Source organism: Danio aesculapii, chromosome 19, assembly GCF_903798145.1.
Source record: "Danio aesculapii chromosome 19, fDanAes4.1, whole genome shotgun sequence".
Classification (NCBI taxonomy): Eukaryota; Metazoa; Chordata; class Actinopteri; order Cypriniformes; family Danionidae; genus Danio; species Danio aesculapii.
The window spans coordinates 12,175,860-12,305,250 of NC_079453.1; the positions used below are offsets into that span (position 1 = coordinate 12,175,860).

A 129,391-nucleotide genomic window follows, 5' to 3' on the forward strand; every position below is an offset into this window, starting at 1 on the left:
CAAAAACAAACGCCAAAAAATAAAATATGGTCAATGAAAATGTGGTCAAAATCAGGCTGCCGCGAGGGTTTTTCTTTTTCTGGATTGCTTTTGAAAACACAGGTTGAGGGAAGGAGGAGGGTGGGTCAGTTGATCAGTCAGTCAGTCAATCAGTCAACAGTGACCTCTGCTGGAGTTATGCAAGAACAGCCGGCATAAACGCACTTGTGAGATAAACCTGAGATCTCAAAAAGCGTACACAGCGGCCTCTGGTGGATTCGCAAAGGTAGCTCCTGGGATATATTTTGTGCAATAGTTTTAGCTAATATCAACACAATTAAGTAAAATATTTTTTCAAATTATATATTATCTGTATTAAACTTTAAACAAATAGTTACCAGCATTATCCTCCTGTGTTATAGATTGACTCTACCGGCACATAGCTATGTTTCGGTCCATGTATTTTTGAATTATTCTAGATGATGTACATAAAACAATGTTCAACTGAAACATATATATATATACTGTATATACAGTTGAAGTCAGAATTATTAGCCCCCCTGTTTATTTTTTTTTCAACATTTTCTGTTTTACAGATAGCCGATTTATTCAACACAGTTCTAAACATAATGCTAATATTATTCACTTTAAAATGTTTAAAAGAAAAAGACTTTCTTCAGAAAAAAAATTATGAGACATACTGTGAAAATTTCCTTGCTCTGTTAAACATCATTTGGGAAATATTTAAAAAAGAAAAAAAAAATTCAAAGGGGGGCTAATAATTCTGATTTCAACTGTATTTGCAGTTAAAGTCAAAATCATTAGCCATCCTGTAATTTTTCTTTCCCAAACGATGTTTAACAGAGCAAGGAATTTCTCACAGTATTTCCTATAATATTTTTTCTTCTGGAGAAAGTATTTTTTATTTTTTGTTTTATTTTGGCTACAATAAAAGCATTTTTATTTTTCAAAACCATTTTAAGGTCAAAATCATTAGTCCCCTTAAGCTATATATTTTTTTCGGTTGTCATCATTAGACAAAAACTTGCCTAATTACTCTAACTTGCCTATTTAACCTAGTTAAGCTTTTAAATTGCATTTTAAGCCAAAGAGTAGTATCTTGAAAAATATCTAGTAAATATTATTTACTGTCATCACGACAAAGATAAATAAAATAAGTGATTAGAAAAGAGTTATTAAAACTCTTCATTATTAAATTAAAACTATTTCTTTAGAAACATGTTGAAAAAATCTCTACAATTAACGAAAATTGGGCGTAAATAAACATTTGAAATTCATACAACCTCCAAAAATTCTTTATGACAGAAAGAACAACAGCATACGGGTGAGTGTGAGTCAATAACAACATGACTGTCATTTTACCAACACATTTCTTTTAAACCCTGTTCCAACTTGTTCCGTCGTCATTTTTTATGCTTATTTAGAGTCGGCGTAAACTATCTGCCACAGCCTCCTTTTTTTTACACACATGGTTATTCACATGATTCACAGGATATTTCTATTGTTGGACACTGTTCGCTCCCAGGCCTTTTCCCCTCATTAATCTTAATTAACATCATGCTGGAACGGATTCATTAGCATCTACCTCCGTGCACCTGCGATTCGAGTACGTCTCCATCTCCTCGCAGGGCCGACTGGCCGTAGCTGCGTGAGGGGACTGGAACTGAGCAGAACGTAATCATGCATGTGTCACCTCCATCTCTCATCTCGCAGTCCCCAAGAATGCTTTTTTCTCCCCCCTCCCAGTCTCTCTCTCTCTCTCACCCAGTCTCTCTCTCTGACAGTTGCTGGAGGCATCTGAGGCGTGATTGATGGGCCGATATCCTTTGTCATTATCAGATAACAGCACAGATATCTTGTGAAGAGAGTACAGTGATGGTTTGATGGGAGCTCTCGTCACACTCGCAGCTTCTCCACCGGCGCGTTGACAGAATTTTACATTTTCCCTCCATTGGAGTTTATTAGAACGACACGTTTCGCCAACGCCTGCCTTGTTCCTCTGTTCGCAGGGCGACTCCGTGATCAATATCTTATCATCGCTCTATTAAAATGTGATCTTTAAAGTGGGTCAGTGGGTACAGCTAAGAAACATGTGTGAGCCATTAGACATTCATAGACTCCACGTTCTGTAAATTGGCTGTCAAATGAAGCAGCTCGTAGAAAATATTACAAATCTTAATTCAAGCAATTCTGCGGAGAATTCCGAATTGTGTGTGGCGGCTCTGGGGAGCTGACCTGCTCGGGTGTGCGCCGGCCTCATACAGTTGATTATGTATTGCTAGAGGGAATTTCACCTCTGTGGTTTCATTTCCATCCAGGAATCTCACTACTATCTCTATCATCTGTGAAGTGACTTGTATAGTGGACTGGAGTGTTGTCAATTTTTACTGTCTCAAACTAGTTTACACTACACTACCTGACAAAAGTATTGTCGTCAATCCCAGTTGTAAAAGCAACAAATAATAACTTGACTTCAAGTTGATCATTTGGAAAAGTGGCAGAAGGTAGATTTTTCTGATGAATCATCTGTTGAACTGCATCCCAATCATCACAAATACTCCAGAAGACCTATTGGAACCTGCTTGGACCCAAGATTCTCACAGAAATCAGTCAAGTTTGGTGAAGGAAAAATTATGGTTTGGAGTTACATTCAGCGTGGGGGCGTGCGAGAGATCTGCAGAGTGGACGGCAACATCAACAGCCTGAGGTATCAAGACATTTGTGCTTTACACACCAAGGGAGAGGGCAAATTCTTCAGCAGGATAGCGCTCCTTCTTATACTTCAGCCTCCACATCAAAGTTCCTGAAAGCAAAGAAAGTCAAGGTGCTCCAGGATTGGCCAGCCCAGTCACCAGACATGAACATTATTGAGAATGTCTGGTGTAAAATTAAGGAGGAGGCATTGAAGATGAATCCAAAGAATCTTGATGAACTCTGGGAGTCCTGCAAGAACGCTTTCTTTGCCATTCCAGATGACTTTATTAATAAGTTATTTGAGGCACTGCAGAGATGTATGGATGCAGTCCTCCAAGCTCATGGGAGTCATGCACAATATAAATTCTTCTTCCACTGCAGCATGACTTTATATTCTATATTGGACATTACTTTTGTTAAGTGACAAGACTTTTGTCTATGCAAAGTCAGACCGTGTAGTGTGTTTTTGTGAAAAATGATTTCCATTTCTTCTGATAAATAGTGGACTAAGCCAAAGGAAAATTAATGAATGAATTAATTAATGAAACCTGATTCTTCTTACTGGACTGCCAATTCTGCTGTTTTCCATATCAGTGTTTTTTTTTGTGTGTTGGTAAATAGTTTGAGCAGATCACCATTCAAATGTTTGCTTTGTAATGTTGTTATATCAAAATTCTGCTGTTGACAACAACCATATCACGTTGTAGCCCAAAACTCTGTAAACAAAAGCTCATTGGACAAATGTGCTTTAACCTACATTTGTGTAAAAGCGCTAAAACCTACTTTTAAATAATGCAATAATAAATATTAATAAAGAATTTAAAATAATTATAATCAAATAATCAAGACTTGCGTTGAATTCATACTAAAACATTGCGTATGGACAAAGCTGCAAATGTGAGTACCCAGTAAAAAATTCAGATTTATGAAACACTGCGTACACGGAATCCCACGCATATTCTCTTTGTACATCCGAATTAACGTGAAACTGAGCACACATGCATGACAGTAACTTGCCTGATTACCCTAACCTGCCTAGTTAACCTAATTAACCTAGTTAAGCCTTTAAATGTCACTATAAGCTGTATAGAAGTGTCTTGAAAATTATCTAGTAAAATATTATTTACTGTCATCATGGCAAAAATAAAATAAATCAGTTATTAGAAATGAGTTATTAAAACTATTATGTTGAGAAATGTGCTGAAAAAAAACTTCTCTCCGTTAAACAGAAATTGGGGAAAAAAATAAACAGGGGAGCTTAATAATTCTGACTTCAACTTCAACTGTATGTACATATATATATTAGTGCAGGGACTAAGCCAAAAAGAAAATGAATGAATATAATGAATGAAAATAAATTACATAAAAATACATTTAGATTTCACTCCCTTATAAATCATCCCAATTAGGTCTAAATAATATATTGTTCAAGCATCGATATTGCAATATGTGTATCATCCAAGCAGCAACCTCCCGCTCTCCCTCGGGAAGCCAAAACGGAAGTAACTGAAACTGCAATTCATCAAAATTCCGCTAGTCCTGGCTCCATAATAGAGCAAGTGGCAATTGAGCCCACTGTTAGAATGGCCAACTTTACAGCAGAAAAAAAGGTGCTTACAGCCTGGTACAAAGAACGATTTTGGTTCATATAGCTATTGTTACCCCCCATAACAACTGTGAAGGGGGTGAATTTTTTAAAACTCATCCATTTCCTTTATATTAGGTTATATTAAGTTTGCATAATTATGGGCGTGGCCACTTGAGTGACAGCTAGGTCTCGCTGGTCGCCGTCACTTCACCTCAGCTGAATCCGGCAGATTAGCCACTGATCTCGGCATATTCATCGTATTTTTGTTTTGTTTTATGTGGCTTTACACAGTCAGTTGACTTTTGGACTTATTTCTTACAATTATCAGATGATATGGGATGCTGTGTGCACTTAATTGTGCTCACAAACCATTCATGTGGCCTCGTTTCCATGTGATTAAAGTTATATACTTGTATACCATCTCTATAAATGTATTTGTTTTATTTAAGATCATTTATCATACATTTTTTCTTTAGACCCGTAAAGCACTCCAGAATGTGACAGATTGATTAGCTGTAGGCTCTAGAACAGTCATCTGAAGCGTTATCATACAGTGTTATGCTGGATTTCATCAATAGTCTTGCATTTACTAACACACACACTATATCTGAAGTGTTTGGAAGTAATTGGCGTTTTCATCCTGTTGAAAAACATCATAAGAACAATGCTTAGTGGCCCAATGTGTTACAACAGTGTTTTTAAAAGTCTAAACACTTTATTGATATAGTGTACAGCCAAGAACATGTGGTCAGAACACAAACGAGTCGCAGGTAATAAAGTATCAAGCTTTCTCCCAAAGTAAAGTCTGTCTGCCAGGTCTAAGCAAAGTGCCAGCAGGTGTCTGTAGCTCCGCTCACTCTTCGCCTCTTTGCCCTTGTTTGGTATCCCGCCGTGGGTGCGATGACGCGCGAACAAAATGGCGACGGTTGACCGCGCCTACTTTTAGCTTCTTTTGCAGTGTTCAGAAACCTATGGGTGACGTCACGGATGCTACGTCCATATATTTTACAGTCTGGTATCATCAATAGTCATCGCACTATTAGATTATTTATTTAAGATTAAAAGATATTATTTAATTATTTTTATATTATTGTATACAATTCTTTATACATTTTCCAGTGATAGGATGCAGCTGGACGGGCATCAGCTGCATAAAACATATGCAGAATAAGTTGGCGGTTCATTCCGCTGTGGCGACTCCAGATTAATAAAGGGACTAAGCTGAAAAGAAAATGAATTAATGATTTATACATTAATGACCATGATATTTTATGTTTGATTGCTCAATTTTTATATTTGAATACTGTTAGACTGTTAAACATTAACAATTTTTATTGCTTTTAACATTTTTATTTTTGCTTTGTCATATGTATATGATGGTAATTTATTATAGTTTATGCACATGCACTACACAGACATAGACTTGATCCCAGTCATTAATCTAAATAAATAAAATTTTCCCAAATAGAGAGATTCAAATCATCTGATAAAAATTCTATTCATATCACAATTTATAATTGCAGCAAAAAAAATTTTGCAATGTCAGATTTTTCCAATATCGTGCAGCCCTAATATAAATGCATTCATTAACTAATTCATACTGAGAAAGTAAGCAGTTCTACTTCTAGTGAGCGTCTACTTTCCTGTGCCATCATAAATTGTATTAATATGTAATAATTTGGTACTTGGCATTAGAAGATACATTAGATTGGAATATGTGAAGTTTGACACAGCAGAAAAAATTAACTATAGGCCCTTTTTGAAGCTTTTGTGTATTAAAAAACACAAGGTGACAAACTTTCTATTAGAATTTATACTTATTTAGATTGCTGAAGCTCCCAATTTTGCATTTTTAAAGTGTTAAACCCCACTTTGCCTCTACAACAACAACAAATAAGCAGACGACAATGAGGATTAACTGATCAAGATTTAGCAACATCACTTATCAACTAGCGAGAATGGCACACGTTCCGGAGCAATGTAGTATTTTCATTACTTTTCGACGTCCACTATACCTGCTCAGACAAGCACTGACTCCATGCTAGTGAATTGCATGAATTTACATTGTTCTCTTAGAAGCTCAGTAGTTCTTTCCTCCGCAGCGTGATTCTAATTATTTCTCCCATCGATCATAAAATATTATTGCTGTGAAGTTCCTGCAGAGTCTCCCCAAATTGCTAACTATCAAATTAAGTCTATATTGTTGACTTTCTGTTGGCAGCATATAGAGCCAGACAGCTGCAATGCAGCAAATACACTGTAAACATGTTGAATGAATTGCATTAACTGAAAATCAATAGACGGGGACATCATGGGAGACGAGTGCTCCTCTTTTATGGTCTTTCTTGTGGATTACTCTGGTGTGATTCTAACGGTCCCAAATACAAAGTGGACTAGATTAAAAAGCATTAATAGAGAAAGCCTGGCAGCAGCGGCAAGCACTTATTCTTCGTCTAGGAAGATTATAAATGGACAGGAATGACGTGCAAGAGATGTTCTGAACAATATGTGGTGTGGGAGTAATGACATCTAACAATTCAAAGTGATCACAATAAAAACAACAGGAATCTTAGACGAAGATTCTCTGGAACATGAGTCACACTTCATCATGCAATCATTTACCTTTTAAGAGCACATTTTACTTTAAAAGCCAGCACTAATTATTTCAAAAGTTGACCATTAGTTTTGTATTTTACTATAGTGCAGTATCCTTAGGCTTCAGTCACACCACTCTCTGTGTTTTCAGGCACATCATCTGCTTGTTGAGCATGTTGTATTCTCTTTGAACAGCAAAGTGTGCGAAGAGCATTGCAAGCGAAAGAACATCGATTCAGCTTCCAGAGTCTAGAGAGAGGGAGAGACGGCTCTGCAGAACAGCCTGTCCTCTTTATGTACAAAAGCACACCTTCATCTGTCAGAGCGATGTCTCACTGACGCATTTCTTCCATCAGGGGGCAGCACTGAACAACATACACACTGGTGTCCCTCAGAGCTCATACAGTTTAATTATGCAGAGAATGGTGATGTTTATAACTCATTCTCTCTTTTTTTTCTGTCCCGTTATCGTCAGTCGAACACATTCATCTCTTCACATATCCGTGCCTCCATCCACAACATAAGCGCAGACATAATTCATAACATCTTGCATTAACATTTGCACAGCGGACTATTGCAAAATAAATCAATGCAAACTCCATACATCTTGGCAGACTTTCCATCCACTGCACACACATAAATTATATATATATATATATATATATATATATATATATATATATATATATATATATATATATATATATATATATATATAGGACACTTCGTTCTTTATTCACACACACACATACACATGCACCCTCTCACTCCTCCTCATCCTCTGTCTGACAGATGGGACAGGCCACTGCCAGCTTGCGTTCCCATGAGACTGGCCAACACTATCTGATACGAGACAGCAAGAGTGAGAGAGAACAGGAAGAGAGAGTGCTTTGACGGCTTAGACTGAAGGATATCATGATGACAAGCTGGTCCATAATGGAGAGAGACAGAGAAAAAGCAAGAGAAAGTCAAATATAGTGCTGTGTTTTGACAATACACATAATCGCAGAAACTTTAAGTCAGCATTCAGACAGCCAACAAATCAATACTGTTATTTTCGTTGTACCTGGTTTCGTTCGAGTTTAATGGGGTCATGAATTGTATTTTTTTGTTTTTTATAATGGATGCATTATTAAATCTGAGCTCCATGGGAAGATTTTTGTATTAAAAAAAAAACTACTTTTAAAAATAGATTAGACTCAATAACAGTTGTGCATATTAAAATAAAATACTGTAAAAGATATTGGGTTCCATCCAATCGATTTGTGTCGGGACAACATGAAGGAATTAAGTTAACTTATTAGTTTTTACAAATTTAAGTGGATTGAACATAAAACAATTAAGCTGTCCTCTAAACAATATACAATTGTGTTGTGTCAGCTCATTTTAAATACATAGTTTAAACAAAGAATATTGGTCATTGTGGTTAAAAGTAGATTAGCACTAAAAACGTAAAGGTTTCATATTGGCATTGATGTTTCAAGAACTTTTAGCAATTTAGTTTAGTTAGATTAGGTTAGTTCACCTTAAAATGAAACTTCTGTTATTTATTACACACCCTAATGTCATTCTAAACCCCTATCAAGTTAACTTTAAAAATAGTGTTTGTTTGCGTATTAAGGGACATTTTGTCTTTACATTTTTTGTCCCAATATATTTATTCTTAATGGTCTCAGCCTCCTAAATCATACATTCAGCTTCTGTTATCATCAGTGTTGGGCAATCACGCGTAACTAGTAATGCATTACTGTAACAGCATTAATTTTGACAGTAACTAATACTGTAATGCATTGCTTTTAAAATATATTAACTCCCTTACCATTATATGATGCATTTGTCCGTTACTTGGTAATTTGATTAATTTTAGCTGCAGTCTAGCCCACATTTTCCTGTTTACAGCGGCGACGCATTGCCAACCGTAAAGAAGATGCGTAGTAATCGCCAGTCTGGACAAAAGTCAAGCGAAGGCAGAGAGCAACAGCGTGCGAGGTAAAAAAAAGTGCACGCAAGAGAAACTGAGTGTGCACGAGAGAGACCGAATCCACGTAAGGTAGACCGAGTGTGAACGCGAGAGGGACCGAGAGACTATTAACATTACTATTATTAATTACTAGTACTGTTTGTTGTTTCAAATAAATAAGCACACATTTGTATCAGTATAACAAAACTGATTAGTTTAGACACAGTGACACATGTTATTTAAATGTATAGTGTTGTACTGCTCAGAAAATGGCGGTGATTTATTTATTTTTTTGTTAAACATTTTTATAGCTATATACAACAGCAGATTTTAAAAATGTACTCTGGAAAAGTAACTCAAATGACTTTTAACAGTGATGCATTACTTTTTGGTATAAGTAATCGATAAAGTAATTGAGTTACTTTTTGAATGAAGTATAGTAACTGTAGCTAGTTACTATTTTTCAGTAACTAGCAGCACTGGTTATCATACAATAATTAAGTCTAATTTTCATCTGTTTTGTGTTTATTCTTTTAAGTTATATTAACAATTGCATGAAACATCTATTTTCTGCATTAATTGTCATTTAAGTAATAAAAAATGTGTGTCTGTGCCTATATGTTCAAGTCAACTCTGTTGCATCTTTATAAAAAGGCCTAACAATAATTAAAGCCCTGATATAAAAACATGCAACTTGCTGTGATTTTACTTCCACTAATGAGAAACTCTAGAAATCATTGAGGCATGTCATTATTCATTAATTTGTGCAAAATCTTTAGGAGGATACGCCGATAGTAGATTAATTATGTGCCAACTCTGTTATTGTTCTATTTCAGTGAATCTTTCTTTTTAAAAAAATCCAACTATTATATGATTAAAGAGATCCTATTATGGGTTTTTGAAAATGACCTTCTATGCAGTCTGTAACAAGTGAATGAAAACATCCAGCTGAGGTTTAAATCTGAAAGTGCATCCTGTTTAAAACTATTGATTCCTTAACAAAACAAACTCAGAGTCGAATAAATGAATGTTGGGCTCGGATCTTTTGCCTGAACGCATCAATGTCGATATGATACATCACTAAATATGAAGTGCTGGATCTGGTAAAATGTGAACGCGCCTTTCCCTTCAAACACTAGCGCAGCACGGATCAGGACTGATCATGACATGAAGATGGCGATCACTGACAGATGGAGATTCAGCTGTGGGGAATAAAGGGTTAAAGTTCATTTTTACAATATCACAGTATAGCCACCCTAGTGATGTGTTTGTTCCTGTCATTTTTCTGATGATAGATACAATAACCTATGCTACAACGTGGGATTCGCTGGCCGTTTGCTATTAAAGGAAGGAGCATCAGAGACTATTATGTATGGGACTTTGTCAGACTTTGACAGGGACATTGTCAGTAACTGTTACAGTTCATATGGACCAGTTTCTTCTTCCTCCGAATCATAACATTTAACTGTAATTAAAATAGTTTTCTGTAGTTTGCAAAATATGTATTTAATTTGTGTGTTGTAACTTGTAATCGCTCCACATGGCTTGTAATCACTTATCTATTATAGATCAGTGCTTGTTCTGTTCCTCTCAGGTTAAATCTTTATGGGGTTATTTCACAAATCTCGTCCAAAACCACGTTGAAAAATGTGACGCGTGCTTCTTCCTTTACCAATTTAAATGCGTTTCTGAACTCGCACTCCTCTGCCGTTTGTCTTTGCTTTGGCCATCATCAGCTGTTCATCACATGCACGGCGTGGTCGTTTGCCACTGTGTGGATTAATACTGATTGTGTATCATTGTTATTACTTGGGGTTAGCTTTAAGAGTAGAGTAACTGTGCGTTCACACCGAAACTACAACAACGCTGTCTGCCTTCAGCTCCGCCGGCGAGAGCGTCAAAATTCGCTACATTTATCTCGTATTTAATGGGGTCGTTGCAGCGTATCAGTTACATTCCTGTATAAAACATACTTTCTAGCGTGAAAATGTTGCGCACTTCTTATCAAATTCATTTAACAATAGAAGATCAAGTTGCGTGTGCTGTGGCTTTGCTCCACTTAATTATCCAACGTGTCTATATGTCTGAAATATCCTGAAGAAGTAAAACTTTTTTGCATTATCGCGTGAGATTCCTGCCTTTTTAAAGAATTTTTTTTTTTACATTTTAATGCATATCAGTAACTCACCAATAACTTTTTAATGCATGTTCCTGTAAGAAAACATTGTAAATAATTGGAAATCTGCCAACCGCAAAAATCAAACCCTTGGGAACAACTGTGGTCGGAACCAATGTTCACTGGTCTGTGTTCTCTGTACTCCTCTCAAGCGGTGAAACCTCTTCATACTGATTGCTTGCCGCAGAACGGCATCATAGCTCATTACCATAAAGTTAACTTGATTTCAACTCTCCTCGACGCGCTGCTCCTCACTGCTTATCGCCGCCGGCTCTCATTAAAAATGAATGACTTCCGGCTACTTTGACGCTCTCGTTGCTTTCTGTGTGAACGTACGGTAATATGCTGGTGTTTAACTGCATTGCTTTAATGCATTACTGCATTGGGCTCTCACATACTCTCTGCTAATTCATAGCCATAGTGGGCGTTTCTCTCTGTCTCGTGCTGAACCCAGTCAACCAATCACAACAGACTGGGTCATCGGACCAATCACAGCAGATTAGACTCATGCAAAAAAGGGGTTTGGGAACAAATGAATCGTTAAACGAATCATATGGGAGTCGTTGGGATGATTATGTAAAAATAAATGCATATTATAAGACATTGAAAGTGTTTTTGACCCTGTATGTATATCAGACCACTGTTGGAGACCTCCAAATCCAAAATATGACCTTTTATAATGCATAATAGGGGTTCTTTAAAATACATAAAATTCTGTTTTAGACATGTGATGTCTGGTTTGAAGCTAAAGCACAAAATGATGGAAAATGTCAACTCTGTTACTGCTTTAAAAGTTGAACATTGATTAGTAAAAGAATCAAGTGTTCCCTATCATATTTAAGCATTTAGCATTGTTTACATTAATAATAGGCTCCGTTTCATTGATTTTCCTTTGACTTAGTCCCTTATTTATCAGGGGTTGCCACAGTGAACAGTGGCAAACAGTGGAATGAACCACCAACTATTTCGGCATGTTTTATGCAGTGGATGCTCTTCCAGCTTTTACATTCTTGCATTCACACACACACTCATACACTACAGCCAATTTTGTTTACCCAATTCACATATATCGCATGTATTTGGATTGTGGAGCACCCGGAGGAACCCACACGAACACAGGGAGAACATGCAAACTCCACACAGAAATACCAACTGACCCAGGCGGGACTCAAACCAGCGACCTTCTTGCTGTAAGAAGACACTGCTAACCACTGAGCCACAGTGCCACCTAAATAATGCTGAATTCCAGTTTGTTATTTTATATGCCACTAAATTAATACCAGTTATCATTTTCCAAAAGATCTTCTGGAAGGAGAAAGAAACTTAAACAGATCTGGAACAAACTGCGGGTGAGCAAACGGTGAGTAATTCCTCATTTCAGAGTGAACTGTCCTTTTAAGATGAAATTGCACATCAAGTGAACTTTTGTTGTGTCAAATGTGATGAGACTTTGCAGTCGCTATGGTTACGGGCGATAGTCACCAATACAATAGACTTCAGCTGCACGTTCATACAGACAGTGTTTCAGCCTCTATTATAAGCTGCTGTGTGAATTTCAAGACTCACACCTTCAAGTAAATGCGCCGGTCAGGGCAGTGTGAACATTAATATTAAAGAGACAGTTCACAGAAAAACTAAACCATTCACTCACCCTCCAATTGCTCCAAACCTGTTGAAGTTTTGCTTCTGTAGAAACCAAAATGGTGGTGTTTTAAAGTATGTTGGAAACCGGTAGCCATTGATTTCTATAAATTTTCTCGTCCTACTATAGATCGATTTCTGTGTTCAACAGAAAAAGGAACCCATAAAGGTTTGAAATGAACTACAGCTTTAAATGACACAAACACTGACAGCATTAAATGAGTAACAATGTATTGAGCTGGATGTGCTTTATAAATGACAAATTTTGCAACATCGATCATCATTATTGAACTAACCCTAAATCAACACTGAAATAAATTTGAGTTTTTACATGTACTGTTACTTTTCTGACACTTTTACTTTACTGTTGCTTTTCTTTTACATTTACTGTTTTACTTTCTGAATATTGTTGCGTTTAAGTCATTTAGCAGATGCTTTTGTCCAAAGTGACTTTTGTCCAAAGTGAAAGGCATTCAGTGATTCAACAAGAGGCACTACACACAAGAAGTGCTAATTCTACAAAGGAACTATTTAGAGCTCAAATAATTAAGTGCTATTTTCTTTATATAGAGAGGAGTGTTTCAACAGGTGGTTTGTCAAACCCACTCACCTGTGTGAAGCACATTTAATAAATGCACACTGTATTTTTTAGAGAAATGGAGTGACTGTAAGAAAGTGTCTGGTGCATATGTGCAAAGCTGGTGCAAGTGTCAGTTAAAATGTCAGTGAAATTAAAGATTGTGCTTTCTACAGGTGGTTTGTCAAACCCACTCACCTGTGCGATACACACTTCATAAATGCACAATGTTGTTGTTTTTTTTAAAGAGTGTGTATTCTACAGGTGGTTTGTCAAGCCCACTCATCTGTGCTATACACACTAAAATCTCTAAAATGTCATTTACATGTGGTCAATATATAAAAACTATAAATTGAGTGAATTTACAGAAATGGTACTATATAGTGATACAGTCACCGGCCACTTTATTAGGTGCACTTGTCCAACTGCTTGTTAACACAAATTTCTAATCAGTCAATCACATGGCAGCAACTCAGTGTATTTAGGCATGGTCAAGATGATCTGCTGCAGTTCAAACCGAGCATCAGGATGGGGAAGAAAGGTGATTTAAGTGACTTTGAACGTGACATGGTTGTTGGTGCCAGACGGGCTGGTCTGAGTATTGCAGAAATTGCTGATCTTCTGGGATTTTCACGCACAACCATCTCTTGGGTTTACAGAGAATGTTCCAAAAAAGAAAAGATATCCAGTAAGTGGCAGTTCTGTGGGCGCAAACGCTTTGTTGATGCCAGAGGTCAGAGGAAAATGGCCAGACTGGTTCTAGCTGATAGAAAGGCAACAGTAACAAATAACCACTCAAATAACCACTCATTACAACCGAGCTATGCAGAAGAGCATCTCTGAAAGCAAAACACGTCGAACCTTGAGGCGGATAATTAATAATAATAATTCTTTACATTTATATAGCGCTTTTCTAGACACTCAAAGCGCTTTACACATTGGAGGGGGATCTCCTCATCCACACAGAAAAAAATTATTCAAAGATGATTCCTTGGATTTACTAATTTTTTTTTACGTTAAGTGGTTGTAAACAATTTATTTGGGCTAAATTTAAACAAACAAATTAAATTGAACATTGCTCAATTTAATTTGTTTGTTTAAATTCAACACAAATAAATAGTTTGCAACAGTTTTGCATGCAACACTTTTTTCAGTGCACCACCAGTGTGCAGCATCCACCTGGATGACGCGACGACAGCCATATTGCACCAGATTGTACACCACACACCAGATTGGTGGAGAGGAGACTGAGTGATTAAGCCAATATGATATGGGTATGGTTAGGAGGCCATGATGGACAGAGGCCAGTGGGCAAATGTACTAACCCTACTCTTTTTCGAAGGACATCCTGGGATTTTTCATGACCACAGAGAGTTGGGACCTCGGTTTAACATCTCATCCGAAAGACGGCACTGACTGAGCAATATAGAGTCCCCTTCACTATACTGGGTCGTTAGGACCCACATAGACCGCAGGTTGAGTGCCCCCTGCTGGCCTCACTAACACCACTTTCTTCAGCAACCTAGCTTTCCTATGTGATCTCCCATCCAGGTACTGACTAGGCGCAGCCCTGCTTAGCTTCAGTTGGCGACCATGTGAAAGTTGCAGAAAGCTAGCTGCCGGAGATGAGCTACAGCAGCTGAAGACCACACCGGGTGCCACTCCTGTCAGCTAACAACAAGAAACTGAGGCTACAATTCAAACAGGCTCACCAAAATGTGAGCAATAGAAGATTGGAAAAACGCTGCCTGAACTGATGAGTCTCGGTTTCTGCTGCAACATTTTGATGGCAGGCTCAGAATTTGGCGTCAACAACATGAAAGCATGGATCCATCCTTCCTTGTGTCAAAAGGTCAGGCTGGTGGTGGTGCTGTAATGGTGTTGGGGATATTTTTTCGGCACATTTTGGACCCATTAGTACCAATTGAGCATCGTGTCAACACGACAGCCTACCTGAGTATTGATTCTTACCATCTCCATCCCTTTATGACCACAGTGTACCCATCTTCTAATGGCTACTTCCAGCAGGTATTGCGGCATGTCATAAAGCGTGAATCATCTCAGACTGGTCTCTTGAACATGACAATGTGTTCACTGTACTCAAATGGCCTCCACAGTCTAATGTGGTAATGTGGTGGAACGGGAGATTTGCATCATGGATGTGCAGCCGACAAATCTGCAGCAACTGCGTGATGCTGTCATGTCAATATGGACCAAGACCTCTGATAAATACTTCCAGTACCTTGTTGAATCTCTTCTACGAAGGATTAAGGCAGTTCTGAAGGCAAAAGTGGGTCCAACCTGGTACTAGTAAGGTGTACCTAATAAAGTGGCCACTGAGTGTATATTGTTATCAGGATATGAGATGACGTTGTGGTATGAGATTTTTGCAGCCGTACTGCAGTTTATGGTCGAATTGTCAAACTGAACCAGATTGACTCTGACTGAGCTCAATGACACTATTGGCTCTTTAAAGCGGTTTCACTGCATAATTTCAAGAAGTCTGCGTCATTGATTCTGTTGTTTTTCCTGTTTACTGTAAAGCTGCCTTAAAATGATCTGCTTTGCATAAAGTGCTATATTAAAGGTTGCTAAGTTAAAGGTTGCTTAGTGTAATAGCATTACAAATGATGACATCCTCTGAAATCTTTGAGGAAAGGCAGGGATGATCTTTTGATTCGGTATTGTCGCAGAGCTGTGTTGGCTGTGATTGTAATGAGACTGGATATATCAATGTGACATTAAGCTGCAGAATGCTGCATTTGTGCTGATGGGATTTTCAAATTGCATGACAGCATTTATAGGATTATCATAATGAGCACCGGTAAATAAATTATTCTGAATCTGATGCACACAGGCTCAAAAACAATGGCAGTTTGCACACACCTGTTATTTGTATTCATTTAGCAGCCAGTGCTATTTTGCCACATGGATTTCAGTAGACATTTCACTTTAATCATCGTCTAATGCTTACTTAAAGTTGTTATTCTTTAAAAACTGTATAATAATAAATGATATAATCTCATTTCATTTTTGTTGTGATGCCAAAATATTTATTTGAAGGTTTTATGTACGTATGTTTTATTTTTGTTTAATGAAATGATTCAATGAAACAATTTTATTATTAATATAAAAATAATTATCTATTATATATGTAAATATATGAAAGAAAATACTATGCAATACTATTATTATAATATAAAATATAGAATAAACAAGTGTACATCTATCTATCTATCTATCTATCTATCTATCTATCTATCTATCTATCTATCTATCTATCTATCTATCTATCTATCTATCTATCTATCTATCTATCTATCTATCTATCTATCTATCTATCCTCCCCAGCCACTTTATTAGGTACCTTACTAGTACTGGGTTGGACCCCTTTTGCCTTCAGAACTACCTTAATCCTTCGTGGCATAGATTCAACAAGGTCCTGGAAATATTCCTCAGAGATTTTGATCCATTTTGACATGATAGCATTGGATTCTGATGACTGTGGAGGCCATTTGAGTACAGTGAACTCATTGCCATGTTCAAGAACCCAGTCTGAGATTCGCGCTTTATGACATGGTGCTTTATCCTGCTGGAAGTAGCCATCAGAAGATGGGTGCACTGTGGTCATAAAGGGATGGAGATGGTCAGCAACAATAATCAGGCAGGATGGATCCATGTTTTCATGTTGTTGATGTGAAATTCTGACTCCGAATGTCAAAGCAGAAATCGAAACTCATCAGATCAGGTGGCGTTTTTCCAATCTTCTATTGTCCAATTTTGGTGAGCCTGTGTTGATTGTAGCCTCAGTTTCCTGTTCTTAGCTGACAGAAGCGGCACCCAGTGTGGTCTTCTGCTGCTGTAGCCCATCTGCCTCAAAGTTCAAAGTGTTGTGCGTTCAGAGATGCTTTTCTGCATACCTCAGTTGTAACGAGTGGTTATTTGAGTTACTGTTCCCTTTCTATCAGCTCAAACAAATCTGGCCATTCTCCTCTGACCTCTGGCATCAATAAGGCATTTGCGCCCACAGAACTGCCACTCACTGGATAGTTTCTTTTTTTTGGACCATTCTCTGTAAACCCTAGAGATGCTTATGCATGAAAATCCCAGTAGATCAGCAGTTTCTGAAATACTCAGACCAGCTCATCTTTCAAAGTTACTTAAATCACCTTTCTTCCCCATTTTGATGCTTGGTTTGAACTGCAGCAGATCGTCTTGACCATTTCTACATGCCTAAATCCATTGAGTTGCAGCCATGTGATTGGCTGATTAGAAATTTGCATTAATGAGCAGTTGGACAGTTGTACCTAATAAAGTGGCCGCTAAGTGCATATGACAATTTGAAGACCATTTTATAGTTCTATAATTAATAAATACATAGAAATGTAGGAATTAAATGTAAACATATATCCTATAAAAATGCAAGTTTAAATATAGAATGTGTATCCAAAAGATACAAAAATTGTGTAATTGTAAGACAAATTTTAAGTACTTGTACATCCAAATGAAATAATTGAATATAAAATGTGCAGGAAAGGCACAAAGACACAAATATGCTCTCAATGAACCTGAAAGCTCTCAAACCTACATTAGTGAAGGTTTCTCAGCAATCCCTTGTTATGTCAAGACAATCCAAAGAAAATCTCCTTGTACAAAGACAGATAATGAAGCTCTGTATGTGTGTGGATGAGTGTGTGCTCAATAAAGCTGCGGTGAATCACCACAGTGAGGCTATAATGAACGTCTCGAACACACGTCTAACACCTCGAGAGCTTCATGTCTCTGTCCAAGGGCCTTTGTTGAAGGATTCAGTGACCTTTACCAACGGGTCACCGCTCTTTTACACAGGTTCAGAGGAATTTCACCCATTGTTGCTGTCAGGTGGAAACTCGGTAATCACATTTATGACATACAAGTTCATGTCTGGATTTCACAGATATAATAGTGACTGTCATATCGTGTGTATGTCATAAATGCAACTAATATCCATGACTATTTATTTACATATATTGTTTTAACCAATAGAAATACAAATATATACATTTATGTCAAACATATTAGCTATTATTTTTTATATATTTATGTATATTTATGGTGGGGCAAAAAAATATTTAATCAGCCACCAATTGTAAAAATTCTCCCCTTTAAAAAGATGAGAGAGACCTGTAATGGCCCATTTCCACTGACTGATACAGTACGGTACGGGTCACCTTTATCAGGCTTGCGTTTCCACAACCAACCCTTTTGGTGGGTGTGGTGTACGACAGAAAGTCTCAGTCGACGTCATTCTCGCTCGAATAAATGTCTACAGTAAAGATGTACAGACTGTTTACATATCATATGAGAAGCACATTTCACAAAACATATGCTTTATACACATAAATACTTTTTTATAAATCTTCATTACTAACTTTTCTAAGAACATCATTTGATTATAACTGCAGATCAATAACCAACTGTAACGTCTGCAATTATATAAAATAAATAAATAAATGCAACCTATATGAACACAAACAGACCCTTAAAGTCTCCGATATGTTACCAATTACAGAAAAACTACACACAACTAACATTTAGTCCTTATTTGGGTTCGAAAACAACACGCAGCATAGCCCACCTCTCATCTGTGTCTGTAATCTTCACTAGCACATGTACTGTAACCTCTGTTAGAGAGTAATTCTGTGATTCCGAGTTCATAATAGTTCACAAAAGGCAATGATAAACATGGCAGTTTGTTCATGATTCAGGTTGCTGAAACAATTTGCTCCTGTTTTGTCTGGTTTCTCCTTTGTTTTTTCACGCTTCACTCTCGCGTTTGTCCTTTTCTTTTCTGAAAGGATCAGATGTAGGAGACACTTCAATAATCACACACACATTATTATCATCAGCTTAAGAAGTTCATTATATCAAATATATAGACGCGATCACGAGCTCCCTGGAGAAAGCGAAAACCGCTCGCAATTCGTAAAACAACAACAGGACACGGCAGATTTTGTTCTTCTTGGCTTTGTGGCTGTACATCAAGAAAACGACAGGGTTTTGTTTGAGCTCGGGTCATCCATGGCTCGTTAATATATGCATATAGCATTACGATGTAATGTCTCAGCTGTGTATTTAAAACATGGCCGTTCCTTTGTTTTCATTCTGGCTAGCTACATGAGCTCATGATGTATCTCCTTAAGTGTTTAGCTGCGCGTGTAGCTCCACCTTTTGGTACCCTTTCTTGTGTCTTGAAAGGGTGCCGAAAAAGTGGTACGGTACGGTTCAGTAGGCCTTTTGACAGTGGAAATGGCCATAAAAGCGTACTAAACCAAACCGTATCTTACCGTACCACTCAGTGGAAACGGGCCATAATTTTCATCATAGGTACACCTCAACTATGAGAGTCAAAATGAGAAAAAAAATCCAGAAAATGACATTGTAGGATTTTTAATGCATTTATTTGCAAATTGTGGTGAAAAATAAGTATTTGGTCAATTACAAAATTTAATCTGAAAACTTTGTTATATATACTTTGCCGGCAATATCAGAGGTCAAACATTTTCTGTAAGTCTTTACAAGGTTTCTCACACTGTTGCTGGTATTTTCGCCCATCTCCTCAGTGATGTTCGCCCATCTTAGAGCAGTGATGTTTTGGGCAACACAGACATTCAACGCCCTCCAAAGATTTTCTATGGGGTTGAGATCTGGAGACTGGCTAGGTCACTCCTTCGTTGCCCGGTTGGTGTGTTTGGAATCATTGTCATGCTGAAAGACCCAGCCATGTTTCATCAGTGCCCTTGCTGATGGAAGAAGGTTTTTACTCAAAATCTCATGATACATGGCCCTATTCATTCTTTCTGTTACACCGATCAGTCATCCTGGTCCCTTTGCAGAAAAACAGCCCCAAAGCATGATGTTTCCACCCCTATGCTACTCAGTAGGTATGGTCTTCTTTGGATGCAACTCAGCATTCTTTCTTCTCCAAGAACAATAAGTTGAGTTTTTACATAAAAGTTCTATTTTGGTTTTATTTGACCATGTGACATTCTCCTAATCCTCTTCTGGATCATCCAAATGCTCTCTAGCAAACTTCAGATGGGTGTTGACATGTACTGGCTGAAGCAGTCGGACACATCTGGCACTGCAGGATTTGAGTCCCTGGTGGCACAGTGTGTTACTGAAGGTAGCCTTTGTTATTTTGGCCCCAACTCTCAGCAGGGCATTCACTAGGTCCCCCCGTTTGGTTCCAGGATTTTTGCTCACAGTTCTTGGGATCATTTTAATCTTGCATGGAGCCCCAGATCGAGGGAGATTATCAGTGGTCTTATATTTCTTCCATTTTCTAATAATTGCTCCCACAATTGATTTCTTCACACCAAGCTGCTTACCTATTGCAGATTTAGTCTTCACAGCCTAATGCAGGTTTATAGTTTTGTGTCATTTGACTCTACAACTCTTTGGTCTTGGCCATAGTGGAAGAGTGTGACTGTTTGAGGTTGTGGACTGGTGTCTTTTGTACTAATAAAGAGTTAAAACAAATGCCATTAATACAGGCAACAGGTGGAGGAGAGGGGAGCATGGTCTGTGAGAGATGAAAATCTTGTTTGTTTGTAGGAGACCAAATACTTTTTTACCAAGGAATTTACCAATTAATTGATTAAAAATCCTACAATGTGATTTTCTGGATTTTTTTACCTCATAGTTGAGGTGTACCTACGATGAAAATTGCAGGTCTCTCTCATCTTTTTAAGTGAGTGACTAAATTATTATTTTTTGCCCCACTCTCTATGTTATCCCCCCAACCCCCAAAATTTAATTAAGTGATTTAATTATTTGAACATTTTATTTTAAACATTTGCTTGGGTCAGGTGCCTTTTTTGCCTTTCAGTTTATCAAAATCAAAATCAGGATGAGTTAAAAAAAAATGCTTTCAATTGTGCTTTCACCAAATTACAGGTTGTAAAGTTTATTGTAGTTATGTGGGTGGTCAGGTTTTTCTGTCATTTGGACAAAGTGTTTTAAAAGACAAAGTGCTGCACAGTGGTTATTAAATAAAACAGATTTGCTTATGACTAGACTGCAAATGCTGTACTAAAAGGCTGTTCATAGCAAGGACGATGGGAATAACAGAAATTATATTTATGATGTGACTCTAAAAATCATTATATAAAAGAATAGTCCATGTTCCCATATTCCCTTGTGCTTTGAAAAAAGTTAATGTCTACATGACATCTTTTTTAAAATGATCTGCGTTTACACATATCCGTAAAAATGGCCCAAAAATTGCTTTAGTACATAAGCCAGGCCAGTATTTGGCGCTGTCACCTTGTTAGTAAACAATGCCTATAAGGAAGTGATGACATGTCGTTGGTTTATAATACTCAAGCTCTTGAAAACAGGAATAAGGGTCCATTTATGGGGCTGTCATGAGGCGTGTTCATTTCCACAGATATCTAATTGACATCTATTATATGTCTATGCTCATGTCTATGCATAATTAACAATGTGTGTAAGATCCATCTTCAGTGTTATTTGTAATGTGAAGTAAATCCACACAACACTACCATGTACTCCGGCATTATGTTTGCACTTGCTTTTAAAGTCCACAGGAACTGGAAGGGACTGAGACTTTTATTTCAGTATGCTGATGTACTTCCAAATGAAATGAAGTATAATGGGTGGAGCGTTCTTTTTGCGTATCATTCTCTTTAGCAAACTAATGATAACAGGGGCGTGGTTAAGCATATTGTGGCTAAAGCCGACAAACTGACATCCACCATTTCGAACACAGAAGCAAAATTGTCAGACTTTGATTGAAGTAAATTAACCTGCATAGAGTAATTGTTCACCTTTAGAATAACAATGCGTGTTAGCAAAATAAAAATGGTTAATGCTGATTTCACATAGACTTTAATCTAGATTCTCTTAACCGCAAACTATGTATGTTCATTTTTCGGTTGTTTACGCAGACACAGCAATGGCGGCAGTTTCAAAAACAATTTTATGCATTTTCATTATCGTGTAAATGGCCCCTTAATCCTGTTTTCAAGAGCTTGAGTCTTTAATTCGTATATATAGCAAAGCTATTTTAACATACATGCACATTTGAATGAACAGACATTTCATTCAGCTCCTATTTGACCCTTTTTACAAGATGTAAAATAAGTCTTTGGTTGAAGCGTCCTCATTTTTAGTTGTGCGCCTGTGGTGATTCCAGCGGTTATGAATTATATAGTAATTTTACTGTCTTTTCTTTATTACAAAAATGTAGTGCTCAAAAACATTTAAACTTGTAAAACTCATTCTCAAGGTGCAGCTGATCACAGAGAGTTGGAACAGATCTTTTAATCCCAGTTTCTTTCCAAACCCTGTCTTTTGGACATGATAAGCAATAATACTGAGACATTCAATTCAAGTTTATTTGTAAGCGCTTTTCACAATAATTATTGTTTCTAGATAGATATGGTAATATGCGCCTGCTAATCAATTTGGTGGGCGGGGAAACCACACAGATACATCATGTAACATGTCGGCCTCAAAATCACTGGGATGTGGATTCTGATTAAACATTAGAGTTTTAAAAAACAAAAAACTTGATGTGTTTATACCCCTCTAATATGGTCCAAAATTTGTCCAAAGCTTCCAAAAGTTGATTCTGCATGACATGTGCTCTTAAAAGTATACTTCATTAATATATTTTTTATTAAAAGAAATACATAAAAAAAGGAAAATACATTTTCTGCCAAACAGAAATGCTATATTTCATGAACCAAATAAGCAACAGAGGGCTGATGGGAATAATGGTTTATTAAATATTTCTACTATGTCTTATTCTATATAAAATGTGTATGTGACTCCTATTATCATCCCTACTACTATTATCATTATATATATATATATATATATATATATATATATATATATATATATATATATATATATATATATATATATATATATATATATATATATATATATATATTTAACTGTACAAAATTGTATGGCAAAAAGTCATGACAACAAAAGTTTTTGTTACTTTAATTTGAATAAGTTAATAAGGTTTCAACTTTTTATATTTATTGTACAAACTTTAATTAACTTAAAACTTTAATTAACTTAACTTTAAATGAAAGCAACAAGATTATTTTACTGTGTATGCCATCTAGAGCGACGCAGTGGCGCAGTAGGTAGTGCTGTCGCCTCACAGCAAGAAGGTCACTGGTTCGAGCCTCGGCTGGGTCAGTTGGCGTTTCTGTGTCGAGTTTGCATGTTCTCTTTGCGTTCGCGTGGGTTTCCTTTGGGTGCTCCGGTTTCCTCCACAATCCAAAGACATGCGGTGCAGGTGAATTGGATAGGCTAAATTGTCCGTAGTGTATGAGTGTGTATGGGTGTTTCCCAGAGATGGGTTGCAGCTGGAAGGGCATCCGCTGCAATGAACATGTGCTGGAAAAGTTGGCGGTTCATTCCCCTGTGGTGACCCCAGATTAATAAAGGGACTAAGCCGAAAAGAAAATGAATGAATGTAGCCATCTAGTTTCATTTAATAAATTCATTGTATTTATAGAATTCATTTTATTGTTTGAAATTATGCCTGTAATTGCAAAAAAATATATATATTGTGTGTGTGTGTGTGTGTGTGTGTGTCAATGTGTGTGTGCCAGTAGTGACATGAGTTCTAAATGTGCATAATGTTCCATCCTATTCATAATGTCAGCAGCATCATAAGCACATTTCAGTGGCCTAGATTACAGAGAACGTGTGAGAGAGCTGAAGTGGAGAAAGAGAAGCGGATTGTGGGGGTTTGTGCGAGGCTGCGGGGACCGACTGTCACTGCTTGAGAACACATTTGTGCTGTATGTTGTGTGATTATTGATGTAGTTGGCAGGCACCGGGGATCTGCCCAAAGCAGCCCTCACGTTCTCTCTTCACCAACACATCAGTCTCTCAGGCTTGAGGGATGAATGCATGCTATCGAACTCAAACAAATAATAATGCATGCTCACTTAGCAGCGGACAAATACACGAGTACACACCTGAGCATACATCATAATCTCTATGGGTTCAGTTGTTGAGCCGGAGCCAAAGTATTTGTGTACGCGCGCACCTGCACAAATACACAAAACACTGCTCAGATGGAGAAGTCAATACTGAAGAGCAGTTGGCTTCATACCTTTTAAATCGACTCTATTTTGCGCACATAGTTGTAAAATATAGATTAAACCACTTCTAATTTAAACTATTCATTCAGTTTATGTAATATTAAATTAAATGTACTATTGTGTAGCTTAATTTTATGGTCTTCTCTTCTTCTACTTTCTTCACTTCACTTTAAAACTTAGTAGGTTCTTGCTTTGAGGTAATTGTGCTAACCACTTAGCCACCATGCTAAGCTTTAAAAATACGTTTTAAAGGGGACTTATAATGCAAAAATCACTTTCATTTAAACAGAGTTTTGTGGCAACAGTGTGTGAATATAACCAGCGTGTATTATTTTATTTTTTATAAATCACACTTTATTAAAAACAGTCTGCAGAAACACTTTGATTGACATTGTCCCTTTGTACGTGTGATCTGAGAGGGAAAACCCACCCATTAGTGACAATCTCTCCCTCATTAGCATAGGATGTTATGCTGTGTTCACACCAGACGTGGATGAAGCATCAAGCGCAAGTGATTTACATGTTAAGTCAATGCAAAGGCGAAAATCCTGCGGCGCGTTTTGCGCAAAAGAAGTGGCACGAGCTGATCGTTTTGCGCATTTCATGCGATTAACATTTTGATTTGGAAAACCTAAACTTCAGCGGACATTATGACGTAGCGCCTGTTGTTGGTGTGCCGAGGGAAATCCTCTTGCCGACACCGGACAACAGTTCATCAAACTGGGCTCAGCTCAGTCTGAAGCACTGCTAAAAGCCTCCATCATCTAGGTATAGTTTCTGGAGAAGTAGCTGAACTCAGAGCTGGATGCACCTCTGAAAGGATCTAGTGCACTCAGACACGGTGCCAAATGAATCTACGCCACAGGCAGGGGCGTAGCGGACATTTTAAAAGTGGGGGGGACAGCTGTATGAAATCATATGTTCATTTAGTTATTATTCACCTGTTTCTAAAAGTGAGGGGGACGGATCCCCCCCGTCCCCCCCGGTTGCTACGCCCCTGGCCACAGGTGTCAAACTCAGTTCCTGGAGGGCCACAGCTCTGCACAGTTTAGTTCCAACCCTAATTAAACACAGCTTATCAGACTAATTAAGTCCTTCAGGTTTGTTTGAAACCTACAGGTAAGTGTGTTAAAGCAGGGTTGGATCTAAATAGTGCAGGGCAGCGGCTCTCCAGGAACTGAGTTTGACATCCCTGATCTACGCTGTTTTACAGCCTTCCTAAATCACATAAAGCACAGCTACTCTCTCAAGAAAAACCCCGTTAGCCATTTAGCCATGAAATTGGAGTCACAGAGCAGACAAAAGCCCTGCCCATGATGCAAATCTGCATCTATTGTGATGTGAATTTGACATGCGAATGAAGCGCATTTGATGCGCAAATGAAGCAAGTAAACTCAAAATGTTCAAGCATCTATTTAAACTCGAAGAGCGCAATTTATTCACGCATTCTGCGTTTGGTGTGAACACAGCCACTATGCTGACACAAAGGCATTTGAAGCTCCACCCTCTTTTGAAACGAACACAATCTCATTAAAATTTTAAGCGATAGTCACCAAAATGTCTTAATTATGATCGAAGCCTAAAATGGGCAGTTTCAAAAAGTTATAAAACATTATTTGTTGGGTATTTTGAGCTGAAATGTTGCATACACACTCTAGGAACCTCAGAGATTTATTTAGCATCTTTAAAAAGCAGCATAATAAGTCCCATTTAGTTTAATTACTAGTTATTATTTAGTTTAATTATTATCTGACTTCTAAATTTGGGTGTATTAAAATGTCTTCGGTTTGATATTTGGCCAATAAATGATAATGCAGTTTGGGTTTTAAACAAGTTTTTGACATGTTCCTAAAATATTTGTGTTTTCTCTTCTGACAGGTGGTCTAATAAGTTTGTTAAATGTATGCAGAAAATTACAATTCAAGAGTTCACTTAGATATTGCTTGATAATAATAGCAGGTTTGGCATGCTGTCCCAAGAGAGAACCCTGAGCTTGGAGATAATTGAACCCAGGGCTCCCGCCTGTTTGGTGAGCATGTAAGGGGTATGAGATCAGGTAGTTCTCGAGAGATCCCCCTGGTAAAGGAGAAAAAAGGGGGTGATGGGGTGGATGGGGGATTCTCTAAAAAATTAAGGTGAGAGAGTAATGCTAGTCAGGTTATTTATAGTGAGTTTGGATTTTTCCATTTGGCTTACTAATTATTACCAGCCGCGATCAATCATATCACTGTAATGTGAATGGCTGACAACCAAGGTGCGGATCCAAATGCAGTTTATTATGAGAATGGTCAGGCAGGCAATGGTCAACAGGGTCAAACTGGTAAATGCAGAGCAATCCAAAGTCGTGGTCAAAGAACAGGCAAATGGTTGGTACAGGCTGCAATGAATCAAAACGATAGAACAAGGCAAAGGGTCAAAACACTGGAAGACTAAACAAGGAAAACCTCGTCGCAATGTCACATTAAAATTAAACAAGACACAGCAAAGATTTGTGTGTGTGTGTGTGTATGTGCACTGTATTTAAAGTCCCTGTAATCAGTCTGTAACGATTCTCCGGCTGTGTGTGCATGTGTAATCAAACTGAAACAAGAACAGCTGTGTGCGAGGTGCATGACCGAACTTGTAGTCCATATGCTGGTTGATTTGAAGATCTTTAGCGAACTGCGTGTTTACCAACGGTCTGCATCTGCAAGATGGCTGGTGATCATAACAATCTCGTGCTCCTCTTGAAAATAGGATGTGAAACTTCACTTAGAATAACAAATCCTGGTCGTTCCACCAAATATTACTTTAACATACTGTAAGTTGGTATTTTGTTGTCTTAAAATGAATATAAACTTTTTTTGCTACTTTTTTATGCTAAATGATCAATGTTTTTTTTACAAATGTAGAATAAAACTAAATTTAATTTGACTCAAAACACCAAATGTAGGACTTTTGTATTGTAATGGCGTATATAATCTTACATTTCAGTCCATGTGGCTTCATTTCATAAAGGATTTTCCATACAATAACTCCTTTTGCGGTCCACAGAAGAAAAAAAGACAAAGAGGGGGTGTAAACAATGCGAGACTATTGGGAAAACTATTGCTTCAACTCTTTGAAATCCAGCTTGAGACAGAACCCACAGTGCAATATGAAGTGACAACTCTAACACAGAGCCGTGGCTGCACGACTTCACAGTTCTGCTCCTATTTGAACTCAATCGCCGCTCTCCATGTTTGTCCAGAGGAATAGAGAGGGTGGGAATCAATGCCCCAGTTTATAAAGCACCTGAGCAACAATACTGGCTGCCAACTGGAAAAACCAAACACAGAGCAATTCCTTTGATTCCAATTTGCAGCTTCCTCGTAACGAAGTGCAAACTCAGATGTGAGACTCCTAATCACACCCTCTTATTATGTTTACATTGAACGTGAATGTGTTTTATGTAAATACTGTGGTTTTGATGTGCATGCGTGCGTGTACTCCTGCCACAGGCCTCCAATTAAACACGGACTCTCGGTGGAGATAATTAGGAGCGATGTTACATCTTAATATAGCCACCAATGAACCACAAATGATCTCCGTATAACACCCTCATAACCAACAACACCTATTTATTCACACCATCAGCGTGTTTGCGCATTCCTTGCGGAGAAGTCAGCATTTTCACCTTGTTTTCGTTCATTTTATTATCAAGCGTCGCATCTTGTAGATGTGCTTAGCTGCAAGAGAGCGTGACGTTTGTGCTGCAGTTTGTTTTCAGAATGTTCGGAGTTTAAGGCTTTGAAAAACCTGATCAGTATTTATTAAAGCACGTAGAGAGATCTGTGCTTTGATTATGTTCGAATAATGAGTTACATTTTGTGTGGGAATTGAATTACAATAGCAAGCATGTTTTTCTGTGTTTACTGAAAAAAAATTACTGCGTGGAATACTACGCAGGGGACTCAGCCCGAACCTGATTTGTATACGGTGGAACTCCAAATAAGCAACACGCACAAATGGGAATTACAAGAACCAGAACTCGAAATTAATTCACCATCTGGCAGCCACAAAATCAAATCCCACTCTCCACGTTTTTTCCTGTGGCTGAGAAAGAACTGGTGTTTTTGTTAGAGTGAGGTGATGATAAACAAAACCTTAATAAACACCACCACTAACGCAATACACTCAATACTCCTTTATTTCTTGAGGCACGACGCATTTTTAAGGAGAAACTGACTCACTCGCTGTGATCTGTTCATTTTTAAGTCCAAATTAGAACCAGAAAACTAATCGTGAATAAAGTTAGCCTTTTTTTCCCCTGGTTTTGCTTGCGGCACTGCATCACCAGTTTGCCTTTCATGCTTGATACTTTGACCTGTTTTTTTACTGACCTCTTTCCCCTTTCTCTTTTTGCCTTTTTTCAAAGCGAAGGTACAGTAGATGTACCTTCCCCATAGCAAACTATTTTTTACCTCTCCGTGAGGAACAGTGAGAGCCCTATTCGCAGTAAGTAATAAGAAGCCAAACCTTGGAACATCAAGTTGGCTTACTTGTATTATGGAGAATAAAATAGCTGCTGTGAAGAATAACACTCACAAACAATAAAAACAATAACTACATCTTTGGGTGTAAAGAAAGTGCTGCATTTTGTAATTTCACTTGACTCTACAGTTGAAGTCAAAATTATTCGCCCTCCTAAGATTTTTTTTCTTTCACAAATATTTCCCAAATTATGTTTAACAGAGTGAGAAATTTTTCACAGTATTTCCTAAAATATTTTTTTCTCTTGGAAAAAGTCTTAGTTTTATTTCAGCTAGAATAAAAGCAGTTTTTACATTTTTTAAAAAACATTTTAAGGTCAATATTATTAGCCCCTTTAAGCAATGTTTTTTTTTTTTCGATTGTCTACAGACCAAATCATTGTTAGACAATGACTTGCCTAATTACCCTAACTCACCTAATTAACCATGTAAATGTCACTTTATACTAAATACTACCAGTGTTGGGGAAAGTTACTTTTGAAAGTAGTGCATTACAATACTGAGTTACTCCCCCCCAAAAAAAGTAACTAATTGCATTACTTTGTAACTTTTTTTTTTTAAGTAATGCGCTATATTACTTTTGAGTTACTTTTCCTTACCTGGCTGAGGTTTGATCTCTTTCTGAATTTGCAGGTGTTTTTAATTTTTTTTATAGAGAAGCTCTGCATTTAACAGCCACCTATATAACCTACCCATTCATTTTTCTTTTTTAAAAGTAACTCAAATAATATTACTGATATTTAAAAGTAATGCGTTACTTTACTCATTGCTTTGAAAAAGTAATATTATTACATAAGGCGCGTTACTTTTAACTATAGGCCCAGACCGAAACTGCAAACATTTTTTGCTATTTCTGCGCAGAATTTTGTTAAAAATCTGCAGATTTATGCGGAATGACTTTGGGAGTATCATAACTAAAACTTTAATATAAGAAATTAAAATCAAACCTTTTAACTTTTATTTAATGTTTACAATGCACATTAGATCCATTTATTTGGCTAACAAAGCAAGTGTCTCATATAACATACTAAAAGACAGAAAATATTCCTTTACAAAATGTATTGTAAATAAATCATATGAATATTTTCATATTAGTCAATATTACTACTGAAAGTAATTAAAAAACTGAATAAATATAAATTTACACACATTTACACAAGTGAATAAACAGAATCAATGATGGGCTAAAAATCTGCAGAATTCTGTGCATGCAGATTCCATGTGGGCCTACATTATAACGTTTCTCCACACAAATTAAGATATTTGTGGTTTACCGGCAACACGGAATACTAGTATCCTAAAAAATATCCTGTAAAATATCATGTGCTCTTATCATGGCAAAGACAAAAAAGAAATCAGTTATTAGAAATGAGTTATTAAAACTATCATGTTTAGAAAATCTTGCTGTTAAACAAAAATTGGGGGGAAAAAATATACAGGGAGGCTAATAATTCAAGCGGGCTAATAATTCTGACTTCAACTCTATAATTGTTTTATAGAATAAAACAAAATTGTATTAAAAAGGCTTTTTTTAAACCATTAAGATCTTGTACAGTGCTTTCAAACCATTTTTTATTGAACCCTATTTAATGTGTTCTATTTAGTATTCACAGCACGTTCTTAAAGAGTTAGTTAACCCAAAATGAAAATGATGTTATTAATTACTCTCCTTCCTGTCGTTCCAAATCCCTGAGACCCTCTATTTACCTTCAGAACACAAATTAAGATATTTTAGTAGAAATCTGAGAGCTCGCTCATCCTCCTTAGACTTTTGTGGTTTATCCAAAACATGATCAAGCAAAAAGAATATTTTGTGTGCACGTAAAACAAAAATAATGACTTATTCACCAGTTTCTCCACAGTGTTAGTATAAGACAAATGTTCACAAAAACGATAAGCTGACGTCTACATCAGATGAGCCTGTGCTTTCTTTCAATCAGAGAAGTTGCATGTGAGCATCAGGGTATATATCAGGGTACTGCGCTCATGCGCAATATACTGACACTGAGAAGAAGAAACGGTTGAATAAAGTTGTTATTTTTGTGTGCACAATAGTATTCTTGTAGCTTGATAATATTTCAGTTGAAACACTTCTGATTTGTGGTCTGATTTCTTTGTATTTTTTCTGAACTTTGCATGAAACGGGACTGTTGGTGTCAACGGAGGATAAGGAAGTTCTCATCTAAAGTATATAAAAGGTAACACTTTACAATAAGTTTGAAAAGTGAAGGCACATGGTCAGTTTTATTCGGATCTTTTTCTGAACGTTGAATGAGATGGGACCGTTGCTGTCAATTGAGGACAAGGAAACTCTCATCTAAAGTATATTAGTGGTAACACTTTACAATAAGGCTGTTTTAGTTCATGTTAGTTAATGCATTTCCTAACATGAACAAACAATGAACAATACATTTATTACAGTATTTGAGCATGTTAGTTAACTTCAGATAATGGAATTATTGTCAGTCATTGTTAGTTCGTGTTAACTCACGCTGTGTTAATGGTAACAAGGATGAAGTTGGATGTTAATAATGCATTAATAAATGTTGAACTATGATTAATAAATGATATATTGTTCATAATCAGTTCATGTTAAGAAAATACATTAAATAATGAAACATTGTAAAGTGTGACCATCTTAATATGTATTCAAAAGATGAACTAGATAATGCTTAAAGACTGTAGAATATAAGATGCAGCTTGAAATAAAAAAGTGAGTTATATTACTGAAAATATAGAACACGTGAGAAAACAGAACATGTTTACTGTTGCACAGACGTGATTATAAATAAAACAGCAATCACTGAAACATCCACAACAGTATCTTGTTGATACTTCAAACTAAATAGTCATCATTACAAATTTATAACATCCTGAAATGTCTAATAACTCCAGCTTGATTGTGAATGTAAGTGTATATTACAGTTGCCCTCAGTCTCTCATTCCCTGTGTTTACCTTATTGGTAGTCAAAGTGGATATATAACATAGCATGATGGAGAACATGATCAGAAAGCAAAGCAGGCTGGTAATACAGAATCATATCCCCCTTGAACCCAAAGGGGTTTCAATGCCTAATCAGAAATGTCTGCCACATCATGCTGTTGTTTGCATAAACACCCTCATAATTGAACAGTACACTTGAGTGGATATTTCATACTGAATATTCATCAAATGGAAGTTTGTCTTTGAACTGGTTAAGTTTTTGGTTGTTGTACCAAAAATGTAAAAAATAAAATGTAGTTAACATAATTACTGTAATTTAAGCAAAGTGCAAGTAACTCTACTTGATAAGTTAATGTATCTGTGTAGAACAATCATTATAAACAGTCTACTAAAATTCTATTGATTGTTTGTAGAAAGTATGACTATAAGATGTTCTACACTACTTGACAAAACTCTTGACGTCAATCCCAGTTGTAAGAATAACAAATAATAACTTCTAGTTGATCCTTTGGAAAAGTGGCAGAAGGTCGATTTTTTTGATCAATCATCTGTTGAACTGCACCCCAATCATCACAAATACTGCAGAAGACCTATTGGAACCCGCATGGACCCAAGATTCTCACAGAAATCAGTCCAGTTTGGTAAAGGAAAAATCAAGGTTTTTACATTCAGTATGGGGACGTGCAAGAGATCTGCAGAGTGGATGACAACATCAACAGCCTGAGCACATTTGTGCTGCCTATTACATTACAAACCACATGAGAGGGCAAATTCTTCAGCAGGATAGCGCTCCTTCTCATACTTCAGCCTCTACATCAAAGTTCCTGAAAGCAAAGAAGGTCAAAGTTCTCTAGGACTGGCCAGCCCACTCACCAGACATGAATATTATTGAGCATGTCTGGGATAAGATGGAGGAGGAGGCATTGAAGATAAATCCAAAGAATCTTGATGAACTCTGGGAGTCCTGCAAGAACGCTTTCTTTGCCATTCCAGATGACTTTATTAATAAGTTATTTGATTCATTGCAGAGATGTATGGATGCAGTCCTCCAAGCTCATAGGAGTCATGCACAATATTAATTCTTTTTCCACTGCAGCATGACTTTATGTTCTATACTGTACATTATTTCTGTTAAGTGACAAGATTTTAGTACTTTAGGTAGTGTAGTAAGACTGCTAATGTACTTCTATAGTCAACAGAAACTCTAAAAGGCATCAAAATAACGTAAATGGATATGACAATACTATTTTGCCTATTTAAAGCTGATAATAATGTCACATCTGCATAGGCCAGACATGCTGGTGTTAAGGTATCAATCAAGAATGTCTTTCTGCTAATTGCCTTTAGTGAATATGTTGCCAAAACAAGTTTGCAAGAAAAAATATTTGATTAAAAATGTGTTGGTAATTTGAAGGTTGCCATGCAAGCATTCTCTAAGCATACTCTTATCCTTCTGATTAGCATTGTTTCTTTGGTGTTGTGCAATTTAATTCACAGAATTTCAAGAAAGTATCTTGTATACTGCAAACTAGCTAACTTTTTAGGTCACATCCATAACACATGTTTATTTCTCATTAAAAATATTTTTAAAATGTCATAGATTAACATTTTTCTTATCCCATAACTCAGTGGTTAGTTGTTTTGGAAAATATTAACAGATGTTTCAATAAAATGTTAACACTTTCAATACAAGCTCATAATTGATACGTACCCCTATATACATTTCTGGAGATTGCAAAATAAGTCCCAGGCTGACTAACCAATCGACTTACCCACTCCACCTCCTTCCCCCTAAACCCAACCAATAGTGTTTTCAAAGGCACCGATTGACTTATTTTTTGCCTTTTGTTTAACCTGCTTTCTGGAACAGTTATTAGCCAGACTTGAAACCCGTCATCGAGGTCAACTCCTCTCTGCATCACAAGTCCGCCGACATACATGGCGAGCCACTGGGCAAACTGTTAACATGGAGGTAAGCGGTCAGCTGGTAAGCGCGAAAAGAAACAGAAGCCATTGGCAGCATCATTATGGCATTCATTTTAAAGACAAAATGCAGTCATACAGAGCTCTGGCTACATAATTTGTGCTCTCCAGAAATGTCTGATTGTATGTGTTTGTGAATAGCACAAGTGAGAGAAATTTGAGATCTGAAAAAGCGTACACAGCGGCCTCTGGTGGATTCGCGAAAACAAAAATTGCAAAAAACATAGCTACTGGGATGTATTTGGCACTCTCCAGAAATGTATATAGAGGTACATTTTCAGAATGAGTCTGGGTTGAATGTATACGGGGTACGTTTTCACAATGAGCCTGTGTTGTATACTTTTTATATGAATTTATGCTTTGAGATTTTACTGCAACGCTGGAATTTCTCATATCTGACAACCAAAACAACATACTATAAATATGTTGTCACAGAACAAGAATTCGTGAATACTGAATTCAATATTGAGAAAAAAAAAATTCAAATAAAACCTTGTTGATGAATGGCAGTATACAGGACTCTGTGCTGCATCAAGATATTGAGTGGCATTACCAACTACTAGCCTGGCATGCATAATACAGCCCTTTTGTCATGGATCCATGTAAACAAGGATTTTGACAATGCTGTTGTGTGTGCACAAACTTTTCAAAAATGCAAAGGAAAAACATATCCTTTTTTAGTATATCTTGACACGGAAATGTACCCTGAGAATAAAATATATATAATGCAGTCGAAGCTGCAACAGCAACATCAAATCCTCAACCCTTCATACAGCTTTTATGCTCTTCCAGCATACAGTGATAACAATGATCAGCAGATAAGTTTGACTGACCTTGCTAGAATGACTGAGTGAGCAGCATATAACAATATACAACAGCAACTGGAAAACTTTCGTGTTTTCATTTGGGGAAATAAACGACTTCTTCTAAAACTACGAATGTTGCATATCATATTTTCAGACCAATGGGGGAAAACCTAATTTGAACTTTCCATCGGTGTGCCCATGTTTGTCTATTAAAAATAAAGCGAAACAAAAAAAATTATACTGTAAGTATATTGTACAGTATATACTGTCCAAAACGTTTAGTTATATAAAAAAATGTATGTAAAAATGTATTCTATGCGCACACTGAGGCTGTATTTATTGATTAACAGTACATTAAACATTGATATTACACTTGTTTAACATTAATCAGTCTTTAGTTTCACATGATGTATCAGAAATTATTCTAAAATCTCAGCTTGATGCTGAGAAAACATACATCTTATGCTACTCAATATTTCTGTGGATGTTTTAATCTTAATTATTTAATAAAATAGAAATCTTAGGTAAACACCTTGACAGCCATGCCTTTGTTCAATTTACTTACTATATAAAAGTATTAATTTCTATCATCAATAACAAAAAAAAAAAACTTTAAATAGTAGCCCAAAACCTTTTGACATGATTAAGATCAAACAGGGGCATGTCGGACATTTTAAAAGTAGGAGTGACAGCTGAATGAGATCAAAAAGTTTACAGTTTTATTTTTAAGTTTATAATTATTAATCACTGATTTCTAAATGGTCTGTCTCTAAAAGTGAGGGGGACGTATCCGCCCCTACTCCCTGGTCCTCGGACCCCCCCACCCAGCACATTTTGTATTTCTCCCTTGCTTAACACACGCATGAGGACCGGAATTGAGAACCACTGCTTTAAAGCAAGTCACTTCACTCGCCGACCATCTTTAAAATGTTTCTCGTGCAGTATGCTTGGGAATTCTGTTAGAAATATTGAAACATCAAATTCTCCAAAACTGTTTGCCAAGCTTATGATTACATTACATATTTGGAATCACCAATAAAATTAACAACAACTGTCTCATAAATGTCATTTCTAAACGTTTGAATCAAACAAAATCAGCATTTTTTTAGGTTGCCCGTGCTAGTGCGCATGCACACTCAAAAGGAACAAGATCACAACACCAACCTCATTTATAGCTTTGTTACACGTTATCATCCTCTGGATAATGATCATCTGCTGTTCTGAAGTCATTCACAACTTGGTCTTGATGGCGAATCTCGTCAAGAAAGAACAGTGACTCTTTGTTTACAAGTTTGTGGGTTTTTCAGTAGTTGCTGTCATACAGATTCAATAGTTCACACTTAGCTGATGATTTATAATAAGCTAGTTTGGCATGCTGTCCCTGGAGAGAGGCCTGAGCCCAAGGGATCCTCGAGCCCAGGGCTCCCTCCTGATCGCAACGCGATAGGGGAGATTGAGCTCAGGTAGATCTCAAAAACTCCCCCACTGATGTGACTAAAGGTGAACTGCTTTAAAAAGGAAATACTGATGCTGGGAGCTGACTATGATGCCCATTTGGCAGTCGGTTCACATATAACCGGGGAACCCGGGAGAAACCCACGCGAACACAGGGAGAAAAAACTCCCTGCCAACTGGCCCAGGGAGGACCAGAGACAGAGGTGTTCTTGCTGGGGGGCAACAGTGTTAACCACTGGGCCGCCGTGCCACCAAATCTAGGTGAAGGGGGGAGGAGAAGAGAAGGAAGGGGGGGTGTTCTTCCAGACGAATATGGTTGTGGAATCACCTGACTGGAAGATCATGATTAGCTAATGCGGGACCGGCTGTGGTCAATCATAACGCACATGATCCTTTCGAAATTAGTTTAGAAATAAACAACATACAAAACCAAAAACCTTTTGTTGTTATGTGTAGTTTGTTTATTTAAAAGTACAGATTTCAAGCTTTATATGGATATATTTCTTAAATCTGTGAGGCAAGTATTCGCTGAGATTGCAGTGCGTTTGTTGACCACAAAAAAACTGTCGTAAAAGCACACATCTTGTCCGAGCTTCTCCCCAAGAGAAACGTCATACGTCAGTCTATATCAATAGCAATCAATGATTGGCCCCTGTACTAGTAGGCAGGGCTTCATTCTCCATATTGACGGTTACACTTTTCTCCATTCAAAATTATACGAGTGACATGTCTTGTGTACTCTGTAGTCTTTATTAATATGCACTGGATATGTTCATTTATTAAGCTAATCATACCATAATCTTCAAAAATTCAACCTAAACTGCCAATGACATCTTTCAAATACACTAAAATTTAAAGTAAAAACTACTACAGAGTTTTGAATGCATTTTTGGCCGTTTGTTGAGTCACTCATTAAAGTATTTTCCTAGACAGTAACTAAAAGAGCCAATGATTTTGCTTTTGGATGCCAAGCTGGATTGGATTTTGCCAGGGGGGAGCGATGAAACGGGATTCAAAACCATCTCCCACATGAGCACCACAGCTCAATCCATCTGGAGCACATGCTAATCACTAGACCACGGCGCCAACTAGTGCTTCCTGCTGGCACCTACGCCATCTAGCACTGGATGTGCAGGTGGAGTGAACCCGTATGCTGGCAACCCTGAAGCTTTGCCAACCGCTGGCAGCTCTACGCTAGATGTGCAAGAAAAAAAAGAGAGACTGTGTGAGTGTTGTTGTGTCTTGGTATGTCAAGCGAGTGCCAAGCTAAGGGACATCATAATTATCACAGGTTAATCATAAGTCATCCTGACAAGCCCGTGATAGCTTTATTAATTAAATGCACTATATCTTGGTGAGAGACGACAGGGAGAGAACTGATGTGCTCTGGTACTTATCTTGTCAGTCAGCGCGCCGGGTTGGGTAGACTATAGCGTGGTTCTGGGTAAATGTGAGTGCATTTGTGTGTCTGGGTGAGAGAAAGAGAGATAGATAGAGCGAGAGGAGTGCTTTAAATGAGCAATCAGGCACAGAGCCTTGCTCAGCTACAGCTGCCACCCACACAAACACACTTATGCATTTCGCACTCAAGAAAACCTCTCACTCGGGTCACATGGGGCGCAAATACCATTCGTTTTCAAATTTAGATGGAGCTCAATTAAAATGCATGCAGTCGCACACGTAACCACATTTGTAAGAGACCTAACACACACCTACCTACACACGCTTTTGCTCGTACTGTTGAGCAACTGAGATCAGCTGACAAACAAAGCCTCATTACACCCCTCTCCCATTCTCTTTTGCTCGTATTCACACACACACACTGGGCTCTTCACCTCATCCACCTATGTAGAGGGAAACAAGCCCTCCCTACTACCACTCTGGTCACCATGGCAACAGCCAATCAAGTCATGTCTCTGAAAAGGCCTGCCTGTAGAATGCCAGGAGACAAAACGCAGGAGATGGCTGAAAAAATAGACTTAAAGAGGGAGAAATTATTTAGGAGGCAAAGCTTGAGGTCAAAGGGCAAACGTAGGGCAAACCGCAGAATGTAAAAGTTCAGTTTATGGAAAGCAGGCTGATGTCTATATCTATATTTTAAATTTAGCATTACAACCGCTCATTTAGGGCGTCACGGCAGAGCAGTCGGTAAAACAATCGCCTCATAGCAAGATGGTCGCTGATTCGAGCCTCGGCTGGGTCAGTTGGCGTTTCTGTGTGAAGTTTGAATGTTCTCCCCGTGTTGGCACGGGTTTCGTCCAGGTGCTCCGGTTTCCCCCACCAGTCCAAAGACATGCGCTATACAGTAGGTGAATTGGGTACGCTAAATTGTCCGTAGTGTATGTGTGAATGAGTGTGTAGGGATGTTTCCCAGTGATGGGTTGCAACTGGAAGGGCATCTGCTGCGTAAAACATATGCTGGAGAAGTTGGTGGTTCGTTCCGCTGTGGCGAGCCTAGATTAATAAAGGAACTAAGCTGAAAATGAATGAATGAATGAATAAATGAATGAATGAACTGCTCATTTATTCAAAAACTCACACAGAAGCAATCACAAGGTAGCTGTGGTCAAGACAATTTTCTAAAGTTTAAACCGAGCACCAGAATAGGGAAGAAAGGTGATTTAAGTGAAATGGGCTTGTCAAAGGCCCAATTCCAATTGCTTCCCTTAGACCTTACATGTCTCACAACCCTCTGTTTCACGCATTCATGTAAAGGAGTAGGGGTAGGGTGAAATGCCAGATTTCAAACTACAATTTTTCCATCAAGCCAACATCTTAACCAACGTCATATTGATATCTAATACTAACATTTATTCGTTAGGTATGGCGACCAAAATCCAACGTCTGGTAGACGTCATAGTGATAACGTCCACACAAGGTCAGGCTGCCACATCATTTGCTGTTGATATTTGGTTGATTTTAGGTTAGACACTGACATCAGCCAGGGGTCTGTTCTCCGTACCTCGCTTAAATGATCTAAAGCGATTTGACATATCCTGGATATGTAGCTTTTAGCACTAGTTTTACCAGGAAGACCTAATGTCACGTCACTTGACACAATGCAGTTCCAACCAATAGCCATGAGACAAAAGGAATACCTAATACCACAATACTCATCACAACTAGTTCCAACTAATAGCCACAAGATAAAAGCAATACATAAGCTGTCCATTCATTTAATTCATTTGGTTGCAGGTACCAGATGTTTACAACGCAGATGTTCACCCACCATGCTCCCCACCACCACCAGGTTGGCCCTGTCCAGTGGGAAGGGTCCGCTCCTGCCTTAGTCCTCGGCAGTCATAGCTGGATCTAAAAGCTTCCAAACCAAGCTACGGACCGGGCCTTCTCCAAATAAATCCTATGTTTTGTAAATGATACTATTGTCAAATAATACTCATCAATAAATGTAATTCAATATCATAATTATCTCCCTGGTCTTCCTGGTAGAACTTTTAATCTTGATAACTGATCTCTGGCTAATTTGGTTCATCAGATGAAAATGTCTGGATGAACTGATCTGAGATCGCTGCGTGTGTTGTGAAGGACAGATCTATCGATTCTCGAAATCATGATCAGCAATGCAATGATTGGCTGATGGCACAGCAGCGTAATGACATCATCTGATTAATATTCAATTATCTGTGTGAGCAAAAATTACATAAAATTCGTAGTAAACAGTTTGTTAAATATAATACGCAATAACTTTCTACCTTTGTTGTGGGCTGCAGGCTTTACGCTTTCATGTCAAGATCATTTATCAATTTATTTCGTTTCACATTTAGAGAGGATTTTCTTTATTATAGTAGCCTAGGCCTATTCAAGTTTCTTAATCGGGGTAAGGAATAACTGGCTGTTTCAATTAATTTTGCATTTTAATAAAAGCATTTTGATATCAGTAAAGGTTTCTGCAACTTTTGTGAAGCATCAAATCACAGGTCATACTAGCTGTCAAAACATGTGCATGACTGCATAAAATATTCCTTTAAAAAATGTCTATTCCCATACACAAACTGTACTAATGCTGGGTCTGTACCTTAAAATACTACGTGTTTGTATCAAAAAAGTCCATATTAATAAACGTTCTCTTTAAACCCCTTGGGGAGAACCACTCTGAACTTTTATATATATAATTATATATAATTTTATTATTTAAATTTTTGTTTGAGACGTTAACCATTTACTATTTTCCCAAGTGTATATAACTACTCCAGTAAAAAATATCAGAATTTGCTACATGCGATCTAATCCTGTTTATATGAAATAAGCCTGCTCCCGAGCAGGTTTGAGCTACCAGAACAGTTGCCATGACAACAACTCTCAAATGAGTTTTGAAGAATGAAACAATCCTGGATCGTGTCAAATTGTCAACAACCAAATCCAGCTAATTGTGTAATCCACGTACGAAGAACGAACCCCTGATGTTGGTTTCTGACGTCAACCCAATTCTCATTTCCAAGCAAAATGCAACATCCCCACAACGTTGTGGTACGTCAATCTGATGTCATGTCGATGTGCTGTGCCTGCTGGGCAAGCATCTTTATTACCACATTCATAATGATGAAAATAAAAAATTGTATATTCACTATTAAAAGTGCCTTTTGAAAACCACTGCATGATAGTCTCTCGACATATTTTTAACTCTTATTCCTGAAGAATTGACAGAATACCATTAAAAAAACTGTCTAGTGATATTTCATTAGCTTTTTACAGCTAGTCTGGTACAGGTCCAAACTAAAAGCTCTAGCCTAATATGTTATTATGATTCATTACATCCATAAATATCACTTGTTTTCTCCTTCAATATAATGCACATGTTTAGGCACGTTTAATGTCCACCAAACAAAATTTGCGAGCCAGATTGCTTAAACATTATGTACAAGTAATAGTAAAAGCGAATCTAAAAAGGAAAGAGCAGCATCTGTTAAATTGTATGAAAATGGCAAGATTTCAGCTCATTACTCGACCTAGTCGATATTTTGTTCCATCAATAATTTCCCCAGTCATGAAGTTTTACCCTCCTCAAAATTGTGGTTCTTTCTCAGTTCATGAGCCATGCGTGGTTACCTCAGACTTGTGAAATTCATCTCAGGTGTGCATTTTTCACCGGGTTATTTGAAGGCGAGAGGCTGCGGTATTGAGGTGCTTATACTTTCAGCTGCCGCCACCGCTCTGCCGACGCTGACTGAATAACTGGAGAGGAAGTGCATCCTTTTGCCTTCTTTTCTCCTGTTTGCCATGCAGTGTGTTTTTCAGCAGCGAGCAAGAGGTCTTGTTGTCTGGCCAGAGCTGTCTTCAGATGAGTGAAGAGAGGCACTGTGGCATCATGGTGGGACTCCTGAGAGGCTTTTATTAAATAAAAAAACAAATAAAAAGAAGAGATGAAAAGGAGAGGTGTCGGGGTAGGAATGGTGAAGTCTATGGGGCATGAACTATATAAAAGTGTGATATTCTCAACGGGAATGAGGAATGCTAAGGTCAGGTTGAGTGACACGAGGTCAGGAGGTCATCGGGACCTGAAGGACATCTGATACGTACAAGACTAGTTTCCCCAAGAGTGAGGTGTAATGCAAGATTTATGACTGCGGTGACGAGGCATAATAAACATTGCATGCGCTCAGTCACGTGCTGCCAGTATTGCGGCACTGTCATGCCCTTCCTCACCTGCTCCTGCTGTGAGCCTGGACGTGGCCAGCAATAGAGTTTGGCAGTAAGCCATTATTTTAGGAAAAGATGATTTGGAGAGGAAAGTACATTCAAGTCAGCAAGTCTTTTGGAAGGGGAGGACTGATTCTGAATGAAGGATTCAAATTGTTAAAATTTTGCAATCTTGCTTAGATTTGTTTTCCAAAGCAGCATTCTAAAAGCAGCACAAACTAAAAAGTATTAATACAAGTACTGGGCAATATGAAAAAATTCTTTAATTCATTCATTTTATTTTCGGCTCAGTCACTTTATTAATCTGGGCTCGCCACAGCTGAGTGAACCGCCAACTTATTTAGCATATGTTTTACAAAGCGGATGCCCCTCCAGCTGCAACCTATCACTGGAAAACATCCATACACATTCATTCACACACATACACTGCAGACAATTTTAGTTTACCAAATTCACCTGTCCCACATGTCTTTGGACTTGTGGGGGAAACCGGAGCACCCGAAGGAAACCCACGTAAAGACGGGGAGAACATGCAAACTCCACACAGAAATGCCAACTGACCCAGCCGTTGCTCTAACCAGAGACCTTCTCGCTGTAAGGTGATTGTGCTACCCACTGCACCACCGTGACGCCCTATGGAGTAAATGATTAAATTAAATTATAAACTGTATACAATATCTACTGTATTTTTGATTAAACAATTTAAACTTTTGACCAGTAGTGTTTATATATTAGTTGAGTAAGTGCAATGTAACAGAGATATATTTCAGGACATTTTTAAATGAAATAGTTTTAATAACTAATAATAATTATTTCTAAAAAACTACTTTTGTTGTTATCACAATTATGACACTACCTAATATTTATCTAGGTAATTTGCAAGATATTAGTAATCAGCTTAAAGTGGAATTTTAAGGCTTAGGGCAAGTTCGTTTTATTACGCACATTTTTGGATAACTGGTTTGTATTATATATATATATATATATATATATATATATATATATATATATATATATATATACACACACACACACACACACATACATATACATAAATATATATATCTATATATATATATATATATATATATATATATATATATATATATATATATATATATATATATATATATATATATATATATATATATACACTGTTTAAATGATATCATTTGTGTTGTATTGAGGTGTCAAGGCCCTTATATATATACACACACACACACACACACATACATATACATAAATATATATATATTTACAGTGTATATATATAGTATATATACAGTGTATATATATATATATATATATATATATATATATATATATATACACTGTATAAATGATATCATTTGTGTTGTATTGAGGTGTCAAGGCCCTTATATATATATACACACACACACACATACATATACATAAATATATATATATATATATATATATATATATATATATATATATATATATATATATATATATATATATATATATATATACACTGTATAAATGATATCATTTGTGTTGTATTGAGGTGTCAAGGCCCTAAATACAAGTCACAAATTTTTAATCTGCCCTCTCATAGGTCAGAGTGCCACTGTTTATGTTTGGAGATCCTGGTTATATCAGTCATCCATCAAGATGGATAAAACAACAGATGTGTAACTTGAAATGTTCAGTTAGACATTTCACTTTTTCTTTTCACCAGGTTAATCCAGCAAAACAAACACGGCTTTTCACAAAATGTTTATAACAACTCATCATTCATTATGTAAAGCCTGGTTTGTCACCCATTGGGTTAGATTACTTTCTCATTAAACCAAGAACAAGACAAGATCAAGACTTTGATGAAGATTAAACAAAGATAACACCAAGGACAAGGTAGGGTGAAACCAAGGTAAGACAAAGACGAGTAGTTGTCAGATTCGGTTGAAGGATCCACATTGCACACTGCCTAAACATTTTCACATTAATAAGAAATTAAATCTAGTAGCTATAAATTTGAACCACTAAGATCAAAATACATCTTTGCATTGCTCACACTAATTCACTAATCAGACAATTACTAAGCCACTATAAAAACCATAGGTTCCATATAATAGCCATCTTCGTTTTGAAGAATCCCCCCTACCACCCCTACTCCTCCTCCTTTCCTAGATGGGTGGCACGGTGGCCCAGTGGTTAGCACTGCTGCCTCACAGCAAGAACGTCACTGGTTCTAGTCCTTACCAAGCCAGCCGACGTTTCTGCGCGGAGTTTACACGTTCTCTCCGTGCTCATATGGGTTTCCCCCGGGTTCCTTGGTTTCCTCCCACCGTCCAAAAACATGCAACTTAAGTTAATTGACTCATCCAAATCAGCACCATAGACATGCTCCTAGTAAGTACTTATCTCTTAAGAGCAATCACTATCTGTTCATTAGCTACCACAGCAGGGGAGTTCTCAAGATCTACCTGAGCTCAAACTCCCCTCTCGCCTTGCAATCGGGAGGGAGTCCCAGGCTCGAAGATCTTATGAGCTCAGGGCTCTCTACTGGGACAGCATGCCAAACAAGCTTTATGATCAATCATCAGCTAAGTGTGAACTCTTGAATGATGGTAAATTACATTATAATAAAAAACAGAAGTATATTTTGCAATTATATCTTGATGGGCATTCCTTTTGATTTTGGGTATTCAATGCTGCAATTTGTCAGCTGTTTAAGTTGCTTCTCAGTGAACCAGTGCTCTGTGCTGAGTTGATGCTGATCTAAAAGTATGTGAAGACTCAACAAATGGTAATAATAAACATTTTCAAAGCAATGTAATACTTTTGAAAATCACGATTGCAATATATTTATATCCATGTCTAATATCCGGTGACCATAAAGAAATTAATTTTTTATAAATTGTTAAAATATTGGTGTCTGTGATCAGCAAGTCTGCGAGACTGTTGTGTACACCATGATTTTATATAAAATTCATTTTAATGTGAGATATGAATAAAAAGTGGTCATAAACAAATATTTTCTCAATTCAAATGAGTGGCTTGGACTTGGAAACAGTATTTGATATGTCACAACTTAACAAGTGGATACGCAGCTGATTCAGTGGTTGCCTAGTGACATAAAGGGCAGCCCACTTCTTTTTTTAAAACCACACAAAAAAAAAATGCCACAAAAAATCATTTAAAGGGCACCTATTTTACCCCTTTTTCACGATTTAATATAAGTCTTTTGTGTCTCCAGAATGTGTCTGTAAAGTTTCAGCTCAAAACACCCACCAGATTATTATTTATACCTTTCAGAACTTTGGAATTTTCAGCTCTGAACACAATGTAGCTGTGTTTGTTGCCTGTGCCTTTAATGCTAGTTCTCCTCGCCCACTGTTCCCACGTGCCTGTCAGAGTGTGCCTCAATCTCCGCTTCGGCTGCGCCAGATAAACAGCACAGTGACAGACATGAAGGAAGAAGATCTCACATAAAGTTTGTGAGAAATACTACAGTAAGAACTTTACCAATGATTATTTGATGTATTTGGTGGTAGAAGTGTGACTTTTCTTCCTTTCCTTCGCCCGTTCTTTCGTTTATTTTCCTATTTTGTTACTGATGACTGCTTTGCAGCTTTCAGCATTGAATTAAATGATTTATTCTAATCTTACGTTTATGCTTTGTAGCAGAAATATTACTTGTTTATTAAATTGACATGCATATAAAAACAATAGTGCAAAATGTATATTTCTTACTGCAATGCTTCATTTTTGTTTGATGCAAACCATAGATTTATTTGTCATAATGTAACAGTAGGACTTTTTATAGCAGATAACTCACATTCAAGCACATTCAAGGCAGCATGTGATAATGAGAAATGTAATTAATTTTTAATATTACTGTCATCATTAATATTTTATAATTATTAGACATTAATAATATTATTAGACAGAATTATTGCACAAATATCAATAAGTCATTAGAATTAGTTAGATAGTTGTTTCGGGTTTTTGTTAGTCCTGATTGATGATGTTTTCAAATACAATAAATCCGTTAACATACAATTTTTGGTGGTGCTCATTCATTTTTGCTGGGTGCTCCTAAATTTTTGAAGTTGGGAGCACCGGTACTACCAAGTAAAAACGTTAATTTCAAGCCCTGTAATAGACAAATACTATTTTTTATTTATTCTTATTTTTATTTTATTTATTCTTTGTTCTGTCATTTATTTCTTGTGTAAAATATAAGGAGTTTTCACATGATTTTCTAAACTAGTAGTGTTTTGAAATTAATGAATGCATAATAATCGTGAAACTGTGATTATTTCTCAGACTATAATTGTACAACCAAAATCTTTGATCTCTGCATCCCTAGCTGTGGTGATAAAATAAAGACAGTAATATCGCTGTATTTCATTACAAGCATAATCTGTTTAAAAAAGTTTTAAACTTGTTAAACTAATTCTTGATCACATCTGATGATGATTGATGATTACAGAGAGCTGAACATGGGGGTACTCCAGAAATCAGGTTATGTGACATACCTGGGTATGTTTAATAGTAAGTGGATAACCTCAGCTTTGGTTCCAATAACGGAGGTAACTTTTGGGGTATGTTAAATAGCCATAGCAACTTAGTCTCTGAAGATAACCTGCACTGGAGCAGGTTATGTTCCAGAATTTGTCTGTTTCAGAGAGTTTACTGAGCGTTGCGTGCTCTTGATGAGAATTTTGATGAATGTGGAAGCACAGATATAAGGGTTTTTTCATCTTGAGAGGGTTATAAGTGCATAGGTTTTCTTCATATCCAAATGGATATTTAAATGAGCGTTGTCGTTTTTTAAAAGAATCGTTTATGTATTTAAAAACCTTTGAAAAAAATAACTCTTTGCTCTTGCTCTTTGTTTTTGCGTCAGGGCATTTTACTGTACAATGTGGCAATAGTGTGTAGAACTATCTGTACAGTATGCCTGGCACTGAACTGTTTTATACACTTGTACAGTTCCTCGGCCATAAACCTCTGCATATCATTACCATCCTTACACATTTGTTTCAGAGCGAGACAATAGCATAGTGGTCAGTGCGCCATTAAAAAAACAACGGTGCTCACAGCGTGGAGGATTTTTTTCTCTTTCTCTCTCTTTGTGGTTTAAGGTCAAGTAATTCAACTACTGATTAGCCTTTATTAAGGGACAGAGCTGGTCCTCAGAGTTTTTACGTGGCCCACAGCAGTTAGACCGGCCTCAGCCTCCTGTCAGAAAGCTACATAACAGAAAGAACGTTCTAGAGTGTTTAATACATGGCTCCAGTAATCAAATATGAACTTTTAAGAGAATGTTTCTGTGTTTAATTTTGACTTTGGACAGAGTTCTTCTAGTTCCAGAAGGATTACAATTTATATAAGCCTTATATACTAGTCAATACACATTATTATTATTATAGCAAGAAATTAATGGCAGGAAAATTAAATGCATGAATGGTTACACAACATACTCAAAAAGGATGTTAAAGTTACATTGAATTTTTTCATTGCAATAAAAGGGAAGGTGGCATGTGTAATTTAATGAACTAATGAATTCTCTTATTATTCATTTTTTCTTTTTATCTATTTTTTGTCTTATATTTCTTTCTTACTTTGATGCCGATTTGTATTGCTTTTTCTTTAAAATTGGCCTTAATTCCTCATCCGCCAGCATTAAAAACTCCAACTCCACCTCTGTAAAGTGCGTTGCCCTTTTTTTCACCGTGACTTTCTATGGTGACTCGTGAATTCGGTGATCTACTGAAAATGCCTTCAGGTATGCACAGTGCACGCGTATTAACCTGTGGTTCTCTTCAGGAGGTTGATTTAACTAACTTTTACCAGCTGTTTTAGAACCGACATTCTCACGGTAAGCAGGTTTTGGGTTAATCAACCGAGAGTTCAGGGTTTAGCAGATGGGAAATTAACCCAGCTTTCTGGAACACCCCCCAGATCTTTTAATCTCAGTTACTTTGAGCATGACTTGCCTTGTTGAAATGATTAAACGTGTTACTACGGAGACATGTTAATACGCAGCTGTCAATCAATTCGGTGGGCGGGGAAACTACACTCCTACATCATGTTGCATTCTGCCTCAAAATGGGAGGGATTTGTATTCTATTTAAATGTCAGAAGAAAAAAAAAGAAAAGAAAAAAAGAGACTGTGAAAAAAAAAATATGACTGTGGACACTATACCTACGCACAGTTCTGTACAAACAGCTTCCAAAAGAAGATTTTCATCATAGGTGCCCTTTAAATAATCTTTGTGGTCTCTGATGACGCATCGATAAAGATTTTTTAGGTGCTTTGCACCCTGCATGACCTTGTGCAAATTTCTATTTCTGCTGTTTTGTCTCTAAATGTATTCATGATTATGCCTAATTATGCCATTTTTATCATTTTGTTTTTTTGATTATCAATAAAAAACTGAGATTCTGCAAATTAAACAAGCCTTTATGTACGATTGAGTTCCAGAACATGAGTCTTGGTTGTGAAGTAGATGCAGACAGTTGAACTTTGCTTGGAGGTAACACTCAAATTCAATAAAAGGCCCAAATCTGCTTTCTTCCATGTCACTTGAGAGATTATCTGGGGTAATCTTGAAAATGAGATGGTATCCAGCCGGCACAACGACACAAACATGCTCAGTTGACCTTAAAGCCACATTGTGAAACAACTTTAAAGGCAACAATCGTTTGTCGGAGCTCTTGGAGTGACCGTGGGGTCCTAACAGCCCTGTGTTACCAGGCAGTTGCTACGGAGACAGGAATTTGAGGCAGAGAACTAGGATGAGGTGTGAGATGGAAAGAGAGATGAAGTAACAGAAAAGAGAGGGAGGCTTAGTGAAAATTAATAAGCAGACTATGCATTGCAGGAAGGGTACTGAAAGGTTTCACATATGGTTTCTATCGAGGTATTGCTCATACGACAGTTCTAATGAACAAGACCTCTCAGTCATTTCTGTCTCTTAAGAACCTGTAAAAACAAATGGTCTTTAAACACACATATAATCAGTTACGCTTCCATACGGCCGTGTACAGATTCGCAATCATCAGCCCATAATACAAACATTCATGCTGTTTTGATTGACCATCTGTGTGGAAATATGCTCTCTTTAGGATTCTTTTGGGTTAGTAACTGAGAACTGGTTCCTCTTCTGAACAGTAGGGGATCTGAATGATTTTCGTGACATTAAAAGCCCTTGAATGCCTGTTCTTTTGCAAGTGTGAAAAGATGGTAAAACACTGTGACAGTGTTTACTGCGCTGCTACTGAATCTACAGCGTCACGGCGAAAGAAATGATGGGTTGTGAGCTTGCAGTCTGGATTTAATCTGCTGAGAGAGAAAGACTGCGTGAAGTGAAATAATAAAAGGGCAATAAACAGGCTCTATACTTTTCTATTGCATTCTCATTGCTGCATGCAGCAGCAAACAAATGCTGAGATGATTTTAAAAGTCTCTTTTAAAGCCTGTCCTTAAAAAAAGTTTATTCTAAATCGATACATTAAAAACTTTTCATAAGATTTGTTCATTATTAAGGAACTGATAAATTAATAGGAACTGTATTTACATGATGGGAGGCACTTTGTAGAAGTTCCCCTAAAAATGACTGAAGCAAATCACTTCATAACTTAAAGTTGTTTTATAAACCCAGCAGACACACAATGTCATAAGACGTTAATATTAGGTTACATTTAGGTTGCCAGCATCTAAGGACAATGTTATTTTGACGACCAATAACAACGTAAAAATGATGTTGATATTTTGTTGATTTTAAGCTGTGTTTAAATGTGACCAAAATTCAACGTCGAGCCAACATCTTAAACCAACGTCATATTAACGTCAATTGCTGACATTTATTCGACAGGTATGGCAACCAAAATCCAACGTCTGATAGACATCATATTGGTAACGTCCACACAACCTCAAACTGTAACAACATTAGACACTGATATTTAGTTTTGTTTTTAGGTTGCGTTACAAAGTAACCAAAATGCAATGTCTGTATGACGTTTGACATTTACATCAGCCTGACGTTGGGTTCTGACGTCAACCCAATTTTCACTTCCAAACAAAATGCAACATTCCACGACGTTGGGGTACAACATCAATCTGACGTCATGTTAGGGCTGGGCGTTAAAATCTGTATCGATATTTATTGACCGAACACCATTGTCAATATCGATAAAAAAAGATTCGGTAAGAAGTTTCGGTATGAAGGCTATAGTTTTATTAAAATGTGGCTGCTGAGCGCGCACCTTGGAAGCGATGCCAATAAGCTTACGCCGTAAGATTGTCATTTTCCAATGGAGGCACGTGACTGGCACATGTTGTGCAAGCGGGTGACATACACAAGCGCACACATTTTCCAGCCCCACCTAGTTGAAAGCTAATATTCCTAAATGTTCCCAAAAGTTTTCGCCAAAATAGCTAAACTGTTTCTGCATTTTTTGTGTAGTGCTTAAAAAATGTCTCTGTCAATGTTTTCAAACAATTATATTTGATTTGCAAAAGTCTAACAAGTGGCAATTTCACATCCGTGTCACATCCATAACGGAGAGATGTCACATCCATAAAACAGAATTTCTACAAAGTATGTTGTACACTGTAAAGCCGCAGACTTTTTTTCATCACATAAATAACGCGTGTTTATTTTCCTCATTTAAAATATAAAACATGTTTTCAGATTGATATTTTTCTGATCCCATAACTCTGTTAGTAGTTTTTGAAAATAAAAAAAAGATATTTCAATATAAGGTTTTGAGATTTTACTGCAAACAGTGTTGCCATATTGGGCGGGTTTGAATTTTTTTATTGCGGGTAAAAAAGGACATAGGCGGGTAGTGAAATTTTGGGTGGTTTTGCAACACATGATTTTGGCTACTGTCGCACCCCCTACAATAGATTACAGTTTTTAATTTAAAACTTTAACAGATTACTTTTGTTTTTTCTAATAATATATGATATACCGGTTGATAAAAATTTGTATTTTAAAAATAATATTTATTCATATTTCTTTATTCTAAATCTTTAGGAAATATTATTGGTGCATCAAAAGGTGTTATGATTATCACCCAACAAGCTAAGCTAACTAAAAATAGTGCTTAAAATGTCACTAAAATAGTAATTAAATAAAAATAGTCAAATGAAAGCTGTAATTGTCACTAAAATAGTAATTAGCAGTAAATAAATCTCACAATTAAATAAGAAATGAGACGAATAACTGCAATTTTTGAGACAAAAGAACCACCTCTTTCACCAGGCTGACTACAGGCCTGTAAAACATGTTATTAATGGTCTGTTTACAATGAATATGTACATTTTTACAGTTATTTACTTCGGTAATTGCATGGTTGATAGAATTGTCATGTTCTCTTTTTTTTTTTTTTTTATTGAAAATGCTTATTGTTCACTTTAAGAACATTTTACACTGGAAAGGCATCCCAAATTTTGTATGAATATAGGCTACTTTGGCACTTCAAAAAGTGTGGCCATTTTGTAATACTGTCGTGTGTAAAACGTCTTTACCTGCTGTACCGTCGTTCAGAAGCTGCGCGTGAGCAACACAGTTCGCCTTCATTGATGATGACGGAACAAATTTCCCAGTTTGGCTTCCTAAAGGTAAAGATCCTCACTTCAACCTATTGTTCCCTGTCATATTACCTTGTTATTAGAAAAGGGAATGAAAACGATACTGTGAGTGAACTGTCTGCATAAAACAGAATCGCTAACTTGTTGACTTGCTTCTTTTGTATTGGAGTATGCTATTGGCGGGAGTAGGCACGCACGTGCTGTAATCAAATGTCAGTCATTAGGCTGCGTTTTTAATGGTTGCCAAAACTACAAATAGGTTTTATGACAGACTTACCTCAGCTCAGCTATTCCTTTATCTTTTCTTTAGATTAAAGGAGTGGAGGAAACACGGTGGCTCAGTGGTTAGCACTGTTGCCTCACAGCAAAAAAGTTGCTGGTTCGAGTCCCGGCTGGATAAGTTGGTATTGTTGTGTGGAGTTTGCGTGTTCTTCCCGTTCTCGCGTGGGTTTTCTCCTCAATAAATAGCCAAAAGTGCAAATGCAATACTTAGTAGGCCTAATAAAATATAAATTCAGAACTCAAAACAATTAGCATTGTACAATGCAAAGATTTATCCAACTAATAAAATCAATAAGCAAATAATATACTAAAAATATATATCAATATTTAAAAAAAAACATGAAAAATGGAAGCAACAAATACTGGCTTAATGTTACAAAAACACTAACTTTTTGATTCCCTATCTTCCCTGTTCCTTCCTTTGACTTTTTTTCTAATTGGTGTCTAGATTTTTGAGATGCAAGTTTCAGAGCTTATATTAAACTTGGAATAATTCAATTAGGGTTTACTCTTATAAACATGGAAAAATACAGTGTGGAAAATATGTCAGTATAAGACGCTTTCAGTAAAATGTGCTTTAGACTAAGTTTAAGCTTCATTTTTAAAAGTGGGCAAAGATCAAATATTTCAGACTAAGTTTATTAATCTGTAATTGCCTATTTTCAATAAATGTGCTTTAACATCATGATTATTACCACTTAAAAGCAATGCTAAAAATAATCATCTGCTCATCTCTTCTTATTGTCATTTTCCCCTCCCCTTTTTCTGCGCCTGAAGAATAGATTAGTTTCATTGTTGCGGTCTAATTTCCAAAACAAAAAATCAGGTATGGGGCAGGCAATAAAGCAAAGGCCATGGCTGTGTCTGTGCACGGATTTGTGTTGTTGTGGTGACCAGATTACCTTGGAGGAACAAACTCGAACCGCAAGAACACAGAATGCACATGAGAAATTAGATTCTGCGAGATTCCTGTTAATGATCAAAATTTTAACGTTCATAAAATAATTGTTTTATATACATACTTTTTCTTTATAAGTGAATATATAAACATGGTAACACTTTATTTTGATGTCCATTTGGGTATTTGTAGACTGTGTGCTTAATATCTGTTGATACTGCTCCTTCAACAGACATTTAACTGACAATAAGAAACTTTACAAGTACATGTCAACTTACACTAGCCCCAAACCAAAGTCCCTTTAAGGCAAGTTATTTCACTTGGCGGCCATCTTGAAACACCTCTCGGGCAGGATGTTCGGGCATTATGTCTGAATGGGGAAACATCAAATTCTCCAAAACTGCTTGCCAAGCTTATCACTGAAATTCATATTAGGAGTCACAAATAATATTAAACAACAACTGTCTATTTAGTTTCATTTCGAAATGTCCAAATCACACAAAACCTGCAGAAACTCAGGTCTGGTCCGAGCCTGTCCCCCAGAGTATCGTCAGTCTATAGCGATCAATGATTGGTACGAGAAGTGTACGAGAAGGTGGGTTTTATTCGCCATATATCAATCTATGATTGGCTCCTGTACTAGTGGGCGGGGCTTTATTCACCATATTGACAGTTACACTTCTCCCCATTCAAAAAGATGCGAGTGACACGTCTTGTGTATTCTACAGTCTTTGCCCAAACCAAAGAACTCAGAATGACCAAGAGGCGACACTCAATAGAAGTTCCATTGCAACAGCAGTGCCCAGCAACAGCCTCAGATTCCGCCATTTTGGAATGAAAGCGGTCGGCTGTCCATTGGATCTTATTGCTGTCACGATGGCAAGCAGCTGCTTTGTTTTTTATTTATTTATTTAAAAAGTGCATTAAAGCTGAGATACAACCTGAAAGACAACAATACAACACTTACGATCACAATCATCAGCACTTTTAATAGTTTATTTTACAGACTTATAATATGCTGTTGTTCTGTTGGAATTGTCATTCCAAAATGGCCGCCGCACCATCTAGTGGCTGTTACCCAAATTGCACTAGAATGTCGCCTCTTGGTGATTCTATGCTCTTTGCCCAAACCTAACCCCAATCAGTCTACTTATAATCTAATGAGAATTAGTTGGCATGTAGATGCAATGTAACTTAAATTCAACAAAATAACGTGACCATAAATATGTATGCGCTAAAGCACTGTCAACGAAGATAATTTGTACAATGCAAATAAAAACGATTTCAGCAAGCAAGCGGCTCGGGGTTGTTTCTAGATCAGAAACAGTTGCAGCCGGAAGTTAATGAGAATTATTTATATTATTTATAAAATTTTCCATTTATTGAATTTTATTAATGTCTACCCCACACCAAACCTAAACCCAACCGTCACAGTAACATAAAAACAGTAGTTGTACCGAGTATTATTTATGCTATGAATTAAATTACCCAATAAATTGTATTTTTAACACCATCCCAAGCCCAAACCCATCACAGTACTGTAAAAATAATAATTACTGTTATACAGTTTCATAAAAATGCTGCTATATTGCTATACTAAGTGGTAGCAGCCACTTAGTTTGCTTATAGAGAGGGCCGGCTCTGGTGTGAATGAGTGTGTATGGAGGATGTTTTCCAGTACTGCGTTGCAGCTGGAAGGGCATCCGCTGTGTAAAACATATGCTGGATAAGTTGGTGGTTCATTCCATTGTGGCAACTTCTAATAAATAAAGAGACTAAGCCAAAGGAGAATGAATAAATAAACGAGCAGAGACTGACTTTGGGCTCAAATACCTCATCAATTAGAGAATAAATATTGTATACGTTATCTCCACAAGATAATACAAAACACAAGAGGCTTGAACCTCACTGCAGAAGTTTGTCGGGATCAGTGTGTTCTGGTACATCTCTAAAATCAAACACAAAAGGCTTTTTGGCATGTTATGAAAGATGTACGACCAGGCATGGATCACGGACCTCAAGTCCTCAAGGCCTTGGACTGTCAGGGCTCTCCAAACCCTCAGGCTTGAGGCTGCCAAAATAAGATGTGCAGCAGGGCTGATGGTGCATTTATAATAAGCTGACAACTATAGCTTCAGGCTTATTGGCGAATACAGTAGGAGATGACCACTAGTGCTCCTTGGCAGGCCAGCATGAGTTGGTCCTTGACTATTTTTAGCCTACTAAAACACTAACTTTTACCCACATAACACTACAACCACCAGAACCAACAAAAGCTTTTTTTTCTGAAACCATCATAGAGCTTAATAGCACTGAGTCATTGCCTCCCCCAGCCTCCCACCTGAACAGTATACTAGGCTGAAAGAGCTGCATATGTGTATGAAATTACAGCACCAAACTCAGAGTAATAATTCTCCCTTCAACACTGCAATGCACTATACTGAGCACTACATTTCATATTAATGCCCCATTCATCGTTGCCCACTCCTGGTAATGTTCTTTTTATTTTTCCATTCCCCTTTACTGTTTAATGTTGCTTGCCTCATGCTAAATGTGCACATTGGAGAACGTACATTTCGTTTAGTGTCCAATGCCGCAGAGTTGAAACAATAAACCTCGAGTTGACTTGATGATCCGATGCCAAGGCCATAGACTTTTTCCAATATAGCTAGAAAAGACATTCATTTTCACACATATCTCTACCTTAATTGACACAACTGTGAGACCTTTCAGTAAAGTGGACACTATTTCAAGCTTTTCATCTGCAGGCTGTCGAAGGCCACTTGAAAGAATGGATGCTATATTTGAACACTTTCCAAAACCGACAAGTCGTGCTATCCCTGACCTTTTGGAGTTCTTTGGATTCGAGCAGTTTCAGCTCTTCACCTATAGTCTAACATACGTCTATGAGAAGACTTTAGAATATTGTGCACTGTAAAGAAAAGGCTGTGGAACACAACAATAATAAATAAAAAAACTACAGTTAAAATCTGTAACCTGGTTAATTGTAAGCTTTCTTAATATATACGGTGAGTTAGGGTTGTCACGATACTGGAATTTGGAACCAATCGATACTGAAATGTAAAAAAACGTCCATTTCCCGCTAACATTTGAGCGCGCAACAGAAATGACTATGATTAGCCATGAAGGTCATCAGTTCACTGAACTCACCACTGTTTACTGAGTGCAAACACAAATACATGGACACTAGAGCCTTTCAAAGTCACGTCGATCAGCTGATTTGTCTTTAAGCTGACATACAAGCAATCCGCTGGTGAATCAAGGCTTTAAAATGATCCAGTGACGCTGTTTCTGTAGTTACACTCAGTAAACAGTGGTGAGTTCAGTGAACTGATGACCATCATAGCCAATCGCAGTCCTTTCTGTTGAGCACATAAACACAATGGAAAATCAGTGCTGTTTAAGAACATGCTCAAACGTTAGCAGGAAATGGATGTTTTTAAAATTTCAGTATCGATTCGCAGATGATGTTGTTGTGTTGGCCTTATTGAACATGGAACAACAGCATGCACTGGGGCGGTTTGTTGCAGAGTGTGACGCAGCTGGGAAGAGAATCAGCACCTCCAAATCTGAAGCCATGGTGCTCCACTGGAAAAAGGTGGTTTGCCATCTCCAGGTTGGAGGAATGTCCTTACCCCAGGTGGAGGAGTTCAAGTCTCTTGGCGTTGTTCACGAGTGAGGGAAGGATGGAACGTGAGAATGGCAGGCGGATTGATGCAGCGGCAGCAGTAATGTGGTCGATGTATCGGTCCGTTGTGGTAAAGAAGGAGTTGAAAGGCAAAGCTCTCGATTTACCGGTCAATCTACGTGCCTACTCTCGCCTATGGTCATTAGTTTTGGGTTAAGGCCCGAAAGGACAAGATCTCAGATATAAGCGGCCGAAATGAGTTTCCTTTGCAAGGTGGCAGGGCGCACATAGATAGGGTGAGGAGCTCGAAGTAGAGCCACTGCTCCTCCACATCGAGAGAAGACAGCTGAGGTGGCTTAGGCATCTTCTTTCGGATGCCTACCTAGGGAGGTGTTCCAGGCATGTCCCACTGGGAGGAGGCCTCGGGGAAGACTCAGGATTGCTGGAGGGACTATGTTTCTCGGCTGGCCTAGGAACGCCCCGGGATCCCCCCAGAGGAGCTGGAGGAAGTGTCTGGGAGAGGGAAGTCTGGGGTTTCTTCCTAAGATTGCTGCCCCCAAGACCCGGGAAAAGCAGATGAAAATGAATGAGTATCGATTGGTACCGCATTCAGTATCATGACAACCCTACGGTAAATAACTGTAAATTGACTTTCCCAAAATTCCCTTTTTATGCTATTTTGTTAACATTACTGTGGTTCTTTTTTTAGTTTTTTTCTCATCACTTATGCACATTAACAAAGGTACAAAATGTGGATGTTAGTACTTAAAAACATGGGTGCATGATGCAACAAACTATTAAAATATGGTAGTTTACTGTAAAATGTAAAAAAAATGGTTTCTACTGTTTTTTAACAGCATAACTCTGGCAACCACAGCTGCAGTTTTCTTTACCCTAAATTCTGTTTTGTTTTTTACACTGTAGGCATGATTTGACGTAAGCATTCAATGCGCAACAGATGGCATGCAAGCAGGCTTGAAAAGCCCTTTTGCCTGCTTGAAACAGGTTTGGATAGTTGGCCGACGGGGTGTGTGGCACATCTGCTGTTAACCTTTATTCAATTAGCTTAGAGCCTGACAATTGTGCCGAGTAAACAAAACACACCAGCAAGGGCTGAGCTGCTATTTCACTTCTATAATCATTGAGAGTGTGTGAGTCAGTGTTTGGCGTACAATTCTAGTCCAGTGGTTTATAAAATGGAATCTGCCTTCTGATCAGATTCCAAGACATTCAATGGAAATTGCCTATCTACAAAAGACTTTCAGCCATCAGTTCTGTTGTTATTCACAGCACAATAGAATCGTTGTCAGTGAATAGGGGTAATTATTTATTGGTGTTTGAGGGGAAAAAGCCAGACCACATTTCCCAGCATCCCTATAGGCAGGAACAGTAGACATTACCAAGTGATGTTTGGTAGTGGTGCACTCATGGGATTCAAAAGTTCATAACAGTCACAAACAGGGAGCTGTTCATAATCCACGTGGAAAGGGATCAAATGATGATTACAATACCCGCAATAACATTTAGCAACGCGCCGCCACCACAAAAGTGACACCGAGCTACTAATGCCCATGAAAGAGTTATGTGCACACAGTTACATATAAAAATAGCACTGTCAAAAGTTTTTAAGCTCTTTAAGGTTTCAACCTTCGCTTGCTTTAGAAGCTTCTTTTAAACAAACGGTACATCTTTGACTTGGCATCAAAAAAAGGAGCTAGTCAAAGGTGGTAGAAGTTGTTCTGTCAAGAGAAAGGAACAGTCAGTCTACTGTGTGTTTGTTTCAGGTTATAGCAAATTCATACACACAAGGACAAGATTACGGCCCCCCATTGCACTTGAGGCCTTGCACAGTCTCGGTGGATGGATCCAACAGTGAACGGGCTCGACAGAATAATTCGAGATGGTCTTGCAGTTACAAGGGAGGTAAGAGAGCATTACATTTCCTTTGAAAAGTAAGTCGTTGCAAGAAAACGCTGAAAAGAAACGCAAGAATTATAATTATAACAACAGCAATGATAATGCAAGCAATTGTAATAATAGAACATCAAGGTTCAAAAGGAAAAGACATTTAATTCCTATCTGTAAAGTAATAAAGTTATATTTTTATATATATATCCAGCACAGTTTTTTTCTTTTTGTTCCTTTTTGTTTTTTAAAACAGAATCTTCCTCCAAAAATAGTTGGTAGTGCACTATTCATTTCCGTGGAATTAAGTCAGCTAGCTGGCTCCAAAAAAATTGGACAACAATCAAGCAAAAAGAGCCACAGTTTTGCTGATCAGCGTGGCATGTTTCGTTTCTTTTTTTCTTCAAAGTCATCCCAGACACCTGAGAAAACTGATAAGAAATCAGATCTGTATAATTTTTTTTTTTCATCGGAAAGATACTACATTTATATATTCAAGTTATGTAAATTACATCTAAAGTCACATATTCAAGCATATACTCATGTACACACATATATCTAGTGAGAGAATAGTTTAATATTTAATATATAATATAATATTGTACTTTGTATGGTACAGTAGTATTAGGGTGCATGTCTTTTTTGAGGGATGTGGGGTTAATTTTGAGGAGATGTATAGATATACTTGTGTAGGTCTATATATATATACGATTCCTCATACAATAATCATAAGAAATCATATAAGAGTAAAGGTTATAGGCAAACAGGTTATGTGCGTTTGGGTCAAGAAACTGGGTGAGCACCATAGAAAATGACGGTCGTAAACACCAAGAGTGTTTTTTCCTGCGTTGGAAAAATACACGAGCATGCTCCAGCATGCAACCCACTCGCTTCCGACTCAACCTGGGTGAGAAATGCCAATCCAGCACCAATCACAATGTCAAAAGCTTGAGGAAGAGAGAAAGAGAGAAATTATATTGCTGTTAAACAGTTCTGTGGTTCATGTCTTTAAAAGGTCTGTGTGCATATATGTATATATTTAAATCATACTGGCCTTAAATAACCACTTTGTGTTAAAAAGTGTGTGCATGTCTGTGTATGTATGTGTGTGTGTGTGTGTGCGTGTGTGTGTGTGTGTGGACGTATTTGCTTCAACATTTAAATATATACATGAAAAATTATTCCTCTTTCTTTCTCTCTTTCAGTCTCCTTCTCACCTCAGGATAAAACTAACACACACACACACACCGAATTTTAAGAAAAAGATACCAAAACAAGTGCTTGAACAAACCCATGATGAAAAATGTGAAACTATACACTATTTTTCCCTGTTCCTTATCAGCTCCGTTTCTTTCCTGACATTCATCCTATAAGTCTTGATTTTCCTGACCTGCCCCTGATGTCGAAAATATATCATGTAATGATAACAATCCTGACTTTTTCTTCATGTAGCCCTCTTTCAGTCCAGCTCCCCAAACCCTCCCACCCATATATAAAATATACAAAAAAGATTATTTCCAAAATCTCATCGCCTGCCTGCTTCTGCAAGTATAAAAATATACAGTTTTCCTATGTCAAAATCTCTTTCGCGCTCTCGCCTCCTTCCGCGTTCCCTCCTCCGCTACTCTATTATAGCTGACCCTAACAGTTCAAAAATATACAATGTGTTTTTTGTCATAGAAAAAAAATTACATTTCCACCACACCTCCTTTATAATTCTCTCTCTGAGAAAAATCATCCCGTATATATAGAAAGAGGATGTTCACAAGGGCTACCTGACATTATAAATGATCTGCCTTTATGATCCGTGAGCATTTATGAGAGATTGGATTGCACAGTCAAGGTTAGGGGTGGCATCGTAGGAGAAGAAGCGGCGCTTGTGAAATACGCTTGTGCTTACATGTAGACCTTGTGCACATCCCTCGCGCTGGGGCTGTTCAACTTTGAACCACCATTTTCAAGTATTTGTTTCAACCAAGCACCACACAGCAAACGCCCGCTGCACGTACGAAAGAAAAAGTGTGTGCGCAGAGTGTCGTAGTGCTTACTTGAAGCAAACGCACCGAGAAAACGCTATTCCAGGATGAGTTGAACAGCCCTTGAAACGCCATTTGAAAATCAGTAACTGTTTCGTTCTTTCGCTTGCGTTCTTTGTTTCTCCTTTTCATAAGTCTCCATGGCGACTCTCGTATTTGTTGATGATGTTGCGACAGCGGCCTAGCTCTTTCCGCATATCGGCGACCTCTTGCCGTAGCGCGGCGTTCTCCCGCTCCAGGAATGCTGCTCGCACTGAAATCTGGTTCTCCTTCAGCCGACGGGCGTCACGAGAACGCTTTGCTGCTTCGTTGTTTTTCAAGCGCCGACACCAGTACTTGTCATCCTGAAAAAGAGGAACATTTTTATTATTTAGAAATAATATTGACTGTGAGACAATTATCAGTGAGAAATTGTATTATATGTACATCATTGATCATCATTTTTGCAATCTGAAGGAGATTTTGTAGTTTTTAAGTTTAATAGTTTGAGTAAGTTTTTTGTTTTCATTTTTAAAATGTTTCATCTTTTATGTCCATCAAATTGTTATGCATATACTTTCTTCACTCCTGGCTGAACTGAACTCACCGGCCACTTTATTAGGTACACCTATTCAACTGCTCGTTAATGCAAATTTCTAAACGGCCAATCACATGGCAGCAACTCAATTCATTTAGGCATGTAGACATGATCAAGACGATCTTCTGCAGTTCAAACCGAGGATCTGAATGGAGATGAAAGGTGATTTAAATGACTTTGAACATGGCATGGTTGTTGGTGCCAGACAGGCTGGTCTGAGTATTTCAGAAACTGCTGATCTACTGGGATTTTCATGCACAACCATCTCTAGGGTTTACAGAGAATGGTCAGAAAAAAAGAGAATATATCCAGTGAGCGGCAGTTCTGTGGGCGCAAATGGCTTGTTGATGCCAGAGTTCAGAGAAGAATGGCCAGACTGGTTCGAGCTGAAAGAAAAGCAACAGTAACTCAAATAACCACTCGTTATATGTATATAGGAAAAATATATACACTGAAAAATGATTCCTCTTTCCCTTTCTCTCTCTCTTTCAGTCTCCTTCTCACCTCAGGATAAAACTAACACACACACACACCGAATTTTAAGATGCCAGACAGGCTGGTCTGAGTATTTCAGAAACTGCTGATCTACTGGGATTTTCATGCACAACCATCTCTAGGGAGTGAGGGGCAGTTCTGTGGGCGCAAATGGCTTGTTGATGCCAGAGGTCAGAGAAGAATGGCCAGACTGGTTCAAGCTGAAAGAAAGGCAACAGTAACTCAAATAACCACTGGTTACAATTGAGGTATGCAGAAGAGCATCTCTAAACACACAACACGTCCAACTTTGAGGCAGATGGGCTACACCAGAAGAATACCACAACGGGTGCCACTCCTGTCAGCTAAGAACAGGAAACAGGCTACAATTCACACAGGCGCACCAAAATTGGACAATAGAAGATTGTACAAACGTTGCCTGGTCTGATGAGTCTTTATTTCTGATGCAACATTCGGATGGTAGGGTGAGAATTTGGCATCAACAACATGAAAGCATGGATCCATCCTGCCTTGTATCAATGGTTCAGGCTGCTAGTGGTGGTAAAATGATGTGGGGGTGTGTATTTTCTTTGCACACTTTGGGCCCATTAGTACCAATTGAGCATCTGTGTAACCCCACAGCCTACCTGAGTATTGTTGCTGACCATGTCCGGCCCTTTACGACCACGGTGTACCCATCTTCTGACGGCTACTTCCAGCAGGATAATGCACCATGTCATAAAGCACGAATCTCAGACTGGTTTCTTGAACATGACAATGAGCTCACTGTACTAAAATGGCCTCCACAGTCACCAGCTCTCAATCCAATAGAGCACCTTTGGGATGTGGTGGAACAGGAGATTCACATCATGGATGTGCAGCCAACAAATCTGCAGCAACTGTGTGATGCTATCATGTCAATATGGACCAAAACCTCTGAGGAACATTTCCAGTACCTTGTTGAATCTATGCCACGAAGGATTAAGGCAGTTCTGAAGGCAAAAGGGGGTCCAACCCGGTACTAGTAAGGTCTACCTAATAAAGTGGCCAGTAAGTGTATATAAAAAATAAAAATGTATTATTTAATTTAATTCAAAATGTACTTTATTTCAGTAACAAGTATGTTTTTAATTGTCCAGCTTTCGTTAACTAATAATAACCATATACGTTATAATACATGTTTTTTACTTTTCATGTTTTAGTTGAAAATATAATTATTATTGATCACTAAAAGTACAGAATTTTAACATAGCTCATTTATTTGTTACCTACATTGGTGACTTATCATCACATTATTAATAATTACTGGCTTTATATGGTAAATCTTTTTTATTATTGCATCCTTCATTATAACATATAGTAATAATAACAGCAAATTCAAACTAAGTACAAATGAGATATTATTGCTGTTTTAATAATAGTCTGAATCCATATTTTAATATTTACTATAAGTTTTTTTATTTATAAAAATTTGTAATCTGTTTATTAACAGTAATTTAATTTATTTTTAGTTTATTATAATTAGTTTATTATTAGGTTTCGCAGACGCTTTTATGTCAGTAGCACGATGTAACTGTCAAGTCTATTTCCGATTTGTAAAACGAGCTCTGAACAGAGAAGCAGAGTAGTACCTTCTGTTCATTTGGCACCAGCATCTTGCGGGCCTTCTTGATCATCGGCTGTGGCTTCAGCTCTTCCTCTGAGAAGCGATGCCGGCGTGGGTCGAACGCCTCCTGGCCTGGCACACTGGACAGGGCAAGGTCAGCAGGGTCGGGGTCAAAGTTCACCATCACATCAGCCGCATTGGTAGGTGGCACCACCGGCGGAGGCGGGCATGAGGGGCTCTGAGAAGGATCAGGTGGTACAGTTTGAGCCCCTGTTGAGAAATAGAGAAGCGTCAGGAATACAAACAATGTCGCAAGCCACATGTTACCAGACAGATGAAAACACCACACGTCTGAGCTAAAAAGCAAAGAGGATTATAAACAATAGGTGTGTGTGTATGTCTGTATTCCCTGGCAAGCTGCAGTGGCTTATTTTGACCACCAGGGTGCGCCAAAAACCAATGTGGATGTTTGCCAATTTCAGCAGCTGGCAGGCAAGGTCGACAAGGCAACCTGCAGTTTCAATTCATGTTAGAATCTCCCAGAGAACGGTCTTAAAACTGACCCTGAAAACGCTCGCTTTTTGTTCATAGTCGTGAGCCTTTAAATTCATTCTGCTTCACTTTCCACTTTTCATGGCCGGCTTTCCATATATTCTTCCTCTTTTCTGGTTTGAAATATGCTTTGAGAGCAGCTGATAACGCTCTGATTGGAAGGCAAGCACTTGACGCTAATTATGATACATTAGCCGCAATGGCAGATTCTGCTTTAGCGGCTGTGAGTGCCTGCTTTGAATCGTTCCTCTGTAATTTCTTACACAGATATAATGCATTTAGGATCCACACGCATAATTAACAGCCAATTGTGTGCGTGAAAGGTGTACTGTTGTGTGCACATTCACACATGGGCTGTAAATGTTGAAATAAGATAATTCGGTTTTATTTCGACACCAAAACAATCTGGCTTCAGAGTTAGAACAGCTCTTGAAAGCCCAATTTGCTCATGTAAACATAATCAAATTCTTTGTAATTTAATAATGAGCTTCTAAGCCTGAGCACTCAGGAGGCCTGCCAAAGATTTGTTTTTCATTCATTAAGACAACACACAAAAGAACAAACCCAAGTGATATAGGAAGACTGTTACGTAAAGCATGCTCCCCTCCCAACGAACCAACGTATTGTCCAGTTCTTGTACTAATCCTCGTCTGTCTAAAATCTAGCAAGGGAAAACAGTGCATTTTTTTTCCCATGGGCCTGGACAAGACCAGCTGTCCTTTGGGCCTCTTCCTTTCTATGCGGGAGGAGACATAAACAAGAGACGCAGCTGTGAGCACAATTCACATACTGTAATACAAACTTACGCACGCACAATCACATACCGCCATGCGACAGGGATCTGTCTGTCTGTCTATCTATCTATCTATCCGTCTATTTATCCGTCTGTCCTTTAGCAAACGTACTACAATCCTAATTCTGTTCCAACTTTTTCTATATTCATTTTATCTATCTATCTATCTATCTATCTATCTATCTATCTATCTATCTATCTATCTATCTATCTATCTATCTATCTATCTATCTATCTATCTATCTATCTATCTATCTATCTATCTATCTATCTATCTATCTATCTATCTATCTATCTATCTATCTATCTCTGCATAACTTAAAGGGATCTCAGCAGGCACACGTCATAAGAAATTATTATTAGGTTAAATTTAGGTTATGATGTTGGGTGGCCAAAATTCAATGTCTGGCCAGCGTCTAAGGACAACGTATAACGACATCAAATGACGTTGACATTTAAACAATGATTTGACTAATTATTATGGTAAAAAAATGGCAAAAAAGTTGGGATGAAGAGAAGAAAGGAAGACATTTATATAGCATTCAACAGAAGGTTGGAGTAGGGAGGGCCACTGGAAGAAATCGAAAAGAAAAAATGATCATAACTAGGATAAGGATTGGACACTGATTAAACAAGTACTTGCATGTAATAGGTAAACACATATCTGGAAGGTGTGAATTTTGTAATAACATTGAATCTGTGGAAAATGTGGTGCTTGAGTGTAACAAATATGAGAATGAATGGATAAAGTTAAATGAAAAATGAAGGGAAATGGGGGTTCAAGGGTGCTCTTTAAAGGATATACTAGGAAAAACATCAAGAGACATTAATACACATTAATTATATTTCTTAAAGGTCACTTGTATAGCAAATAGGATATAGAGTTAAATATGTAAAGTTATGGTTTGAAAAGTATATGTGTGTGTATGCATATATATATATATATATATATATATATATATATATATATATATATATATATATATATATATATATATATATATATATATATATATATAGTTGAAGTCAGAATTATTAGCCCCCTTTTGAATTTTTTTTCTTTTTAAAATATTTCCCAAATGATGTTTAACAGAGCAAGGGAATGTTCACAGTATGTCTGATACTTTTTTTATTCTGGAGAAAGTCTTAATTGTTTTATTTCAGCTAGAATAAAAGCAGTCTTAAATTTTTTAAAGCTATTTTAAGGTCAAAATTATTAGGCTCTTTAAGCTATATTTTTTTTGATAGTCTACAGAACAAACCATCGATATACAATAACTTGCCTAATTACCCTAACCTGCCTTGCTAACCTAATTAACCTAGTTAAGCCTTTAAATGTCACTTTATGCTGTATAGAAGTGTCTTGAAAAATATCTGGTAAAATATTATTTACTGTCATCATGGCAAAGATAAAATAAATCAGTTATTAGAAATTAGTTATTAAAACTATTATGTTCAGAAATGTGTTGAAAAAAAAAATCTTCTCTCCGTTAAACAGAAATTGGGGAAAAAAATAAACAGGGGGCTAATAATTCTGACTTCAACTGTGTGTGTGTATGTATTTTTGTATATATATATATATATATATATATATATATATATATATATATATATATATATATATATATATATATATATATATATATATATATATATATATATATAGTATTAATAAGAATAAATAAATAAAATATAAAATAACGGGTGGTGAGGGGAGCATGATGAAGTAATAGGAAACAGTAGCTATATCTGTCCAAATACAGTCCACACTCCAGTACAGAAGGGCGGCGGTAATGTCAAAGAAGAAGACATTGATATTTTCTTGATTTTAGGTTGTGTTTGAAAGTGACCAAAATCCAATGTCAAGCCAACATCGTAAACCAACATCCTATTAATGTCAAATACTGACATTTATTCGTCAGGTATAGCAAACAAAATCCAACGTCTGATAGACGCCATAATGGTAATGTCCACACAATGCCAAGCTGTTACATCATTAGACGTTGATATTTGGTTGGTTTTAGGTTGGAATGTGGACATTAATGTCAGCCTGACATTGGGTTTTGATGTGAACCTGATTTTCATTCACAAACAAAAATGCAAACTGATGTCATGTTGACGTCCTGTGTCTGCTGGGATAGTTCACACAAAAATGAAACTGTCATCATTTACTGACCCCTTTACATGTTTCCAACCTTTATGAGTCTGTTACACAAAAAAAATATATATTTTGAAGAATGCTGAAAACCTGTAACTATCAAGTTCTGTTTGTTCTTCCTACTATGAAAGTCAATAGTTAAGGATTTCCACTTTCCTTAAAAATGTCTTCTTTTGTGTTCAACAGGAGATAGAAGCTCAAAAATGTTTGGAAACACTTAAGGGAGAGTAAATAGCGAGTAAATGTTAATTTTTGGGTAAACTATCCCTTTATTGTAACTATCCCTTATCATGTATAGAGCACACACAACTTGATCAGATTTAGATGTCCAAACACAATTATTTTACCATAATAAAAGACCCAAATATCTCATAAAATGTAGATCTTTCATTTTAGCTTTCTCTTTCTATTCCTCTCGCCCCTCCTTCTCTTCCCCTATCTGTTCTTTCCGCTCAGTCTCTCTCTCCATTGCTCTCTGCATCAGCACGTGACAAGTCGACTGCACATGGCCTCAACGTGTGAGGAAACAAGAGGGGGGGGGAGTGAAAAGGAGAGAGAGAGATTTGAAAACATGCAATAGAAATGCACCTTCCATCTCCTCTCTCCTTCTGTGCAGCATTTACAAAATTCTTCTAATGCATCTGTAACATAATGCAGTGCAGAATTCTACATACTAATATTTGTATAAATCCCAATTTAACACTGTCTTTAAAATAGAGACACAGTGGAAGTATTGCATTTGTACTAGCACCAATGGAAATTCCACTACGTGCAATCATTAACGCCGCTACATTTCTAGCTAGGTAGGATTTCTTTTCTTGGTAAAGCTAAATGTGGTGATTCCCCAAATATTACATGAGGTTATTATTATGCTCTGATGATTATGCTGTAAAGAAACATTCCCACTCTACACGCACTAGTACACTCACACACATACACAGCTGTGCCCTTAAAGCTTCAAAGCCTGCATCGCCCTGGGCATCAGAGGCCAACAGTTTCAGACATCCCGTCATGCATCACTGCAGTCTGCATGAGACTGTCCTGCTCATGTTCACACCAACGCACACACAAAAATGTAAACGCGAAGAAGACAAAATAGCATATTATTAAAAACAAAAATCATCCACCAAACAATTTTAGACAGTTTATAAAATGAAGTTTAGCATACTGAAATGTAATTGACATATTAAAGGGATGTTTTTGAAGATTCTGTTATCATTTACTCACCATCCACCAGTGTTGGGTAAGTTACTTACAGAAAGTAATAGATTACAAATTACTGATTACTATTGGAAAATTGAAATCTGATTACACTACTAATTACTTCATGCAAAAAGTAATCAGATTACTAATTACTTTAAAGTTACTTTTAAAACACAATATGCCTATAAAAATACTAAAACTGCAGCTCTTTCAGTGATTTAATGGGTTGATCACAGCAGTTTGCCATATTCAATACTTAAAGAGTTCACACAAAACTTAAAATTATCTCATCATTCACTTGTTCCAAACCTTTTTGTCTTTTTTTTGTTTTTGAACACAAAAGAAGACATGAGAAAAATTGGATCCCTGTAACCCTTGACATCCATTGTATAGTGTGTTTGGGTGTTCTTTGTTTGTCTGAGGTAATTAGTAGGAATGCTCCGATCGATCGGCATCGGCTGATAATCACATTTTATGACTCGTTCGGTACTCGCTTATCTGGCCGATGACATGAAACAATTGTAAGTGTTAGTTTACTGGTTTACAAGCAGAGGAAGATGCAAACGATGTGATATGTTAACGGCCCTATAAGCAGCTACACTTCTCTTCACATTCAGAAGATACCTTCACTCCAAATCCTGCCCAAAAATCTCAATTAATCTGTTTAGGCTGAGTTGGACCGACGTGTTTTTGGGTGCCGGTGTTCCCTTGGTGACAAGTATTGTCCTAGAATGCTTTCTGTTCAAGTGCTTAAACAAGTTTCTGGTCGAGTTAAAAGCAGCCGAAAGTTCTTTATAGACTTGATATAGACTGAATTTCACAGCAAAATGTTTGTTTTTATGCTCAATTAAATCTAAATAATCTCTGTATTTCTACTTGTAGCAACCACTCTCTACAGCAACCATTTTAGTTGTAATAACTCTCTGTTAAACTCAAAAAAAGATATTTTGAAAAATGCTGAAAACCTGTAACCATCAAATTTTGTTTGTTTGATTTTTCAAACAAAGAACCGCAAAAATGTTTAGAACCACTTGAAAGAGAGTAAATAGCAAAATATGCCCCCTTCTGTTCTTGTCACATGACTCGCTGTTTTCAAAAGGGTGCGCAAGTAAATGCGCTCCCAATATGCACACGCCTCGATTGGAATTAACGAACTTGCGCACACAAAAGATGTGATATGTGAACGGTCCCATAAGCAGCTACACCTCTCTTCACATTCATAAGATACCTTCACTCCCGATCCTGCACAAAAATCTAAATCAATCTGTTTAGGCTGAGTTGGACCACCGTGTTTTTGGGAGCCGGTGTCCTCCTTGGCAGTCGAAAGTTCTTTAGAGACTGGACTCCAGTAAAGAAGGGGACGTTAATGCAGTATTGAAGTTGGATGCCAACCGCCATTAAATATCAAAGAAGATGAAGACGTTGATATTTGGTTGATTTTAGGTTGTGTTTGAAAGTGACACAAATCAAATGTTGAGCCAACAACTAAAACCAACGTCATACTGACGTCAAATACTGACATTTATTCGTCAGGTATGGCAACCAAAATCCAACGTCTGATAGATGTCATAGTGGTAATGTCCACACAACGTCAAGCTGTAACATCATTAGACGTTGATATTTGGTTGATTTTAGGTTGGACGTTGGACATTAACGTCAGCCTGACGTTGGCTTTTGAAGTCGACTCAATTTTCATTTACAAACAAAATGCAACATCTCCATGATGTTGGGGTACAACATTAATCTGACGTCCTGTGCCTGCTGGGATAGTTCACACAAAAATTAAACTTCTGTCATCATTTACTGACCCCTTTACATGTTTCCAACCTTTATGAGTCTGTTAAACAAAAAAAGATATTTTGAAGAATGCTGAAAACCCGTAACCATCAAATTTTGTCTGTTTTTTCTATTATGTAAGTCAATAGTTAAGGTTTTCTACTTTCTTCAAAATGTCTTATTTTGTGTTCGCAAGAGACAGAACCTTAAAAATGTTTGGAACCACTTGAAAGAGTAAATAGCAAAATATGCCCCCTTCTGTTCTTATCACGTGACTCGCGGTTTTCAACTGGGTGTGCAAGTTAAATACGAATGCATGCAATATGTGGTCTCAAAATATCCACTCGATTGGAATTAACGAACATGCCCGCGCAAAAGATGGATATGTGAACGGCCCTATTAACAGCTACACTTCTCTTCACATTCAAAAGGTACCTTCACTCCCGATCCTGCACAAAAATCTAAATTAATCAGTTTAGGCTGAGTTGGACCGCCGTGTTTTTGGGCAACAGTGTCCTCCTTGGTAACGAGTATTGTTCTAGAATGTAGAAAGTGCTTAAACAAGTTTCTGGTTGAGTTAAAAGCAGCCAAAAGTTCTTTAGAGACTAGACATAGACTGAATTTCACAGCAATATTTTTCTTTTTACGCTCAATGAAATCAAAATAATGTCTGTATTTCTACTTGAAGCAACCACTCTCTACAGCAACCATTTCAGCTGGCGTTCTCCAGCAATTTAAAAGCGCATGTTTGTTAACTGCCGTTGCAACAGAAAACGTGATTTAAAATAAGCATTTTTTCATCTGAAAACTATATTTGTAACATAAGTAACGCAATAACACTGACTTTAGTAACTGTACTCAAATTACACAAACTCAAAATGTAATGCGTTACAATACTGCATTCCCCAAAAATGTATACAGTAACATGTTGTTGAGGATCGCGTTACACCCGACTCTGCCATCCACTTATTCTAAACAAAAATATCTATAGATTAATGTTGGAAACTGGTAGCCATTGGCGTCTAAAGTATTTGTTTTCTACCATGGAGGTCAATCGCTACCAGTTTCCAGCATTCTTTAATATAACTTCCTTTGTGCTCAACAGAAAGAAGCCCCTCTAAAATGATGAAATTCGCAAGCGTTCTTACCATGCAGACACTCTGGACCTCCCAGCAATCCAGGGCCCTGTGGCACGTCCCAGACCCAGTAAAGAGGAAGATGAAGACGATGAGGAGAGGGAAGATATAGAGGAGGCTGAAGAAGAGCATGGCGGAGAGGATGAAGGTGGACATTGGGAGCTCTGGCTTGGTACGGCTGACTGTGTGCTCTGAGACGGGACCTGTGCAGCCGTACTGCAGGTGTTCCCTGATGGCATGCACCCCATACCGTTCTCCGTCAAGAACTCCTCCAAGTCCATGTATTGTAGCTGGAAGAGGCCGCCGTCGCATGGCAAGGTGCGCTCCCATAGCAATGGGCCCAGGAAGGCGGACTGGTTGGTGGAACGCAGGACACCATTTCCACCGTTCATACCTGCACCTCCACCCAGCGAATCCTCATCAGAGTCCAGAGGTTTGTCTTTATCTGAGACTAGAGGAAAGAACAATAATCCAATAAATCTTTTGAGTAAATGAGCAAACAATTTATGCAAAAAATACATCCACAGTGTGATGTCGAAGCTTTAATATTAATAGAAGTTCTGACTTCGGTAACCCAATGGATCCTTTTCACAAGACGTTTTGATACATTTAATGGTGATAATAATATTAAATCCTTGAGAAGTTTTCAATATTTAGATTTTTTAATATATAAACATTTATATGTATTTATTTATGCATTATACATACAACCATACATTGCACAAATCAAAAATTATATTATAAAATAGCATTTAAGGCTTTTTTTTTACTTTTTAAGGGCCCTAAATTTCTCTACATTGATTTATCAATACTTTTTAAGGCCCCTGCGGACTTACTCTCTAGGGCTGCGCAATATATCGTTTGAGCATCGATATCGCAATGTGTGCATCTGCAATAGTCACATCGCAAGATATGCAATGTTGAGTTAAGATTATAGTTGACCAGAAACCACAGGTAAAAACGTGAGATTTGTGGAGACGCTGCAGAATTGAATTATAATAGACTAAAAGTTTATCATCTGCATGTATTTTTAGGCCTGTAACTTTGTGAGCGTTTTAATAGTGCATAAAAATATTTTTATTGAATAATTTGTATGATGAGGACTATGCAAGATATTTTTTATTTGATTATTCAATTTTTGTACCCGAATACTGTTAGACTCTCCCCAGAAAACCATAAAGCACTGTTTATTTTACTATGACTGTTGTTTATTATATGCATATAATAAATTACATACTTACATGTTTTATAATATATATACCCTCCCACAAAACCATCTCAATCCTAATCTAAATGAATGACTTTCCAAATAGAGATATTTAATTAATCAGGTGAAATTTTATTTATATCGCAGAAAAAAAAAAAATAAAAAATAAAAACAATCGCAATGTCAAAATTTCCCAGTATCGTGTAGCCCTAGTACTCTCCTATTCACTGCGTTCTAAGTTTACCCAACTATGATGACTTCTGCTATACTGAGAAATTCAGAAATGTGAAAAGGGTCCATAAATTGTAATTTACAATTTACAGAAATCTGACATTTTGTACAAATTAATTACAAATATATACATATATGTACAAAATACCTAATATAATACCTATATATATAATTTTTTTTTTGTTTTTTTTTTTTTGTTGTTATTTTAGTACTTCAATTAATTACATTTATTTTTTAGTTCATTTTCAGGGTAAAATTCCAATCCTAATGCTGTTTTTTATTTATTTATTATTGCAGTTTAATGGATTTATGGAGAGAGAGAGAAAGAGAAAAGTGGAGTTTACTTTCATTCTCTCAATTGCAGTGAAATACATTAGGGGCTTCTGCTGTGTCAGTAAAAGACTGCCCAGCAAACACACGCAGTGAAATTGTGCAGAGTTTCTGTGTTTTTAAGTAGTTGGAGCGTAAATACTCGCGCTCACCTCCCTCACCATAGTAAGCTATGGCGACATAGCGCATATGAGATATATGACGTCAGTACATAATAACCGGTTTGATTATTGATTGATTATTACTGATTATTAAAATGATGATTACTGAACCGATACCGAATTGTCTGCGTCTGCATGCACCGAAGAAACAATTAAATATATATATTATATATTTCACATCTGTCACATCCATAACGAAGTTTTTCCTCATAAATGCAACAAATGTCAAATAAAATAAAATCCATCGTTTTTGTTCTATAGTGAGCCAACGTTTTCTCCATTTGATGATCATTATTTCTTTTGGGTTGTGCTGTTTAATACAGAGAATTTCAACAAAGTATGTTGTATACTGTAAACTCCCTGACTTTTTTTGTCACATGTTTATTTTTCTCATTTAAAATCTAAAAAATGTTTACAGATTGATATTTTTCTGCTCCTATTACTCTGTGGTTAGTTGTTTTGGAAAATATAAACAGATGTTTCAATATAATGTTACCATATGCTTTCTCTTTGAATTTATGTTTTGAGATTTTACGGCAAATGTCACATCCATAACGCTGGAATTGCTCATACATACATACATACATCGTGCTCAGCATATATGCATATATAAGTACTTAAGAATTCTTTAAATTCATATTTTAATAGGAAGCTCTACAATATTATATTTGTGCATATACATTAGATTAGTCAGTACTGAAGCCAAATCTGGAGCTTACCTAACAAAATAACTTATGATAACGGTCCAAAAACTAGTACAGCCAAATTTAAATGTTACAGAAAATATTAAATAAAACTTTTTAGAAAAGAGGAAAAAATCAAAAGAAGCAAAAAAATGTAAACATTTTGTTGGAATTTTGTAGGTTTAATTTTTTTTGCAATATTTTGCTTGAATTTAACTGTATTGTCTTTCAATTTCTAAATATGTTTGGTAACTAAAATCTTAATTTAATAAATATATCGGTTTATTAAATCTGTTTTGTTCAAATGCACCAAAATACATTGCCTATATTCACTGAGAAGTGGATAAAAATATTCATTTTCAAACTGGGGTGTACTCATTTGCTGAGCACTGTGTTATATAATATAATTTAATAATACCTTAATTTAATAAAACTGTCAAAATTGAATCTTTAGGTAATTTCTAGATCATTTTAAACTATATATTATATTGCTGTGTTAGCATTTAAAATCACTGTATTTCAGTGCTCTCAGATTCATTTAGATAAACAATATGTCATTTATCAGTTATTGACCATAAAAATAATATTAGTTAAATCACCATAAAACCGCCAACAGTGAGTGCTTTAAAATTGACGCATCCCTACAAATGACCACAAATAAACATGGCACCCATGCATAAGGGCCCACAGTGGACTTAATGAATAAACAAATCTCATGGCAGTGAGTGACCCTTGAACTGCTGCACTGCTGCACAGCTGCAGTGGGTTTGGAAACACACAATGCCATCTACATGAACGAAATGCCAGGGGCCAAGATGGAAGTCTTTCTCTCCCTATTTTTCTCTGCCTGTCGCTCAGATGGAGAGATGGTAGAGATGAGAGATATGAGGGAGGGGGCAAATGAGAAGGCTGCATGAGTGCTTCTGAGGGAAGCAGAGAGCTGAGCTGTCATCGTCCAGTGCAGGGGCTTTTGAAGATGGAGCTGGGGAATATGCACTGCATAGGATAGCTGAGGGGGGTAAAGCTGTGTTTTACTATATAACAAATGCAAAGAATGTTCAAAAGGGTGCAATGGCAGTAGAAACACAATAATAAATAGGGAAAAAAGTAAAGTGACAGCCAAACAAAGCACTGCAGCGTCATCTGATTAACAAACTCATATTTAGCAAATTAACAAAATATGACAGATCTGGAGATTGACTAAAGCTGCTGTCAAGTATACATTTCTCCTCTTCCTGATTCTATAAAGCTGCTACGACGTGGATTATCCACAAGAGGGCGCGATTGGGCGAATAGCAATGTGTACATCAGTATCAAGACAGCACCTCAATGCATTTAGGATGGCATCCCTTTAATGGCAGCCATGGGAGCTTCTGATGTCCCTTTAAGAGAGGGGAGAGGCCCTTAATTTCGTTAATTTGTAGTGAACTTGTCAATTCACATTATTTGTCGATAATTTATCCATTCAGTTAACTTTATAGCCAGTCTGACTGAGCTGAAGACTAGATGATGTGTCCTGGTTGCACAGAGCTCTAGAGGGCACAAAAGTTACACAGCTGAACTCTTTGGTAATATAACTACATCAAACAAATTATATGTGTATGACATATTAATCTAACAACAACAACAATAGATTTGGTGAATAATTAAAGAGTCAGACCTTTCATCTCACAGCAGTCCTTCCCTCTCTGGTCCCTTTAATAGGCAGCTGAAGAAGGGTTTTCAGACTGGCCATGGAATTATTCAGGTGGCCATTGGTGGTGGTACCTGCAGGGTTGCGGAGACCGAGCTGTGGACTGGTCCCTGCTGGAAGGTCAGGTGGTAATATTGAGAAATTTGGCCTGGACATTCCTCGGTGAAACACCTTGTCCAGGTTTAACCACTTAATGTACTCAGACCACTGACTGTTGAGCTGCTTGACAGGATCAGACGCTTCAGTCAAAAGTAGAAATGCTTGAGTTTTGGCAGTTGAGGTGTTTTCAGGGTGTATATGGAAGTTTATGAGCATTTAAATTCGTATTCAGTGCGTTCCCATTAGGAAAAAAACTGAAGTGAAGTGACGTCCATGGTCCGCTCAAGTGAGAAAGATGCTGGAGTTGTACTTCATCTTCAAACGCACGGTCTCCTTCGAAAATAATATTGTGGAGATTGTTTCGGAAATGTCCGTGAGATCGCCGCTCATTTGTTGACGTATGTCATCGCATTTTAACTGTGCTCCTCACGGCCAGGACAGAATATTCCCCGAAAAAACGATTGAGTTGGATTAAACGGGCGTCCATGGAGGCTGAGATACAATTCAATCCCACACAAGTCGACATGAAACTGCAAGTAAACTATAATATCAGAAAAAAAAAACTCCGTGTGCAAATAAAAAAGATAGTTCCCCTCTTCAAAATATAATAAAACAATCAAAACGTGAGCTATGACGGTTAAGACTGATGGCTGTTATATTCCTGTTGCCCTTCTTTGTTGCTCTCTCTCTCTCTCTCTCTCTCTCTCTCTTTCTCGTTATTTTTGTAGCTAACCTCCGCAACCTCTTTCTTTCTCTCTTTTCCTCTCTCTCTTTCTTTCTTCGGGCACTCGGTAAAGCGAGCGCTCGGTATCGTAGCAAGAGTCAGCTGGAACGTACACGGGCAGCGCTCGTGACATCACCTCTCACGGGGGAATGTCACTGATGGGCGGGGCTATTTATTATTCATTATACACACCTCCTCTATCGACGCCCACAGTATGATAAATGAGGCGCTCTGGCCAATAGAACGCTTCTTGATTTACATATTGAAATTAGGCCAGGCCTATTTTCGCTAACCTCTTCTGTGCCGCTGCATTTCCATAAATCGAATTTATTGAAACGGAAGAACACATACACTCAAGCTGAAAGACAAAGCTCGATGTGGAAATCAATGATAACGTTTGTTTTTATTTTAATGTTGTGTGAAAAAACAGCTAGTTTACGTGTATATATATTTATTTGAATTTAAATTACAAATTTGTTGGTTTTGAGCATTTAATTAGGATTTTAAAGACACGCAAATTATGGAAATATATATGTTTATTTCAATTTACATTATTCAGTACAGTATAGTGAGTTGTTTTTGCACGAATCTTGTTTGTAAATGTAATAAAATATACAATAATAATCAAAGCGCCATGTCATTGATCTTAAAAGCCTTAAATACATATCCTAGCACGGTCTGTGTTCGAGTGAACGGCAGAGTATATCGCCTGTTGTATTGGAGAATGTGTCTACAAATGTAAACACATGATAAAACGATCCAAGACATATGCAGGTATTGCAATCCGCAATAAGTATGTTCCCTCCAAATTCAATGCGTGGCTCCTAGCCTCGTTAAACACCATCATATTCATTCATTTTCTCATATTTTACAAGTTATCATTGGCTAGAATAAGCCAAAAACGTGAGCATATCAGTTTGGCCGACACAAATGTATTTCCACAGTACCTTAAGGCCAGCTCTAGAGCTCGTAGCGCGCACATGGCTCAGGCACGCGCGGACGCAACCTACCGGCGGCCTCTCCTTCACGCGATTGGCCTAAAGTAGGTCAGTATCTGCCCTTCGCGAGATCCAATTGGACAAAACTAGGTCAGTCGCTCCTCCCAGTGTTCTCCCCATGCTAGTGCCGCGTGAGATGGGAGTAAAACAACATGCAAAGGCGGCTTGGTGAGATCTTTGTGGATTAGTGCCGGCAACTCTTGTCAGATGCAGAGATCAAATGGAATCTGCCTTTGCGTGTTTGAAAATGTAAACAAATACTATGGTGGTCCCATCCACAGGGACTGTTGTGCATATTTGTGCAGACAGACTGCATTTTAGTGTGCGTAACTGATGCATTTACTGTGCATCGATTCAAATGTGAATCTGAGCTTCATTTGACTTGGAAAAGCAATAAGCAATGCACAAATAAATAAATAAATAAATAAATAATAAAAATCAGATTATCAAATGAAACAATTATGTAGATATTTACTTGATGTAAAATATGATTATCTTAAAAACTGCATAGTATATTAACACACAGCCAGTTGAAAAATGTTTAGGCCGTTATTTAATCAAAACAAAATGTTTTGGGGTACTCAAAGCGCAAATTTCTTTTGCTAACGGGATTAAAAGTGCAATTTGTGAAAAGGTGACATCATTTGCATAACCAAAACAAAAGGGATCGACTACAAGGTTATAGACTCACCGGCCACTTTAATAGGTACACCTTACGAGTACCGGGTAGGACACCATTTTGCCTTCAGAACTGCCTTAATCCTTCATGGCATAGATTCAACAATGTACTGGAAATATTCCTCAGAGATTTTGCTCCATATTGACATGATAGCATCACACAGTTGCTGCAGATTTGTCGGCTGCACATCCATGATGCAAATCTCCTGTTCCACTACATCCCAAAGGTGCTCTATTGGATTGAGTTCTGGTGACTGTGGAGGCCATTTGAGTGTAGTGAACTCATTGTCATGTTCAAGAAACCAGCCTGAGATGATTTGTGCTTTATGACATGGTGCGTTATCCTGCTGGAGGTAGCCATCAGAATATGGGAACACTGTGGTCATAAAGGGATGGATATGGTCAGAATCAATACTCGGGTAGCCTGTGGCGTGGACACGATGCTCAATTGGTACTATCGGGCCCGAAGTGTGCCAAGAAAATACACACCCCCACACCATTACACCACCACCACCAGCCTAAACCGTTGAAACAAGGCAGGATGGATCCATGCTTTTTGTTGTTGTCGTCATGTTGTTGATGCCAAATTCTGACCCTACCATCTGAATGCCACAGCAGAAATCAAGACTTATCAGATCAGATAACGTTTTTCCAATCTACTTTTGTCCAATTTTGATGAATCTGTGTGAATTGTAGCCTGTTTCCTGTTTTAAGCTGACAGGAGTGGCACCTGGTGTGGTGGTCTGCTGTTGTAGCCCTTTCGCCTCAAGGTTGGACGTGTTGTGTGTTCAGAGATGCTCTTCTGCATACCTCGGTTGTAACGAGTGGTTATTTGAGTAACTGTTGCCTTTCTATCAGCTCAAACCAGTCTGGCCCTTCTCCTTTGACCTCTGCCATCAACAAGGCATTTGCGCCCACAGAACTGCCGCTCACTGGATATATTCTCTTTTTGTGATCATTCTCTGTAAACCCTAGAGATGATTGTGAATGAAAATCCCAGTAGATCAGCAGTTTCGGCCTCAGGCCAGACCGTCTGACACCAACAACCATGCCACATTCAAAGTCACTTAAATCACCTTTCTTCTCCATTGAGGTTCTCTGAACTGCAGCACACTGTCTTGATCATGTCTACATGCCTAAATGCATTGAGTTGCTGCCATGTGATTGGCCGATTAGAAATTTGCATTAACGAGCAGTTAAACAGGTGTACCTAATAAAGTGGCCGGTGAATGAATGTGCAGAATATAGTGATTTAAATGAAAACAAGCCTGAAAACGCAAACTTCTTTCGCAAAGGGGATTAAATGTGCAGTTTTGTGACATCATTTGCATAACCAAAACAAAAGTGATCGACTACAAGGATATATGTGCAGAATACAGTAATTTATATTAAAACAAATGCAATGAAGGTCTCATCCACAGGGATTTTTGTGCATATTTGTGCAGACAGACTGCATTTTAGTGTGCATAACTGATGCATTTACTGTGCATCTTTCAAATGTGAATCTGATCTTCATTTGCATTGAAAGACGAAGCAATGCACTTTAAAAATCTTTTAAGGTCAAATTCTTTTAAGAAACAATTATGTAGGTATTTAATTAATTTAACAATTGAATTATTTTTATGTGGGCTGTAAAATAGAATTATCTTAAACAAAAACTGTATATTGTATTTACACAGCCAAATGAAGAATGTTTAGATGTTACTTTGCTAAAACAAAAAGTTTTGGGGCCCTGAAAGCGCAAACCTCTTTTGCAAACAGGATTAAAAGTGCAATTCTGTGAAAAGGTGACCTCATTTAATAAAACAAATTGATGGACTACAAGGATATATGTGCAGAATAGTGATTTTGGACGTTTTCACAGATCCATATGAAAAGGATTGTTATGAAAAACTGTCAGATGAGGGCTTTATGGGGAAAAAAATAAACTGCAAAAAAACCATTCTATTTTAAGTGCATTGTTGTTGCGTAAACATACACATACTGTTATGCAGACTGGTTCAATGTATACTTATTTCATTTAAATAAATATTATAGCCATTATATAGATTATAGATATTATTATATTATAGATATTTACTTTATTTGACTTTTAAAGAAATGTTTACAACATTCTCAAAATCATGTAGACAGCTTTAAATGATTAATGTAAAGGTGTTTATTTATGTACAAAGATATGAGAATTTAATTTCTACTGTATAAGTTTTTAAAAATAAAAGAGATTGGGGTGGACTTCTGTTTAAAGAGCAGGTACCGATCTGTTAGATTAAAATTTTAGCCAGTCAATTTAAGAAACGTAACCAGTTTCATGCTGGCTTATTTGCAAGATTTATAAAAGAAAAGGGACCATGACTTGAAATATTAACAGACCACAACTAAACATGGTCCTTCACTTAGTCCAAGACATTTTTGGACATTACAACTTGTAAATCCTGTCTATAGAACAAAACAAGATCATACAATGACTCTTACAGCAACTTTAAACTCGAAAAAAAAAAAAAAAAAAAAAAAAAAACATGTTTGATCCTGTCAGAACAATCAAACACCAGAATCACTTGTACTGTGTGTGTGCGCATCTGCTCTGTACATGTCTTGCGATGCAAATCGAGTTGATGCCATACAGAGAGTACCACTGCCATCTAGAGGACTTCATGTGAATTCAACTAAGGGCATGGGATATGGTGTCCTGTGTTGAACTCATTAAACTTTAGCTTATAGACATAGCTAAGTGAACAGAACGGTTGTGTTCCTCTAAAAATCGAGAGAGAGAGGAGATAGAGAGAGAGAAAAGTCAAACCAAGAGTACCCTTAAGGGCATTCTTCCCCTCCACCTCTAATAGCGCATGGCACTGCATAGGGCATGTGCCAACACATGTGAGCTGTAAACGGCCCTATCCTGCAGAACACTGCACCACAGCACCAGGTGCATAACACCTGGCCGTATCCTCTCATTTGATGTTTATAAATCATTTAACTTACATGCCATAAATATCCTATTATCCCAATCTGCTCGCCACCACAAAAAGGTTCTGCATCTCGTAAACATTCGGAAGAACACACAAATTACTTCAACAACCAAAAGAACTGTACATTTTCTATCTTTTATTTGCTTTCTGAGAAACTCAACATCTCTGTTGACTCAGAAAAAGAAAACAGTTTAGTATTTATATTTGTATTTTAGTTTACTGAGGAAAACATTGGAACAGTAGAGCTAAGTAAAGTATCGAGAATGAATACAATAGTGTTGGGAAAGCTGGGCTAAACTGTGGTTTGGGTTAAACAGATCAAAGGGGCAGGGAACAAAAGTCACACCAATACATATATTCCCCACATCTTACATTGACAGGAACCCTGCCACATACCCACCCACCCCTAAAATAGTAAAAATGATTAAAAAAAACTATACTTTGAATAATAATAAACAAAGAAAGAAAACAACTGTTACATAATAAAATATAATACGCATTGTACAGAACAGACTGGCTATTCCTCTCTCCTGCAAGCCAATCTCGCAACCAAAGACATTACACTTGCCATAGAAACACCTGCAAAGATTTCTTTAACATATTTCTTTAAAAAACAGATGACATGAAAACACAGGAAATGGCATTAGCACACCATTCTGTCCCCTCCGTATCAGCTCTGCAGAATATTTTGCACGTTTCAACAGATTCACTGCAGCGAGTCCCTCTGTGAGACACTTGAATTCAACATGGAGTGTCAGAATTGAGGTTGTTCATAGGGAATACACACTATGCACTTGATCCCCGTTCCCAAAACCAGTAACTTTCAGTTCCAGGTCAAACATTTGCATTTAACATGGAGACAGCGAAATGGGGGAAACAAAACAACACCACAATGAACAAAAAAAAAATAAAAATAAAAATAAACTACGTATATTTGAGAGTAAACAAAAGGCTATACCGTTAAACTCTTGAGTACTGTGGGGAAACTAGTTTAGAGAATAGATTGTTACTGTTCAAATTAGTCCACTTTCACTGGTATGCATCCATAATTGCAGCACAAATAAAGTTACGAAAATACATAATGAATGCATTGTTTTTAGAGGATAGAGATGCTACCATTACAACAAAGGTGCTACCAAAAACAGTTCCATAATCTAGAATATTCTTCCCCTTTGGAGAAACCGTGTTAGAGATCCATGTCTATAATGGATGGTTCTTTAGGTACAGGCTTGTTGAGTCCTTTGTTTTAGAGAAACCAGGCACTCCCTTGGTTATAGTTTGACCACATGTTCAAGGAGTTGAATCTGTGGTGATTTCCAGTCCTATGTGCCTGCTCTTGCCTTGAAAAGTTCAGTTATTAAGGCCTTGTACAATTTCTGTTTTGATGTCAGTTTGCTCAGTGCCTGTATCCTGTCACAACTGTTGATCTTTCAGTCTGGTCCTCTGTTTTCACCACATATGTCGTCTTTATTGACATTTTGATTCCTCTACTGACACGACGGCAAGCAAATTTGTGGCGCTGTAAGAGAGCGCCATTCCAGAATCGTGAGGGACATCGCGAGCAAGAGAACCCCCCTTGAGAGAGATGCTGGGCCCGGTGACAGAGGAGCCGTCAGTAGCCTTCGAGAACGTTTTCTCCACAGACTATGCAGCGGAGGCGATTATAGCGGCCATGTTTCTGGTGGGTGCCTTGTTACACGGTGCACCCGAAAGACTTATTGCTGCTTGAAAAAGTGGTGAAGGGACAAACAGGGCAAGTATATGACTTAAGGGCACGATGAGAGAGCGAAGGCCTCTGAACCTTAACCTCCCACACGCCATGTGCCTCCGCCTACATTTAAGCCAAGCCCTCCTCCAGTAAACTTGGCCCATTTTAGCTGAGCCATCCACTTCTTCCGTTTTAGCTGCTGCTGAAGCCTGCACTTCTTCCGTTTTAAATACATTTGCCTCCTGGCAATTTCATAAGCACTGAATCCAGTTATCAACGGCAGTTTATATTTTTTCTTTTTTTTTTTTTCTTCCTTTGGGTGGCATCCCCCTGGGGCTGCGGGCTCTGTAGATGTGGAGACTGCAATAAAAAAGGATGCTGTTGCTGGTGGTGTTGCGAGTGCTGGGGTGGAGAGATGTGGATATGAGGTGGAGTGGAATGAAGTGTGTTACTTGGAACCCCTGAATAAATTAGCTGCTTCCCACTGATTGGCTGCTGAAGCTGGAGGGGACCCATTGTGGGGTTTGAGTAGTGCAGATGTTGGGGGTGTGAAGTGACTTGATTTGAACTGTGATGTCCTGACTCTGGAGTGTAGAAGAGTGGCGAATATCCAGCGGGCTGAGGATGCTGCGTGTGAGCAATGGTTGAATGGGGCTGTTGTACTCCATGACTTCCGCTTTCAGGTGATATATGAAGGAGTGCATTGGTTGCAGCCTCGCTCTCTGAGACAGATGAGGCAGTTCCAATAGAATCACTTCCTGTTGGTTGTGTTGTTGGCCCAGCACGAGTCAAGCCATGTTGAGATAATCTATGTCTGGTCAGGCTGTTGGAGTATGAAAACGCCTTTCCACACACTTCGCATGAAAACAGTTTCTCCCCACCATGTTCATGAATGGCTTGGTGATGGGCAGTCAAATGGAAGTGATGACGGAAAGATTTCCAGCAAATCTCACATGTATATAGCTTTGGAGGGGGTTGGTTACTTGTGCTCGCATTAGATCCTTGAACTTTATCCTGAGAATAGGAGTAATAAGCGCCAGGGTTGGATTGATTATTTTGATTGGTTTGATCAGTTTGTTCTTGATTAGCGGGCACCCCTTGATTTGCAGCAGATTTGGTTTTACTCCGCCTTGGCTTGAAATCTCCCCGTAGATGCAATTTTTCATGCCTTTTCAGACTCTGCGCATATCCAAAATCTTTTCCACAGAGCGTACATTTGTAATTCTTTTCCCCAGAGTGAACAGTCTGATGTTTGGTAAGGTGAAAAGGCTCTCGGAAGTCTTTGCCACAGATGTCACAATGAAATGGCTTTTCCCCTGTATGCACACGTTCGTGCCGACGTAATGTCTCCCGTCTGCTAAAGCCCCTTCCACAAACAGTGCATAAATAAGGCCTGTCGGAACCATCTCCAGCAGCACCACTCTGACTGCTTCTCCGACGTTTTACTACTTCTCCTGGAGCTCCTGGAGGTCTCGGTTCTCTTTTCTGTCTGGGCTTTCGCGGCCGTTTGGGTTTGGCATTAGGATTGTTGGCATTCTGTGAATTAGGCTGCTGTTGGGTCGGGTGAGATAAAGGTATCATTGAACCACTCAGGCATTCTTCATTGCCACCATTTCCTGCAGATGTAGATGAAGAGGCACCCATGGAGCCGAAGCCAAGCCCTCCTAACAGTCCTCCAATGATGTCTCTCCGTTCCTCTCGTCCACCATTATTGTTCATTTCAGCAGGCAAGACAGAGGCGGCAGCAGCTGCAGCAATTGCGGACATGGCACTACTTGTGACTTCATCTTCAGAGTCATCCAAAAGAGAGGAGAGGGGAAGATGAGACTGCGGTTGGTGATGGTGTGTCTGATTTTGAGGGTGTGGGTGAAGTGTTGGGGCTAAAGGAGCTTTTCTGAGGGCTGACTTGACAGGCTGTTACTACAGGAATCTCCAGAGTAGGATGATGGGTTGCCCTGTTGTCGCCGGTAGTCATCGACCCTGTATGACGTTTGGTAAGGATCTCTTGAATACTCAGGATTATACTCTTCTTTAGGTTTGCCAACAGGGTTTTGATTAGCATTTCTTCCCTGTGAATACAGACTGTCACAAGACATCCCTGCGGTGCTATCCTCATTCTTGCAAAATACCAATCTTTTGTGTCAGTAATCTGTCCACCAGGAAAATCAGTTTCAACTTTGCCGTCTACTGAAACCTATTGAGCTACCATCACTGCTTCTAGATCTCCTCCCGGGCTTTCCACAGTTACCAGATGCAGCATGGTTAAGCAAAGAAGTGCTCTCTCTAAAGCAGCGGCCACAAGCAGGGCAAGCGGTAGGGCTTCTCTTCATGAATTTTCTCATGTCGAGTGAGAGACTCTCTGCGGTTAAACGAACGCTCACAGACAGTGCAGGCATATGGACGATCTCCAGAGTGGATGACACCATGCTGAAGGAGGTGTCCTCTCTTCTTGAACCCCTTTCCACATTCATTGCAACAATAGGACTTATCTGGACTTGAGCAAGTGGAAGACATGGGGTCTGGATTCTCATGCTGGTGGTGGGCATTTTGAGAAATTCCATCTTGTGTTGAGTGGGGCAGATCTGACTGATGTTGATGATTTGGTGTTTGTGCTGCTGTTGGGACCACCAACGTCTTCATGGCAGCGTATGTGGCGGCGAAGGGTTTGGAGGTGGCTAAAAGACTTGCCACACTCTCCACAATGAAACAGAGCCTCTGCTCAGTCTGTGTGATATTGGGAGGTCATTGATTGCTGGTTTTCAGGCTTGGGGTTTTGAGAGATATTTGTACCAGCACAGAAGCAGAGTTTGAAGATGGGGCAGAGGAAGAAGAGGAGGAGACAGTTGAAGAAGAGGAGGACGGTGTTGACGAAGAGAGGATGGAGGAAGGGTCACCACCAAGACCCCTCATTCCAACCCCTCCACCTCCTCCCACAAGACCAGAGGACCCATCATGACCATGTGCCCCAGAGCCATGGCAGTTAGCACTGCTTGTGCTGTTGCTACTGCTACCATCTGTCTTCCTCTGGGGCAGGTAGCCAGCCATGGCTTTCTTTCTCCTGCTGCCACTACCTCCACTTCCTCCAGCCCCAGATCCACTATCACCTTTCCCATCATCTTTCGGTACAGAGAGATGGAGGGGGAGTGGCAAAGGCAGGCCTGCTTCTTGTTGCATTAGGGAAGCCAGTTGATTAGATGAAAGTACGGGAATACCTTGAAAATCAAAACCACCAAGAGGTGATGGTTGGGGGGGCAGGGTGTAGAGGGTGGTGTGGATGGGCATGGCTGTGAGGTGAGACAAAGCATGAGGTGGCAGCTGCTGCTGCTGTTGTTGGGGCTGGGGAGTTGGATGGCCATGAGTGTGGGAAGGATGAAGGGCTGGAGGAGGAGCAAGACCTGTATTTGAATCAGCAAGACCAAGATGATTATGGGACCCTGCTGCACTAGAAACTGTTCTAAACTGGCATTTGTGGGCACGTCCAGAAAAACAGATATTGATTTGCAGCAAGCATGCAACTGAACTGCTGGTGGAAACTTCTTGCATCAGATTGGGGTCCAACTAGTCCAGCCACTGAGCTGCTACTGCTGGGGGGATTATTTGAAGTGGTGGTTGAACTCGAAGGGGACGGTGATGATGAGGAAGGTCCAGGGGATGGCTGAGGAACAGAAAGGCCAGGGTGCAAGGGTGGTGGTGGTGGTGCAGACGTTACAACTCCTCCAATTACCCCAGAGCCTCCTCCAGTACTTCCTCCAGCAAAATCAAACGCCCCATTCCTGAGTGGAGCTGCTCCTGAGCTAGTGCAGCCTCAGCTGGTGAAATGTGCGTAGGAACTGTGGATAGCCAGAGGCAGAACTACCACTTCCACTGCTGCTGCTCATCTTGCTTGATTTACGTTGCGTTGTGAGGATGAGGACTGGGATGTTGGGGAAGAGGTGGAGGGGAGCACTCATTTTGGCAAATAGGATGATGAATCTGCAAATGCATTACTCCTAGTTCCTTGAAGAGACCCAAGCCCAAGCCCAGACAGAAGGCCACTGGATGCCTCACTCTGTTGTTGCTGCTGCTGTTGAAGCTGCTGCTGGTGCTGAAGTTGGACTTGTTGTTGGTGCTGCAGTTGTCCTTTCCAGCCCCAGTCCTTTGAACTGGTGTGCCTGGTGTCCACTGAGCATTTCTAAAATGTCCATAGGGTACTTTCCAAACTGGAACATCTCCCTCTCACTGTTGAGGGGTGTTCCTAAGATTTTCCCCCTGTTCAGTTGGTACTGCAGGAAAGTGGACAATGTGATCTAACCTAAAATATATGCAGAAAAATAAAACTGGCACAAGGGCCACTAATCATCAATATAAAGCTTAAATTAATCTGCTAGCAGCTTCAGTTTTAAAAAGAAATGTCTGTGTGAGAGTAATTGATCTGATGCTGTGACTCTTCATCCCATACAAACAGAGTTTTGGCTAGAGTGGTGGGGCCACTACATCTGATACAACTCTGGAAGTCATGGATTAAATTATCATCTATAAATAAGAAAAAAAAGAAGAAAGTGGTAAAAGTTGGTTTAAAATATCATGCTAACAAGTTTGCTTTAGTCTTTCAGAATTACTTTCTAAAGTTTAAACGATAAAAACATCTGCTAATACCTGAAAATTGCATCAAAATGTGTTAAGCATTAAAAGCAAATCACTTAGTGTTGAAAGCCAGTTAAAATTGAAGCAAAGAGGGAATGTCTTTCTGTCTTGTTATTAGTATATTCCTTTTGAGAAGTTCTGAATAAAATGGTCCCACTGTTTTTTTCTTCAGAAAAATGTCTTCATTAAAAAAAGAGGTTTTGATGGGCAACTTTTTTTCCAATCATTCAGATTAAGGAGTCAAATGTCAGATAGTCCACAGGGTATATCCAACCTCTGTCTTTAATTCCTCAGCTGGAAGACCATGAACAAAGCACAGTGGTATGACCAAGAGGTTCCTTCTTTCTCTGCAGCGAGCACCCTGTCAGTCCTTTAAAAATAGAAATAAAAAACAGTAAGGTTTTCAAACAGTAAGAACATTTCAAAACAATTTCAATACAACATTCCAATAAACTACAAAATGAACAATCCCTTTCTGTCATAGAACAATCTTAAAGGCAGGAAACATAACAGAATTTTGAAGAACAATCATACAGGAAAGAATTGTAAAGCAGCCTAAATGGTAAACACCGCAAAAAACATTTAAGCATTCTAAAATGTCAAAGGTTCTGGTACTTGATACTAAATTACAAGAACTGACACCATTTTTTTTTTCATAACAATACAGTTCCGATACTCAAATTCGAATTACTGGCTGATTCTGAACTGATTTTATTTTTAATCAACAACATCTATAGCTCTGTGTGTAGAACTGAAGATCATTTTTATATTTGTTAAACTCAATCCTTTAAACACACAACACTGCTAATTTTGATGAGTTTAACAAAAACAAATTATTTATAAATTAATAAAAAACAATATGTAATAAATACTATAAATAATAAAAGTAGTAATAATATAAACCTAAAATTTAACATTTTTTATGTATTGCACAGCTCTTTAATGGGGCAAAACTTTGACAGATATAGCAGAACTACAATATTATTAACTGCTCAATGCACATATCTCTCATTTGCTCTAATTAGACATGTTAAAAAGCTGCAAAACCACAAACCTTAATCTACATATCTAGTACAATAACATGGAAACGTAATTATATCATAAATGAAGCACATCATGTCTGAAATACTGAAAGAACAAATGTATTATTTTCTGCTATATTTTAATTTATTTATTATTTTTAAATCCTACATTGTATACATACCCATAAAGTTACTTACAAATGTTCCAATCAAATGTTAACTACATACTTTTATAATTAATAGTGCTATATTGAAAATAGCATCAAGATATATCATAATAATGACAGATTAGCCAATAGTTCCCTACATTTATGTAGCACTTTTCTGGGTACTCAAAGCATTTTACACAGCACTTTATTTGGGGGGGAATTTCCTAATCCACCACCAGTGTGCAGCATCTACACACCAGCCTTGGTGGAGAGGAATAAAAACCTAACATCTAGAGACTAAGCCCAATATTATAGTTAGTATGTGGGTTTTAACTCTTAGGTCAGATATAAAAAGGGTTTTAAAATAATGACATCACGATATTGTGCCATTTCTGCAAAATCAATTAATTAATAGTTTAATGTGTGTTTTTTATATATATATATATATATATATATATATATATATATATATATATATATATATATATATATATATATATACACACATATAATATATACACATATATATTATATATATATATATATATACACATATATATATACACACACACATATACATATATATATATATATATATATATATATATACATATATATATATATATATATATACATATATATATATATATATAACATATATATATATATATACATATACATATATATATATATATATACATATATATATATATATATATATATACATAATATATATATATAATATATATAATATATTAATATAATATATATATATACATATAATATATATATAATATATATATACATATATATAGATATATATACATACACATATACATACACTATACATACATTATATATTATACATATAATATATATATATAATATATATATACATACATATATATATATATATATAGATATATACACATATACATACATACATACAACATATATATATATATATATATATATATATATATATATATATATATATATATATATATATATATATATACATACACATATATACATATATACATATATACATATATATATATATATACACATATATACATATATACATATATACATATATACATATAATATATATACATATATATATATACATATATATTATATACATATATATAATATATACATATATATTATATATATATATATTATATATTATATATATATATATAATATATATATAATATATATATAAATAGATACCATATGTTAAGGTCTATACCTTTTTTACATTTTAAAGTATACATACTCAGAATGTGGTCATAGTTGTCTATTTATTTAAAATTAGAAATGTAATATAATAATTAATAAAATAATAAAATATAAATAACACTTTTCAGAAACGATTGATTATAGGTCCAACATAAAAATACAAAAAAAAAAATACAAAAATATGTACAATGCAAACATTGCACTTTTTTTAAGATGGCTGTTATTGAAAGTTTCTGTCTGATCCTTGTAATAGCATGTAATAATGCGCTCAAATAATGAAAAAGTATAAGCATAAAACAATGTATTTCTGTTGTAAAGATCATAATATGAATGACAGACGATATATACTATATTCCATACGGTATATAGTCAAATTGCACACCTCCTAATGTGTTAATTAGCTGTGACATGCAAACATTATTCATGTATCATAAATCATATACATTTATTTTAAAGATGACTTTCAAATATACTGTTCTCTTCAATTCTCTCTTCCCCTACTAAACATTGAGTCATCACAATACTGAAAAAGTACTTTCTTAAAGATCATGTGACACTGAAGATTGGACAAAAGGTTGTTAAAAAATCAGCTGTTACAAAAATAAATTGCATTTTAAAACGGAGCAGCTATTTTCAATGTAATAATTGCTCACAGTTTACAGCTTTTCCTGTATTTTTGGCAAATAAATGCCTAACTTTTAGAATCAACAAATAGTCCACAAGACCTAATTAACTCAAATACACCAACTTATACTAATAAGCACTTCCAAAAAAGTACCTAATTGCAATCATAAACCATTGGTTGTAGACAGTGACAACCAATTAGTCAAATAAAATTAAACAATAAAAAAATGACACTTCATTCAAATGAATGCATGCAATGGCATATTAGGTTTTACTGTAGTATCCGAATTACAATTGAGCCCCATGATTTCACTGATAACAACTACTGAAAATATATTATTACATCAACACTACAGTATAGTAATACTGAGCTTAACCATAATGCCTGACGTCTGAGAGATAAGCCAAAAGACATGTTACTAGGTTAATAATATCTGTATGAGGTTATCAAGTCTATCTAGGTCTGAGATGAACTCATTTAATCTAGGAATCATGTTTTCATACATGAAAGCTTGTAATGACAAACAAAAGCTTGATATTGCTGTGCTTAAAAAAATGTTAAAGAATATTTAAGAAATTGTTTGACATTGGCAGTTAACATTATTTAACAACATACAAATAAATTACTTTTTGACAGTCATATATATTTGTATGTTTTTTTATTTTATTTTGTGTACTTAAAGTTGTAAAATGCATTTTGTTCGACCCAAGTGGATATTAAAGATATTTAAAATAAAAAAATAATAATATTTTCATGAATAAATAGCAAGTATTTTTTAAGTAGCAATGTATTTATAAATACATAGCAATAAAAATATTATAATACAAACAAATGAATTGAACAATTTAGATCTGGAAACTTAAAATCTATTTATCTGCACAAATCAAATCTTATATCTGTAAAAAATATTGAATGGATCCATTTAAATTGTCAGTGATTGTTTCACTCGATGAAAACAAAATGTGGCAAATGCACACTTAAAAAATCATTGATATGTTAAATAAGCAAAGGGATGTCAAACACAAACATATTTTTCTAAATACATTATTGACTAGAATATATATTTTTAAAAAGACAGCTGAATTAACAAAATAAAACCACATCAGTAAATAAAAAAAATTTAATCTTTAAATGTCCAAATCAAACTCATCCACTCAATGTAGACAAATGTGGCTTGTTTTTTTTTTTGTTTTTTTTAACAAACTAAAAGGCTGTCAAATGTTGCAAAACTTTTCTGAATGCAAATTACACGCATTATAAATTAATAAGATATTAGTCAAAATCAAACCAATTTATCTGCACAAATCTTTTCGGTCAAAAGTAACTAAGCTTGAAACTATTTGAAGGGTCAATGGTTGTGTTACCCAAACTAAATAAGACAAAATTCACACTTGTTTAGAACTCTATTTGTTGAATAAACAAATGGATGTCCAGTGAGCCAATCAACTGAATTCAACCTATCTAAAATAAATAGTTATATATATTAGGGCTGCACGATATTGAAAAAACTGTCATTGCAATATTTTTATTTTTCTGCGCTACATATTGCGATATTGAGTGTAATATTTTTTTGGGGGAGTCTAACAGTATTCAGGGTCACAAATTGAACAATTTAATGTAAAATAAGTAACACTGTATAATCTTCATTGCATACATACACTGCACATAAATACAATTAATGTTTCTTGAAGTTACAAATATTTTTATTTTCTGCACCTGAATGCTTTACACTGGCTTGAAATGCGTACACAATCACATGCAAACGATACCATTTTTTGTGAACTTCATGGTTAAACTTTGCAATTACTCCACAAGGATGTGTGTTTTTAATGCCGACTCTACTATAATCCTGATTTGACACTGCAGATCCTGCGATTTGACTATTGCGAATGATCACATTGCGATATCAATGCTGAAATTATACATTTTGCAGCCCTAGTCCAAATCAAACGCATTTACGCAATGTAAACAAAATGTGGCCAAAACAACTCTTCTTGTTTTTTGCTTAACAAACTAAAGGCTGTCAACTGTTGCTCAATTTTTTTACGTTTAAATAGCACATGTTATAAATAAATAAGATATTAGTCTAAATCAAATCAATTTATCTGTGTTTGTGTTTATCTACACAAATCTGGTCAAGTGAGAGCTTGAAACTATTTGAAGGGTCAATGGTTTTGTCACTCAGACTAAATGTGGCAAAATTCACACTTGTTTATCACTCTATTTGTTGAATAAACAAATGGATGTCAAGTAAGCCAATCGACTGAATTCAACCTAACCAAAATAAATAAACAATTATTTATTTATTATTTATATATATATATATATATATATATATATATATATATATATATATATATATATATATATATATATATATATATATATATATTAGGGCCGCATGATACTGAAAAAACTGACATTGGAATATTGTATTTTTCTGCAATACATATTGTGATAATGAGTATAATATTGGCAGATGAAATTAATAGCTTTATTTGAAAAGAATGAATAATTTTAGGATTTTGTTGTTTATTTACATATATTATGTAATAATTTTAGGACAATAATAGTATGATTTTGTTGTGGAGCGCATCCATTATTGCATAAAATGTAATAAACCAAATCACAAGCCATGATAAATACAGTAAAGCGAAGTTACAAATAAAATAAATGCTATACATTTTTTTTTAACGTCTAACAGTGTTAAGGGTCACAAATTGAACAATTTAATAAAAAATAAATAACACCATATAATCTTTGATTTGACATAGCAGATCCTGCAATTTGACTATTGCGGATGTGCACATTGCATTATCGATGCTAAAACGATATATTGTGCAGCACTTTTATGTATATGTATATATATATATATATATATATATATATATATATATATATATATATATATATATATATATATATATATATATACATATAATATTTAAGTCACCAAACATATTAAGAAATATGATAAGATAATAACATTTAATTCAAGCAAAATATTGCAAAAAACAATTACAACCTACAAAATTTCAACATTTTTCCTCTTATTTTAAAAATTTGTATTTAATATTTTTCCATAACATATAAATTTGGTTATTGAAGTTATTTTGTAAGATAAGCTCCAGATTTGGCTTTAGTATTGACTAATCTAATGTATATGCAAAAAAATTATATTGTACAGCTTCCTGTTAGAAATATGAATTTAAAAGACAGGGGTGTACTTATATATGCTGAGCAGTAATATGTATTTATTTATTATACACATACACACACACACATATACACACACAAACAGTTTGTACGATAAAAAATAATGTAATGCAGTAAAGGGAAAGAAATCTCAGCAATGGAGACACTCCGTCAACAAATCCACATACATCTAGAACTAAAAACGCATTGTATAATGGAAAAGAAACTTACCCAAAAATGTTGTAAGAAAAGCGCGGATTGTTCTCCGGGATACGCTGACCGTAAAGGGGATGAGGGAGAGGGGGAGAGCCGAAATACCTTTTCCAGTCACATCCCTCTGTGAAACAGCAAAAAAAGTTTCAATGTAATAAATAAGAGCAAGATCAGACTTGTTATATGACAAAGAACTTGGAGTTAGCATACAGATAAATTAGCAAAAAATGGTCGTATGCTAACAGTTGCGTAAGAATCAACATGACAGAAAAACATAAACAAGTAAAGTGCAGACAGCCCGTCAGATGAATGCAGGCTATAAGCCCACTTCAACTCTGCTAGCCTCTTAGCTAACGTTAGCTAAATAAAGACGTCGTACCCTTTTACACTGCAACAGAAGGCATTCAAAAGCTCTGCTGTCCCACCTGCTCGTGCACGGAGAAAGTCCTCTTGAAGAGCAAAGCGTGAAAATAATAATGCTGAAAAGGGCGCCGAAAGCCTAGATGTGCACAAAGGCGGTTTCCGATTTCAGGTTAGCAGGTCATTTTTCCTCATCCCGTGGAAAAACACTCTCGCAGGCCTCTCCATCGCTTTCGATCCGTTAAACAAACCCCAGTTTCCGCTGGCCGCGCTCGCTAACGTTCGGGCTCGCGCGATAACACTCACGGCGAAAGACTTCGAACGAAACCGCCCTTCACAGTCCGTTTTCCGCTTCAGTTTTTGCGGATTATGGTCGGCCAAATATTTTCCGCCCCGTGTCAATTTTTAGTGCCCCCGTCTTCCTTCGGGTACTTCTGTTCGCCTCACAGTGGTCGTTTCCGGGCAGTGATACAAGTTCCGGGTGGTGTTACGTGTTAAAGCGTCCGACATTGTTCTGGTAAGCTCTCTGGTGAAAAGCAGTACGCGATGCAGTGAGACGAAAGGGGCCTTTTCGCATTGCTTATTGCTTTATATTACTTTATAATGTGCTTTGGTTTAACGAGAACACGGGATCGGGACATTGTGTGTAATTATATCGAAACCCGTTGCATCCACAGTCCCCTAATGTCGTAAAACGGCGCCAAAAAACAAAACAAAAACAAAAGTCGCGTGGCGCGTTTTAAATATTCCAGTGTTGCATGCGTGACGTAGTAACACATTGTGAAAGCGCACACACTTCGCGAGCTGCCCGCGCGAGACTCAAAACATCACTTCCCACTGACTGAGACAAAACAGCTGTTCTGCACATATGCGAGCCGAAGTCATTAGAACAATTATTTCACTTTGTGAGAGACTGACAGAGAGAGCGGGGGGATTTTCATGCAGCACATCTACTGAGGAATGGATGCAGGGCACAGCATAGCACCTCTCTGAAGCCATTTTACCAACATGCCGCCGCCGTCTCCCCCCACCCTACCCGAACATAAGGTCCTCGCCCACCCTGCCCCTCAAAATGGCGAATGCCGGTGATGATGGTGCCTCGTCCGTCTCCCTCAGGAACCATTCAAGAACACCAAACGTCCCGGTTTGGATCGATAATCACAGTTATTTAAGAACGCAAATGATATTGCTAGGGAATTATTTGATCTCATTTAAAGTGGCCATTTGCACCACACCAATAGACAATGCCAACTATAATATAATATTAATAATAATATTTATCTTTGGAAAAAAAAAGACAATTTGAAAATTTGGTTCTGTGGATTTAAAATTTATAGTTCCCTGTTTGAATAAAACGTAATTTTAATTTGTTCTGTTAATTATGTATGCACATTTAGCATAACATGAATATAAAATGACAGGTGGTCAAAATAAAAATAAGAAAGATGACAATTTGTCGTCTTAATTTTCAATTTGCAACAACACACACCAATGCTTTAATTCCAGAAGATTAAAGATGTTTGGTGGAATAAACATTTTCAGTCACACCATTTGAAAATATTTGTTATTCAGACCGATTATAATTTTCTACAAAGAAATAAATGGAATGGTCTAAATGATAGTTATTTTATATAATATATCCACTTCAAATGTTGACTACTGTATATATTAAAGTAAATTGTAGACCATCAAAAAACTATACATATAAAACAATAATTAAAAGAATATTACAATAATATTGTTACATTTTATTCAATATAATATAATAATATTGAATGCTTTCCTTTAATCTATCCACACAATCCAAACTGATCTTTAAACATTACTAATCAACTAAGTTTGCATTTAAAATACATCTGGCTATTTTACAGTGCGTAAACAAATAGTTTGTCTAATACAAGATCGTGCATGGCTAAAACACTCAGCACAAAATATATTGAGATTCATTCATTAATTTTCTTTTCGGCTTAGTCCCTTTATTAATCAGGACTCGCCAATAGCGGAATGAATCGCCAACTTATCCAGCATATGTGCCCTTCCAGCTGCAACCCACCACTGGGAAACATCCGTACACTCTCATTCATACACACAACAGACAATTTAGTTTTTCCAATTCTCCTATACCACATGCCTTTGACCGATGGGGGAAACCAGAGCATCTGGAGGAACCCCACGCGAACACATGGAGAAAATGCAAACTGAACCAGTCAAGGCTCGAACCAGGAACCTTCTTGCTGTAAGGCGACATCGCTACCCAATGCGCCACCATGTCGCCATATACAGTTGAAGTCAGAACTATTAAACCCCCTGAATTATTAGCCCCTGTTTATTTTTCCCCCCAATTTCTGTTTAACAGAGATTTTTTCTACACATTTCTAAACATAATAGTTTTAATAACTCATTTCTAATAACGGATTTATTTTATCTTTGCCATGATGACAGTAAATAATATTTGACTAGATATTTTTCAAGACAATTCTATACAGCTTAAAGTGACAATTAAAGGCTTAACTAGGTTAATTATGTTAACTAAGCAGGTTAGAGTAATTAGTAAATTTATTTTATATTGATGGTTTGTTCTGTAGACTATCTAAAAAATTGAGTTTAAAGGGGCTAATAATTATGTCTTTAAAATGTTTTTAAAAAATTAAAAACGGCTTTCATTCTAGCCAAAATAAAACAAATGAGACTTTTTCCAGAAGAAAAAATATTATCAGACATACTGTGAAAATTTCTAAAAAAGGAAATTTTTAAAAAAGAAAAAAAAAAAATCAGAGGGGGGCTAAAAATTCTGACTTCAACTGTATTGTGATGTAATCTAAAATACGCATCAGATAATATATTGAGATGTTAACGAATATTTCAGAAATGTAAACATGCAAAACCAACTCCTATATGAGGAAAAAGAACACAAGTTTCTCTCCATAAAGCATTTTACTTAATGGTGAGGATTTTATTTAAAAATAACAATACGTAAAGTTTTTGCTGTTAAATATTTTATGCATGGCATTTTGGCATTTCCCCCAGAAAATTTACAACAGGTTTCATGTATATCATGGCAAAAAAAGAACAGTTATAATTTAAAAAAAATCTCAAAATAAATACAGAAAATATTCTGGTGGTTGTTTACTTCCCATAACTTTGGTGAATGCAGCAATGGAAAATTATTATTCTTAATCATTATTAATATTTTTAGGGTTTTTTTGCATTCAAAGAGACACTCACTTAAAAAATAAAATTACATTTTGGGTTTTCTGAAATGCACATTCTCTGACAGAGTCAGATAAAATGCGAGATAAAGCATTCCAAAATAGACACTGAAATACACACAAGCACACAAATACAGACACACGAACTGGACACATACACACCTTGACATCAGAAGTCAGCAATATGACATCATCAACACTGGCTTTGACATCTTCATGCGTTTTGTCTTTTCACTATGATTGCATCTGCTTTTTTGTCGAGTTACAAAGGTTAGAATCCACTAGAAACTCAAATATAAACAAAAAACAGGTATAAAAAAAACAATGTCTAAATTCACATAGAAGAAAAGTAAATAAAACGATAATCAAGAATATGAAGAATACTGATGGCTAAATTGGCAAGTGTACATATTTGAACATTCGGGGTTCAGTTATCTTTTAAAATCTTTTTTTTTTTTCAACATTATTAACTTCAGTTAAAGGTAATAAAAGCTTAAACATTGCAGAGTGATCTAAATACTATATTATGGCCCAGAAATCTCACTCAGCCAGGTCCTTCTCAGACATTCCACAGCAACAGTGTCCATTTGATGTGGAGACAGCTGAAAAACACACAGAAATTGCTAACTAAAAAGACATCTTTCTTGAATATAATATAGATAAACAAGACACATTTTACTCTTAACTCCTAACTCGTCGGTTAGATAATAATGCATCCTAGTGTGACAAAGTAGCTTTGCAGATTTTGTTCTGTTTTTCTGTTTTGTACACTCATTGGCATGTAGCCTCAATGTTCCGCACAGCCGTGTCACAGAAAAAGAATCAAAGCCGTCAGAACACGGAAGCACAGACACACATGAAGAAGTTTCAGAATAGCCCTTGGATTAAAACGTTCACTGTATAAGCAAACCCTTTCCCCTGTTCCCCCCGTTAATACAACAGCTCGAGTTGCAAATGAAGTGTGAAGACTACGCTGTCTTATTTGTCATACTGCATGCTCATGATTAAATCTCAGCTCTAAACGCTTGTAAATACCAGAACAACCGTGACGACTCCGAAATGTTTTGATGTCGTCATATACGAAGCTGTTCTCTGATTGGTCAAACATGCAAGAATGAGGCATGACTTCTATCAGATTTGAATGGCTGAATTGGCTTTCCAAACATTTTTAGTTCAGATCACAAGACCCGATCTGACAGCCTATTATAAATGTTATCCACAATGCAAAAAAAAAAAAAAAAGGATTTCATGTCGACTTTGATTCACAGTCTCAGTATAAGAGGCAGAAAATCTCATCATCAATATAACACCCGTCTCCCAATGAAAATGTTTTCCTCAATAGTATTTCCATTTGAATAAGCTCTAATATATGGCTGATGGCATTTGGACTTTACATTAACAGTGCAGACTAAAGAGTCAGGTCACAAAACGCGTGACGAGTCCTTCCAGTTCAACTCGTTGACGAATTACCAGAATTTTCTTCACTTGTTGACAAACTCCTTCATTAATTCCCAAGTCAATTTGAATCTGTATTCCGGTTTCTGTGAGGTAATTCAGTATACTATTGGACACTCTTCAGTCTTGTCCAATACATCTCAATGTTTCCATGTTTTAGTGATGAAGGTGTGAAACACCCCCAACACTTGTTTGAAAGTAACACTTAGATTGAAATCCTCAAAATTTGGCAAAATCAGACTCAATCCGCTGCCACTGGATTCAAAGCAGACAAATCTAAACCAGTTGGTTTTTACATTAGCTGGAATGTACAACCTAGTGAAAACTTGGCCTATTCTAATAATGAACCTATTAGCTTTTGTATCTCCATGCCTGAATGGTGTGATCAAAATACTATATGCTACACACAGATCAGAGGCGACCTAAACCCCTCTTCAGGTTTCTATTGATTAAGAATTTGGCAATTTAGGGATCTACAGAAAAGTTTATGGTATAGTTTCACATCCCTCTTTCTCCTCTCACTTGCAATACACTGTGTATCCCCTTCATATGGGCCTCATTCCTGACCCCCTTCCTTCTCCATTTCTGTCTTCAGCCTTTTTTGCACTCCATCATCTTCCTTCCCTTCGGCTTGCACAGTCACACCTCATCTTTCCATCAACTCCTTTCTTTTTGCGCTCACACGGTCACTTCGTTCTTGCTCCCCGTCCTCAGCGCCTGTCCTGCACCACCTCCTCCGCCTCCTCCAGGGAGAAAGTGCAGCTGTTCGATGGTATTCTGGCGCTTCGTGGCGAACGCCATCCGGCGTGCGTTGTGCCCCATTGTTCCAGGTCCTCCTCCAGAGCCGTGGACCTCCCCCCATCCCAAAGTCCCAGTCCCATGACTGGACGGAATGGCAGGATGGTCTTGCTCACGACCAGAGGTAGGGTGCGAATTCATTTTGATCATGTGATGCCGGTCGAGGGAAGGGGTCACACACACGTTCTGCTGGGATTGCGCCTTCTGGTGGTGGCTGAGACGGGACATGGTTGGCACCATCCCACCATAATCCCCCATCATTCGCTCCTCCAGGCGGTCCGGGGACACCAGGAGGCGTTCGTGAGACTTGCGGAGAGTCTGGGTGTTGGAACTCTTGCTGGTGGTCATTGGTTTGTAGTACAGATGCTGCTGGTTCTTTGAGAGGCGTGAGAGAGTGTTCCCCTCCCCCAGGGCCAGAAGCTGGTCTTGGGACATCACCCGGCGAGGGGGTTTGCTCATCGTGTCGAATGTAGGGTTGTACTGTGTCTGGGGTAAAGGATAGGGGTTGGGGGTGGAAGTCGTGCTTGGCACGTGAATGCGTGTGCGGGATGTGTTTAGCGGTAGAGTACCGCGGGCACCCAGTGTGAAGTCACCGCCCCAGGGTAGGTGGTGCTGGGAGGAGTGAAAGCTGGGCGGAGCATTGTTCGACCTTCTCTTGGAGGTGTAATAACCAGAATATTCATCCAGGTTTTTCTCTGTAGATGAGAAAAATGTCAAATGAATACATTTTAATTTGATTCACAGTTTCCTTTTTTATAAGTGTTTTGGTGATTGGATCTTAGAGGCCATACAGAATGCATCTTTCCATTTAAAAATGTGCTCAGGATGTTGTTTAATTTTTTTTGTGTGCCTCATCCAACATTTTAACATCAAATAAAACTGTTATCGTGCCAATTAGCTACTGTAAAACAGAGGCTTGCAAAATTTGCACCATCTACAAGTTCTTCAGATTGGCCCACTGCTTTGGAACTGACATTAGCTCCGTTTCCATCCACCTATTTTTATGCGCATTTTGGATATGCACTGTGCTTGTTCATGCTTTGGTCACATCACGGATTGATTACTGTAACTCGCTTCTCTCTGCCATTCCTGATAAACAACTTCATAGACTACAGTTAATTCAGAGGCTAGGATAGTTACCCGCTCGCGTACTTCAGATCACATAACTCCATTTCTCTTTCACCTGCACTGGCTCCCTGTTCACTATCGTATACAATACAAAATCCTCCTCCTAACATACAAAGCTCTTCATAACCTGGCCCCCCACTATCTTTCTGATCTTCTTTGTACACTCCTTCACGCTCACTGAGATCATCTTCTGCTAAACTGTTATCTGTCCCAAACTTTAAGATGAAGTAATTTGGTGGCAGGGCTTTAAGTTGTACAGCACCAAAGTTATGGAATTCCCTGGCTTTGTACATTCGCCAGATGGACTCTATTTCCAATTTTAAATCTCAGATAAAAACATTTTTGTTTAGGATAGCTTTTAATGATTTGCTGATTTAATTTTATGCTGATTGTTATTTTTACTGCTTGTATTTTTTATGATGTGCTTGTGATCTGCTGTAAGGTGTCCCTGAGGGCTTTGAAAGGCGCCTAAAAATAAAAGGTATTATTATTATTATTATTATTATTATATATATAAAAAAATCAGTTGATGGAAACACTAAGACGCACATACATGTTAAAAATTAGCAAAAAAACATGTGCGCATAACAGTAGGATAAACTTTTTATTCAATAAGATGCACAAAAACTACAACGGAACACTTTTACCAGTATGCACATTAAAAAAGGTCACGTGATTTTGTTATAAGAGATCAAGTGATGATAAAAATGTGTGTGAATGGACAAACCAGAAGGCTGAGCACACTGTAAAACATCTGAAATGTTGTTTTGGTCATTCTAAAGTGTGTTTACCATTTCAGTATTATCAGTATTAGTGTTATTATATTATTAATGACCTCCAGAACTGTCAAGAGCGTCTGTGCTCTGCATCTCACGCCTTCAAATGCCACTACGCATTAACTGCGTGTCGGCATCGTCTTCTGAGGCACAAGTCATTTATTAAATAAAAAAAATATTCACGCAGCTTCTTCTACTGCAGCTAATTCTGTTTTCACTGTTGATATTTGGCGCAGTTACTCAGGAAATGCAGATTTTGTTCTCTTTGACTTATTGGATAGAAACAATGCTTTATTCACACATCTTTTATGCGATATTCCAGTTTTGCGCATAAATTTAATTCACATTTTTAGATGGAAACATATCTACTGATGAGCGCCACAGTGTGTAAACATTGACATTTTTTTAACTTGACATAATGTAACACTCGTGTGTGAAAACAATTACAAAGTAGTGCATTGGAAAAATGTTTTATGTGAATGGCATCAAAATTTGACATGAAAACACACTGGGGCAGACGTTAACCACATTTAAATAGAGATATGAACCATGCAAATGGGTTTTAAATATCTGCATTCGGTTATGCATGGATTATGCAATTCTTTTGGTAACAAATAATAAGGATCAGTTTGTAAATAATAAGGGCCAGATTAGGGCTGGGCGTTTTGGCCTAAAATCAAAATCTCGATTAATTAAATATTTTAACTCGATTACGATTAATGAACAATTATTTTATTTATTTAATGTTTTTTTCCTCTTAGTTCACTGACAAATGTTGTACAGTAAACATGCTCATGTATTACAAGTGAGAAATTTTTGAATGTAGGGAGCATTACTTGATTTTAAAATCATTAAAGGAAACACACACTATCTACTATCTATGATTATTTATTGAAAATTAACACTGAACAACTGAAATTAAAACAGGCATTGCCTAAAACGCGGCTCTCTGCGCTGCCCACCATCTTCACCGCTACTAAACCCACCAATCACAAAGCTTGCACTACGCGTTGTTGTGACGTTTCATTTTTTTTGAGAGGTGCGCAGGTATGTGAAGACTGCATTTGACTACATGTGCCCTTGGCAGAAGTATAATATCATAATAATATAATAAGTATAAATCATGATATAATGAGTATAATTCAGTCTTAACAGAGTGGGGTCACATGACTCCACACACGGTAGGGAAATTAATTGAAAAATTGACGTCGATTGAGAAAATGAGATCGATTATAGATTGTGAATGTCGATTTCGATTACTTTTCAAATAATCGCCCAGCGCTAGACCAGATACAAAACTTGGCAGGATTTACACAGGTGTGGACAGTGATTTTTGTGCCTACCCTTACTGCATATGCATTTATAGGTACTTTTTTCAGAAGCTAAATTGTGGAAAGTGAGTTATTTAATCATAAAAGATAATTCACTAAAGGTCAAATCGGACTGTGCCAAATTATTCAATGCCTAAATGTCCTAATCCACCTTGCACCTGTTGTGTTAGTACACTGCACGCACATTATAATTGGCTGTGCTTGTTTGGAATCTACTTTGCACTGGCTTATGCACAATGGACATGAAAATGAGCTGCTGTCTGAGTGAGTAAATCACTTGAAGAACTTTTCACACTAGCATTAACCTGCACTTGCACTAAGTAAATCTGACCTTAAATTATGCATTAGGTATTATGAATTAACAATGAACAACATATTTATGGCATTTATTCATGATGATTTACATTCATGTCTACATAGAGTATTATGCGTGTTTTTAATAAACCACAAGAAGCCGTGGTTTACAGTGTTCTGCCTTTATAAAGCAATATTCCATTACATAATTTATCTGTAAATTAAACACAATGCAAATCGCTCCACCAATCAAAATCTTTGCTCTAAATGTATCATTTAATAGTTTAAAATAATAAAATAACTATATTTCTATACATTTTACTGTATATATTTATTATGATATATTATATAACTATCAGAAATTGACTATAAAGGAATAATGTTTAATCTGAATTAATCTCCAGTGTCAATATCTGATAATCCAATAATTAGTTCATAAAGAATTGAAAATAGAACTGATTAAAAGCATTCTAATTGATCCATCAGTCTATATTATAAAACCTATTTGGCTATATCATTTCAGTGTAAAATAACCTCCCATGTAAAATGTAAGTGGTGATTAGCATTTTAGTGTGTGGAAGTGAGATCACACCATCTGATCACACTTGCACCGAAGGTGTAAAATACAACCATACTAAAAATATCCAGATAGTATCCAGATACAAAATGTGTTTTAATGTTAGGAATAATAGGGCCAATCTCAACCTTTTGGTACAGTAATTTCTATATATATTTTTTTTTTCAGTTGTGGTTTTCAACTGTAGTAAACAAATTACATGAACAAAATTCGTAAAAGATTATTGAATCAAATATGAATCCCTTAACATATTTTGTTTTCAATTGTGTTAATACTAAATTTATTTGACCGTATTTTTCTGATTTATTTACTGATTGGTTTATGTAGAAAGAAAATGTTTATTATAATTATTCATTTAAACCTTCAAACAAGTGAAAAATAACAAAATACCGCAGTCATTAACTTGTGCGTATTTAATGTTATTTTAATTTTTAAATACAATCTTCTCCTGCAGACATTGATATTGACTAGTCCACATTTAAGAGTTTCATACAGTGGCCTTAAACGGCTTATACAGCAGGCACATGCGTTGGTTTTGGTGGTTTATGAGGACTCTCAATAGGCGTTATGTAAAAAACACTTATCATATGGCCTTACCCTAGCCCTACTCAAGAGGAAACACCCTGTTAAGTATCATTAACACTCACCGGCCAATTTATTAGTTACACCTGTCCAACTGCTCATTAACGCAAATTTCCAATCAGCCAATCACATGGCAGCAACTTAATGCATTTAGGCATGTAGACATGGTCAAGATGATCTGCTGCAGATCAACTCGAGTATAAGAATGGGGAAGAAAGGTGATTTAATTCAGTGTTTTCCAACCCTGTTCCTGAAGGCACACCAACAGTACACATTTTCAACCTCTCCCTAATCAAACACACCTGAATCAACTTATCATAACATCAGAAGATACTCCAACACCTGAAGTTAATGGGTCAGAAAAGGGAGACATCCAAAATATGTACTGTTGGTGTGCCTCCAGGAACAGGGTTGGGAAACTGATTTAAGTGACTTTGAATGTGGCATGGTTGTTGGTGCCAGACCGGCTGGTCTGAGTATTTCAGAAACTGCTGATCTACTGGGATTTTCACGCACAACCATCTCTAGGGTTTACAGAGAATGGTCAGAAAAAAAGAAAATATCCAGTGAGCGGCAGTTCTGTGGGCATAAATGGCTTGTTTAAAAAGAGGTCAGAGGAGAATGGCCAGACTGGTTCCAGCTGATAGAAAAATCAACAGTAACTCAAATAACCACTCGTTACAACTGAGGTATGCAGAAAAGCATCTCTGAATGCACAACATGTCCAACCTTGAGGCAGATGGGCTACAGCAGTAGAAGACCACACCGGGTGCCACTACTGTCAGCTTAGAACAGGAAACCGAGGCTACAATTAACACAGATTCACCAAAATTTGACAATAGAAGATTGGAAAAAATGTTGCCTGGTCTGACAAGTCTCGATTTCTGCTGCTACATTCGGATGGTAGGCTCAGAATTTGGCATTAACAACATGAAAGCATGGATCCATTCTGCCTTGTATCAACGGTTCAGGCTGGTGGTGGTGGTGTAATGGTGTGGGGGATTTTTTCTTGGCACACTTTGGGTCCATTAGTACCAATTGAGCATCGTGTCAATGCCACAGCCTACCCGAGTATTGTTTCTGACCATCTCCATCCCTTTATGACCACAGTGTACCCATCGTGTGATGGCTATTTCCAGCAGGATAACACACCATGTCAAAGTGTGAATAATCTCAGACTGGTTTCTTGAACATGACAATGAGCTCACTGTACTCAAATGGCCTCCACAGTCACCAGATCACAATCCAAAAGAGCACCTTTGGGATGTGGTGGAACGAGAGATTCGCATCATGGATGTGCAGCCGACAAATCTGCAGCAACTGAGTGATGCTATCATGTCAAAATGGACCAAAATCTCTGAGGAATATTTCCAGTATCTTGCTGAATTTATGCCACAAAAGATTAAGGCAGTTCTGAATGGTCTAACCCGGTATTAGTAAGGTGTACCTATTAAAGTGGCCGGTAAGTGTATAACAGTTTTGTACTACAAGTTTTGAATGTCCTCATAAACCACCTAAATCATACCAATGTCATATAAATCGGTGTCCTTATAAACCACCAAAACCAGCACACACACACTTACCCAGTCTCTTGAGGGAGCTGTAGCGGTTAAGCTCTGGTTTCATCACTGTCTCGTATGATGGAGGTAGCTGGGCCAGGTTGTGGAAGGAGTGAGAGAAGGAGGGGTGAAAACCGGAATTATTGTGCTTGCTGGACAGCAGTGTTCCTGTGGAGGCCAGCTGGGTGTTGTTCATGCGTGGAACTCGCTCTGAGAGAGGAGAACAAAAGAAAATAAGACAAAGACCGACAAGGCACATCTCTCCAGGTCGAATGTGCAATGTGGGTCTAAAGAAATGTGGGTGACTAGAACACTGAAGATGCGTCCCGATTCTCTAAATGACAAAGGCAGATGTCTAAAAAGAGCTATGAATGCAATGAGAGCGGAACATAACTAGTGTAATGTCTTGTTCTCGCTTTCCCTCTGAATGTAATACGTCCTTAAATAACGATAATAATGTTCCACAGGCACTTTTTATATTCAAAGTAATTTTCACTACACACACTTCAGGGATTTTCCCCCTGGAGCAACCTTGGGTTAAGCACTGCAGATTAAATGTAGTCAAGGGCACAGTGGTCACAGGGGAACTCAGCAGCTCTCCAGTTCATAGATCATCCATGCTGAGATCTCAGCTTAAATACCCTGGAGTTAAAAGCCCAGTTCTTTATCAGCAACCTCTGTGCAACATGGCATATTCAATTTGTGCTACTTTCACTCGTGACGTAAAGGGTTAGTTCACCCAAAAAATATAATTATCTTATCATTTATTGTCTCTAAATAAGAATATATTTTATTAATAAGAAGATATCTTAAAGAATAATGGTTGCTGAGACCCTTCGACTTCCATAGCAGGAAAAAAATGCTGCTATGGAAGTCAATAATCTATTTCACAGTTATTCGGTAAATATCCGGAAAAATGGAACGACTTTACCGGTACATTCAAATATGTGCTGTTCACAAAGGCAAGGATGTTCCGAAATATTTCCAGAAAGGACCATTCACACACCCATTCCAAAATACCAGTAAATTCTGACATCATTAACCAAAAATGAGCTCTAAATGACCACGCTTGTATTAAACATAAAGGGGGTCAGTCATTTTCTTGATGGTTTCACTTTTATTTAAAACATTAGCATTCATGTTGCTGCTTTTGTCCAAATAACTGGTAAAAAAAATCTGCTAACGTTACTATCTGAGGACAAAAGCGCTAACTGAAGCTAAAAACAGCTTTGTTTACACATTAACGACTTTACAAATTCTGAAGGATATTGTGAACAACATCAATGAAAAGATATGGAGGAACACTTTCGCATATCGAGATGTACATTTGAGTTGGTGATGCAGCTTGTGAGATGCTCTTTAAAAAGAAAGATGTTGTAGGCTACTCAAATCTGACTCACAAGAGCGCTCCTTTACATGCACACGCAACATAGAAACGATATATGACTAACAAGCAGCAGCTAAATATGTCTGGAGTAGAATTTAAAGCCGGATGTGAATTCGTCTGATTGTTCAGAGTAGACATCTCACGGCAGTGTGTTCATGTTTCCGGCAATTTTTCTTCTGCGTTAACACAGAGTAGCAGTCCGGGAAATTACCGATAATGTTACCATTTCTCTTTCCGGAAAATTCCCAGAACGAATTTACCGGTATTTTCAAAAAGGGCTTGTTCACACATGATCCCTTTCTGGAAAATTGACGGAATTTTTTCAGAAAAGTCTGTATGTGTAAAGGGGCTAATGGGTCCCAGCAACCTGTATTTTCCAAAATATATTCTTTGGTGTTCAACAGAAGAAACAGAAACAGGTTTTGATTAAGGGAAGGCTGAGTAAATGATGAGATAATTTTCATTTTTAGGTAAACTATTCCTGTTAAGGCTTTTAGAGTCAAGTAGAGTAGAGGAAGCCTATCTATATTCTAATATAATTAATTGCAGGAATAGCTATGTTCATAATAGAAAATAGAGCTGTGGCAAAAAAAACATTAGAGGAATTGATACTGCGATTTTCAGAATGCAACATTTTTTTTTCATTTTGAATGGATTCTGAGCTTAGTTTTTAACAGCAGATGGCGCTGTATGCTTTACAAACAGCCGTGCTGAGCTTGCATCCAATTCCTTACAAACACCATTTGAACCTAACCTGATTATTACTAAAATTAGAAATGGTTTAAGCGAATCACATGTGTAGTCATAGTAAGCTGTTTACATTAATCTCAGGGCATAAAAGCCATTTTTTTATGTCACAAGCACTCGTGAGCCTTCAAATGTAGAGTTAACAATTAGCCTAGAGCACCATCTGCTGTTAATTAAACTAAGCTCCGAATTGATTCAAAAGAGAATAGTGATGCATTTTGAAAATCTCAGAAGTGATACAGAATCGTTTCTTTCACAACAGTTCTAATACAAAATGCATTGAATAATTCTCTTTTGGTTTTACAATTATCCACTCATCGGAGGTCTGCTACCCAACCTGAGCCCAAAAGATTCTGAAAACTCTGAAAAGGTTTCAGGTTGGGTTTGGGCGAATGTTTAATGAATGCCTTGGGTCAGGTTTGGGTGTATAGCCAATATGAACTATATGTAAATGACTGGTTTCAGGTTCAGGCAGTAAATTTACCAGTTGGGTCAGAGCTGGTCATACAGTTTCAGGTGCTTGCTGAATTTGGGCTTCAGCTTAAGCCTGTGCCATAGGTCTCAAACTTAATTCTTGGAGGGCCGCAGCTCTGCACAGTTTTGCTTTAACCCTATCAAACACAGCTGATCCAAATAATGGAGGTGTTCAAAAAAGTCATAAACACCTTCATTTGTTGGATCAGCTATGTTTGATCAGATTTGGAGCAAGACTGTACAGAGCTGCGGCCCTCCAGGAATGGAGTCTGAGACTTAAGGCCTATGCAGACCCCGACCACCTGAGCCTTTTGATTCAAAATTAAATGAAAATTCTGTCATTAATTACTCACCATCGTGTCATTCCAATCCCCCCAAGATCTTTGTTTATCTTTGTTACACAAATGAAGATGAAAGAAGATTCTCCATTGTCCAAAGATAGCAACTGTACTGAGACATCCATAAAGGAAGGAAAAACTTTCAAAACATTCCATGCAACTTCAGTGGTTCAATTGTAATAATATGAAGCTGCAAAAAGCTGTAAATATGACTTTTCACCCACGTCAGGTCATAAGGGTGCACTTTTACAATGGGCAGTATGACATATTGCCATTCGAGTCAGTAGCACAACACACAAAAGTCATATTGCACATAGTAAAAGTGCCCCCCAAAAGGAGACAGAGCTTTTTCAGTCTATGCTCCAAAACTTTGTAATACATTACCTCTAGAAATTAAAGCTTTGTCTATATTAAGTGTTTTTAAAAAGAAATCTGTCAAAACCTACCCCTTCTCTCTGGCCTATTGATATAAATTAACTTTTTTTCTTTGGTTAGGACTCATTGATCATACAGATTTGTATTTTTTGTTTTTAAATTTTATTTTAGCATATATTATCCTGTTCTTTCTATTTTTGCCATGTTTGTGAAGCACTTTGGTCAATATTCATGTTGTTTTAAAGTGCTATATAAGTTACCTCGGCCCATCTGAAACTGAAGACATTGGCGAACAAAGTTGTTTTTACAGTTTTTTGGTCCTCAAATTAGTTCTTGCAGCTTCAGTTGAACCACTGAAGTTAAATGTAATGTTTTGACGGGACCAATGCTGTCTATGAAGGGTAAGGGAGATCTGAAATACCTAAATTTGTGTTTCAAATTAGGCCTCAGATGTTTGGGATGACATACGGCTGAATAATTAATAAAAGAATTTCATTTCTGGAACATTATTTGAGCAATTATTTGAATTGAAGAAGTATTCAGAGAAAACTATTTAACTTTTAACTATTTAATTTTTAACTGTAGAGGGATAAATTGCTAGAATTAACTACAGAACGATAGATAGAATGGTAGAACGATAGATAGATAGATAGATAGATCGATAGATAGATAGATAGATAGATAGATAGATAGATAGATAGATAGATAGATAGATAGATAGATAGATAGATAGATAGATAGATAGATAGATAGATAGATAGATAGATAAAAACAGTTTATAGATAGATAGATAGATAGATAGATAGATAGATAGATAGATAGATAGATAGATAGATAGATAGATAGATAGATAGATAGATAGATAGATAGATAGATAGATAGATAGATAGATAGATAGATAAAAACAGTTTATAGATAGATAGATAGATAGATAGATAGATAGATAGATAGATAGATAGATAGATAGATAGATAGATAGATAGATAGATAGATAGATAGATAGATAGATAGATAGATAGATAGATAGATAGATAGATAAAACAGTTTATAGATAGATAGATAGATAGATAGATAGATAGATAGATAGATAGATAGATAGATAGATAGATAGATAGATAGATAGATAGATAGATAGATAGATAGATAGATAGATCAATTGTTAGATAGATTGATCGATCAATTGTTAGATAGATTGATCGATCAATTGATAGACAGACAGATTGATCGATCAATTGATAAACAGATAGATGGATTGATCGATAAATTGATAGTCAGATAGATTGATCGATCAATTGATAGACAGACAGATAGATTGATCGATCAATTGATAGACAGACAGATGGATTGATCGATCAATTGATAGACTGATAACTAGATAGATAGATAGATAGATAGATAGATAGATAGATAGATAGATAGATAGATAGATAGATAGATAGATAGATAGATAGATAGATAGATAGATAGATAGATAGATAGATAGATAGATAGATAGATAGATTGATTGATTGATTGATTGATAGACAGGCAGACAGACAGAGAGACAAACAGATTCAGAGTTTTTCATATTGCCACTGTGAGAACCTGGACACAAAATGTGCAACTGCCAGCATCAGGATTTTATTTTCTCCCAATCCACTGGTGACATATCATAGTCATATATTACAGATACATATATGAATATAATATAATACATAGACATGAAGAAAAGAGACAGGTTTTCTTCATGATTTTGGCATTGTGCTACTACGCATGCCAACACTGAAGTGACTGAAGCTTTGGTGACTGGTGCAAACAGAGCTGGGTGCAGGACAAACAACAGGAAAATAGCTTAGGGTAGCAACAGAGTGGGAGGGCACGAGCAAACACACTCGAACCGACGAGACCAAGCCAAAGCAAAGGCAGTGACAAATACACACAGACAAATCTGAAGCTTTCTTACTGGCGCTCTCACACAAGCCACACATTGGCACGGTCTGCCTAAGCTCCTTGGCTTACCGATAGTAGCAGTGTGTTTAGGACTGGACCCAGTCTGGCCAAAACTGTGTTTCCCAGCTGCAAGAGAGCAGAGTGAACACTGACCCACTCCCACTTCATGAAATATATGCGAGGCCTCTTTACATGTTTAATGTCTTAACTTAGAGAGAAGATTTTTCAACAGCCTGCCACCGCATTGCTTTTTTGTAGAGTAAAAATGTTATTCACACTGCAAGTGGAATAAATACGATGAGACAAATCAATTCAATAAACTGGTCTATACTGCAAGCGATTATGTTGGTAATTTAGTTTCGACATGCTTGCTTGCAGTGAAGTTATATTTAGTTTTCAAAACTTGTGAAAATTGTATATGCAAATATTCTTCACATCTGATTGGTGCAACAGAAATAAATACTTTCACCACTGATTGGACAGAATACCTGCAGCACATTTATATTGCATATGCTCTATGCAGCCAGACATTGAAAATTTGAGAGTTAAAACAGACATTTCAAAAACAAAAATAGACTGAACACAGATATAAAACAGCATTTTGTAAAATCACCACAAATACTAAGGGGTGCATTCCTAAATCATTTTTTTTCAAAGACTAAAAATCTTCACTTTTGCCATTTTAAGTATTTGTTTAAATCATTAAGTGTTTGGTTACATCTAGATGCGACTAAAGGAGATCTATTATGCCCCTTTTTACAACATATAAAATAAATGTCTAGTTTAAATGTCTATAAATAAATGTGAAGTTTCAGCTTAAAATACCCCACAATACTTTTTTATAACTCTTTAAAACTGCCCCTCTTAGGCTTCCTAATTGTGCTGTTTTTGTGACTGTCACTTTAAATTCAAATGAGACTGTGATTTTTTCAACAGAGGGCGGAGCTAGAAACACCTTTGTGTCACCATAGCAGCAGATTCAAAGCAGGACTAATGTAAACTGTAATGCTGTGTTCACACAGACACGGTACATGATAAATCACGATATTTGCACATAAATAGACGCTTGAACATTTTGAGTTTACTCGCTTCATTCGCGCATCAAATCCACTTCATTCGAGCGTCAAATTCACTTCGCAACAGATGCGGATTTGCATCAGGGGGAGGGGGGGGGATGGGGGGGTTCTGTCTGCCCGGTAACTCTAGCTTCGTTGCTAAATGGCTAACATGGATTTTATTGAGAGAACAGCTGTGTTTATGTGCTTTAGGAAGACTAAAAAAACACCGTAGATTCTTTTGGAGCTAGAGTCCAATAGATCCATACTGAGGTGCACCCAGCTCTGTGAGCTCATAAACTCTTCCAGAAACTATACCTGGATAATGGAAGCTTTCAGCGGTGCTTCCGACTGAGTCGAGCCCAGTTTGTCCGGTGTCAGCAAAAGGATTTCCCCTGGGACACCAACAACAGGCGCTACATCATAATCACACCCCTACAAGAGAAAGCTCCTGATTGGTTAACGCGGCACGAATGTCCGCTTAAGTTCAGACTTTCCAACTCGAGCGATTTGCGCGTCAGTCTCGCAAAACGGTCAACTCGCGCCACTTCATTCGTGCCGCGGGATGTTTATTTGCGTCTTTGCGTTAAATTAACATGTAAATCACTCACGCTTGACGCTTCTTCTGCATCTGGTGTGGACGCAGCATTATGGAGTTGATAAACTTACGAAGCTGGGTGCACCTCAGAAAGTGGCACCGAATGAATCTACACTGTTTTTCAACCTTCCTAAAGCATATAAAGCTAGTATCTCAATAAAATCCATGTTAGCCATTTAGCAACGAAGCTAGTGTCACCAGGCAGACAGAAGCCCCGCCCTTGACGCAAATCCACATCTATTGTAAAGTGAATTTTCACGCAACTATTTACGTGTGATTTATCGGTGCATGCCGTGTCTGGTTTGAACGCAGCATAATAGCAGACGGCTGCTTCTCACTCAGGCCTGTTCACGCTAATAAGGAAGAGATTGTCACTAATGGCCGAAGCTTTCCCCTTCTGATGACATGTACAAAGATGACTTCCACAAATTTTTTGCTTTCCAATTAGCTTAAATATCAAAAGTAAAACTCCACGATAGTGTTATCAGAACTTTCAGAAAAAGGAGACTGATAACGGCAGCCAGATGAAACAACAATGTCAAATTTATGGTCCCGCCCATAGATGCCACATTAGAATCACCTCGCATAAGCTTTAAGTAGTTTTTGTAATCTGATACAAAGATAAATTAGTACAACTACAGCTTTATAAATGTATCAATTAAAATATAAAAATGTAAGAATTTAAGAAGCTGATGACTGGTAAACACATCATCATTGTCTTGTGAAAGGGTCCATTCAGCAAGGAGGCATTAATTTAATCAAAGGTGCAGTAGGTGATCGTCTTTAAAAACATTTTTTGTTGTGCTGGTTGAAAGTCTCTTCACATTCCAGTAGTACTGATTAAAGTAAATAATCTAAATGTATTTTTATATTCTGGGTGAGGCATAAAACTAAAAAATGTTCATCCAATAAAAATAGTGTCGGGCCGACATCTCCTATAATTCTCATAAGTAGATTAAACTGTCTGTCAGCAAATGCAAATTTAAACTAGTGCGCACTTGTTTGTATGCAGCTCTGCTGTTTGTGCATACACATGCTGCATGTTCATGAGAGAGAACGTGAGCGGTAAACACATGCTGAATCAAAACCTTTTAGAACCCTGAATCAATATTGGAGTTACTTTTGCACGCTGGAGGAAGGATGACACCATGGCTAAAGTATGTCTGTTAGACAGGTATTGTTTTGTTTTAAAACGATTTTTGTCAGGCAGAGCTGATGTAGATTAAATTTGTTATGAATGGGTTATATGCACAGAAGTGTTGTTTAGCCACTGAAATCTTCCGGCAATAGATTGATGTGACTATTTTCACTTTCATAAGGGACCTTTTACAGCATCGATAATGTAGATTTTTATTTAGTTTAACAACAAAACATCAGTAAATAGCACTATTCCACCTAGCCTGCTTTACTGAGATGAACTTGGATTTATATTCACATTGGTTCATTTTTGAACAATGACGACCTGTGGCGCACTCCCTATATTGTTCACCGCTACTCTGAGTATTCAGTCAGAAATAGCATGCAAGTATGGCTTAGTAATGAGTGTAATTCCTGCACGCCACCGGCAAAGCTTTAGCTTTAGCTCAACACATAAGAGATAGTTCTGCTGTCATCTTTAAGGAAGGCGCGCTCGTGTTTTCAGGAGGGGTGGCCTTGGACGGCAGGGAAGGGACTGTGTTTCAGAGATTTATGCTAACAGGCTAGCATTGTGGCAGATCACTTACTGCACCTTTAAGTGACAGTTCAAAACTATAACGAAACAATTCTTTTAAATAAATGTAGTGATCAACTAATAAAGCCTATTCAGAATAATATTTAAACAGCAGTGTTCTGGAAAATGAAAAGTATCTTTTAAAAATGGACCACCATTTAACTGGTCTAAGAACAGATAAAAATATCACTACCACAATTTTTACCATACATTTTATTCACTGGCTTCCAAAAAATAAAGTCTAAAAATTGCCCCTGAGCTGTATACTTGGAATACCCCTGTCTCAGAAGTTAGTCGTTAATGTTTTAGCTTTGATGAAAGCACTGCTTTCTTAATTTGCTGCCCCAGTTCCATGTGGTTACATAGCATCTTCTGCCTCTGAAGCAGAAGTAATCTGACTCATTTCTGACACATCGTCTGTTCTACATTACCACATACACTCAGGCTAGTCAATCTGTCGACTAAAATCAGGCCTTCAGACTTATTTTCTATGCTCTTGATTCTACAGTTCAAACACTGCATTCTCTAGGTCTGCTCATTTTAATATTCCCTTACTTTTCTTGCCATTGTAAAACTTTTAAGTGCATGTGAGAAGGACTCACTCCGGTTGTCTTTGCTCTGGAGGGCAGGAGTGTAGAAATTTTTCGCCTGGCGCCCTAGGGTGCCCTCGCTGGAGGTGGCGGTTGTGAGGACCGTGCTGTTGTTCCTCTCTCCTTGCTGGACCGGACTGGACTGGTGACGTAGAATGTCCACCAGAGCTCTGAAGAACAACACAAAGAGATAGGCGAACAATAAAAATGAAGGATGAGTGTATGAAGGAATCAAAAGGCCAAAGCTGAAAGAGTCTGACATCAAGATCACTATGGATCTCTTCAGATGGCAGTCACTGATGCAGACTCAGATGTGTACAGCATTGTCCCCTTCCCTGTCACTCACCTAGGCATGTTGATGTCTCTGTTCCTCGGCCGTCGAGACAGTTTATGGAAGGCCACTTTAACCCCAATGGCTACGGCCATAGTGAAAGAGATGACTCCCCCAATGACGTAAGCGGTGTTGTTGCTCTGTTGTTGCAGCGGGTCAAAATCTGGGTCGTGCCGGACCGGGGGCTGGGTGATGGGTCCCGCCGTGACGGCCCAGTCAGGTGAGCGGTAATTAGTGCAGGAGTCTTGGTCTAGACGTTGCCGTTGGTGCTCGCAGCAGAAGCGATAGTGGCAGGTGCCGCAGCAGTAGACGTAGGTGCCCTTGGTGCAGTTAAAAGTATTGTCAAACTGTCCCATCACATCATAGTAGCCCTGACACACATCCACGTCCACCAGTCGCTGAGGAGGAGGTGCCACCTGTGCAGCTCCCAGCGGGGGCTTCAGGGCATAGTCTGTCACATTGAGGGGAAGCATAATTTGTGGCAGGGGCCTTGGAGGGATCTCGGCTGCCTCTGGCTCTGCCGCCATTGCGGCGGCCTGTTTGCCCTGCACATCAGGCAGAGGGGCCTTACGGCCACGTCCTCGCAACAGAAGCAGCACCGGCCCCCCATTCACTGAGGAGCGTTCAGAGGTAAGAGTCACTGCGGAGACCAAAGGGCCAAACAGGAAGAAAAGCAAGATGGCAGCTGGTGGCATCTTGATTGGGGGGCGGGTTATTCTTTTATCAAAGATGAAAAAATGTGAAGTCTTCTTGCAAAAGACTTCTGAGGACTACAAAAAACGGGCACCTATCAAAAGTTGCAAGTCAGTATGGCAATATATAAGACATGTAGACAAGTTAATCTCTCTTTCACATGTGCATACACTAGTATGCAAATTATTTCATATGCAAAAAGCACATCCAAGTGCGCGAGTTAAGGTTAAAGAAAAAAGCATGAGACTTGGTTAGGATGTAAACATATTTCTGAGGAAACTATTAACAGGAATGAGGTAAATCTATGTACAAGTTTAATGCTTAATGGGTGAAAGGTGGAATGTCTTGACGATTTTGATTTGGCACAAATTAAATATGAGGAAATTCTATAAAACAACAACTTTTTATATATATATATGAAAATGACTCGAATGCTAAACACAAGACAAAAATGTTTGACTCTTCTGTTGCAAGTACTTAAGTCTTGTAAACAAAATGTATATTTGAACTATGTAAACGTTTTAAAGTGACAGGGGTACAGCAGCTTCTCAAAAGCTGGTTTTGTTTATTGAACTGAGCTATGGAACTAACAATTCATTCAATACTCAATCTGAGTTCACCTTACGGGCAACATGTAAACATTTCTGTTCGAGTGTAAACTATTTGTACCAAATATCCTCTATTCTGGTTGGCACTTCAGTTGTTGACTCGCTAAACAACCATAAATAAATAGAGACAGTTACTACAACCACTATGTGATTTGTAAACAATTGTCATAGTCAGTTCCAAGAACTGATTTCGTCTTGTAAACCAATCTCAGTTGAACAGAGCTTTAGGCTAATATCGTCAATGAGAATGTCTTGCGAGACTACCTTTCAAGGTCATTGAGGTTCTGTTGTGCAGTCCAAATAATCAGGCTAACAGTGTCAGTTCTCTGGAAAAATAAGTGTGTTTCATCGACTTTCAGAATGATGCCATTGAGGCTCAAGATAAAGGTAGGATGGAACAACGAAAGATCGTTTAACTTTTGGGAGTTCAGAAATGGGGAAGAGCTGATATTTTCTCTAAAGGCGGCACCACGGAACAAAGGCTCATTACAAAGGCTTTGGAAGAGTGTAGGTCGGTTAGGGCACTCGCGAAGTGTTACAAGCAGCAGGTAAATATATTAGTTCCTGGTTTGATGACACAAGTCAGGCCAGAAAGGAAGAAGTGTTAAGGATAGGAAGAGAGGAAATGGAAAGTCGGACCAAGTCTAGGTAAAGGTCAGGGGTCTATGTGTGTTGGACCCTCTTGCGTGAGTGTCTCTGCTCTGGATTTAGCTCAACCCAACAGAATAAAACAAACGGGGGCTTGGGCCCAGTTCTGGCAGGACAGCATGGTTGAGCCCACTGAACAGGCATGAACAAGTCGGGATTCATCCGTCAATGTGGAATACGTGAAAACGTACCAATAGACCTATCCTAAGTATGAAAAAGCGTCTTTTCAAGTAGTGGGACAACTTTAAATGTCGTCCCACTGTCAACACAGTAAACGCGTCAATGGCTCGCTGGTGAATATGGCAGATTACGAAACGTCAAGCCCCTAGACCACCATCAAACACACAGACCTTTAAAAATATTCCTGAATATACCCATGCACCTGCTTTTTTAGAATGACCAATGCGTGCAGCGATGGCAGGGATCTTGGCGTTAGTATGGCTATGAGACGTATGGCTTCGGTATCTAAACCCTTCAGGGACTCCTGAAAGTTCTACTCAGAGTCCGTAGAGGAGGAGGAGCAAATGACTTCTGATGGAGAGGAAGAGTTCAATGGACTTTAGTGAGTGAAATGGATGACTAATCAACAGAATTAGCAGCAGCTCACTTTGGAAAGTTTAATGAGGCTAGTGCCAGCCATCCATAAGCCTGTCCATCCATCGATCAATCGATCAGGAGTCGAACTCTCTCAGACTAATGCATTCGTAACGGCCACTCTTACATAAAGCATGTTTAACCAATAATGCACTGTTCACCCTATTCTGGGAAGCAAAAGCCGCTTGTTGTTTTTGACTGTAACTAAGAGATGGAAACACAAACTTTCGACCATGGGGGATTTGACATGCTATTGTACCATAATGGACAGTGAAAATAGGGTGAAAATTTTAATTGTTATGTAAATTGAGGTTAATGGCTTAACAAAATACTGATGAAATAATTTCTTGCTTCTGGTTGGCACAGTTAGTGTTTGGCACTGGTTTTGGTAGCAAAGAGTCAAAGAGAAAATCTTCAGTCTGTGCAAATCAACATCCTTTCAAAAAGCCCCTGGCTCACAAAAACATTGACAGTTCATCTGCTTTAGAAAAGAAGACGACTTGTTTTCCTGGCTGGGACTCCAAGCGCTTTTTATCCAGGCTGATGGCTTTTCTTGGCTTCTGGTTTCCTTTGCTAGTCTTGGATTTTCACTGAAAGACAGAAAGAAGTTAAGAGTGGATCAAATCCCTTATCTGCAATGGCATCATACAGTTGAAGTCAGAATTATTAGACCCCCTGTTTATTTTTTTTCCGCAATTTCTGTTTAACAGGGAGAATATTTTTTCAACACATTTCTAAACTTAATAGTTTTAATAACTCATTTCTAATAACTGATTTATTTTATCTTTGCCATGAAAACAGTTAATAATATTTGACCAGATATTTTTCAAGACACTTCTATACAGCTTGAAGTGACATTTAAAGGCTTAACTAGGTTAATTGAGTTAACTAGGCAGGTTAGGGTAATTAGGCAAGTTATTTTATAATGATGATTTGTTCTTTAGACTATCGGGGAAAAATATAGTTTAAAGGGGCTAATAATTTTCACCTTAAATAAATAAAAACTGCTTTTATTCTAGCCGAAATAAAAGAAATAAGACTTTCTCTAGAAGAAAAAATATTATCAGACATACTGTGAAAATTTCTTTCCTCTGTTAAACATTATTCGGTAAATATTTAAAAAAGAAAACAAATTCAAAGGGGGCTAATAATTTCTTGAACTGTATGTCTATAAAAATATATTTGAACGAGAAAAGGGTTAGACTGCATGCACTGATCTCATAAACCTCTTTCACAATATATATTGATTAGAAATGTGTCAACACAATATGTTCATGCTCTGAAAATTATTGTTACAGGTTCAAAACACCAACCTAGAACATTAATATTTACCAAGAATAAAAAATTATTTACACCTACCCACCCACACATACATACGTACAGTAAATGCATACCCTCATTTTTAAATTTCTTATAACTACTTTTCAGATTGAAAGAATCTGGTTCACTCCACCAAATATAGAAACCTAAAATAATAAAAGACATGGAACAGAGAACTGTATGGTTATTTTACGATATCATTATATCGATATGTTATTTTAAATGCTGAAAACATGTCATCTTACTCAAAAATATAACAATAAATCTATAGATCATTTCAATGTGGTCATGTCATTGGCTCACAAATATTTCCTGATTATTATCAATCTGTCATAACTGTAACAAGAGGCAATACAATCATAACTTAATGTTAAAACAGCTATCATAACATTATCAATACGTGGCTCTTTTGGGATTTTCGAAAGCTATAGAAATTAAAAATGTAAAACAGGAAATACATTGGGACCATTGTTTTTGTTTACATTTCATCAAAGTGGTCTATATACTGTATATATATATATATATATATATATATATATATATATATATATATATATATATATATATACACACATACATACATACATACACACACACACACACACACACACACTATATGCCTACTTTATTTTGTCAGCACATTACATGAATTAACATTAGTTTATTCATGCTGAACACAATTCTTCCTTAAAGAATTTCACAATTGCAAAATTTATTGTTTGCAAAAATATATATTTTATGATCTTTTCTCCCATGTGTATATCAAATTCTAATTAAAATGAGGAGATATATTGAGAATCTTCAAAGCATAAACACTAATTTATCTAACAAATTTCTATTTAATATTTAGGTTGACCTCCACATAAATCAGGCACGTAGCCGGGGGGTTCGAAAGACCCACCCCTCTTCCGACAAAATCCGGAATTTGGCCACTAGATGAGCTCTTTTGTCCCATTTTTGACAGTATGCAATCATAAATTGTGAAAATAACCAATAGATGAAGGCTTTAAACAGAATAACCAATAAAAGAAGGCTTTTATTATTTAAATGGACAAATTCAGATTGAGGAAATGAGCTGGCCAGTTTGTTATTTGCCTATAGAGTACAATTTTTTATTTAAAACAAGTTTTAACAGATTCACAATTTTTGTGTTGTTTTTTTTAAATGATGGATGATAATAAATTAGCATTTAGAAAAAAAAGTATTTTTTTATATTTCTAAAATTCAAACCTCATTACCAGTGGTGTAAAGTAACAAACTACAAATACTCAAATTACTGTAATTGAGTAGTTTTTCTCAGGATTTGTAATTTACGAAGTAGTTTTAAAAATATGTACTTTTACTTGAGTACCCTTTTTAGTGCTATATCTGTACTTTTACTCCACTACTTTTTTTTTTTGTCTATGGGGATTAGAAAAATCAGTCCTGTGATTCTTGTCCAACCAAATCGCATAATGAACTACCTCAAGACATGGGCGATTTATAATCGCAGCAAACTGTTTGGAAGCATTAAAAGTGTCCAAGAAGATGTCCAAAATCTTTACACACATTAACCCAGAGACTGTTTAGATGCATGTCACTGATGAGAAGATGACGGATGTTTACTGTATGATGACAGAAATGGCCTTAAACACCCAGCAGGCACAAGACATCAACATGACGTCAGATTGATGCTGTACCCCAACGTTGTGGGACATTGCATTTTGTTTGGAAATGAAAATTGGGTTGACATCAGAACCCAATGTCAGGTTGACATCAATGTCTAACGTCCAACCTAAAACCAATGTCTAATGATATTGACAGCTAGATGTTATGTGGACGTTACTACTATGACTTCTATCAGACGTCGGATAAATGTCAGTATTTGACGTCAATATGACGTTGGTTTAAGATGTTGGCTCAATGATTTTGGTTGCTTTCTAACAAAACTTAAAATCAACAAAATGTCAACGTCATTTGACGTCATTTTTTGGACATCAAAATAACATTGTCCTTAGACGCTGGCTAGACATTTATTTTGGTCACTTGACGTCATGACCTAAGTCTAACCTGATATTAATGTCTTATGACATTGTGTGTTTGCTGGGCAATAATTAAATGCACTACAGAATGTTACGTTTACACACATCCACAGATTACATGTAAATACATCAGCTTTTTACAGCGTAATACTCACTACTCATGAGTACTTTTGGAAGGTCGACTTTTTACTCATACTTTGAGTAATAGTTACAACAGATACTTTTACTCTACTTGCACTACATTTTTAGGCAAGCAATGGCACTTTTATTTAAGTATGATTGTTCAGTACTCTTTCCACCACTGCTTATTACATTATATACAAACCTAATAACTTACAGTTTAAAAGCACATTTGTAAATAAACATTTTTTGTAAACAAAAGATAGTATGATAAGCACTTTGACAAAAATGTAGGATGTATTTTTGTTCCTTAAAAAGTGTGGTGATGATAACCATCTGACAAGCTAATCCAGCACAAATTAGTGCTTAATTTTAGTCACTAAAACGTAGTTTTTGAACCTCGAATATCTGCAAAAAGGTCTACCACCTGGTTATGGGCCTGTAAATACATATGATTAAAGAATATACCATAACACCAATATGAAAATCAGCTTGTCTGTACTGACACTGGCTAATAATTTAAAACTACCAGGCTATTTAACTATTTAAAACTCTTAACTATACAAAATGTGCAGTCGATTGCATTTATAGATTTGCTTCCTCAAAACAAAATCATAATCCTCCTCCACGATCAACAAGGTGCAAAGCATATGCACACCATATTCCCGTGCATATAGTAGCGCGACCTCAGCTTTCTCACACACTGAGTCACGCGTTACGCCACTGAATAACATGCACATGTTAGCATAGCTGATGCAACAGTGCATCTTAAAAGCCTCAATGACAACACTTGGCATAAATAAGCAGTATAAACGCTTGTGGGAACATACTGAAAGCTTAATACGTTCAAAGAGATGCAGCTTTGGACGAAGCGAGAGAGGAAGCGGGGGGTGACAGAGCCACAGATGTGCGCGGAGTGGGGGGTTGGCAGGGCAGAGAGAGACCCTATTGAGAGGAGAAGAGAAGGCAGGAAGGATGCAGGGATGGGGGGAGGAAGGTTCTCTGGGACGAAGGGCTCTTCTGAGAGAGGGAGAAGAGCTGCTACGCACCTTTAAACGGCCTCTCATGAGTGCATCTCGTGCCCTTTGCTTTGCGCGCTCACCAAGTCGCCGATGGCAACGCCTTGCGTGGCTAATGATGTGAAGCGGAGAGACAGGCACACATAGCAACTCGGTCTCACACTACACCTTCCTTCACTCTTGATTTTTCTCCATCTATTTGTCAGTGCGTGGGTCGAAAGTGTTCTCTCAGAATAGCTCTTCTGCTGCAGTGAAGGAGAGAGGGATGTGACATGCAGATAGAGATGGGCAGATGGATCACCGCGCTCGGTTTGCTCGTTTCATCCTCCCTTTGCGGTAAATATCCTACACGGGCTACTTCTTCGTAATGCACATCTCCACTCATCCGCCTCTTCCTCTCGGTTCCCCACCCCCCTCATCCTCCTCCTCCTCATCATCAGCAGCCCTGTTTCTCTGACTCAGGAGGATGGCAGGCATCCGTCCCATCCACAAACAGGTGCAGATGACAGATGTCAGGCCAACATGCAGCCCGTTACCATGTTTTTAGCGAGAGAATTGGGGAATGAAGGGCAGAAAGAGGACAGCAGGCCATTTAGGATTTTAAAGTGTTGGTCAGCAACAAGTCGTGGCACAAGAGATTTGTGGTGTTATTTACAGATGAACAAAAGAAACGTAAACAAACCTAAAAAGGAGGAATTTGCCTAATTTTGACACACATGAACGCTGATGTTGACAATGCGCCATGGTTAGAAGTGACACATGCCGTTGACAAACAAACACGCGCGTTTTTCTGTCACTTCACACCGACTTTTATTCGATTTCATTCTGAGATGATTAGCTTTTTAACTCCATGGCACTAAACTCGAGCTTTTTGCGCGTTTATACCTTAATTCAGACGCTATTTAGTTGACGCGCGCGCGCAGACTATACACACAGCAGCATCATGGCAGATCTTATGGAGGAAATTAACATTCCAGTGGCGGACGACACACGCTGTGCGACACCAATCCCCATGACATGTATCCATCCCCAATTCCGCATATGTTACGAATATAGCGCATTTACCTCATAACAAACGACTTCACGAACAGAAATGTAGCAAAAACCGCAAAGCACAGGATGTAATGTGCGCGCGACCGATGTGTATGCGATCCTCGCGCACGCTGCAGCAATAGCAGCAGCATCAGATGGGAACAAAATGAAGGCACGTCTTACCTGCGTGTGTTGCAACAGCTGCCCGCTTCGAGTGTGTGGAAAATGACACGGAAACCGAAAGAAATGACACAATAACCGTTCAAAGTTATTGGTCCCGCTCTCTCGGCTGACAGCAAGCTGAATGAGATGATGCAGCACGCGCAGTGTTCACAGAGATGGGGTCTTGCGCTTCTTTACAGCTCTTCTCGGTTCGTAGAAAAAAAGACGCAGTTTTGTGGCATTGGTGATACAGAGGCGAATAAAGTCCCCAATCGTCCTGGGTGGTCTAGAAAAAAATGTCAGTTTCAAAATATAGTTTTCATTAAGTCACAAGTCATAAAAAGGTGAAAGGATTGAGTGGACGTCTCCAATGATTAGTAAAAATATCGACCATGCGTGATTACAGTCCAACGAGAACAGAAATCGCATAATACTCCATGCATCCAGGTAAAATAGGCTATTTGGCATATAAAACGCTATTGACTATGCACAGTCTAATCCGTTAGGTTGCCAACTTCGCATACAACGGCTGATTAATTAGACGCGCCCGGTAATATCCGTTTCCACACTCTTTAAATGACCGTATTTTTCCCTTTCAACAAATTCAATGGGCTCCACACTCACTAATAGAGATCTACCTCCGCGCCACTGAAACGCGATTGCTCCCACAAAGGTCCGCTTCGCACAGTTTACATCAATTGATTGGAGAGAGCAGATGCTTGCACGTGGTTTCATTTGCTAAATGCTGGAAATGATCTGCCAATCGCTGGCACGCGTTACTGGCGGAGAACGGCTTTTGTACGCGTGCTGGTTTTTAGGGAAAATCAACTGACGCTCGCGCGCAGACTGGCACGCGCTCCAGAGATTCTCTAGCGCGCGCTAAAATCTATTAAAGACGAGCAGGGATTTAAGTTACTCGTTTTTGAGAAATGAGGAACAGATTGACAGAGGTCAAGTGTAACTCATAAATTCGAGGAACAGAAATGAATACAAAGTGTTGTGCCAGCGGTTGCTGTGGTTACCGCAGTATCACAAGACAGTAATGGATCTGGATTGATGTCTTATTTCTACACTGAATCAAATGAAAGCAGTCAAGAACATGACAAGAGCAAAACCGAGATAAAACAATAATAGGAGAAAAGAAGAAAGTGTGGATATTTTGTCTTTTATAGTATTAAAGTGGATAGTAAGTGATCCTCACCCCTGCAAATAATCCCAGTCCCAATGAAATGTAATTGCCTAAATTAAATTATTAAGCATCACCCAGTCCAACTTTTTACTGGGTGTGTTTTTGGCTGTTTAAATAATAATATTGCAAATGTTTTGATGCTATTGAGGTGGACAGTGTTATTGTTAGGGTCATTTAGTGTTATGTTAAAGAAGTAGGGCCAGTGTAATTTTAAAATAAAATTGTAATTACATGCAGGTATTTTTAAACAGAAGGACAATAAAACCTTTATTCACACAGTATGAATAAATATGATAACAGTTGTCAGACACAGTGGGTCTCTTAAACCCTTTATTTGGAAAATGTAATTTAATTCAATAGTAAAAGGCAACACTAATAACAATCAATCAAATGAGAATAACCATATGAATGAAAAAAATGGGAATAAAAAGTAGTTGGCCAACAGTTAAATAATCTGTAAATGTTGTAATTGGGGTGGATGGTGTCTTGTCATTGAAATCATCACAGTATTATAACAAACTGTATCTTTTATTAGAGTGTGAAAGGTACTGTAATTTACAGTAAAATATCAAAGTCTTCTTTAGGTTAAAGCATAAAAATGACATGCTTTTTTGACATGATGTACTACACAATTTCGTAACACGTTATTATAGGGAATAATTCTCACTTCCTTCCAGTTGCTTATTAACAAGCCTGTTAACAACACTTGGGCTTTTTATTAGTACTTAAAAAGTACACATTCTGCACAATTATATTCTACGTCCCTCATCCAGTCCAATACCTAAACTTAACTAGCACCTTACTAACTATTAATAAGCTGCAAATTAGGAGTTTAATGAGGCAAAAGTCATAGTTCATGGTTTAATAGTGAGAACTGAACCTTAAAATAAATTGACCAATATTTTGTGTCCTAAAAATTAATGAAAAGTATAGGTTTGCAACACGCAAGTAAACAATGACAGAATTTTCATTTTGTGGTAAAAGAACTGGCAAAAATAAAAAAAGGAAGTGGTGTAAAAAATGTAAATAACTGGTCACTATTTAAATAATGTGCAAATGTCTGTAGATAATAATATATAATACAAATTTCAGGCTCCTTATTAAGATCAAATCAGAAATATGCAAAATATTTAAAAAAGAAAACAAAAATTACTTTTTCAAGAAAAAAGGCTTATTATTGATTGGCTGGCAAAAATGATCCCAAAATCATCCCCAATGCCGAACATTTTAGTTTTTAGCCACTGGTTTTGAGCCAAAGATCATGTTGGTTTTCACTCCCTCTCCAGCTGTAGTCACTGCACTTTGTGCAGTAGCTTTCAATCTGGACACAGAATGTGCTGCACTATAAAATACATTCATTTCAATGGCTTGCACTGACCAAGAAAAGTTTGCTGAGACAAGAGCAAGAGCAGCAGAGCACACCATCAACCAGCTTGTGCATGTGTTACGGCCAAAGTTGAAAATGGCTCAACATTCCGCACTCGGTGGATATTCTGCTCATGTACACATAATTATCTGTAAATTAACCATTCATGGTTACCTCAAAAACAAAGTCTGCTCAAATAATTAATCAACAAGACATTTCCATGTAGTATAGCTGTTGTTTCCTGACTGCTTCACTGTCATTAAAAATTTACTGCCAATAAAATGTGAATTTGTGCTATAATTTAAACAATTGAGCTAAATTTAAAAAGTCTTTCAAATGTATTTTAAATTATGTATTAAAATGATAAATAATTTTTACAAAGCATTTTGGTTCTGTTTTTTTGCCCACAGAATTTTCATTTGGGTACATCAAGTACAGCTTAAACTGTTTTGGGTAGATGTGCTATGTGATGTCAGGCCTCTTTTAGTCCTTCATGTTTAGGCTGACATATCTTTTTTCTTGATCCAGGTGATCCCAAACTACCTTTATAATGTTCAGGTCTGGACTCAGTGGAGGCCAATTCATGATTGTCTGTTTTTTTTCTCCAAATACAATTTTGTTTGTTTGACATCATTATCAGGCTGAAAAACAAAACCATTAGCAATAAGGAGCTTTCTAGAAGGAAAGGCATAATGGATTAATGCCTGTCTGTACTTTTCAGCATTAACGATTCCATCAATTCCGACAACACTGCCAACACCACTGGCAGAAATACAGGACAGACCCGAGCCTCCAGCATGTTTCACTCATCCTTCAATCTCTCCCAAAGCATAAACAATTCAACCAAATAAATCCCAACTGTATTTTCTATTTTAATTCTAATAATGAGAATAAGAAATAATTATATACGAGTTGTTGACATGATGCTTCATTTTCCTTGTGACATGACAAAAATGAATTAGTAATGTCATCGGTTAAAATGTGGTAAATGGTCAAACATTTCTTTGATTTCTTTGTAAAAACGGCAAAAAAAAATGTCCTACTGTGTGACTATCTCAAGCATAGTTAAAAAAAAATTACGACTCTTCAAAGTCAAACATAATCGTAAAAATATTAATAAATACCTCACGCCTAATTTTAGAAGCGGCTATTTTAGTAAATCGCAATCATTTGTTTTGCATTCAAACATTTCTAAAAATAGGAACTCCATTTTGTCACTGAAAACTTCTGGTGTGACACTAAACGCTAATTTTAAGTCAGACAACTCCATGAAAAACTTTAATAAGTTGAAGGAACCCATTCAAGGCCCTAGTGAAACCCATGACGTGCACCTATTAAGATTTTGTCTTGGAATTGTTCACATATCTAACTTTTTTGTAACCACTATAACATTTTTAGGCATCGTTGTCCTTTGGTGTGTGACTCTACTTACTGAAAATGTCCAACAAGTCCAAAAGTCATCGGCAGAAAACAAAAATATATTCATAATTTCTGCTATGCCACACCATAGGACATATTTACGATACTGTTCAGAAATTAAACAGTGAAAGATTTAAGTTAGTAACCCAATATATTTTCCCAAACTTTAGACTTCAAACAACATAAATATATCAACTTTTTTTCAAAAATGGGATTTAACAAAAAAAAAAAAAAGTTTATTGCCTATTTGTCAACTACACACACATTCATATTACATGTATAATGGCAGGACAAAACTTGTTCAAACTACTTATTTAAAGGTGCAGTATGTGAGTTTGACACCCAGTGGTTGAACTAGGTATTGCACACCTGGTTTAAAACAAACGCAAGCGCAGGTTGCCAGATTGACGACATCAACAGCAATGTGTCTGACTGTCCAGCCTAAAAGCTGATTTAAGTCATGTTCTAAATAAAAGCAACGGCACATAAAAGAGGGAATAATCTCCAAATTAAAAGGAGTTTTTGTCCTAACCAACATCTCAAATTCATATATTAGCTCCTATTTCTTGCAGCTGAACAACAGAAAACTAACAATGATCACCTCAGGTACCCCTCATGTGCTTTATTCAGTGTTAATTGCTAATAAAGTGACTTTGAATGCCATTTTACATCACATTTATTGCCATACTACTGAAAGCAGCAGCAGATCTTAAAAATATAATAAACCTGTAATGAAGTTGGACATTGATCTTGTTACCAGGTGGAAGGAGGAAGAAAACCGACTAAACCTTAAAGATATTTATAAACAAACAAAACGTAACTGTTTCCAGTCCTGGACCTCTCTCTGCTTTCTCTGCCATCGTTCATCCTCTTATAGTCCAGAGCTCCTTCAATGCCGGTGTGCGCCACAGGGGCTTCTCATTATTCACTCACACGTTGGCCTTGTTCCGTTCCCACGGCTCTTAGCCCTGCCCCCTCACCAAATAACCATTTCAAATTGAACTTTAGGTGCTCTATTTTAACGATCTAGGTGCAAAGTCTAAATCGCATGGCGCAAAAGCATTAAGGATGTGTCTGAATCTGCTTTTGCTATTATATGTACGGAAAAATATGGTTTGCGCCCTGGCACATTGTCTAACAGGGTTGTGCTTATTCTCTTAATGAGTTACGGGTGTGTTTTGAGAATAACCAATCGGAGTCTCATGGTGCATTTGCTATTTACATGGTGGACTTTGTAAGTGGAAACACTGAATGGAAAATCTGAACACTTCACTAGCAAGAAAACAGTTAAACAGACTATCTGGAGATCGAGGATAAAGAACAAGCCTCCTCCAATCGGCCTTTACTTTCTCTTTCTCTCTTTCCTGTATAAGGAAAGAGTGTTGTACCCACTCCACTGAAGACATTCATTAGCCTACATATTTAATTTTGTTTAAGCGAAGATTCATTTCAAAACTATTTCTAAATTCAGTTCTAATTTCCAGCAAATTAATAAATGAACAACAATAATAATAACATTATACAAAAGCAAGTTGTCATGATAAACTGAAAAAAGCCCCCCGACATGAAGGCATGGAGGTTGCGGTTTTTATATTTATGTAGAAAATAATAAATTTAGTAATATTTTATTCCTTTAAATCTTTTTCACCTGTAAAGATATTTGTGTATTGCTGTACATCCTGTGTGTATTAAGCAATGTGTAAGCGAGGCTCACAACTAACGCGTGCTGCGCTGGACTTTAGACCTGCTTTCAGCCAGTCTATTGCACAGTCTACTTTAGTGCCCCAAAATAGCAAAGCATCAACAATGTGCCTTTACACACCTTCTTTATAGACGGAAACACCCATGAGTCCACAGTGACGCAAATGGATTTGCTATTTAAACAACGTAGCAGAAAATGGGAAAATTAGGTTGCGCTAGTCTGAAAATAAGCAACAAATTGCACCAAGCACGTCTTGCGCCTTATTGCACCGGGTGTATGATAGGGCCCTAGAACTGTGACTCAGTACAAGCCAATGCATATCAGTGATTCATTATGTACATTTAATAATGTTCAAAAGGTTTAATATGTATTAATTCGATTATAAACCTTACCATTTCATTGGAGTGCAGTGAGTGCACTATTCTGTGATTTCTAAATGGCTGTATTTAAATTTCTGTTGTGTTTCATCTGGTGTAAACAGCCAAATTGTTTATCAATGCAAATCTCGTCACGTAGCGTGTTGTTAGGACACGGGGTTACAATGTAACCTGCTCACCTAATGTTTATGTAATGTAATATTTATATTATTTGCTAATTAATAACCACTTCATGTGAAACTCTGAATCTGCGTCTCATTTCGGAGTCTGCTACCGTTGCATTTTGGTAGCGGATGCATGCTTTAAAAAGCTTCCTGACCGAATGAATGAAATACGTGAATGAATGAAATACATGACTTTCCAACAAGGCAACCCGGGGTACTGAAATATAATTGGCTAAACTGGCATTGGGCGGGTTAAAGGGACCAAAACAAAGACATACGTTCTGGCACGTAACTCACATTTTCATAGCAGAATATCTGACTTTAGCTTTGTTTTTCACATAATGCTAAGTGAATGCTCACTTAGCATCTTTCTTAAATATCTGCAAACATAGTATTTTTATGCTTTAGATAAGTTACAAACATATATACAGCACCTTTAAAATGACCTAAAT

At 37.3% G+C, this 129,391-nt stretch overlaps 3 protein-coding genes and 1 long non-coding RNA gene across 5 annotated transcripts; all 4 read right to left on the reverse strand.

The window, feature by feature from the left end:
* Nucleotides 1-57,435: 57,435 nt before the first annotated feature.
* On the reverse strand, nt 57,436-75,403 carry dbpa (D site albumin promoter binding protein a). Its single transcript, XM_056480049.1, is given in 6 exon segments — nt 57,436-60,417; nt 62,756-63,000; nt 70,361-70,409; nt 70,411-70,799; nt 74,621-74,656; nt 74,659-75,403. Coding segments are annotated over 6 exon segments (1,245 nt in total). The 5' UTR covers nt 74,969-75,403; the 3' UTR covers nt 57,436-60,201.
* A 5,359-nt stretch (nt 75,404-80,762) lies between these two features.
* znf865 (zinc finger protein 865) lies at nt 80,763-86,457 on the reverse strand. Its single transcript, XM_056479167.1, is given in 22 exon segments — nt 80,763-81,724; nt 81,726-81,752; nt 81,755-81,797; nt 81,799-81,830; nt 81,833-81,888; nt 81,891-81,932; nt 81,935-82,135; nt 82,138-83,730; nt 83,733-83,957; nt 83,960-84,017; nt 84,019-84,135; nt 84,137-84,427; nt 84,429-84,613; nt 84,616-85,075; nt 85,077-85,117; nt 85,120-85,257; nt 85,260-85,311; nt 85,314-85,591; nt 85,594-85,638; nt 85,641-85,724; nt 85,727-85,943; nt 85,945-86,457. Coding segments are annotated over 22 exon segments (4,485 nt in total). The 5' UTR covers nt 86,035-86,457; the 3' UTR covers nt 80,763-81,514.
* An 11-nt stretch (nt 86,458-86,468) lies between these two features.
* On the reverse strand, nt 86,469-93,727 carry LOC130246281 (uncharacterized). Its single transcript, XR_008839424.1, has 3 exons — nt 93,327-93,727; nt 92,920-93,025; nt 86,469-86,819 (listed from the first exon to the last, which is right to left on the reverse strand). It is a non-coding gene; the product is annotated as an uncharacterized LOC130246281 (long non-coding RNA).
* Nucleotides 93,728-96,213: 2,486 nt separating this feature from the next.
* Nucleotides 96,214-115,587, reverse strand: shisa7b (shisa family member 7). 2 transcript variants are annotated; one of them, XM_056479756.1, is made up of 5 exons: nt 114,521-115,587; nt 114,187-114,344; nt 110,290-110,346; nt 104,995-105,180; nt 96,214-99,418 (listed from the first exon to the last, which is right to left on the reverse strand). In XM_056479756.1, the coding sequence occupies exons 1-5, from the start codon at nt 115,198-115,200 to the stop codon at nt 98,604-98,606; spliced, it is 1,896 nt and encodes a 631-aa protein (XP_056335731.1). In that variant the 5' UTR covers nt 115,201-115,587; the 3' UTR covers nt 96,214-98,603. The 2 variants fall into 2 exon arrangements, with proteins under 2 accessions (XP_056335731.1, XP_056335732.1); XM_056479757.1 differs by lacking the exon at nt 110,290-110,346.
* Between the last annotated feature and the right edge of the window lie 13,804 nt (nt 115,588-129,391).

Excerpts from the sequence above, each read along its gene's own strand:
- shisa7b (XM_056479756.1), bottom strand. The coding sequence starts at position 115,200 with ATGCCACCAGCTGCCATCTTGCTTTTCTTCCTGTTTGGCCCTTTGGTC. Across the intron at positions 114,345-114,520 it reads AGAGACATCAACATGCCTAG|AGCTCTGGTGGACATTCTAC; the intron begins GTGAGTGACAGG and ends GTTGTTCTTCAG. Across the intron at positions 110,347-114,186 it reads CCAGAGCAAAGACAACCGGA|CTGGGAAACACAGTTTTGGC; the intron begins GTGAGTCCTTCT and ends GCTCTCTTGCAG.